At 32.4% G+C, this 122,958-nt stretch overlaps 5 protein-coding genes and 1 long non-coding RNA gene across 8 annotated transcripts in view; 3 read left to right on the top strand and 3 right to left on the bottom strand.

Moving 5' to 3' along the window:
• Positions 1–12,272: 12,272 nt before the first annotated feature.
• LOC132718791 (small G protein signaling modulator 1-like) lies at positions 12,273–75,991 on the bottom strand. The gene is given in 23 exon segments (XM_060702522.1): positions 12,273–12,426; positions 13,213–13,380; positions 14,007–14,103; positions 14,645–14,754; positions 15,904–15,986; positions 16,405–16,529; positions 31,592–31,671; positions 32,333–33,134; positions 33,726–33,794; positions 35,601–35,746; positions 36,999–37,066; positions 38,663–38,831; positions 39,432–39,599; positions 40,419–40,583; positions 44,626–44,693; positions 48,067–48,197; positions 50,471–50,611; positions 52,165–52,340; positions 55,444–55,511; positions 58,597–58,737; positions 62,656–62,821; positions 66,521–66,596; positions 75,794–75,991. Coding segments are annotated over 23 exon segments (3,396 nt in total). The 5' UTR covers positions 75,884–75,991; the 3' UTR covers positions 12,273–12,337.
• LOC132718790 (3-alpha-hydroxysteroid sulfotransferase-like) lies at positions 23,566–30,657 on the top strand. The gene is made up of 5 exons (XM_060702521.1): positions 23,566–23,800; positions 25,214–25,477; positions 26,049–26,146; positions 28,667–28,835; positions 29,242–30,657. The coding sequence occupies exons 1-5, from the start codon at positions 23,731–23,733 to the stop codon at positions 29,364–29,366; spliced, it is 726 nt and encodes a 241-aa protein (XP_060558504.1). The 5' UTR covers positions 23,566–23,730; the 3' UTR covers positions 29,367–30,657.
• A 370-nt stretch (positions 75,992–76,361) lies between the features above and the next one.
• On the top strand, positions 76,362–103,004 carry LOC132718789 (vacuolar protein sorting-associated protein 33A-like). 3 transcript variants are annotated; one of them, XM_060702517.1, is made up of 16 exons: positions 76,362–76,521; positions 81,630–81,695; positions 82,139–82,272; positions 82,860–82,944; positions 83,637–83,741; positions 84,209–84,325; positions 85,194–85,368; positions 87,870–88,057; positions 89,312–89,402; positions 90,162–90,316; positions 92,576–92,662; positions 93,653–93,784; positions 94,431–94,599; positions 95,307–95,429; positions 99,890–99,913; positions 101,910–103,004. In XM_060702517.1, the coding sequence occupies exons 1-16, from the start codon at positions 76,408–76,410 to the stop codon at positions 102,014–102,016; spliced, it is 1,872 nt and encodes a 623-aa protein (XP_060558500.1). In that variant the 5' UTR covers positions 76,362–76,407; the 3' UTR covers positions 102,017–103,004. The 3 variants fall into 3 exon arrangements, with proteins under 3 accessions (XP_060558500.1, XP_060558501.1, XP_060558503.1); XM_060702518.1 differs by lacking the exon at positions 99,890–99,913 and adding an exon at positions 97,465–97,586; XM_060702520.1 differs by lacking the exon at positions 99,890–99,913.
• LOC132718779 (uncharacterized) lies at positions 85,472–85,955 on the top strand. The gene is made up of 2 exons (XR_009624141.1): positions 85,472–85,646; positions 85,808–85,955. It is a non-coding gene; the product is annotated as an uncharacterized LOC132718779 (long non-coding RNA).
• Positions 103,005–110,602: 7,598 nt separating the features above from the next.
• Positions 110,603–112,886, bottom strand: LOC132718796 (uncharacterized). The gene is made up of 3 exons (XM_060702529.1): positions 112,629–112,886; positions 111,493–112,033; positions 110,603–110,757 (listed from the first exon to the last, which is right to left on the bottom strand). The coding sequence occupies exons 1-3, from the start codon at positions 112,884–112,886 to the stop codon at positions 110,603–110,605; spliced, it is 954 nt and encodes a 317-aa protein (XP_060558512.1).
• Positions 112,887–114,827: 1,941 nt separating this feature from the next.
• LOC132718785 (Fanconi anemia group J protein homolog) overlaps positions 114,828–122,958 on the bottom strand; it is a 15,232-nt gene continuing 7,101 nt past the window's right edge. Inside the window, exons 4-10 of the mRNA XM_060702514.1 lie at positions 120,681–120,796; positions 119,007–119,170; positions 118,775–118,842; positions 118,344–118,455; positions 116,922–117,041; positions 115,989–116,317; positions 114,828–115,330 (exon numbers count right to left, since the gene is read on the bottom strand). Of these exons, the coding sequence (XP_060558497.1) occupies positions 114,828–115,330; positions 115,989–116,317; positions 116,922–117,041; positions 118,344–118,455; positions 118,775–118,842; positions 119,007–119,170; positions 120,681–120,796 (1,412 nt within the window). The remainder of the gene's footprint in view (positions 115,331–115,988; positions 116,318–116,921; positions 117,042–118,343; positions 118,456–118,774; positions 118,843–119,006; positions 119,171–120,680; positions 120,797–122,958) is intronic.

Here is a 122,958-nt window from a genome sequence, read left to right as displayed (position 1 = left end):
TGTCTGCTGCCCTTGGGTTTAATAAATCTATAAATATTTTTTTATTGAAATAAAGGTTATTTTAATTGGATGAATATCTATGTCGTACACTTTTTTTCCAGCTTAATGAATAATTTATATTGTTATCTTTATTTCATTGTTGAATGTTTATGTTTTGTATATATAACATCAGATATTTATAGTTTAATATAAAATAATATGTTTATGTTAATGTTTACTTGTTTATTTGTTTGATTGTTTGTTTGTTTGTTAATTTTTGTTTGTAATATTGGTTTATACTCAAGTGCTAACAGTTTTAAACATGTTCTTCAGTCTGTTGCAGTATTTCACTACAGTCCCAATTTCACATCATGAATGATATAATATTGCACAATATATAACCTCAATTTTCATTTGATAACCACAATGTTTATATTTATCCATATACACAACTGCAGTAATTCATCAATTAATTTTTATATTTTATTAAGGAGTTTGTACAGTATTACAAATTTGATACAAAAGCTTTTTGACATATGTCTGTATAACTAAAGATTTTTATTTCCTAATATAATAATATATTATTTGGCCACATTTGGTTACTGTGAATTCATTAATTTCGTGGGCATGAAATTTTGTGGTTTTGTCACAAAGAACATTTTTGTGGTGTCTTAAATTTGTGAACTGTTTATTATTCCAAAAAGGTAAAATTTTTAATGTCATGTAAAATGATCTTACAGCAAACGAAATGAAAATGAAATTTTGTTGGATCTTTAATTCTTGGATTGACCTATCCAGGAAAACCACGAAAATTAGTTCCCCACAAATAATTATGTTCTTTAAGTATATAAGCTTACAATTGTTGAACTCTATGGGGAGTGGTAGTAAGTGGGTTACCTTGGAATCATGTTAGTTTCCTTATAGGGTCACAACCAAGTTTCATCATGAAACATTAGTACTAGTTAGATCCAAGAAACAGACTAGACAGTGGTTCATATAAGCTAAATGCTTTCTCCATTTTTTCTTAATCATCTTTGTCCTATTCATTTATTTTGTTTACAAGCAATGTGTTAAAATTCTGTTTATGTTTAGATTTATAACTGTTGACAACTTATTTATATTTTTCTTCTATGTACATATTGGCAGACACAATTATTTATTCAATCATTATAGATATATACCAAATGTGTCTGAAAAACGATCAACTTTGCATTGTTACTTTGTATAATACATGGGATCATTTGTTTTTTACAAATGTAATTTTTGTATGCATATTAAGATAAGTTTATGTTGTTGTTTTTTTGTTAGGATATTATTGTGGATATAGATCACATTGATAATTTATTTATGTTTGGTTTAACCATAATTTATTCAACATATATGCATGAAGATAACACAATATAGAAATTTGACCGACAGCTGCAATAGTTCCTGGTAGTCCTCTCCTTAATTTAATTTTTTTTAGTGTATGAAATTATTTCTTATTAAATTGGATTGCAGTATTTTAAATGAATTGTAGCGTATTCACTTTAGTTTATATCACCTTAATATTAATCAGTCTAGTAAATAGACTGTTTATTAAAAATAATTTCAAACACTAAATTGGTTGATGTTCATTAGTAAGTATTTACAAAATTAAATTGGTCAAATAGCTGCCCAGCATTCCTGACCAGTTCAATTTTGTAAATGCTTACAAATGAATGTAAATGCTTACTGATGAACACTAACCTAAACAAAATGTTTGATTGACAACTTCTCACTATTATGCTGTAGTGTGATTTAATTCTGTTATAAATTCTGAAATTGTAAATAATGCCATTCTGTCAGTGGTTAATTTCAAATTAAAAATTTTATTCATCCATTATTGAGCTGTATTTTTCTAAGCTCAAGTTTTATAAAACTTTGATGCAAATCTCTTTCATTGATGCTGATTTTCCAACATTCCTGTTTATAAAAGGATGAAACATTTTGCTTTGACCTGTCTTGATAATGACAAGTCATTGATAATTTGGTTTTGAGATCAGTTTTTTGGATTCATTGTAAAGACTTGGGGTCACTAAGTTTCTTTATGATTGAGGACAATCAAAAACTGGTCTGAGAAAAGTAGAATGATGATACTTGTTTAAATGATAGTTGTTAAATTTATGATTCACATTAGTTTTATACACTGTGAATCAATTTACCATATGTTTAATAGAAAAAGGCTTTAGTACATAATGACTATCATAATTTGCACCAAAAATGTTTAGACAAATATAAAATATGTCATAAATCAAATGATCTTCTTTCAAATATATATTTAAAAAATGATGGAAATAAAAAATGTTACAAAACCTGAACAAAAAAGTTATGTGGTTTTCTCTTACCTTTGTTATATTCCCATGTAGCTACTGATGTATGACTGGTTGCTAGCTTGTTTATAATACAGAAGTGGATGGTCCCTGGCTGTATGACAACTACATTGAAGGACAAATGAATACAAGTGAGCAATGTTGGGTACAGGAGTCCTTTTTCTGAATTGATACCTTATTTATTTGGACTGCTGACTTCACAAAGTTACATGATGAGATTTCCTCATATATAATGAAGCATATGACCAAAAGCCATCTGAAGGAGCAACAATTTTGGACACAATATTTTCATAAAATTCAGCACAAATCTTGCAAGTGTACTGCTTTAAATTCATGGGATAAACACCATTTTTCTAGCTGGGTATAAATGATTGATTGGTTTGGTTTAATTGTAACATAAACACTGTAAAGATCATATGGCGACTTTCCAGCTTTTCTGGTAAAGGTTTAAAGCCACAGAACGGACACTGCAAGTACAACAACCGATAATCGATTAGGTAGCTGGGATAGCTTGCTCACTACTTAACCAACATGATCCAAAGATCTCCAGCTGAATTTGAACCAATAGAATTAAGGCATCCTCGGTAACCCAGGCTATTTACCATATTCTAGGATGTAGTATCACAGATATATTTGTATCATAGTTTGAGGACTTTCCTGTTGAAAATGTGTCCGATTTAAAACTTATACATATACATTGTGTTCACTGGAGTGCTGGTATTAGTTACCTGCACTCCAAAGCATGCCCATTGATTGGCTCATATTTGCTGGTGTTTACTTATTGTGACGGCAGAGAAAGGCAAAGCGATAGAAATATCGTATTCAGATGCTCGTCCATTGATTACTTTTTTGTAGGGTTTCATATTGTGACAACAGGGAATGTGTGTTTATATTTGACTATGATACCAAAGAGAAAGAACATTAAAACATTAGGCAATCTGATTAATACTCAGGCTGCTACGCCCCCTAGTACAAATCAGATAGCCTCATGTTTCGATGCTCTTTCTATTACATATTCTATATTTAGCTCCATGGTAGTATATATACGGAATGTGCACCGTGGATTTGAACGATGCCATAAGGTTTTAGGAACAAGTGATATGAAGACCGCACTTTACTTTAACCACTCAGGCATTGAAACGTGGAAAATGAACAAAGCTACACTACAATGATAATCATGTTTATTTTTCTGTTATAATTATCAACAGTTTAATGATTATGTTATTTATTAACAATCACAAATACGGCTATTAACAACAATACAATATATCAAATTATCTTTAATAATAGATACACTCTCAACATAGGAAACCTTTACAATTCATTTCTTAACAAATTTTTTTTAAGCTCAAAATTTTTGAAAAATTCTGATTAAATGATTTACATGTAACATTGAACTTTTCTCTTGTAGTTTGAATTTATTTAAAAAAATGTTTATTTGGCATTTAAATATATACAACAAAAAATTCAAAAAATGCATGATACAAATTGTTGTGTTAGACAAAATTGTTAGAATTTGAGTAAATAAATTTGTAACAAAATAAACTTGAGAAAAAGCACACCACTGGTATAAAATTTATATTTTATGATAAAATTAATACTATCTGTCTGAAAACACCACACCTCCAGGTAAGTTCAATAAATACATAATTATGAGCCGCGTCACAACAAAACCAAAATAATGCGTTTGCAACCAGCATGGATCCACACCAGCCTGCGCATCCGCCTAGAACCTGTTCTAGTTCTATCACCAAAATTCTACATTTTGTTTAACAATGTAAGAGAAATGTCTGTATATTTTGTCAAGTTATAGATAATTTAGATAATTTCTTTTAATAGTTATTTATCTAGTGCCTTACATGAGGTTTAGTAACTAAATTTGTACACTTGAACACATTTTAACTCTGAGAACTTTTTTTTAAAGTTTTTGTAAAAAAATAAGTTTTAAAACATATTGGAGGTGTGCTGCTTTAAGTGATTATCAGTGATTATCATATAGGTTTGGTCTGATTTTCATACATGATTGAAAATGTCATTTTCTATAAAATACTGCAAATAAAAATCAAGAATTTTCTAAGCCGAGATGATATGAAAAGCTGAGGGTGTAATACTATGTAAAAGTAACTTTTTACAAAAAAAAATAAAGTTGAAAGAGTGAATATATTGATACTTGAATCAAAGATATGTGTTTTTTTTGTATATAAAATAGGAATATCAATTGTCATTAGTAAATAGAGCATCTGATAAAAAAAAGTTGTTTTTGTAAAATAAATACTATATTTACTCAAATATACAACTGATTGTTTATTAGACGGGGGTCAACATGTTAAATTGATATATAAACAAAATTATTCTTTTTATCCTGTATAAAGCAGTTTGAATTTGATTAAAGTGGTTTTTGACCATTAACTTAGACTTAATAAAGCATGTGTCAGTATACAGAATTATACAAAATTGTAAACATTAATTTTTATTATATGAATGATATTTACTAACAATAGTATTCAAGATATCTTAGAATGTAAAATCATAGGATTATTATGGATATACATGTATAATACTGAGAGATATTGACAAATGAAATTTAGTTTTCTCCTGCAAGAGTGTTTCTTAATCTGGCATCCTATTGGACAATGATTATAAGGAAACCTCTGTTTACTTGCATGCCGGTAGGAAAACTTTATGTCATTGCCAATATAGATCTCTAAATTACAAGTTATTAATTTTAACCCTTAATCTGCTGATTTTGTGTAATGAATTTAACCTGCTTTGGTTACCAACAGTATAGAGCCTAGTCAGACAGTAAAGTTGTGCAGACTGGCATGACTCTATTCTTTGGTGGCAAAAACTAATTACTTTCAGTGCCATTATGTTAAGGATTAAAGTTCAATTTATAAAATAACAAATAGATGAACTTATTTCTGCCAATTTCTATTCTAAACAGTACAAAATATATGTCAAATGCCCAGTTGTAAAGCCTTTTACGGAATTTTACTTAGGCATGCCCCAACTAAATATATCAATGTCAGTGGTTTTCCACTTAGATCAGCATCAAAAATAAGCATCTATCAGAAAATAAGGAACAGAAATAGATTTCCTTTATCTTTATCTACGGTACAAGATCATCACATGACTGCCAAAAATCTGTCTTAATTTCTAATTGTTACTTATTAAAGAAAAAAAAACTATAATTTAAAAATGAAACCAACCATCATCAAAGTTTTAACTATAATAGAAATATATTTAGAAAGATTAGGACAAAAATACATGATACATTTATACTGTTGATGTATCAACAATTATCACAAATAAGAAATAGAATCAGATATTTGTTTTCTAAAGGTGGCATATCAAAAATGTTCAGGTGAGCTGAATATCAAAATCTATTGTTAATTTGATTAATAACCTTAAATGAAACTCGTTCAGAAGAAAAAATGTTAATATTTTTAATTTTAGCCTGCTGGCAGCAACTTCTACTCATGTGGCAAGTGCAGACCAAGCACAGCCAGTATATTTGTGCTGTCTGATCATGGTCCGCACTGTTCACTATTCAATCAGTACATCTTTTTTTAAAAAAATTCCCTATAAATGATGAACAGTTTTGTCCAAATTGAAAGATGGATAAGTCCTTTAAAAATATTTAGCGCTGTAAGGGTAAAGCAAACTGAATAACATTTTCCTAAATTTTATCTTTAAATATTTATAAATTTGAATTAAAAACTTGTGTCAAATCTTCCATACATGTGTATCAAAGAAAAACATCTCAGAGGTGCAATAAAATGTTTTTACAGAGACATAGATAACATAGATGTTATCTACATATTATATAACATAGATGTTATCTACATATATAACATAGATGTTATCTACATATATAACATAGATGTTATCTAACATAGATGTTATCTACATAAATAACATAGATGTTATCTACATATATAACATGGATGTTATCTACATATATAACATAGGTGTTATCTTCATATATAACATAGATGTTATCTACATATATAACATAGATGTTATCTACATATATAACATAGATGTTATCTACATATATAACATAGATGTTATCTTCATATATAACATAGATGTTATCTTCATATATAACATAGATGTTATCTACATATATAACATAGATGTTAGCTACATATATAACATAGATGTTATCTACATATATAACATAGATGTTATCTGCATATATAACATAGATGTTATCTACATATATAACATAGATGTTATCTACATATATAACATAGGTGTTATCTACATATATAACATAGATGTTATCTACATATATAACATAGATGTTATCTACATATATAACATAGATGTTATCTACATATATAACATAGATGTTATCTACATATATAAGATAGATGCTATCTACATATATAACATAGATGTTATCTAACATAGATGTTAGCTACATATATAACATAGATGTTAGCTACATATATAACATAGATGTTAGCTACATATATAACATAGATGTTATCTACATATATAACATATATGTTAGCTACATATATAACATAAATGTTATCTACATATATAACATAGATGTTATCTAACATAGATGTTAGCTACATATATAACATAGATGTTAGCTACATATATAACATAGATGTTATCTACATATATAACATAGATGTTAGCTACATATATAACATAGATGTTAGCTACATATATAACATAGATGTTATCTACATATATAACATAGATGTTATCTACATATATAACATAGATGTTATCTACATATATAACATAGATGTTATCTACATATATAACATAGATGTTAGCTACATATATAACATAGATGTTATCTAACATAGATGTTATCTTCATATATAACATAGATGTTATCTACATATATAACATAGATGTTAGCTACATATATAACATAGATGTTATCTACATATATAACATAGATGTTATCTACATATATCACATAGGTGTTATCTACATATATAACATAGATGTTATCTACATATATAACATAGATGTTATCTACATATATAACATGGATGTTATCTACATATATAACATAGGTGTTATCTACATATATAACATAGGTGTTATCTACATATATAACATAGGTGTTATCTACATATATAACATGGATGTTATCTACATATATAACATAGATGCTATCTACATATATAACATAGGTGTTATCTACATATATAACATAGATGTTATGTATGTCTCTGGTTTTTAGATTATTAATGATAAATATGTGGATGATACAAAATAAAGCAAAAAATTACACAAAAATATCGGATTGAATACATTTGCATTGATGTTTAAATAAATACTATTGCACTTGCCCTGATAAATTACATTACTATTTTGGAATACGGTGGGTGGGGTAACAATTAAATACAAATATTTACACTGCTGCCGCATCAATTAAGTGCTGAATATGAACGCTTAAAAACACAGAAAACAAGAATTCAATACATGTAATTATTATATTTATATTCAAGATGGAAAATTTTGCAGACACTTTTAAAAAGGAGGCTCTTAAATGGACTTCATTGAGTTGTGCTTTTTGTTTTTTGACATGACAGGGCCCAACAATATTTTTTCAAGATTTGTGTACAATTTGATGACGGTCTTAACCAATAACATTTGGGCAAAATTTCAGATCATTAAATCACTCCTTTTTTTCCTGAATAATTATTTTAATTATGAACAAATTTGCATTTGTGAAAAAATGCTATGCATTTATACAGATTGTGGTGGCACAAAAATGACCCAAAAATGTAAAACGCTAACTCTTATCAGACTAAAATTTGCACAAAAAGTTAATTTAGAGTATTTTTCTTTATCATAATTTGCATATTTTTCTGTTTTAATTAGGTGTCACACCTGATCTATGCAAGAATGTCAAATTTTATATTTTCAGGTTTTTGAAAATCAGTGGTGTAAATGAATGCAGATTGTAAAATAACTGATTGCTTTATGATTAATTATATATCAACATAGTTTCACAATTATAATTAATTTTCTTCATAATGACCTTGAAATTGTACAGAAAAAATGAATTGAAAAGGGGAAGGTTGTAGCCCCAAAATTCTGTACCACAACAGGCAGAAACTCATAATATCAATTTAAAGATAATGTCATCAAAGTTTTATTCAGCACTTAATTGATAGTGGCTTATTAATTAATAATTACTCAATACTACAAGAGTTATAATTACATATAGAACATGATATTGGTTCATGATATATTTAATCCTTGAAAAATCACACTTATACCATGATTGTTTGAAAACGAGATTCCAAATTTAAGAGCAAGAATGATTATCTAAATACTAGAATGAAAGAGATTCTACAACAAAATAATTGTAATTCCAACCAAATTACAGGAGATTCTACATAAAATATATACATGTAAACCTTATATCTGATTACTGACACACCAAGTACATGTGTTTTTCTCACAACCTCTTGTCTTAACTCACAAAACCTTTTTTCCCTTATTTTAAACCTGTCAAGAATAACCAATTTTCAAAGAATACATTAGTACATGTATATAGTAAATATACTCAAAATTATATGTACTCAAAATCATCGTCAATCAATTTCATACAAAGAAGATAGAATTTCATACAGAATAATTAAAGTTACTTCTCAAAAGTTAATTGAATATATTGTACAGATGAATATGAATTAACAAAGACACTAGTTAACAAAGACACTAGTAAGATAGAGAACAAAGTAGAAAATTTTCACACAAAACAAATACATGTACTGCGTTAGGCAGCCTAAACTTCTGTTAGGAAACATTTCTACTTTTTTTATTATAAAAAAAACAAGTTGTTTTGTTTTTGTTTTTTTCACAAAGAAAATAAAGTGTACAATCTTCTCTTTCAATTTTAAATCCAGTTCGCATTTAACAATTATTATATTCAAAATTTATAGAAATAAACAAATTAGTGTTTTATATAACTTGAAATAAACAAATTAGTGTTTTATACAAATAAAAATAAACAAATCAGCATTTTATACAAATAGAAATATACAAGTAGCTGTAAGTTAAGAAATATTTTTGTACAGAAACACTTGGTTTTCCCAACCACAAAATAATTCATAAAATAAAGTAAAAATGAACACAAAAATAAACATATATTCCTTTCAAAGATTACATAAGTCAATAAACAAAACACGTCAACAAAACACGTCACTGAGATACAACAACCTTTTAAGATATGATTCTCCTTCAATTTCTATATGTAAGATATAAATAAATACAAAAATAACAAAATCAATATTAAACAACCTCCTATCTGAACCCCAAAGAATAATTCTAGACTTCCAACTCTTTATTTTCATCATAGTATATCTTTAATCACATCATTTGAAAGTTGAGGCAGAAATATTATTTGAAAGTTGAGGCAGGAAACTTAAGATGAATGACTCTGTAAGAAATTTATTCTATCCTTATATGTTATTCTATCTCTAATTCCCATTCCATATCCTTGAAATTTCAATAAATAAACTTAATGGCATACCGGTACATAAAGACCATGAAATATGGAACAAGTATCTCAAGCAACATCTTCTATGATAATTGGTCTTTACCAAGACAAATACAATTGTTTTGAAGATAAAATAACCAATTTGTCTTTTTATCTATATATACTGGCATGCGAGCAGTTCCCGTACAGAAGCAGTACCCGTATTTTTCATTTAAACGCTTGATTTTTACTTGCAAACTTCAAAAATTCATTTCAAATCAAGCAGATGCATAAAAGAGACAAAATCTAAGTGTCAGTTCGGCAGTACGTATAAAAGTCTCATTTTAAATCACTTTCACCTGTGCGTTGTCAAAACGTGACCTTGTTTTCTCTGGGGGATTTCGTCCTTGCGCGCATGCGCTAAAATACTTACACGTGAGGCCTGTTAAAGGGTTTTCCACTAATACCACCTGTTTACAGATTAGTAGGCAATGTGGTGAAAACTTGTTTAATTATCAGAATTTTGATCAATATTACTATAGTAAATAATTTTATGGCTTTGATTCGTAAAATATCATGCATACAAGCATGCCATTGCATGAGAATGCGTTGGGGGTAACGGTACCGGGTAATTGATACCAGCGTTTAGTCTACGCTCTATTTCCTGAATTACATCTATTTATCTCTTAGAAAATGGTCTGTTCAACAATTATAATTGAAAAATAGGTCCGATATAACAAAATTGTATAATTATAATGGGTTAAATTTTATGTACGGGAACTACTTCTCTTCATACAAAATAATGGATAATTTCGGTACCCCATATGAGGCCTCATAACTAAGGGTTATTCTATGTTTAGAACATGATGGAATTTCCATGATTTGTGTGACGAGCTGAATAGTGATGTGTAACATTAAAATTTTGGTGAGTGAGCGTAATAAAAAATAATGTTTAAGTAACTACGATTTTTGTACGGGAACTGCTCGCATGCCAGTATACATAACAATAAATTTACTTTTGTGACCATACATTTTAAATATTTCAATTAAACAAAAAATAACAGTATAACTATAATATAACACAATTCTTGAAATATCTTCACAGCAAAAATTTTTATATCACCACCTTTTTGAATGAAAAAAATATAAAAATAAATAAATTGGAATAAATTCAACATATATTAGTCTTCAAATGATAAAAAGATAAGAACAAAAAGTGTTCAATTCATATCAATTTGTATATATTGTAAATAAAGTGTAGTCATTAAATATAATAAATATAACATGATCAGTGAAGTGAGTTTTATCAAATTGGTCCCAATGTATTAAAAATGAACTTGAAAAAATAAGAAAAGAAATTGTTCAATATCAATTGAAATGCACTTCAAACAGTGATATAAATTAATAAATACATATTTCACAATTTAACATTTAACCTGCATAATATTCTTGGATTGACTCAATTTGTGACTAGCATTATTAAATAAAGGGATATCAAGATGAAAATTTGGGACTCACAGCTAAAGTATAAAGAGCCTGGTCCTAACAGTATAAAGAGCCTGGTCCTAATAGTATAAAGAGCCTGGTCCTTACAGTATAAAGAGCCTGGTCAGACTGCCATGCCCTTTCCTGTCCATCTGCCCTTCATGCCCATAATTCACTTCATTAAGAAACAGCCAATAAGAACCTCGGACAATTTAAAACTCATATTGCTGCATTGCCGTACAGTGGATTTACATGTAACAAAATAGAGGCAAGAATGTACAAATAAATTTTAAATGTCCTCTCTAAAAATAATAACATTTTCTTTTTAAAATTTGGAAAAACAAGAAGATAAAAAACAATTTCAAGCTCAGACTTATTAACATTATTTTACTGGAAAGACTGTAAACATTTTATCATTATCTTAATTATTGTTTCTTTTTTTTTCTGTCATATATTTATATATAAATGCACATTTCCTTAGCATTAAGCGAATATAAAAATTACAAACAGTGTTGAATCACATTTTTTTTTTGTACAAAATATAAAATGAAAATACTGTTAAAATTACAAAACATGTACAAAAACCTTGTCCTGCCCTATGTCTGTAGTGTGATAGATATAAACCTTGTGCACTAATCAATATAATGCATGTATATACTCAACGCCGTAAAATCTTTAAATCTGTCAGTTTTTTTTCATAGATAATAAATGCATTACATATAAACACATAAAATGCTTTTTATGTCTCTTTGGTTTAAATTTATAGGTCTTGAAAATTCTAAAATCTATGAAAATAAATAAAGATTTTAATGATTTTACAGTTTTTATCAATTTACTGTATACAATGATGTCATGTTAACTTTTGTTTCTATCAACTCTCAGAATCAATCAATCAATCAACTATCACAACCAATCAATCAATCAACTCTCACAATCAATCAATCAAACCAACCCATTAATCTCTATATCACCATCAGATATCATCGTGACATAAAGTAGCGGTCAATCATCACCTGGTATACCTGTCAATCAATTATCATCATTCTATAAATCATCATTTATTATCTATCAGTGTCTGTTGACGAAGGATCAGTTCTCGTGCTATCTTCAGAACCTGTTTGGCATCGTGTCTCTCCGCCATTTCTGTCAATAAAATAAATAATATCTCAACAATATATTCTAATTTCTAACATACATGTATAATTTACATAGAATACAAGAAGCCTTTACAAAAATTATATACATGTAATAAAAATGTTATCAAAAATTTAAACACTCCTCGTGATTTTGTCACTATACACAAAGAAGAAAAAAAATGGTGTTAAAAATGCCAATAAACGCTGGTTAGAGACTACATGTATAAGATAAGATAATTTTATTGCTATGGAAAGATTTTCATACTTATAGCTAAAATCTTAATTAAAATTCAAATTCTGATGATACATGTGATACTTATTCTCTGTTTTAAAAATTTCTCTGTTTTAAGAATGAACAATGAGCATCGAGGGAGTGGTGGTCTTATGCTTTAAGTGTTTGCCTCTTAACCAAGGTATTACAGGTTCAAGTCCTACACAGGTTATGAGGCACCAGGACAGGTTATGGAGCAATAAAATTTGCAAGAACTTTTTTTTCAAAATTGAGTTTATATAAGAAAGTTTAAACTAATGATGAATAATAACTACATTTCATAGAACTGGACATGCCATTTAACTTCAAATTTGGCATCAATAAAATAGAATTGTTCACCAATATTAATGTAATTACTGCTGCGTTTAGTTCAGCTAATTTTATAAAGTACTACTTCAGTGCAAAATCATGACTTTAATTATAATGAAAATCTCAGTCAAAAATCATAAATTTAATTATAATGAAAATCTAAGTATCTTGTGTCAAACTAAATGTGGGCAAACTTAAAATATAATATATTACCATTAAAGAACTTGATAATATCTGTGAAGTCCATGTTGTTATCAAGGATAATATCTCTGTAATATTCCACCATCGCCAGTGCTATAAATAGCACAAAATTAGCAGAGCTGATATATTTAGCTGCCCAGATTGTCTCCCATATCAGAAAGATGTCGTTATAAACAAACTCTGAAATATTAATGACACATTGTTAACATTAATAAGATTGAAAACAAATTAAACTGCTGGTACACTAATGCCATTAATTGCATTTATTGCATGAACTGACATAAAAAGGTGAAATTTTCAGAACTTGGGAAATTTGATAACAGAGGTGATAAACATTTCTATAAATGTCAATAGGATCATATAAACATATTCATCTTTTTCAGTTCTTATTAACTAAAGAAAAGTAGATCTTTAGACATATTTCCTGTTGAAAAATAGACAATATTAAGTCAAAATCGTTGACAGAGTTATGTTCTCTTGCCCATAGGTGAAAGTGATGGTCGTAAACAAGTATTCAAAGTTTCAAGGAAATATTCTACTAGGTTAAGAATAAAAACATGACAAAGATGAATATTTATCCTGTGCACTTGTGCCTGCATAATTTAACCAAGATGTGATGCTTAAATTATGCAGGCACAAGTGTGCATAGGATAACTTTTCCTCATCTTGTAATGGTAAATATAATATCAACAACCAATATACTGACAAGCAAAATGCAAAGGCTAATATACTATAATAAACAGAACTTTATTTTATAAATATTTAACATTTCAATATAAAAACAATGTTGTATCATCATCACTGACCTCTTTTAAAGTCCAGTAAGAACCACCTATAGCAGAAATAGAAATGAGTGTAGTCCCCATGGTGATGCATGTGCTCAAATAACTCGGAATCTAATATCTGAAATGAAAGAATAAAATACAGCTTATCATTTAACATACAAAAGAAAATATAGAAGAATGAAACAGAAATCTAACACTCTAGATACTGTTTCCAAAAATCAGCAAAAAATCCCATTCAAAGGAAGAGCCTGTATATTTGATTCATACCAAATATTCAATATACTAAAACAGGCTGGTGAAAATACCCAATCAGGCTTATGACATAAAAACTCATATTTCTAGAAAAATAATAAAGATACTTTTAAACTTGTGTATGAGAGATAAATCATATTGACCATAAACAGAAAAAAAAATTGGTACTGTCACTTCATGTGAGAATTATTTACATTTTTATGGTTCAATTATAACATTATATTTGATTCATAGCCAATATTGGCATTTTCACCAGCCTGTGAAATATTAACATAATAAAAAAACGTTAAGTGTGATGGAAATGCAGACTGGCCAATATATTATACTCCCCTGGAAAAAAAAAGATTCACAAATGACAACAAATTTGATAAATGTGATAAGGTATGATAATAAAATCATTGTCTGACCTGTATTAGAGATCTCATGTTTGCAAAGTGTGTATCCATGGCTCCACCATGCGGAAAGTTGCTGCACATTCTCTTCATTAACTCACAGAAACAACTGTAGGTTTTAGCCTCTGAAATAAAATCATTCCAAGATATTAGAAAATCCAAGATACTGGAAAATCCAAGGTATTAGAAAATCCAAGATATTAAAAAATCCAAGATATTAGAAAATCCAAGATATTGGAAAATCCAAAATATTAGAAAATCCAAGATATTAAAAAATCCAAGATATTAGAAAATGATATAACAGTCCTGCATATCTTAAAAGCTAATTTTATGGAAGTAAAACACAATGATCTTTGTTGGAATGTTGTCTCTTATAACAGATTTGTTACAAGCTGTAATATATGGTGGATTCAAACCAGGTTTATCCGCCAGTGGTCTTTGTTTAAGCAGTATTTACAACAGGTTTGTGTTATTCTGATTTCATCTCGTTAACATTGTTAACAAGGTGATTGAGAAAATCGCAATTTCTATAAAATCAGAACAATGAAGAAAACATCAAGAAAATGGAATCTTTAATACCATATTCATAAGGTGAAGGCCACAAAAAGCTCATAAAACAAAAAAGGAATCAAATTAATAGCCTATAATTAAGGCAGTTAATATAATGTAGTAACTTCAGGTGAATACAATAAAATTTTACAATATGATGTAATAAAATATTTACATAGAATCAAGCCTCCTCCATAAAAAATTTGTAACCTTATATACAGTGTGATAAATTTTCAATGCTATGTTACAATATCAATATCTACTGTACCAACAGGAAGCCATGAAACAAAGATGATGTTCTTTTAAATATAAGGTTTGAAAAGGGAGTAAACTTTTGATTATGAGCTCTCCCTGCAATGAATTAAAACTGGTGCATCATGTTTCTTCATGGGCTTTAAGATTAAAATACAATAAACTGTTTTTCTTATTCTTGATAGGCTTTTACTTTGCACCAATACATAAGAAGGTCGTATGGCGACTTTCCAGCTTTTACTGATGGAGGAAGACCTCAGGTGCCCCTCTGTGCACTATTCAGGTATGAACGGGCACCTAAGTAGAACCACCAATGTTCCGTAAGCTAGCTATTCTTAAAGATTCCTCACATGGAAGAATCAGAAAAGTCTGACGGGATTCAAACCCACAGTGGTGAAGGGCAAGTGGTTTGAAGTAAACGGCCTCAGACGTTCCCTTTACCCATTTTTTTAGAATTATAAGAATAAACATACCTTCATCAATGATGACAAGTAAGGGAGCCAGTAAATCACACATTCCCTGTACATATCCAACATCTAGATGCTCCCATACATACCTGAAAATATCACATGAATAATATTAAAAAAAGTAAGTTTTCAGTAACTGCATCTGTTATACACGCAAAAAAAACCCCATATTTCAACTCAATAACTTATATTGGACCTGCCTATGAAAAATACATGCCACCTTTCTAGCTTATTAGTCTGGGGGTAGACTGGCTTCAAAACTTTAAATGTTGCTTTCATTTTGATGTTGGGCGACAGTACTATAGCAGTACTATAAAACCTGTAGTTTAAAAGACAGAAGAAAATTGATTAACCTTCAACCCTTATTCTTCCTATTATGATCACATAAAGATTTGTTCTAGATCATTAAGTATAAGCTAATAAACAAATTCTTGTTTAAAAAAGAAAAGCATCCATGTCAATAACCAATTTGATAGCGTTTTAATTGAAGAAATTTTCAAGACTTACGTGCACATGATGTTACGAAGTTTCTCGAGATTATCTGGTGTGAAATACCAGTAGTTCCGGTCACACCTCTGTACGTCCTTGTCAATACGATGAAGATTCAGAGCCACACTGTCCAACAATTCAGGCTGTAATATAAATTAACAAAAACATCTTGTCATTTTGGGTTGAATGGAATATGTTATTTGTTTTTTTATTGTTTTGAATTTACTTAAAGTCAGTGGCTCACCCTAGTGGAATTTCAACCCAAACCAGTAAAAAGCAAGTACGGATCTAAACCCCTCTGAGTCGCATAGACCCCCCAAAGGACACAAAAAGATATACATAATTATACGGGAAAATTTTCACTTTAATATTTACTTCATCCTTACAGTTTGAATGGGTAATACAATCAAACAAACCTCATGTTTTTGTACAAATGCTTAACATTGATTTCCACTCAAATTTATCTAGGAATGACAAAGAGCAGAGACAATTTCTCTATCTTAAATACTGAAATTACCATTACTCTGTATGAGTAATAAGGTGGTATGTTTTTGAGTAAATACCTAGTTCATGTTTTTTTAAACAATTACTGATAAATCAATGTTAAGGCCTTTTTTATCTGCTATATCTTGGAACTGGTAAACTAGGAGCTTTTACTGTTGTTAAGATTGCTTTAAGTTTAACCAGTATGAGTAAAACTTAACAAATATTACATACACCTAGTCAAGTATAATTACATGTATATTTCTTTTTTTAAACCTTTTAAGGCTCTATTTATTTGCAATGAACAAATAAAATAGTGGATAGATAAAAGACAACAATTTGACACTAAAACAATCTTCACTGTTATATAAAATAGAAACAAAGATGTAGTTGGTAAAGGAGTTTGTGTCAATTACTCAAATTAATTAAATATTTAATATGCCACTCTAAAGTTAACCAAAGCCAAAGCTATCACCTTTATTTATACAATATGAAGTTAAAGTATTTCTTTCACTACAGTCTATCATCTGACAACTTATCATCTGCTATCTGTACTGCAGTCTAATTTATCATCTGCAGAATTATCATCTGCTATCTATAGTGCAATCTAATTTACTATCTGCCAAATTATCATTTGCTTTCTATACTGCAATTCAAAAAATCATCCTCTGTCTATACTGTCTTCAAATTTATCACTTATGATCTGTACAGTACAGCAGCTCAAAAATTATTTTTGTGCACAATATCATCTTCATTCTATACTGTTAAGTCCAAATTATCGGCTTCTATCTCTACTGCAGTCTACTATCTGTACTGCACAACCGCCTATCAATACTACAGTTCTATCTATACTGCAAAAAAATCACCTAGGTAGTGCAAAACAACAATACAAGTATGTGTATGAAAGATGTTGATTGGCTCACTTCAACAACCAACCAGGAAATAAAAGCATAACGTAAATCTATTTTTATCTTAGTATATGAAACTATACTATTATACATTGCTGTTCTGCACTATATAAGATATACACATTGCATGGGTGGAGTTAACTATTGATCTGTATTAGAAATGGAGTGTAAAATCAATATAGGTGTTCATGACAGAAAATTTTAACTTAAACAAGGTTTAAGTAAATTTAAGTTTCACAACATATTCATTAGACAAAAAATATTGTGATAGATATGTCGTAGCTAATTACTGTGTGCATTTAGGTGTGGGTTAAATGTTTAGACAAAATATCTGTCTCATTTATTTTTGTAAACCGCAGGGACATCATTAAATCATGGATTTATCAAATTCATCTGAATCATCGGATATTTTAGTAACTGGGTACAAATATTCAGGTTAGTGTAATCCATTGATCTATACGTTGTATGTATACAAAGCTTTGATATGCATGGAGTAATAAATCTCTTTTTTTAAATAGGTTAATATATAAATAAATCATTATAAAACTTCAGAATTCAACTTCCTCTATTCTCTACTTCAGTTGAATAACTTGTTCTTATGTTTAAGAATCATGTAAGTTTTTCACTTTATTTCATAAAAGTAAGCTACGCTGTATAACCTCTAAACTAATGTGTTTCAATTGTTTGAAAATGAATAGTTTTGAATTCAGTACTTGAAATGAACAATATGATCTTTTTTTTCTTTATTTAGCTAGTCATAATTGTATTCTTTTATTGTGATATTAGTGATTATTGACTGTTATTTTTCTGTTTGTTTGTTTGTTATAACCAGTTGCATTTTTTAATCCCTTGGTTTTAAATAAAAACCTGAAACTTTTTTTCATGAAAAAAACTATATATATTAAAATTTATTTCGCCTAGATCTTATCCAAAAAATTTTTATTCCTTTGTCCCTGTGCATCCCCCAATCCCCTGGAAACACTGTCCCAAACATAACATGTTGGGGGCACCTCCCTCGAATTCCCCATCTTAACTTTAGTCAACCCACAAAGATTGTATATTGTCGAACCCAAAAAGCTGCTTCACTTTATACAACTTCTAAAGAATACCATGACACTTATTTTAGTGATTTTTTGTCCAGATTTATTAATGGTCTCCCAGGTAAGTGTTTCTTTATTTACACACTGTAACCTTTGACATTTTATTGTTGAGAAGTGGTCAGTTTGTTAGGTTTGTTTTTGTTTTTTTACCAACACTGTATAAATCATTTGGAGGCTTTCCAGCTGTACTGGCAGACACGGACCTCAGGTGCACCTCAATACATTAAGTGGTTAAGGTGTCTGCCTCTCAACCGAGGGATCATGGGTTCGAGCCTTACTTGGGTCACGACCATGTTTCCCCATATGACATCAGTACTGGTTGGTTCCAGGAAGCTGACTCAAAAGTGATTAATATAAGTTGCAAGAACTTGTTTCGCAATCAAGCTTAAATAAATTTGTTTAAACCAAACTAAACCTGAGTAGAACCAGTGACTTTCCCTACACTAGCAGGATAGCTTCCTTAGACTCATTAAATAATCCAAATTCCCTGCAAGGATTCAGACCCACAGCAGTGAGGGGCATGTGATTGGATAGGGTATATGATAGATCAATCAAAATCTTGCTAATTTTGAAACTAGTTTAATTTGACTGTAAAAGGAGATTACCTTGTTGTTGTTGTTGTGAAACATTTCCGAGCACTACTTAAAATGTTCCAACAAATTTCAGATGGAAATTGGTGCCAGCATACCAAAGATTGGAGTACTATCTTATCACAGCATCCTACATCTAATCTACACCTTATATATTTTGATGATCTCACAGAGGTATGTTCTTTCACACTAACAGATGCACTCTCATGCCTCTTTTCTTAGTCTAATACAAAACCACTGAACAGCCTGCACATTAGACTCTACATGTATACTGATGGTGTTCTAATATCTAAACCTCAACAGCCTGTACATTTAATTATTCAACAAGTTTAATAAATTCAGAAATGAACCAGTACGCGAATATAATATTCTATTTATCACACACATGAAATAAGAACTGCTTATAGTAATTATAATAAAATCAATCATTTTTCACTAACGTCTTTATAGTATAACACATTAAGCACATCCTTACAGTATGTTTGTATAATGCAAGTGACGTCACATCAAAATATGATGTGCATGGCGGTTTAAGTTTTTCTTATCAATATTTGTCACTCCTTAAATATTATCTAATTTTTGCAATACTTTTCAGAATTTTGAGCATGAAGTCTATAAACTGTGCCAATTTCTCAACATTCATAAAAGTTCCTTCCAGATCTCAGAAATGTGTATGTCAGTGAAAAAAGAAGCCGAACAACCTCAACAAAAACGAAGAAAAACGCATCATACTGAAAATGGCCATAGTCATAGAGAAGTATTCAGTGAGCATAACTTTAACACTTTAATATCTTTATATTGCAGAGTCTAGAAATTAATTTGTTTGTTTTTTTTGTTTCTGTTTTTCTGTTTTTAAGCCTTTTTTGTTTTTGTTTTTCTGTTCTGTACGCCAATTTTAACACATGTGTGGTCATATTTTGGAGGAGAATCCAACAAACCAGCTTTTTAGGATAACTACTTAAGTAACCAGTAATTACCAATTTCTTTGCAAGTGACCACCTACTAATTCCAATGATTTCTGATTCAGTGCTGAGAGACAAAATATTAATTTCCATTATGCATTTGACTCATTGTCCAAGATTAATTGTCATTTGTCAAGGTATCACATCCAGCTATTACAATGATTACTTACTTATCTGATGTTCTCCCTGTTGAGCTAAGCTTACAGACAGAAATTTATTTGAATTTTTTATAACATTCAATAAGCTTTTGAAATGCCCGATTATTGCCGAAAATTTGAACTGACAGTGTGGGGAGCAAGTTATTCAAAGTAAACCACCTCAGCCACCTGGCAGTCCCTACTTACCCAATATCTAAAATAGTACATGTACTTTTACTTAAATTGTAAGCAAGCAAGTTAATGGCAACCAGGTTACGTTTTGATTCCCAGAACCGAACAAGCTTGTAAAGTAATTTCTTTCAAATTCTTACCCTGAATGAAACAGATTACTTATGAACATTTCAGATGAACCTGGGGCGTGGAAGAATCTCTTCACTGTGACATTAGCAGAACAATTAGACACTTATATGCTTGAAGAATTGAAAGACACCAAACTAGATCTCGAAAAACTGCTGTGCATATCTCTTTGAAACAAATCCAGCTTAAAGATTACAAAATCTAGTGTTTATAAATAATATCGGGAACTTAGCAAATGTGGGTTTTTCCCAGCTAATCCGTTGGTACAAACATTATCTTTTACCATTATAGCTAGACGGTGCACAACACCTCATAATAGATTAGTCAACCTGTTGTGCTTATTTTCGAAGCTGTAACTGTAAAAGTCTGTTTGTACCTACAGAGTAGATTGGAAAAACCCAAATATTCTTATTTCTGGAGTTAGTCTATTATGCTGATATATCTACAAAAGGACACCTGAGCATTTTAGCAACAGCAAACAGAATAAACCTTTAAAATTGGGAAAATTTTAACACAATACCGTTTGAAAATTGGGAAAATATTAAAAATCTCTAAAATATGGATTTTTTTCTGATTGTAAAACACATAATTTGAGATTGATGTTTTTCTTCTTAAAAACATAATATTATACATGTATATATGTCCTAAAAGTTGAACTGCTGTTAGTAGAAATCTAATAACAATTAATTGAAACTCAATATCAAATTAGAAATATATTTGATATTAAACAATTTTTTGTCAATTGGAAAAATGCCTTAATTCAGCTGTTATTTCATGCAAAACATGACTGTGAATATTATTTTATACACAGCTCGTCTTGAGACTGATATTTTTGTGTGTGTCTTACTGTATCAGTGTCGTAGACTACTTTTTATATTATTTTATATTATATTTTTTGTCTAGTACAAATATTTGAACATGTATACATACACATTTCTATAATCATGTAATTTAGTGCCTTTTATCTTAATTATACAAATTTACTTTTTTTCCACACTGATTTTGTTGTTTATTTTCTTCCTTAAAATTAAGGCAGCTTTAAATACAAGTAACCTTTCACAATTTTATGCTTCTATTTTAAATGCCATTTAATGGGAGATTAGAAGTACACTGACACCCTCCTATAACGTCCTGTCCCCCCTCTCCCCCCCCCCTTATAAAACTTTGCTCAGTATAATGCTAATAGACCAAAACCTCCCCCCCCCCCCCCCCCAAAAAAAAATACTTTTTATATTTTATAATTGTACATTTCTGCAGCAATTCTACAACAACCTCGGATCAAAACATTGAATAATTAACAAAAGGCATTCTGGGTGGTGTGTCACTGTATGTCTGCATGTTTGTATGCTTTAATCCTTAAATAGACTGCTAACATCAACAATTTCAAACTTGCCTTCGCGTAACCATTCTTCAGGTACAGAATCATGCAAACATGTGCATTTGCAGTTTACAATCAGTATAAATTTAATTAATATTTCCCCCCCTGTTTTGGTAGGACTTTAAGCCACACCCTCCACTTTTAATGGTGATATGTTGTCTTTCCAGCTTATTAGTGAAGGAAGACCTTTATAATTTGAGGCAGAAGCAGGCACCTAAGAAGAACCACTGGTATCCCATAAGCTAGCTAGATATGTAAGGATCTTCACATGAAAGAATCCAAAGTTCCTGACAGGATTCAAACCTACAGAGATGTCAGGGGCAAATGAGCAACATATAGTATACATGTATATTATCATTTCTTCTATTACATATTGACATAAATTTACATCCATCAAAATATCAAAGTTTTGCCTTATTAATAAAAAATCTTTTTTTTTCCATATAATGCACCATCCAAATGTTACCATAGTCCCATTATTATACACCTCATGGAAATGAATCGACTTTTGTTTATATTTGTTTGTTCAATTGGGTTTTACATCACACAGACACATTATAGGTAATATGGCAACGTTCCAGCTTTACTGGTGGAGGAAGACCTCAAGTGCCCTTCTGTGCATTATTTCAGGCATGAACGGGAACCTGAGTAGAACCACCAACGTTCTGTAAGCTAGCTGGATAGCTTCCTCACATGAAACAGAAAGAATCCAAAGTGTCTGTCGGGATTCGAACCCACAGCTGTGAGGAGCAAATGGTTTGAAATCAACAACCTTAACCACTCAGCCACGAATGCCCCAAAGGACTTTTGACTTTTAAGTTCAACTTCTGTTAAAGGCCCTAAACCTGCCCTATGTGGACAGTCACTGCAAGTTGAACATATCCCCTGCTAGACCGGTGCCACTCCACATTGATCCTACTGTAAATTGACAGACCGCAGGATCAGTACCTTTAAACCCATCTAAACATTTGTCTGTAATCCCTTAACCCAGGCTGGGGTTATATTTAACTATAGTATAATCTAAACTAATAAAACTTAATTGATTTTAAGCTTAATTTTTTCTTAAACTAACAAAAAAAACCTAAATAAACATTGTATCAAAATTATCAAAATTATATAAAATGAAGTTCTTCACAATGACAAAATTTCCTGCTAGTATTGCATTATACAAAATGTATAAATATCAATAAAATTACACTTTTGAATCCTATATACAATATATAGCTGTTTGATCTGCAATTACATGTATATAGCCATATATAAACTTGGTTAAGTTGACTATTGATCTACTGTAGAATCAATATCTCAGGTTTACAGTTCTATATATACACATGACAAAAATACTGGACTTAAGAATATTCGTGTTTCGCAACCTAACTTCATACAGAAAATATTTTGAAATAATTCTGCCATTTAATAACTGCACACATATCTCCTATTGGTAAACCAGCAAAGACATCATTCAATCATGGATTTATTAAATTCATCAGGATCATCAGGACCGTCAGATATTTTAGTAACTGGGTACAAATATTCAGGTTGTATATTATATTATCTATTGATCTATAAGCTTTGATATGTACGGAGTTATAAATCTAATTTATTCTTGTCTATCTTTCAATCTGCATAAAACCATTCATCATATTTAGGGGAAAAAATTCAAAAAAGGACTCAGGTACTCTCACTAAATAGTGAACACATATGTTTACAACAGCAAGAAGTTTAAATTAAATGTAATTTGAAAATCATAAATGTTGTGATGTACTTAAAGGCCCATTATGCCTCAGAGATGAATAAATTTGTTATTCTTCAGAAAAAGCAAACACGACTCATTTAAAATTTAAATAACGGTTTGAAAGCACATTAGATACTTCAATTATTACATGATGAAAGTAGCACTAGAAGTGAAATTATTTGTCAATTTTTTTAATAGTATTTAGATGTAAACAAAGTTAGTTACCGGTAAGTATTTTGACTTCCATACAAATTACTAAATCAATATAATTGTACTAATTGCCAGATAGTAACAGTCAAGCAAAAGAATTGGTTCAGGTAATTGGCCAATGAGTATCATTATAGAAACTGTTAACAGGATACTAAATATAATTATAAAGCTTTTTGAGAAATAAAAATAAAACCATATCTGCCATAATAATTATATTGGGCCTTTAAAACAAAATCTGGAGATCATACGCATCATGATTATGTAATATGGAATTTGTAGTCACTTGTCCAAATATGGTAACAGAAGGCGGCAAAAACAGAACAAAACAATTCATCATGATTAAAGCACAACAATTTATGTAACTACCATCCAGTGATTTGATCTGATCATAATGTGTACAAATCACATTTTTATATTTCAGCTTGTATTCTGTGCTTAATTGTATGAAAAAATTACTGATAATATTATAATTACTGTAAAAGTGAATATTTTTACATCACAAAAAGTTTGCAAATGTCCAAAAACGGACTTTTGCGTGCTGAAATATTTGCGAAAGGACGGTTTCCAGAACTCCCGTTATATTAGCTCACTTTTGATAACATAATTTGTTTGATGACAGTGTGCAAAAATGAGCATTAAATTATGTTATGTGTTTGTTTGAATTTAGCAAGAAGTTATTTTTAACAGGATATGTTTACAAAGTCATCGGTGTATGGTAAAATGATGAATGGCCTCCGCAGACTTTACTAAAGTTGATGATGCTCAATTATTGACTGCCTCTCAACCCAGAGATCACGGGTTTGAGCCCTTTTAGGGTCATGACCATGTTTCATCATATGACACCAGTAATGGTTGGTTCAAGGAAGTGGACTCGAAAACGATTAATATAAGTTGTAAGAGCTTGTTTTGCAATTGAGCTTAAATAAGTATGTTTTATTACAAAAAAACGCCAATATTTCCATGTCGCAAAATAAACGATTTATACAGTACTACGTATATATTTCAGCTGTGGATCACCTCCATAGAACCTTAGTCCAGCTTTGTACCTGCGCATTGCCTGTTACCCCGGAGAACACGATACCTAATATTACATTCTGTGAGGGTCTCCTTCCATCAGAATATCCACATCTTAACATCAGTCAATCCACCAAAATTGTATATGTTGTCCGAAACCCAAAAGACATCGCTGGTACACTTTACAGAAATTCTGATGATTATGATGATACTTATTTAAGCGACTATTTGATCAGATTCATTAATGGGCTGCCAGGTATGTGTTTATTTATATCACAGTTTCTTGCATATGTCCACTAGCGTTTCCATTTCATGATTTGTTTCACAGATGCTGGAAATTTCACTTGGCGTTGGGGTGACAGATGAGTTGCGTGCTATACAATGGCGCAATTTTAGTGCATTTTATGAATGAACCATGTTAGGGTGGCAGCGTGGCCGAGTGGTTAACGCGTCTGATTAGTAATCTAAGGATTGCTGTCCGCATGGGTTCAAACCCTGTCAGGGGCAAGCCGATATTTCCTTGAGCAAGAAACTTTACATTTATTGCTTAGACTACTGGTTGGTTCCAGGAACGGATTCGAGAGTGTTTCAATAAGCTTAAAGCTTCCAACACAATCAAACTAAAATAAATTTGTATAAACTAAACTAATAGTATTCACAATCCAATTATTCTTTTTAATATAAATCTATTTCTTTATTGACAGGGGTATCATTGTACATCAATCAAAACCATAATGTTAATTTTCGATGACAGGTCAAAACTGACAGAAAAATGAGATTTCCTTGCTGTGAAGTTTCTCAGCACTAGTATGTTCTCACTATTTCAGATGGAAACTGGTGCCAGCATACAAGAGACTGGAGTACTTTCTTATCACAGCATCCTACATCAAATCTACACCTTATATACTTTGATGATCTTGTAACGGTATGGCCTTTTACATTCACACTCTCATGAATAAATTAATAGACAAGCCTGTAAGAAAGGGCAGTCTGATCAGGCTCTATGTATGTATTCTATGTTTAATGAGGTTTTATCCACCTGTTAAGGCACAAAAAGCAGCTGTCGCTGTAGAGTACACAAAACGCCCCCCCTCCCCGCCTTTATGCTGCATAAATAGTTTTTAAAAAAATCTTCGTAACTGATATATTCTGGTCTTTTAAAAATCAATTGTCAAATGGTTTTTGATTAACGTTAATGTTTTATATACATCCTACCAATGTAAAAAAACATCAGTCAAAAAGTAAAGGCTGTATAAGCAAACATGAAGAAATCTATTTTTGGCATCCTTGACCTTGACAGAGTATCATCTACCAAATATGAAATACATCTGTCAATAAATAAAGGCTGTATGGGCAAAAGTATAAAAAGCTATTTTAGCACTAATGATCTTGACCCAACTGACCCCTAACTCCATTAAAAGGAAGAATACCATGCATGTTATTTTCCTATCAAATATGAAATACATTTGTCAATAAATAAAGGCTGAATGAGGAAAAGTATAACAAGAGCTGTCCGTAAGGTAAGGTAAGCGCGCTCGACTTTTTTATTGCTTGCCAATAAAAAAAGTTTTTGCAGTAAAAGGCAATACAAGAATCTCTGTATTTTTAAAGTGAACAATGGCCATGAGCATTAAGATATTTAGTGAAGAATTATTTTACTGAATTGTGTGATACCCTTGAACACTGCAGCAAAGTTTTTTAGTGCTTGCCTATAATACAAAACATTGACAGTTAAGGGCCATAATTCAAATAAAATCTTTGACAGAATTACCTTCTCCTGGACATGTTTGGGAATCATGATTGTAAACAAGTATTCCAACTTTCAAATTAATATCTCAAACAGTTCAGTCAAAAAGTGGACTGGTACTAAAAACTTAACCAAGATTCTAAGTCGATAAAAGGCCTTAATTTTTAAAACAAATCCTTGACAGAGTTACCTTCTCTTGCGTACAGATGGGGGTAATGATGTGAAATAGCATTAAAAGTTTCAAAGCAATATCTCAAAGGGTTAAGGCAATAAGTGGATTTTACCCATATTCAATGTATTTTCTAAGTCAAAAAGGGGCATAATTCTGTCAAAAACCTTGACAGAGTTATGTCCTCTTGTCTGTTGATGAAGGTCGTGATGGTAAACAAGTATGGTCAGTTTCAAAGCAATACCTCCAATGGTTTTGAAATAAAGTGAGGTGGTACAAAAAACTTAACCAAGCTCAATACACTTTCTAAGTCAAAAAAGGGCCATAATTCTGTCAAAAACCTTGACAGAGTTATGTACTCTTGTCTGTAGATGGAGGTTATGATGGTGAACAAGTATGGTAAGTTTCAAAGCCATACTTGTAATACTTCTGAAATAAAGTGGGGTGGTACGAAAAACTTAACCAAGGTGTGACGCCAACGCCGACGCTAACGCCGACGCCGGGGCGAGTAGGATAGCTCCCCTTTTCATAGAAAAGTCGAGCTAAAAATCTATTTTTAGCACTGGTATCCTTGACCCACTGACCCCTAGCTCAATCAGAAGGAAGAATACCTGTTAAGTAATTGTTTTACCAAATGTGTGAAAGACATCTGTCCAGAAATAAAGGTTGTATGAGTAAAAGTGTAAAAATCTATTTCTAGGACTGGTGACCTTGACTCAACTGACCCCTAACTCCGAAGAAAAAGACAACAATTTTATGTTCCTACCAAATATAAGAGACATCAGTGTCAATGGTTAAGGTAAACACACCTGTAAAAAAGTACACATCTATTTTTGACATTGGTGACCTTCACCTTGACACAAATGACCCCCAACTTAAACTAAAGGAAGAGGACCTCCTTTAGCAGTTTGTATTAAACATGAATGACATCAACTAAAAAATAAAGGCTGTATGAGCCAAAATGTTTAAATTTGTTTTTTTACACCAGTCATCTTGACCTTGACTCTAGAGATCCCATTTATTCCATTTAAGGTATCCACCTACCAAATATTAAAAATATCATTAAATAAATGAAGTAATTTGGAGAAATTTAATATAAATCCAACTTGCCGGAATAGGTTAAAAATACAAGGCCCTATTTGCAAAGTGATAAAAAGGAAAATAACTTGGAAAAATGGATGGCACAGTTATAAACTTTGTATTGACAAGTAAGTGTGGTAATTATAAAGCCATTAGTTTAGATAGAACTTAAGATACATGTATATCCAACTTGCGTTTTAGGTTTTTCTAAGTGCTGAAAAGGGCAATACCTTGGTAAAAATGGATGTCATAGTTATGTAACTTGCCCAGATCATGTACTTTGTGTTGATTAGTGAGTGTGTAAAGTATGAAGCCATTGGTATAGATAGAACTTGAGAAAAATCCAACTTGTTTCAGGTTTACCTCTACGGACAGACGGGGGCATAAAAATGACATTCTTTACACATGATACTTAAAGAATTATTTCAAATGTTTACAATACATTTCAGGACTTTGAACAAGAAATATCTAAACTGTGCCAATTTCTCAACATTGACAAAAATTATGTCAAGATCTGTACAGTGTGTATGTCAGTGAGAAAAGAGTCCGAGCAACCTGAACAAAAACGAAGAAAATTACACCATACGGAAAATGACCATGATTATAATGAAATATTCTGTAAGTAATTAGCAGACACTTTTATTTTGCACTTTTAATAAGTTCACATTGCAGACTTTCAAAATTTGATTTTGTCAGATCATAATTTCAATAAGTTCATTTTCAAAATTTGAACCAATAGCACAGTTGTAAGGGGCTGCCACTAACCTAATTTAGTCATTTATTTTAGAAAATATAGTGAACTTTGTTTCAAATGTGCAAGTAACGGCAACCAAGTTATATTTTGATTTCTTGAACAAAAACAAGCTTGTAAAGAAATTTCTTGGCATCTTAAAAACATGTATAAACGGAACAGTTTGTCACCTTAGTGCAGTAACGGGTTAACACCTAATGCAATATAATAAGAGTTAATCTATTACTGCACTGATATGATTAAACTGTTGCTGTTTACCTATGAACATTTCAGTTGAAGCTGGGAAATGGAAGGGTCTTTTCACTGTGAAGTTAGCAGAAGAAATGGACAATATAATGCTGGATGAGTTAAAAGACACCAATTTAGACTTCCAAAAACTGCTACGCCCATATCTTTGAATTATTAAGTATAAAAGTATTCCTCAACAAGATATTACATTGAATAACTATCAAAAGGCATTCTGGCACGTATTTCACTGCATTTGTACATGTTTGTATGATTTGAATGTTTTTCTGCACTGGCTGGAGCCAAAGGTGATTTACCTTTGCCACCAGTATAGAGCAAATCTGGAAACAAAGTGATACCTCTGAAGCATTAATCACAACAAAATTACATGAAAATTGCAGACTCGGTTTGATTGAGTCTGTACATGAGGGATAATGAATAAGTGCAACATCCCTCATGCCCCCTAGCACTGGCTTGAGCGGAACTCAATTCTCAACACTTAATAGTGCAGGTATCAATGATCCTGAAGGACCAGAAAAATATAACAACATTGAAGTGAAGTACGGGGCAACTTTTTACAGCTGCCATGCAGCACATGACACCTGCTGTTGTGAAGTATATAAACCTGGAAACAAAGTGATCCCTGTGAAGTGATCACTGTGAAATTAGCAGAAAGACTATCTAGCTAAGTCTACTGCTGTTAGCTCAATTTTTGTATTTTGGTTTTAAAATACCTTACACTTCAAATGGACTGTTCCAAATTCAAAGCAGAGCAAATCCAAAAATCAAGTGTCAGATGGTTTTGGTATATCCTTTTAATAGCTTTAAGAAGCTCTATTGTGAGATTATATCATAGAGTAAGTTTTTCCTGGAACTAACCAGTACTGCCGCCATATTTTAAAAATTCAGGGTATTGACATAAGTAGGGCTTAATCTCATGAATTCCAGAATAAAGGACAGAATGCTACCTTTCATACATTAAATATATATGTACAAAGTTTTTAAAACATTTACTTGAATTAACTCTTAAATTTACAATAAATTTATTTGTTTGTTGTAGCCATACCCCTATCCCTTGGGCCTAGCAAGGACTTTGACACTATGCTGGGAGGAAAGTTAAATGGTTCTAACCCTCACTAAAATCATTCCAATACCATAAAAAGCTAAACTCTAAGCCTGAGGGTGGTTACTGGACTTACTCAATGTCATACAAGCCAGAAATTTTAGGCTAATTTCCAGGAAGTCCAGGACATCCAGGACATTATGGCATGTAGGTCCAATGTAAACAGTGCAGGTCAAGATCTGTGTCATCTGATCATGGTCTGCACTGTCCATGATTCAGGCAGTATTTATTTTAAATTCCCCACCCCCCATTGAAAAATGGTTTTGTTCACATTAAAAGATGGACAAGTCTTTTTATGATATAAAGCATGGTTAGGGTTAATAAACATGTTTATAATACTGCACTTTTGTAATGTTGTTTGTCATTGGATAATCATAGCGTTTATATAGTTTTATATACATGGCTGCTGTCAATTTATGAATAAATCTCAATTTTTTCTTTTGCTGTATTATAAAATTTTTATACATTAAATATTCCTGACAAGTTTTATGACCATATATAAATGGTTGTTTGCTATATAACCCTCACCTAGCAGCTCAGGTTATATTTTAAACAACTGTTTATATAGGGCCATATAACCTGTCAAAAATCTTTATAACTAATAACAAACATGTACTTTAAATCTTTATCTTTCTCTCAAGAAATTCAATCATAATACAAGAGACAAGTTCACTAACAGAAAAGACAATAAAAAACTTCCTCCAATAATTGCTTTTAAATGTCATGCCAAAAATGTCATTAAACACAAAACCACACTTTTCACAATTCCAGGAGAATTCTAAAACTTTAAAACCTTTTATTACTTCCTAGAGACAAATATTCATGAATTTTGTGGTTTAAATGAGGATGAATATTGACACCTAATTTCTACATTATTTGCAAATCCATATTTTAAACAAAAAATAAAACTTCAAGAATTTCAACCTAGAAAATTTAACAAATTTAGTGGTGAAAACATCTATTTAAAATTTATCAAGCACCCTTCTGATTTTGCCCCCTCTCATTCTGATGAAGAGAAATATTTATCTTGAAGTACAGACCATTAAAATAGAGGGAAACAGAGTCTCTTAACTACACCAAAGTGGCAAAATTGAAAATGTTTCAGGTTTGATTGACACATGATTGAGCTTGTTCATGGACAGTAGTGGTAAAAGCAATCTACTGTCCATGCATCCTAGCACCAGCTTTAGCAGAATTCAACTTCCTTTCAAAGAGAACCAAAACTATCATGCCAAGTAAAACAAACAACAACAAAGACATGTTTTACAAACTTACAGAATAAATTCCACCATTGGATGCTGGAGAGGCCGGGGACATCAGGCTCTCTTTGGAAGTCGATAGCTGTCGGACACGTTCTGTTCAAATAAAAAACATCAATGAAATAACTATATAATCTCATAATTACATATGAAGAATGATTGCGAGATAAGAATAAATGGACAAGATTGATTTGTAATATACAGACAATAGTACAGCTGTATGTCACTATGCCTGAAACACACTGAAAATACGAGGCTTTTTTTCTCTTCTTCTTTTTTTGGTTGGTTTCAAAGTCGCACCACCACAGTATAGGTCATATGGCAACTTTAGAGCTTTACTGGTAGAGAAACAACTTAGGTGCCTCTCTGTGCAATTTTTCAGCCATGAACAGGCACCTGAATAGAACCATCGATATTACATATCTAGTTGGCTAGTTTTCTCACATGAAAAAATCCAAGGTCCCTTGTGGGAATCGAACCCACAACAGTAAGGGTCAAGTGATTTGAAGTCAAATACCGTAGTTGAACAAAGTTAAAGTGACTCAGTGGTTGTCATGCTGTACATCTTTATATTTATTTAACAGTTTCAATACAAAGTGATAAAAAGTTTTGCAAAATGTTTCTACCAAGTGCCCAATTTGTTAAAACATTTCTTATAAAAAATGATGAGCAAGGCTTCTAGACCTTATATTTTCTTTTTAAGAAATCTTTAAAATTGTTTACAAAAATAAATCTCCACTTATTCAAAACAACTTACCATCAACCACAGGTGTTTCTCCCCCATCAACCATTACTGTAACCTGTGAGGCTTTATCCTCATCTTTCTCTACAGACTCCTGTGCTACCAACATTACTTCTTCCGTCTCATCTTGTTCCATTTCTTCCTCCTCGTCCCCATCATCTTCATCACCTCCTTCGTCGTCTGCTTCATTATCAGCATCTTCCTCAACACCGGAACTTCCGGCTGAAAACTTTGTTACTCCTTGCTGTTCAATACTACAATCCCTGTCAAATTTAGAAATATCTGTGCTTTCAGAATCACCAGCCGAATCTAATTTCAGACGTTCCTGTGAACTTATTCGCGCTATGGAGTCTCCTAACCCGTCATCCGGACTGTCTGTGGTGTACGACGTTAAATATTCACGTTTCTCAATCACAGAGAAAGAATCAGTCTGCATAATCTTATCACTCAATTCAAAATGTAAATCCATACTCTGTTTCCTGTCTGGCGTACAACAAGTAGTTCCGGTGGCACTACTTTCTTCCGGAACTGTGTCCGGATGAGAAAATTCATCAGAGTCAAAACTCTGAGATAAGAACACATCATTATCAAGACTAGAATCTTTCCGCACTAATGGTATATTTCCGTCAGTGCTTTCAGAAGACATTTTAGCTAAATTAGCTGCCATTATTTCTTTTTCTCTTTGTTTAACGATAGCTTCTACAGCTAACCATTCCGACATTGTCCGTTCATACAGATTTTGTGTTTTCTTATCAAGATAGTCCCTATCCTCAGGAGTGCTATCAAATTTGTAATGCCCAAGCAAATATGGCCACACCTGAATGATTATAAGATATAACATTGCAACTTTAACTCAATTTCAAGCTTCAAACATTTATATGAAATGAAACCATGAAAGCTTGAAATATAGAACTTTATCATAAGTTATTTCAAAGCATAATATGCATTGCCACTGAAAGACCATTTCAAATGAAATGTGTTTTCATATCTCATGTATCTATTTTGTTTGATCACACCAAGACTGTAATTGTCATGTGGAGACTTTCCAACTTTATTGGTGGAGGAAGACCTCAAAAGCTTTTTGTACAGAACCATCAACCTTTCATAAGCTTGCGGAAAAAAAGCTTTCTCGCTAAAAAGAATCCAAATTCTCTAGCAAGATTTCAATCTAAAGCCACTGATGTGCAAGTGACTCCAAGTGACCTGAACCACCATTCCACTGACACAGTTTCAATATCAAAGTACAGAAATATTGAAATAAAACAGGTTGCTCCACACTACTAAAATTAATATAACACAGGCTAGTTTCGGTTGAGATTATAAATCATTACTTTTGTCCCGGCAAGTGTTTAAGACAATTTCAACATATAAACACTAAAAACAACTTGGAATAAAAACAACAACTTACTTCTTTCCTGATGCTATGTTCTATACCACCATAATACACAAGTCTGAATACTTCTGGATAACCAGTTACCTGTAATAAAACAAAAATATATTTTACAGTATACAGCTGGTTGCTTGCCGACCCAGTTTTGTTAAACGGACTCCACTGAGGTTTTTTAACGTGTCGGGACTGGAAACATTTTCCCGAGATTGGTGTACAATTTGATGAAGATATGGGCTTATAACTTGTATGCAAATTTTAAATTCATTCCCTCCTTCTGTTTTTTCAGAATAATCATTTTTATTGCGCAAAATGACCAGAAAATGAAAAGTGTTGCATTGCTTTTCACTCAAATCAGGCTAAGAAAAGCAAAGAAAATTAATTTTCAATTAAATTCTTAGTATATTTCTTTGTAATCTTTTGCAGATTTTACCATTTTAAGTGTTCCACTTGATATTTTTAAGATTTTCAAATTGTATATTTTTAGGCCTTTGGACATCAGTGGAGTTCCTTTAAGCTTATAACATGGGTAAGTAATGAGCAAAATAGATGATAAAATAAACTTACTTAACTTCAATATAAAACTCATATGGACCTATTACAAGTAATTGAGGTGGAGAGGGTGTAACAGCTCTATAGATATTTTCAATCTCTGAGACCTTGACCTTACCAACTGCAAACCCTACTAAATATTGAAAGGGCAGAACCAACACCACCCCCACCCCCCTTCAAAAAAAAACACAAAAATCTCAAAAGATAGTGGATCATTAAATCTTGGTTAGAAATGTGCATGGCAATTATGGACAAAAATAAAATGATCCATTTTTTACATTATATAAATATTTCTTGATAAAAATTTTAAAATGCCATCAATTATTGGTTTTTCTAAATTTAAAATCCAACATGAAATGTCAATGTGTTTACATTTCAATAGGTGAATTCCTTTTATAGCATTTAATTAGGATGGAAAACATCTTGATTTATGGTTTTCCGCAAAACTGACACTATTTTCCTGAAAATGTCACAAATTAAATCCACTTTATTACAACATTACATGAAAATAATTGCTTGTTTTCTATTTTAACACATTTTTTTTGTCATACCATGCCGTTTGATCAATCTTAAACTGGCTTGCCTGGATAACTTATCAGAAATTACCAATTTCTACGCCAGTGACCAACTACATGTACTAATCCAACTTAATTTTTCAGACAAATGACCATTAGACCCAATGTCCGAGGTCAATTGGTCACAGTAAAGATTTTTGCCTTCCTTATAAATTGAACCTGTAACCTCTAGATAACTAACCACATATTGCTCTCCCTACAGCTGTGCAGGCTGGCCTGGATCTATACTGGTGGTAAAGGCTAGTCATTTCCAGTGCCAGCAGTGGAAGGGTTAATGGCTAGTACGTATACAGTACAACCTGTGTGTAGCAACACCCTGTGACTGACAAAGATTTTGGTTGTTGCTAAGAGGTATTGGTCTTGGGGAGGTTAAAACTTATTGCGGTCTTAATTAAGGTAGAATTGATGTGGTCTTACTTAAGGTCGTAATGAAAATGTTGTTCAATATTGTTGTAAAAACGTCATCGCTTCACAGAGTGCTGTTCTGTTAAGGTTACACTGGTAAACTTTTAGTATTACACAATTGTAATTGAAGTGTTCAACAGAAATGCACTTGGGCAGTTTGGAAAATGTTTATGCATTCATGCACATGTAGTTTTTCATAAAACATTCAGAGAATTAGCATGTTTTAATATTTAATTAGCATGTTTTGATATTTAATTAGCATGTTGTAATATTAAATTAGCATGTTTTTATATTTCATTAAGATGTTGTAATATCAACATGTGCAATTTTCCATAGAAACATTCAGCTATTAAATTCTACTTACTGTTCCAAATTTACCCATCTGTGACCAGACCTCCTCTGTAAGACCCTTAGAAGCATCGTAAGGTTGATCGACAGGGAATATTCTATGGAGAACCAGCCCGGAGAGATGTGTTCTCACAGTCTTCAAGTGTCTACAGTGAGCTAGCCCTAAAGTTGAAATAAATCATTATACCTTAAAATGCTAAACATGTGTAATGGTTTTATCCTATTTCAAATTTGGAATAATCATTATTTTTGAATGCAGGTATCTTGCTGTCACAATACTTGAAATAGCCACTAGGTATAAAGTTTTTAACTTGTTGAGCTAGTCACACATACACAGTCTAGACTGGGCTGGCTCTATACTGCTGGGCTTGGTAATTAAATCAATAATACCACAAGCTTTCAAAACTTAATTTGAGAAATGACCAAATGTGTATTGTAGATGTGTAACAGTCAGTCTTTTCCACTCAAAAGAATGTAAACAGTAATAAAAAGAGCATTCATGTTTATGGCATTACATTCATTGCAACATCTTATCTGGTTCATAAAGACCTCTTTGACTTTGTGGTTCAGCTTGCCACCTTCAAAACACTTGTCACTCAAGTTCTGCATTCACAGATAACAAATCCTTTCCAAAAATGAAAGCTATAGTATACAGCTAGTTTACCAAATTTTCTGGTTACTACCCAAGTACCTCCCCTTTTCTGAGATAATACATAAAGGGGCAGGCCCCTGGCAACTTAATCCATCAATGGATAATTTTCATTTAACAAGAAATTAACAATGTAGGTGAGACTTAAAACCATACTCATCACACCACAAGCCAGATGAAAGCAAAACCTATTATACACTGAGATTACCTCTTATCAAAACAAAATTATAGATGATTTCCAAGTATATGGTTCTTGGGGGATATTATACAATAGCCTCTAGTTTTGCTACTTAAAATGTTTGATAAAATGACATTTAAAGAGGGCAGAATCTTTGAACTAGCTTTGATGACCTGGGATTAATAATATCTGTCATATGTTACAGTTCAGAACAGAATATCTGTCACAAGGGTTCCCTAGGGACGGATATTCCGATCTGAACCACAAACATGTCAGATTATTTTTTCTTGCATATTCTACCATATTCCATCATATTTTAGATTCTTTACCTTAATAAAACAATTTTTCAATGGAAATTTATGTCATTTTGTCTTAGATAAGCGTATGAAATTACAATTTCATTCATAACGGCAATATAACGCCATCATAAGCATGCTATTTTATAGCAAGCGACTCATCTGGCAAACTCCATGCCGCATGTGTAAAACTAACAGAAACACCGGTCTGATATGCAAGAAAATTAAACTACTAGTCATGTATCTTGCATGTAATTTCATCAATTAATCAGACCTAATATTAGAACTTACATCCGTAGAATGCTCTAGATATGATCTGTTTCCTCATTGTATCACACAACTGTTTTATTGTTTTCCTAATTATATTACAAACTACATAACAGGGAAAAAAAAATTATAATGAAAAACATTTTAAAGGTTCATGTGTGTTTTTTTCTCAAATTTTAGATCATAATCTTTTCAAACAGCTTTTCTGCCCATATGTTAGATTTTAGAAAAAAGATGAAAATTCTGGCAAATCACAAGGAAAAATTTGTGGGGCGGTGGGGGCCGAGTGGTTAATTTGGTGGACTTAATGTAAGGATTGCGGCCCGTGTGGGTAAAACCACATTTTTTTGGTGAGCAAAAATCTTTAAAACATTGTTTTAGTTCGATTGTGACCCTTTTGAAAGCTTCTCCCTTTAAATTTTGACCCGACTTTTGAGTTTCCCTTCAATGTTATTTTCCTTGTTGCTAGGGCATAGCAAATTTATAATTATCAGATAAATGAGAAAATTTTTTTTTGCACCGTGTCATTTTAATAATTCAAAGTAATTTCCTAGTTTGAAAATGCCATATATCATATATTTATAAATCATTTTATAGAAGTATAATTAGATATATGTGTGGGCAGAAATTCTGTCTTTTAGGCCTACACATAAATCTGTCATTTTTCAATATTCAAAGTTCAATGGCTGTACCTGAGTGTCTGCATGTTACATTTATGAATGTTTTATATCCACCATAATTTACTTCATCTGACATTTAAGATGTTTGGAATAATAATTGTAAGATTCAGAAGAACTAAGAGCAGGGAGGTTTAGACAGAAAGCATGCTGGGAAAATACTTTATAAACAAATTGTTCAGACTTTCAGAGTGAAAATCTAGGTTCCTTATAATCCACTCCAAAAACGGAAATTGTTCAAATTTTCTATGGCAGAAAATTGTCAACATATTTAATTGTAAAGCAAAAAGAGTAACAAAATCACTTTACTTTGTATTTTAATCAATCTCTGTGGCTTATTTTTTTTTAAACATTGAGAACATTCAATAACCCTTTAAACAATATTTACCTCCCTCAGAAAAACAAAACTGAATATAAAGCAAGTTAGAAATGGAGGAAAGGTTTACAGGGAGAAAATACAGAAGATTAAAAATTTAAGTTTAAAAAATGTTGAATTTTTTTCTTAAGCCCAATTTTAATTTGACCTTTTTGGGTTTCAATCATTTTTAAAAAATAAAACTTAATTTAAATAAACCTGCTGGGAAAAGATTAGACTTTTGACCCGTGCAGACCAAGATAACCCAAACCATCAAAGTCTCCCACCCTGACTAACAAATTTCTTTTAGTAATTCTGAAATTTCCCCCAAAAATATAAATGGCTTGTCTAGAAAATTGAAAAAAATGGGAAAGTCCATTTAAGATATTAAAGTGGTAAGGGTTGAGATGACGATAATGCATGCAAAACCTTGAGTGAGAAAGATTTGGTAAATGTGAAGTTGGGTAAGTTTTGTACATACAAGCCATAATTCCCAGACTGATTTGGGGGACATTCACGGATGTCTTCCGACTGATTTAGGGCAATTTCCCCCTACATGGGACAATTTTCCGTTTTTAAGTCCAGGAAAAATTAAGATTATGGTTTTTTACAAAAAAAAACCAATGAGAGTGATGATAATGAATTAAACCCTTGCCTTTGGGGACTTCCCAAAGTGTTAAGCAGTGTTGTTTTGCTCTTTTTGTCCCTTCGTAGGTTTTTTACATGTTCGGGCGAGCGGGCTTGGACCTCTTGGTATCCTTGTGAGAGCCCATGGTAACAGATCTGCTGGGCGAAATTTGGCTTTTGGATCTAACACTTCCGGTGCTGCAAATGTATAAAATTATATTTTCAAGGGACAAATGCTTTGATTTATTTTTCAGAGAGTCTTGAATAATCTTAAGGCTACTTTCTGCTTTTATTAGTTTAGAAAAACCTTATACAGTTCAAGTTACCTCCAGAACAAATCCCCTTACTCACTTAACTTTGAACTTAATTTTGAACTTACATGAATTTAATATTCTGTTTATCACATACGAAAAATAAAGACTGTTTGTAGCAAAAAAAGTACCATTTTTTTTATTGACTTGCCTTTAGTTTAATGATAATATTTAGCCCATTTAAAGCTTTGTTTATATATAACGCAAATGACGTCACATCAAAATATATGCACGGCCTACAATACCACTTCTTTGGAGTCGCAAAAGTGGCACTGGTGTGTGATATATATCAAGTAGGGCCCAAATGAAGGAATGAGATCAAAGCATTAACCTAGCTGAAAATCAAATATCTAAATTAAATTTTAATTGCCATACAGTACAGTACATAACTCAGGTTTTTTTTTAGTACTGAAAAAGTCAAAACAAATTTTCAGTTCACAATGCTTACTTCAAAATAAATAAAGTTTATATTAACTGCACAACTTACGTATATTTTCTGGTTTGAACACCTTGACAATCCGGAACACGTAATCGGTAGCCTCCTCCTCAAGGTCGGTGCTTGCACTTGATGTAGAACTGGTGCTGCCCTCTTTGCTACTTGACGATAAATTTGACAATCTGCTGCCTTTACGTTTCAACTTTGGAAATACTTTACCTAGTCATATAAAAAGTTTTATCATGTTAATTTACTTTTTTATGATCAATTTTTCTATTGAACATGTGTTGTGGGTGGGGGGGGGTAGGGGGAAGGTGGGAGAATGTTAAGTCACAACGGCGCTTTTAAGCTAGGATTGCAAATGTTGGGCTTTACTGGCGGAGAGAGAACTATGGCACTATTTCAGGGACAGCCTTGCATCTGATAAGAGCCATTGACATTCCATGACAATTCAACCTTGCCAGGATTCTAACGCACAACTGCACATGGCAAGGGATTTGAAGTCAGTAATCTCCATTAAGCTATGTAACATCCACTACTGAGAACTGCCATAAAACCATCTTTACCCTTCCAGAACAGTTACATGAAATAAAATAAGTTAATAAATCTCTGCTTTTAATCTACAATACAATCCTTCACCTTGTATCAAAGAAAACAACTTTTTAACAACTGTTTAAGTAAGAATTCTAAATAGAGCTATAATATATTAACTAGATTTGTGTAAAAAAAAAAACCATTTAATTTTAGAAGTTCATTCATAAGAGAACCAATATTTTCTTTAAACACTTACCAATGACGAGGAAAATAAACATGTTTTAATAAATTCATTAAAAATTAGTTAAAAAAAAAAACAGGAAAAGAAATGAATTTCAAAAAAAAAAAAAAAGGAATTGAAATATTCAAAACATTCACACTAGCTTTGACTTTAGACTATTTTTCACCTACAGTATAACTAACACATTACAGTGGTCTAATAGTCATGTGTCATTACCACAGTTGTTCTCAGGTGTTTTCTTCATTTATAAATATAGAATCTACCTTTACCGCGTTGTGACCACAATGGTGGATCCAACTGGCCATGGGGAAGTAACCCTGTTTCCAAACATGACAAGAAAGCCAACAAGTGCCCTCCCTTGGGAAAATGGATAGGAGGGCGCTGTACACCATCCTGGCCAACCAGAACAATTGTTCCACGACAGTCAGCTGAAAATATATAGATTTACAAAAAATTTACATATTTTACAATATTCCCCCATTGAGTGGAGGAAGAGAACTTGGCAATAAATTTACTTAATCGACATGTTTTAAATCAGTTAAGAAGTGTGTATTTCAATACAATTTTAAATGGATCTAATACTTTGATCAAAACTGGCTCCACTAGATTTTTTAACTTCTCTCACATTGACAATAACTTGATATTAATAATCAATACAAGTTAACCAAGATGATTATTATTGTTCTCTTTCTTATGTTACTATAATTATATAGTAACAAAGTCACATACAATTTCGTCTATGGGAATGTCACATTATTTTAATCACTTGAATTTACTTGAAGTTACCAGTTCAACCACCAACACAATATCTTTATTTTGAAACATCCTATGATGACATAATGACATCAATTACCGTTTTGTGTCACATACCTTTTTATTTACCTTTAAGGTAATATGCTAGAATCGTGAAGGGTCATATATCTATATAGAACAAAGTGTGAAAACTATGACACACAAGTATCATACAGTAGAACTCTGAAACCTTAAACCCCTGAAATATACACCTGCCAAACCAATCCAATTCATGTAATATAACATGTATGCTCAGGTGTTCCCAACAAAAAATATGAGTGTTGTTTGGAAAATCTATACAATTTTGCAATATCTCCAATTATATTAGTCATTTGATATTTTCAAACTTGGTTTGCGAATACCTACATTTGCCTCTAGTATATATGTTTTGAAAAGCAAATGAAACCATACTTTTTGTATCCAGATATACTTTTTGAATAACTTGTTGTCCCATCTACAAAATACTTTTTGAATAATTCTTGTTATCCCATAAAAAATGGATGTATCTACAAAATCTTGCACCTCAGGAATTATCAAAATTTAACTCAATCAGATGATGGTTCAGGGTATCGCAGTGTTACTGTATGTAGCTTTATTAGGATGGAGTGCGTGGGAGACAAGTGATAATAATGTAAGTGTTGACTTGTATAAATCAACATGAAACATCAGAAATAGTATCTCAGACGTAATATTGTGAAATATGTTATTCTCTAATTACTGGCATTGCTGGATCAATAGGATTGAAGTTAAGAACCATTGTGCGCGTATTCAGGTACGTATATTAACGGTATCCGCAACAAGGTTTTAGACAGAGATTGCTGTCGTGTCGGTCGTGCGCATGCGCACATGCTACCAAAAAATTTAATCGATGGCGGACGGAGCAAATTTTGTTGATGAAAAATCTGTAAATTAAGTGTTAATTTACGAGCATCGGCACAAAAAACTCAAGAAATAATGACAGGTAAGTCTTATGTTTTTGTTATGTACGTGTATTTTTACTAGATTACGCTTCCAAATGGCGTAAATCGGGTGTGGAAATTTCCAGTCTGTATGAATGAGATCGACAAAATGGCGGATCTTTGTTAAAAACGGGTGAACATGTATAAAATCTGCAGAGTTATCAGGCTTAACCTACTTGTAGAAAACTGATTAAACTTGCACAAATCGGTTTAGAATATATTAAAGTAAGTAATGTTGGTACTTTTTAAGGCTCCCTCATCATCTGATCTGTTGTTTTTGTTGGCGTGAAATTTGAAGGAAATTTGGTAAATTTTTGCGGTGCAAAAATAAATTCACGACCTATTTTGGCCCAAACATCAGAGGTATCTAAAGACCTTGAAAATACAAATGAAAAGCTTTAAAGTTAGTTACTACATTATTGTGAATGGGGGTGTGGTTATTATTTATAATTTTCAACTGAATATTTTTGATGCTATGGTCTTTTGAAAATTGATGAAATTTCCCCCATTTTTTTTTTCATTTACTCAGAAGTTATATTCAACTTCTTTTTTGTTAGTTATTCCAGACACGTATATTAACATTAGTACATGGTTATTCTGTTGATAAAACAAAATATTTATATTAAATGTCATTTCATCTATTTCAGATCGTAACAAATGTGCTTCAAGGGTTTCAAGTGGTAGATCAGCACGACAATTTCACTGAATGCTGATACAGCCCAAAAGTTCAAAGATTTGCAGCTTGTGTCCAGGAGAGTCCCAGAAGTGTCAAATAAATTTCGGGAATAAAAGTGACACTAATGAAAGACACTATAAACAGTCATTTTATAGCCAGTGCGATGCTATTGAAGTTTATGTAAATCCAGTTATAAAATAAAAGGCAAAAACTTATATAAAATGTGTTTTTCCTTTTTTTTATTTTTTTTTTACTACAGGGGAGGTACCCGATACTATGACTATTTCCAATACCTTTATGTCTATTCTCTCGAAAAAATGTACGTTCATAATCAAGAGAACCTGAAAGATACTGACATATGTAGTGGTGAAACAGTTTTTTGCTCAATATAATTGTATAAAGCAACACAGACAAATATGTTAAATAAATAAAAAAATTAACTGGATATAGTAATAATCTAGCCTTACCCACAACTAAAAAGCAGTTTCAAACCAGGGACCGACTGATAGAAAAAGTGTGAAAACTATCACAATTGAAACAATTAAATAGATGCACCATTAATAACCGTGATTAAATCAATTACTGAATCTGCAGAAAAAATCAATTATGACGGTACAATTGTACTTATTTTTCACAATACTTTCATAACAAAAATGTTTAGGCCCGTTTTTCAGAAAAAATATACGTACCTGAGAAAACGAACATTTTTTATAAGAGCTCTTTTCTGGTGCAGTTTGAAAATAATATAATCATTACTTTTATTCATTTTAAAAATAGATAGATAGATAACTGCATTTCTTTAAACAATGTTCAAATAAAAAAAATAAAGGGCTTAATAGTTAAATATATGGTAAAAGTTGCGTTTCGAAATATGCAAGATGATTTTGGTCATGTGATTCTTCACGATATCTTATTCGCATTTATTTAAGATACGCAATAGAAATTGAAAAACAAAAAATTAAAACAAGTTTATAAGCTTTTTATAAATATTTTTCACAAATTTCGGCAAAAAAATGACGAAACAATAATAACTTGTTACTACATGTATATAAAATTTCTTTCGTGTGCAGTCGCGATTTGGCTGGTAAGTAAAAGTTGCGTTTTTTAACTCGTTACAATTCCGGAAATAATTTAGCTTTGTAAATGATAATTACACGGTTAAAAAGATCAAATTCTCAGCTTTCCTTTTGATAGGTATTTTGCTAAAATTCGGACCATAAATTTACGAAAAAATCTTATATTTGTTCGAAGAGGGCAATCATTATTTTTACTGAAGTTTTGACATAATCGGGAGACAAAAAAAACAAAATACTCTGTGTTTAACTCGTCGTAATTTTCTTCATACTAAACGCTCTGATTTATAAAAATATATAGTTTGAAAAAATCTATCTTTCAGCTTTCTAGAATATGTTACTTTTAAAAAATTGAACAGAAAATAACATGTGTGACGGTAATTTAAAATAACCAAGGTAAAATATCACACCGCTTAATGATATGTAATCGTCGATAAAAATCAATAACGATCGGCAGTCTGGATGGATTATCTACCACGACAGCATAATTTACCGTTATTGACTTACTGTATAGAGTTGCGGATACCGTTAATATACGTACCTGGCGTATTTTAGTTTATATATACTCGCCACGGCTTGCCCATATGGGTGAGTCCTCTAGAAGTGTTAGTATAGTGCAAGATACAGATGCAGAAAGATGGCCAAATTCCAGAAGCTTCTCCTGGTTCTTCAACATGTGAAGTGTTAAAGCACTTAATCACAGGACCTCGATTTAAAGTCTCCTCCGAAAGACGTATTAATAATCGAGCTCACAATGATTACAAGTCTTGCGCTCTAACTAATTGAGCTATGCAGGCTGGCCAAAACCACAAACTTTCAACTGTTTTTAATTCTACTTGACAGCCAATAGTTACTGAACACAGCCTGGTCAGAGACTGCATGAAATTGCCGGCTACAGACTTGTAGCCGACTCTATACTCAGGTGGAATAATACACAAATGAATGTGAACCATGAGAAATAAATACTTACGTTGCTGATGGCAGTGGATGTAGACTATTTCATCTAAGAATATTGTCAAGGCATAATCCCATAATATGCTGAAAAATTATGAAAAAAATACAAAACTTAGATCGGACAAATGAATTTTCTATCAATATAACAATAATATCTAAGCAAATATATCAATATTTTCACAGCTAGATATATTTATGCAAATAGTATAATAAGAGTAGTTTATATAATAAATAGCTAGGCCCTGCAATGAAATTACTTGGCAAATCTATTCTAATTAACATGCTAGAAAATTAATGGCATTTTCAAATCTTAACAATCTAACAACAGCAAAACATTAATTTTATTTAGAAATTTATTTACATACATTTGTATGTTGATTTCCAGATTCACTTTAAATTTCATTATGTTTTGTTTAAAACTATAATGGTTAAATAATAAAACTGTTGTGTGAAAAGAAAACATACTTCTGGTTAGTAACATTTGTTAATATTAATTTGTTAATTTCCCAATCACCTCTACAAATATATTACACCAAAACCCTATAGAAATATTGTGAATTCTTATAAACTTATAATGTATAAAAAAAATCGAACAAATAAACTATTGGACTTTTCATGAATGACATTAATCGATTCTTGTTATCCAAAACTATTTACTTCTGTTTTCCTAGTTAAAACCATATTTTAGCAACATTCAACTAGAAAGCCTTGACTGTAAATCTTATGATGATGACATTTTATTCAAGTTTCCATGCAACAAGGTCAAGTCTATTAAGCATTTTTTCCAATAAAAATATTTCCTTAATATTTACCAAACATATTTTGTAAGATACTGTCCAGTGACATTTTTTCTTGCATATCAGGCTGGTGATTCTGTTAGTTTAACTCGTGCTGGAAATTTCATCTGGCATGGTGGGTGCCAGATGAGTCGCATGCTATACAATAGCATGCTTATGATGACATAATTTCACCTTAATGAATGAAGTTGTAATTTCATATGCTGTTGTAAGAAAATAGTTACAGGTGTAATAACATAAATTTCAATGGAAAATTGCTTTATTAAGGTAAAGAATTTAAGATATGATGGAATATGGTAGAATATGCAGGAACAAGAGCTGTCGGTAGGACAGCAACGCTCGACTATTCTTAGTGCTTGATAGTAAAAACAAATGCTTGATACAGATACCTCCTCCTGTTTACAGGTTGGGGTAATGATGGTGAACAAGTGTGCAAAGTTTCAAAGCCATATGTCAATGGACTTTGAAAATATTTGAACTATTACAAAAACTCTAACGTAAATTCTAAGTCGAAAAAGGGGCATAATTCTGTCAAAATGCTTGATACAGTTACCTCCTCCTTTTTACAGGTTGGGGTAATGCTGGTGAACAAGTGTGCAAAGTTTCAAAGCCATATGTCAATGGACTTTGAAAATATTTGAACTATTACAAAAACTTTAACATAAGTGGTTACGCCGACGCTCGGGTGACTACAATAGCTCTACTTATTCTTATCGAATAGTCGAGCTAAAAAGTATCTAACATATGTTTGCGGTTCAGATTGGAATATCCATCCAGAGGGGACCCGCCCATTCCGATCTGAACCGCAACATATGACAGATACTATAAATCTCCACTTAAACCAAGTTACTGTAACCAGAGGTAAATCTAAAATGTGTCTTTTAAATATGAACTTTTATAAACATCTGTATTCCATCATTTATTTTCAGACATCTTAATACTGTATTTCTCCTACAACAATCCCCATGGGAAATGCATATCACCAAAACAGTGCTCTCATTTGAGACAAATATGGTAAAACTATGTTAACAGAAAGAATAAAATAGATTTTGAATAGACAGACTGTTAGTTGACATTCTTTCATTTTTCAAGCATGGAGGGGTTAATAAATGAAAATATTGAGTTGGAGGGAAGGGGGGGGGTACAAAGGGAGGAGGCATATATATGAATAGGATGATAGAAAAAATATGGTTGAAACAGTATAGTTTATATTTCAGATACATCAGTCAATTAGCACACAACTTCAGACAAATTATTGTTTCTGATAGTATTAAAGACCTGCACCACAAATTGTATAAGAATCACAGTTGTTAGTAGAAACAAAGAAATCTCACACCATCCAAGTATAGCCTATATTAATGTCCAAGCCCCCATATACCTTCGTTTAATACCTGTAGGTGAAACCCTGGTCTGATTTGCATAACATAGTACACATCCACTTTAAAACACAGTAAACAATAAATAAGTCATGTGATCCAATCAAAGCATATAAAGAATAAAATGTTTGTTTTGTCAAAAAGCACTACTTGTTGTGTAATATATTGCATTAAATGAGAAAAAAAGATCTATGAATTGTTTTTGGTCAAACTGAACAGTGATGATCATGTGGCAACCAAACAGCTCTAAAAACAGCTCTAAAAGCTCTTAGCACTGTGGGGACAGAATAAAGGTGAAACCCCATTTAATTCCCTCTTAACTGCAAATTGATTCTAATCTCCCACACTGACTATTTTTTAGCCCAAACTAAACCACTAGGTATTTTAGCGCAACAAGGAAGGATAACTTCCCTCATTATCCATTCCACTTTGAAAGAGGTATGGGTGCAAGATACAGTTAAATTAGTGCCAGATATGATCACAGAAAGCACATCTTTATTACATTAAGCTTACAATATACAGAATAATAGAGATTATATACATATAATAGGATGACAACATGTAATTACATGTAATTTGTACATTTAAATACTATCAAACAGTCTTTTTAAGCCTAAATATTGGTTCAAAAGTACAAAAATGACAATTGTCGCCTTATTGCAGTAACAGGTTAACTCCTTATATAATTTAATAGGAGCTAACCCATTAATGCACAAAGGTGATCTCATATAATATGAGTAACCTGTATCAAATGAATTTGATGAAACATGTACAATGCATATATAGATTATTGTAGATCAGAAAATCATAATTTCATATTCAAATAATATTTTGCATAATATTTTGGCCAAAGATTTAAGTACAAAATCTAAAAATTGTTGTCATCCCTTGTTAATTCTCATATGTCAATACCAATAATATAGTCAATAATCAATTAAGTAATAGATCTATTATTACAATATAATTTAATACAGAAAATTAAATTTTTTTAGCACAGTCAGTTCTGTTTAAGATGTCTCATCCATCAACAGTTTGTATTAATTTAGCAAACTATAACATGCATTTACTCTTTAAAGAGCTTTCAAGGGACAAGACGTTTTCTGTCTTAAAGAACCTTATTGAATTACATAAAACAAATGAAAAGTAGCAAAATATACAAAATCTAATGGGCTCATAATGGATGAGTGACCTTAAGATAAAAGTACAGTTCAGAAAATATCATTGTTATGTATCTGTCACCAAGGCAACAGACATTTGTATGTGTTACCATGGTAACAAAGTTACCTTCTGTCTAAATCTTCATCCTTTGCCTCGCAGCAGCCATTCATCAACTGGTTTGGAGTCCACATGATTGTGAGGCCTTCCACAGTTTGATGTAATGATAAATACCCTGGCAGGGCCTCCACACCCTCTTTCTAAAATTACATATTATTATTTCTATTATTATCATATATTTATGAGTATTGTTTTTATCTTATTTTTCTATTACTTTATATCATTATCACTTTTTTTTATTACTTTATATTACCATCATCATCACATTCCTTTATTCAACATAATCCTTATTGTCATCATCATTAACAACAATATTCTTTGTGGTTGAGTTTTACACATCATCATCATCATCTAATCATCATTTAATCATCATCATTTAATCATCATCATCATCATTTAATTATCAATAACCATAATTTCAGTATTTTTTCATACATAATAAAGTGCACTATTAACATATTTATAACTCATTTAAAAGTTGATCGACAATAAAAAGTCATAAACAATAACACAATTTACTACCAGGTTGTAAAGGTTACGGTAACAAAGTCATAAACTATCATATATTCACAGGCACTTGTCAAACTAAATCTTTTATCAATATAATACTGTCTATATAGATGACATATAAACCCATTATAACATTATACATGTATATAGAAAATGAGAAGTAAAATATCTGTGAACATAATCTATATCAGACATTAGAATACAGAAAAGAGTAAATCAATGCTAGATTAAAAGAAAGTACAAAGTAAAAGGAAAATAATTCATATTTTCTTTCAGACTGATAAATAAACAAATCCTGCAATAATCTATAGTGACCAATATCTCCAACTATTTAAAGCATATCAAGGAACATGGAACAGGACAGCATATGAAAGAACCTATTGATAGAAATTATTGATGTCAAGGAAAAATCCAGATCTCTTATTGAGTTGTCATTTGCAAAACAGTAGCAAAATATATGATTTTTCCATATCATTGATATACATATAAGTGAAAATCTATACATTAGAATTCCTATAACAAATAAACATATTGATCTGTATAAATCTCATTTCAGCCTAAAAACCTCTAAGTCAACTTTTTTTGCCCCTGATGAGACGTTAATTTAACAGTAGCTTTTGAAAAGAGAGAAAATCATTCTGTAACAGCATGCCCCCACATTTATAGGAAACAGTATTTTCTCTCTCTTTTTTTCCCCTCTAGAAATATATATGGATGCCTAACATGTTCTCCTAGAAGGAATCAATACTAGCAATTACATCCATCAACTTGTCAACCATTAAATCAAGATGGAAACAACACTACTTATTTATGTATAGGCAGAACTTTAGTCTGTCCTGCAAACTACAACAACAAATATAATGATTACACTTCTACAAAAAAAAGATCAGAAAAAAATTCTAGCCTTTCTTCAACTTTCTATCTTAGTTAAATTGAAATTTAAGTTTAATTGTGATTATTATGTTTTATGTTGTTGCTTGACATAAGTGACTCCACTGTTTTTTGACGTTTTGTGGCTGAAAATATCTTTTTAAAGATTTGTGAATATTTGATAGAGGTTTGAACCTGTGTGCAAATTTCAGATCACACTTACACTCTTTTTTTCCATAGTAATCAATTTAATTGTGCAAAATGACACACAAATGAAAAGCATTTCAACTCTTATAACTAGAAACGGTCTGTAATCAATTATACACAATTTTTTTTTTCTCCATTTTTTGTTTTATTATCTTTTGCACGTATTTTCGATTCAAGTGCCTTCTCACTTTATTTATGATAGATTTTAGACTTTTATGTTTTTAGGTATTTGGTTTTGAAGGCCCTTTAAATCATACATGTACATAATCAAGTAGGAACAAAACTTTGCTTCAACATTGAGATAATGTAGTGTGTGACATTAGACAGGGAATGGGCATATTCTTTCATAAAAAGTATCATATCAAGCAATATAAATCAGAAATCGTTACTTTGGATCACCTTAATTTATATAAGTCATCTACGTAACTAGAAAAAAATTGTTTTCTTTGGTTGGTTGTAAGTCACATCAACATTGCAAAGGTCATCTGGCGAAAAGAAGACCAAAGGTGCTACTCCTTGCAATTAATTCACTACAGCAGGTGACTAGGTAGAACAACAGACCATCTGATATCACTGTTTAAAAAGCTTTCTAAATACAATAATTCAACACCTCCGGAATTTTCATATGCATAATAAAACTATAATTGAATTTCCTTTGTGTAATTTAAACAATAATTGAGTTTCATTTGCATAATATAACAAATATGATTGCAGCAAGATCAATTTGCCATTACAAATCCTGTGTCTTCAAATGTCACGACTGGAACTAAAATGTATGACATGTACTCAACATTGTATCGTAAAAGAAAACAGGGAAAAGGCTCACCGGCTGCACTAAGACATTGTTCTTCCCATACAGTAAAGTAGTTCTTGAGTTTTGATGCAGTGATTCAACGTATTCTCGCGCTGATAAATGGAAACTTTTGGAACTCTCTTCGCTGCTGCTACTCTGATTGCGTCGGAACTGCTACATAAAAACAAACGATTCTTTACCTTATCATAACTTACTGAATTTTCTAAATCGACTTTATTCTATAATTCAATATCAATTTCTGAAATGTGAAAATATGAAAATTTGAAACTGACCAGTGGACCTAGTCAGAATGCACAGATGTGCATCCTGGCATGGTACTATTATTAGTGGCATAGGCTCTAGCAAATAAGGTAAAAGTTACATAATATAATATTCTCTCCTGCAAATATCCCTGGATACATTCAATCAAAAACATGTATGCAAAAAAATGCTTATATTGTTGTTGTATAATGTTTTGTTTAAAACAAAATAAAACAAAACATGAAGGTATGAACTCAAACAGCCCCTTAAATCTGATAATTAATGAATAAAAGTTTTTTAGGTGTAAATCTGAATTTTAAAATTTGACCTTTACTGGTCAATTACACTTGGGGGTCAAGGTCATATTTCAATATGTCTTTATATAGCTCTTGTTGAGAATGAAGGTACGGCTTATTGAATGAAGATGTGATGTCAAAGGTTGAAGTTATCCATTGTGTGACAGACAAACAAATGAATGGATGGACAAACAGAGAGGACAAAATAGATATACATAATAAGGTTAAGTATTAATCTCTATCAATAATAGAGAATGAATATTTGTAATCTTAGACATATTGCATGAACAACATCCCTAGAGTGATATTACCACATCTAGTATTTTGATTTTACATTGGTGTACCATAACTTCATCATTTTCACGTCTAGGAAACAACATGTGTTATGCAATTTGCTAACATGTGGCAATAAAAACTGAACTTCACGATTGTAGCAAAATTGTGAAATGTAATATTTGGAAGCTTATAGTATAGTCTTGTTTGGATGCATGAAATGCATAGAGTTGAGGGTTTCATACAGGCAACACTATACACAGTGGCCAATAGTAATGCCAATGCTTTTGAAGTAATAGTCATCAAACTGCCAGGAGACTCATCTAGGTTGAAGATTAAAATGTTCCTGATATTAACAAATCTCTGACTCCTATATACGTCATTAAAGAATTAGATACAAAGGCTTTGTGCTAAAAAAGAAATGTTTTCCTAAAATCTAATTAGTTATAATTATAACAAAAAAGTTGTTGTACAGTGAATATGACAAAACCTGATTATCAGAATAATCTTATAATTATAGACGAGTGACTAATTAGGGTTATATGCATACGGTTATAATTATGTTTGTTTGGCTTTACGGCACACCAACACCGTTAAGGTCATATGGCGTCCAAGTAGGAAATATGATTTTGGCTTAAACCTCGGGTGTTACAAACTTTAATTAAGCAACACCAGGGATCAAAACCACCTCACCGGGTGGAGCTAAGAGATGCATAGACTCCAATAATTCGTAAACCCATTTAGTCGCCTATTACAATCACAAAGGGTTAAACGATGGCTGCAATTCTGATGCCTCAACCTGTAAAGGCAACTCCTCAGCCACACATGGAAACGTAAAAGACTAATTAAGATTAAGTAAAAAAGATATATTTAAGATATTTAGTCTAATATTCTTACCTGTGGCCTTACCTGTAGGCCAGGTCGTTTTGGTGACCCTGGTGACCCTGCACCAGAGGTCATGTGGTGACCACCAGAATGTATCCTGTGTCTCTGGACAAGCTCGTCGGCCGGAGGATCTGTCCAGAAATGATCAGATGTTTTCATCTTTGTGTAGTCCAGCGCACATGGCCCAACTGAAATAAATGGCAATACATGTTAAAGCCATAAAAACAATAGATAATAATTCACTGCACATTTATAATGTAATTAACACTGAGAGGCAGAAGGCAAATTGCATATTCTAAGGTTGACATTTAACTTTTACATTAAATCTGCACAATAATTTGGTTTACAATAACATGCTACAATCCATTGCTTGTATATCGAGTTTGAATATTAAAATGATAAAATTCAGCTAGCAGTTGGGAGTAAAGTGTATGGTTTGACTACATAGAGGTACAGATTCGCCTGGCATACTACATTGGTGCCATAAGTGTGTTTGCTATTCCCCTGGTGCTCAAAGGATAAACACCAAACATGCTAAATTACTTAAATGGACTTGTCCAGCTTCCATTTTCAGAGCTGTCAATTATCAATTTCATGAATATCAAGATGAAAATTTGAGCCGTGTCACGATAAAACCAACATAGTGCGTTTGCGACCAGCATGGATCCAGACCAGCCTGCGCATCCGCGCAGTCTGATCAGGATCCATGCTGTTCGCAAATACAAACCCTATTACAAGTACAGAAACTGATAGCGAACAGCATGGATCCTGATCAGACTGCGCGGATGCACAGGCTGGTCTTGATCCATGCTGGTTGCAAACCCATTATGACATGGCTTATTTGTACTTTGTCAGCCATCAATATATATATAGAGCCAGTTCCGACTGCACAAACATGCAGACTTACAGGTTACCCTGGCTCTTCACTCGGTAGCAAAGACTTATCACTTTTAGGCCATGCAAGGTAAGGATTGCTACTGTATTATTTTTGTGCACACAAATAAACAGACACAAATTGTACACACTGCATATATTTGAGGATTGTTTCAGTTCTGCTGGCGCCTTTGTAATATACAACACAAATTTAATACTTCCCTAAGGCAGACATAAACTATCCGATAACCTTTGGAAAGAAAGCACTAAATAATATGGGTGATATTTGGTACCAAGTTTTACTGCATGGCATCATATACTCTCATTTAGTTTCGACTTTCTCTTCCAAGCTTCATTTATTATTTGTAAGTTCTCATTTCATATCGACAAGACCATTGTGACCTTAAATCAACAACCAACGCGCATTTTCTACAGCTATATACAAATGAAGAATGATGAACTTAATATGTAGATAAAAAGTATTTGAATATGGCCACTCTGTTTAGTTTTTTTGGGAATTTAATTTTGTACAGTTACTCAGGTACAATGCTTACAGTGATGCCAACATTTTTAGAAATCCATAGCCACAAAGCTAGTGATCGACTACTAATGCTACAGGATTTCTGGTTTTTTTTTTGTTTTGTTTGGTTTGACTTTGCACCAACACTATTAAGGTCATATGGCGCCGAAACAGGAAAGATAATTTTGACTAACCTCGGGTGTTACAAACTGATAGCAACACCAGGGGTCAAAACCACCTCACCTGCTGAAGCTATGAGATGCACTCACTCTAGTAATTCAACTCATTTAGTCACCTTTTATGATCATGCAGGGTTAAATTGTGGCTGCGATTTTTTGAAAGACAATGACCATTAGGAGAAATTACCCCTTGCCTGAGAATTGAACCAATAACCTCTTGATTACTAATCCTATTTTTTATGTACAAATGTATTAAGTTAAGCAGGCAGACTAGAGCAAAATCAAATTTTCTATTCTAGGAAATCAAGAACAATATTGTACCAGCAGACACTATTTTTTCAATCTTAGATATCATGTGTAGCAATTTTTTTAAATAGCATGTCACGAAGCAGTCAAAGTTGTATAGTATATCTGAATAATTTATAGCCCAGGATAATTAAACAGATACCACTATACTATATTGCTTACAACAGCACAATAGCAGGAAAAGTATCTAAATTAAATCAACAGAATTGATGCTATGTGATCCTGAAACTCTGAGTAGATGAAATTTCTAACTTTGTTGTTAGAATTTTAATAGCAATTCTGATGCAATCTGTATCAAATATGAAGTCTGGAGATTTTTGCTATTGTTTTCTGATAAAACTTAATTAGTGAAACAAGAAACAAAACCATGAGTTTGAAATTACTAATTATCAAATATCAACCAATGCAGCAAAACAAAATATAAACGAGACATTCCAACATCAAGGGAATTTTAATGACTGAAGTCGATTTACTTTTGGTCTGCCAGAGGCAACTGATTTGACCCACATGACATTGTGCAGGCTATGATCAGTTGGCATGTTGGTACTGTCTGATCATGGTTTGAACTGTTTGCTATTCAGCCAGTTTGTATCTTTTGAAAATTTCATCTCACAAGGCTAGTATGATGAATGGTTTTGTCCAGAATGAAAGATGGACAAGTCCATTTATGAAATTTTAATAATATGATCAGGGTTGATAACTGTGCATGAAATCAGGCAAAAATAACTCTTACAATATTAGCTGCAATAATTACTGGAATTATTATTATTATTAGAAAATATTGATAATTTCTACAGTCTCTATGTAAATATAAAATAAACATGTTTTGACTTCACACAAAGTAGGTATGTTCTGTTTAAAATTCTACACACTATAAGTGGTATATATAGATATATAGTGCTTTAAAAAAAAAACTGCCAGTTTTTTTAAGAAAAGACAAACTTTACTTGACCTGTAATAGGAAACATATCTTCCAATACTCATATATAGTTTATTCACTCTTTTATTAAAATTAGACATATTTGTTAAGAATTTCATAGATTTCAATAAATTTCTGAGATTAAATATTCTATGCATTGGGATCGGAGCTTAGTCTATCTTTAATATGGTACCATTTCACAAATTAGAAAAGAAGTTTTAGTAGAACAAGGCTTTTCTAAGAATATAAATCTATGGCTGAGAGAGAATGATTGATATCTCTTTTATTGACAACTTTACTTCAAGGACTTTGTCATTTATTAGGCAATAGTCACTTATATAATGCCTTGAAACAAAGGTTTGGACGCATCAAATCTGTAATGTCTGGTGATTTTTCTGTGTATATGGAATTTGCTAATTATACATAATATTCGGTAAGAATTTCACAGAAATAAATCGAGAAATCTCCCTCGAAAATAAACAACTCAAACTTACCCAATAAAGATGCCAATATCGGGCCATCTACTGGATCTGATATTAAAGCAAAAGCTTCATAATATTTGCTGAAAAAACAAAATAATATAAAGTTAATAGAATAATAGCAATTTGCTACCTAGAACTATACTAGTAAGTTTTAAGTTTTTTAGTGCAAGCATAAAAATTATTATAACAAAGTAAGTTCCTGAATGTTACATGTATACAGAGGTGTGCAACATTTGCCGAGTACTGAATTATGTACAACTATTCAGCAATTTCTTAACCTCTGTATGATATCCTATGAATGATTGTTCGAAGCTTTATATACATGTATATACTACACATTCAATACCATATCAAAATCCATATAAGTTAAATTATGGAGTCTCAAAAGAGAAATTTCATCTGATGGCCTCTTCAACAAACTAAGCCTTTCCTAGTTCAAGTCTAACTCTGACCAAAAAAAGTATTTTACTTGCAAAAATTGTATACCACAATCCTGTCTTCCTCACTAGATATTTGTTTACAGGAATATGTTTGATTTATATGTTTGATGTACTAAGGTTTTGTGACAGGGTCATGTTTTACCAGCTAAGATTTTTTTGACTGGGTCAGACAGTGTATGGATGAATCCATTAATCTTGTCTTCTCTGACATGAAAATAAGTACAGTAATAAAGCCAGACTAATTTGTGGTGTGTTTATTCTCAGCAAGTAGCTTAATGGTAAAATATTACAAGTCTGGGCCGTATTTTAGCCCCATCACCAAACATAGCGATATAAGAAAATATCTTAACCTGTGAGTAATAGAGGCAATAAGAACAAACCTGACTGCAACCAGTATGAAACCAAGAAAGTCTGTTAATTGGTTAAGTCTAACCAGGCTAAATACCAGAATGTCACCAGTATAAAGCCAGGAAAGTCTGTTAATTGGTTCAGTCTAACCAGGCTAAATACCAGAATGTCACCAGTATAAAGCCAGGGAGGTCTGTTAATTGATTCAGTCTAACCAGGCTAAATACCAGAATGTCACCAGTATAAAGCCAGGAAAGTCTGTTAATTGGTTCAGTCTAACCAGGCTAAATACCAGAATGTCACCAGTATAAAGCCAGAAAAGTCTGTTAATTGGTTCAGTCTAACCAGGCTAAATACCAGAATGTCACCTGTATAAAGCCAGGAAAGTCTGTTAATTGGTTCAGTCTAACCAGGTTAAATACCAGAATGTCACCAGTATAAAGCCAGGAAAGTCTGTTTATTGGTTCAGTCTAACCAGGCTAAATACCAGAATGTCACCAGTATAAAGCCAGGAAAGTCTGTTAATTGGTTCAGTCTAACCAGGCTAAATACCAGAATGCCACCAGTATAAAGCCAGGAAAGTCTGTTAATTGGTTCAGTCTAACCAGGCTAAATACCAGAATGTCACCTGTATAAAGCCAGGAAAGTATGTTAATTGGTTCAGTCTAACCAGGCTTAATACCAGAATGCCACCAGTATAAAGCCAGGAAAGTCTGTTAATTGGTTCAGTCTAACCAGGCTAAATACTAGAATGCCACCAGTATTAAGCCAGGAAAGTGTGTTAATTGGTTCAGTCTAACCAGGATAATACCCGAATGCCACCAGTATAAAGTCAGGAAAGTCAGTTAATTGGTTCAGTCAAACCAGGATAAATACCCGAATGCCACCAGTATAAAGTCAGGAAAGTCAGTTAATTGGTTCAGTCAAACCAGGCTAAATACTGGAATACCACCAGTATAAAGTCAGGAAAGTCTGTTTATTGGTTCTGTCTAACCAGGCTTAATACTGGAATACCACCAGTATAAAGCTAGGAAAGCCTGTCAATTGGTACACTTTCACCAGGCTAAATACTGGAATACCACCAGTATAAAGTCAGGAAAGTCTGTTTATTGGTTCTGTCTAACCAGGCTAAATACTGGAATACCACCAGTATAAAGCTAGGAAAGCCTGTCAATTGGTACACTTTAACCAGGCTAAATACTGGAATACCACCAAAGCCTGTCAATTGGTACACTTTAACCAGGCTAAATACTGGAATACCACCAGTATAATGTCAGGAAAGTCTGTTTATTGGTTCTGTCTAACCAGGCTAAATACTGGAATACCACCAGCATAAAGTCAGGAAAGCCATCAATATCAGTGCAGTCTGACCAGGCTAAATACCAGAATGCCAACAAAGTCTGCATATTGGCGCCGTAATGGACAATTAACTCCATTAGCAGTTCTTACTGTGACACTGAAATCCATTAAATATTACATTAGAGTGGATTTTATTACGAAGACTATCAGGCTGTCCTTTCTCCACAAGATAAGAAGATAGGTAATAAGTTATAAAGTAAGAAATCTACATTGGAACCATTAATACTTCAATACTCCAGTGGGAATAATATCTTTTTGCCTTTTCGTAATCACATCTAACAGATCCAAATTAATAAGCCTAAATAAGGTCACTGGGACAAAACTAATCGACAATTCCCGATTATGAGCTTGTCCATTACACAAACTTAGAAAGTTATGTATTAAATTTTGAGGGACAAAAGATTTAAAAGCTGTGAAGCTAATGTACAAAAGCTTTTCTTGTTTCTTTTGGGTCTTTTCTAGTATGCTCCAAATAATAATATAAGGTCACATGCATCATTTGTATCTTCTTTCATCAACAGAGCTAAAAGGTCACCATGAATAACCTTTACAATATTGGTACAACAAAAATGTTCCTCTTCTAGAGCTAATAAATTTAATATGAATAAATTTCAGAGACCTATACAAAAAAGTCTGAATTTAATTGTAAATGAGTATTGAATAAGCCAAAAAATATTCAAGGCTCTCCTATTTCCAGGGAAGGGCAGTGGATAGTAGAACAAATTAGCTTTTTCCTGAACTGCAAGGTCAAAGTAGTGGTTTTGTTTTTCATGCCCCAAATTAGCAGGGCACAATTTTCCAATTTTAAAACTTTAAGTATGGGTGCATTTTTTGAGAATTTTACATTCTGACTGTCAACAAAAGGCAGGGTCTTTAATTACTAGGGTTTGAAAATCTAAGACACTCAAAGTCTACACTTTTCTCTTAGAGATAGGAGGGCTAGGGTTACTAATGACTGATGCATGAATTAATGCCTCCTTATTTTTTTCTGCTTTATAACATCTTTATATTACAATACCTGTTATTTTGCACAAGGTAGTCAAGTATTTTGGCAAGCTGTTTTTCAAAGATGGCAACCCGTATCCACAGATATTTTGGGCTAAATGAAATAGTTGAGGTCTGTCGTTTTGTTTGATTTTTGTTTGTATCCAACGATTTCCTGAAAAAAAATAAAAGATTAATATGATAAATCATAAAGTGACAAAATTCTGCAAAATATCATCCAAATGACATTGATTTTTCCTGCTTGACATAATTTATTTCAATTAAAACATTGTTATTTGAAATCCTATCATTAAAATGTTGAAGATTTGAAGATAAGATACATGTAAATGTTGTTGTTGGACTTTTCATGTTTGTTTATGACCTGTCGCTATATTTCTAAGAAAGGGAGTTTGAATTTTTAACAAGTTGTTAATTCCAAAGCCCAAGCCACAATCTTTGATCTTATAACAGACTTTATTTGCATGTTCAGTTGCTGTTATATACCCTGTTACCCTTGCTACTAGAATGAACCATGTGTGTGAGCCTTAATAGCACTTTATTTATAACTGTATCATATAGTTTGAAGACCTTTCTTTTGAAAATATGTCGAAGTTAAATTGTATATCCATACATGCACAGTGCTTTAACATAAGTTACCAGCACCCCATTTACCACACTGTCTCTAGGGAATAAAAATACAGCATGCTTGTTAATTAGCTCATGTTTTCTGGGGTTTACTTATTGTGATGACACTGGGAAAGGGATAGAGGCCAGAAAAGTCATATTCTGATGCTTGTACATTGGTTACTATGGTTTCATATTGTGACAACAGGGAACGTGTTTTTATTTTTGCTAATTGCCCTCCTTGTGCAAATCAGTCTCTTGTTTCAATGCTCTTTCTACATGTATTATATACATGTACACTTCATTTATAAATACACTTCATTAATAAATTTCTTAATTTAAGGGTAATGCTTTCATTTTGATCTTTTATATTTGTATTTAATTTATATCAGTACATATAAGTGTACCAATTATATCCTCATATCAAGATGGGATTACTCCTACAATCGATTTAAAGAACCTGTCTTAAAAAATCTAGAATTTAAAAGGGCTGCAAATGTTTATAAAAGTACCTTTTTTTTTATATCAAACCAGTCTGCATAATAAGACCTTGTACTGCTTTCCATTTTATTTGAGCAGTTTCTGGAATTTTGATTATCTTTTTAATTTTTGAATCAAAATATCAAAACTCTGCAGCCTTCAGACTGTTACAAACTTATTTTTAAATTTTACTATCTTTACTAAAATGTATTACAATACATTAATGACAAAAGAATCTTGTTTTATGTTTAACTGAGCAATATACTAAATTATTTAAACTTTGATTACAATGTTGAGCTATAAAGAGTCAAAATGTCCCCTGACACATGCAATATCATTTATTTTGTTGACATTATCTACTTTATGGAACATTCTGATGACTAAATCAAAGGAATAATTTATCAGAAAGTTAAAGTACATTAACAAGTTTCTTAAAATAAATCTTGTAAATTGTTTTATTATTATATAGTTTGTTGTTCAAGTAATTTTTTAGCTCTAGCTTTTACCATGATTGCATACAAGTCATTGGCTCAGGAAATACTTAAATAATATTATGGCCTTTATGAAAACAATGCTTTGTAAAATTTGCCAAACTTTCGTATGGTTCCAAAACTAAAATTTCCTAATTTAAAAGACTTTGGTTGTTGGTAAAAAAAAAACTCCCAAAAACAGTCACTGAACTACAACAGATGTCAGATAGTTACGCAAACAGTATAAAGTGCCTTGTATGATGAAAAATGAACCCATTGGCTGCTCAATTCTATATGTTGGATATTTTAACCAATTCTTCTAACATTGGCCAATCTTAGACCCTTACTCTGCTGGAACCAAAAGTGATCAGTCTTTGCCACCAGTATAGAGAAAGGCCAGTTTGAAACATAGAACCAGGCCAGTTTGAACATCTGTGCAGCCTAACCATACTATTGGCTCACAGACTAACTTGATAAATGGACTGTTCCAAAAAAGGAAGCTCGACTATTCCATTAAAAAAAAAATTCAGCATGTTTATGGTTAAAGTTTCAAGTACATAAATCCTACCCCAAGGTCAAAAGGTTAAATAGATCATCCTTTTTTAACTGCTATTAGAATATGAAATGACATTTAAATATTAATCTCCCTCTGATCAAAATGAGGGAAAAAACACATGTTTATATGTCTATAAAGCAAAGAATGGTAACAAACCAATTTTCGAAGCTAATTTAAACGTGTGTTACTGACACGAAATGACATTTACAGAGAATCTATGGTGAGAAAATAAATGTATTCACAGTATATAAGATCTGTAACCACTGTGAAAATCAATTTCTCAAATAATTTTTCTCCTCCGTGTGGCAATCAATTGGAATGCTTTCAATACTCATAAATTTACAGAAGGAATTAAGAACATCCCAAGTTTTGTTTACAGCATAAAAAAGAATCATTATTGCCTGAATGGGTGATGAATAACAGAACATGCCAGTCAACATGTATGTCAAAATCTATACAAGATGAAAGAAAGATGGACGGATATGTTAGAGTACTTGCGTCACCCACTGTTCCATCTTTTTAGATCCAAGCATTTCAAGTGCATTCCCACTCCTATTCAACTAATATAATCAATGTACTATTGAAAGAGATGTCAAACATGGGACTAATGTAGTTTCATTATATTTTGTGATTTACATTTGCAGGTTAATTACTATAATACAGGCCTTTTTTTTTTAGTTACAGCCAGTTACCGTAAGTAACAGAAGCATTCTCAAAGCTAAAACGTTTCTTTTTCACAATTCAAAAATGTAAAATTCCCAAATGTCAGCCTGAATTATGTTATTACGAATTTTCTTTGAAGAAGTATTTCATTCAAAAGGGAATCCCAAAAACTTATCTATAATGCATGATGTCATATCCAACTGTCAAGAAACTATTCAAGTTCCATGCAAATATGATAAGAGATCCATTGAAGAAATCAATAGATCCATGGAAGGTATTGAGATATCCATAGAAGTATCAATAGATCCATGAAAAGTATCAAGAGATCCATGAAAAGTATCAAGAGATCCATGGAAGGTGGAAAGAGATCCATGGAAGGCATCAATAGATCCATGGATTGGAAGGTATCAAGAGATCCATGGATTGGAAGGTATCAATAGATACATGGATTGGAAGGTATCAATAGATACATGGATTGGAAGGTATCAAGAGATCCATGGATTGGAAGGTATCAAGAGATCCATGGATTGGAAGGTATCAATAGATCCATGGATTGGAAGGTATCAATAGATCCATGGATTGGAAGGTATCAATAGATACATGGATTGGAAGGTATCAATAGATCCATGGATTGGAAGGTATCAAGAGATCCATGGATTGGAAGGTATCAATAGATCCATGGATTGGAAGGTATCAATAGATCCATGGATTGGAAGGTATCAATAGATACATGGATTGGAAGGTATCAAGAGATCAATGGAAGGTATCAAGAGATCCATGGATTGGAAGGTATCAATAGATCCATGGATTGGAAGGTATCAATAGATCCATGGATTGGAAGGTATCAATAGATCCATGGATTGGAAGGTATCAATAGATACATGGATTGGAAGGTATCAATAGATACATTGATTGGAAGGTATCAAGAGATCAATGGAAGGTATCAAGAAGACCATGGAAGGTATCGATAGATCCATGAAAGATTTCAAGAGATCCATGGGTGACATCAAGTGGTCCATGGAAGGAATCAAAATATCCATGGAAGGTATCAACAGATCCATGGAAGGTATCAAGATATCCATGAAGGTATGGAGAGATCCATAAAAGAAATCAAGAGATGCATGAAAGGTTTTAAGGGATCCATGGAAGGTATCAAGACACATCAGCAATGAGTAATGGTGTCATGGAGATATTGAAGGTGGTCACAGAAGGTCAAAGCTGCAACTATATTTATGATCCAAAATTTCAGAACCATAAGATACACAAAAAAACCAACAACACATTTTGTTGGTAATTTTACCTTGAAGGATCATTATTCAGCTCAATCTCACTGACCAGTTTAACCACTGACATTGCCGGTTCAAATGATTTGGAAACCTTCTGTAATAATGCTGTTGTATTACTGAATTTGAAGAGGCCCAATGCTCGTTTACGTAGTCCATGTAGTAAGCATGCTTCTACAGCTCCTGAAAATGTGTAAAATAAAATATGCTAATCAAAATCAATATGCTTTAACCCTAAAGTCTGCTGAGGGCAATCAGAATTGTTATGGTTTATTTGTATCAGTCTGTCTCAAGTTATCATAATAGCCTTTGCAAACAGCTTGGTGCTAGACCTAATATCACATGCTTCTGGTCTGGTACCAAGTTGTTTCTTTTTAATTTTATGAAATTTATACAATACCTAAAACTGTAAAAGCATAAAGCATAATTTTTCTCAGCTTGCACAAGGTCAAGGTCAATGTAAATAACAGCTAGAAAAAAGATAGGATAGTTCAAACGATACATCAACATTCAACTGTATGGTCAGTCTAATTTCGGACAAGACAATGTGACAGCCAGATAGCATGTTGGACAGACACAGGCAAATATATATTCCCCTGCCCCCTGGAGGTTAAAAATGGAATATCAATAATTATATAAAATAAATATCATTGAAGAAATCAAACACTGAGGTTAGTCTACAGTTCAGATAACTTTTTTGACAAAGCAACAAGTCTGAAGTTCATAACCATTAAAAGCTTTACTTAATTATGAACAATTATTAATGTATAAAAAAAATTCTCAAATTATTCAAATGTCACTAGATTAGAGAAGACACGGAGGCTGTGCTTTCTTCCCCAAGATACGGAGATAAGTTACTTGGTAATGAGGTCACATTATCTATATTAGAATCATTAATATTCCACAGGGACTAGCTAATATCTTCTTGAATTTCATGACCGCATATTCATGACTGATCCAAATAGCCTTCGATCTGAAGGTAACACTGTTCTAAAAATAGATTTTACCTAATCACCACTACATCACCTGTACTGACTTTCGGACAAGGGATTAGGGAGTACACATTACACATGATGTTAATCAGCGTATATTTACTTTGTTTACATGCAATATTTTAAGAAATTGTAGAATGCAAACAAGTTGGAAATGGAATTTAGTGTGAAAAGAAAAGGGACAACTACACGCTGTACGTTTTTAAAGTTAAATTTAAACATATCTCACAATCTGCTCTGGCCTCTTTATACATCTTTACAAACAAAGTTTAAAAAATGCACCAGTAATTGGCGATGATTTTAACAAAAAAATATTTTGTGTGAGACATAAAATAAAAAAACAAATATATTTTATTGTCTATACGTAAACAGCGTTATGTTAAATAACGGACCTCAATTGTCAATTCAGTTTTTAAATATACAACCATCAAAATAAAGTTATTAAATTTATTGTACAAGCATATCTGTTAAGGAGAGATTTATTGTATAATAGATCATGATTAATTAAAATTGAACTGTCCGTAAATGCATAACATGTATTGATATGAATTTACTATTATGTTAATAACATGTTAAAAACTATAACACATGCTCAGAATATGATCTTTTGTTAAGGTGACTTATAGGTCCTATGGGCCGGGTGTTCATCTTTGTGTATTTATGTGTATGTATATACGTATAAACACATGTCACTATAATAAAGAATTTACTTACTTACTTATACATGCAAGCATGCATGTACGTATACATTATTTTGATAAAATAAATACTAGAATCGGCATTTTTTTATTAGGTAAAATAGGAAAATGCAGAGTTTGCTTATTCTAAAATTATTAAAGAATTAAGAATATAAATCATTAATCTAATACTCGTAGCACTTTGGTGGATATATTCATGACTTCTCCAATCTACGTATTTTACATAGAAACAAAATTGTGTACGGTATATCTGGGACAGAAAGATACTCTTTCATTTTGAGTCCCAGTTTTCCTAAAATCATTCCATATCATATCACCATTTCTAATTTTGATAAACAGTGACACAAAAACAATGCCAAGCGCCGGCATTTTTCTCAAATTGACATGCAGGGAAAGTATTGCTCCGAAAGTTATCTTTCTTTTTCACCATATCAGCTTTATTTTCCTGATGGTTTTAAACCATCTCAATCATGCTTTATGCAAGTTTAACTCCAGGAACATCATTTTCATTGAGACAAATGTGAATAAAAGTATTCGTAACCATTACATGTTGTATAATCTACATGTAGATTAACCAGTTTCCTTGTCCGAAAGTTATCGATATGTGGCTATTTTTAGAACAGGTCTCTTATCAGTGACGTATACGATGCTTATCTCAGATCGTTCCCTATTAATTAGCCTACATAAAGTCACAAGGACTGAAGGAATATATATGCGTGTCTTATAAAGTATCCAATCATTGATTTTTTTTTTTGCCAATAAAATCAACCTTGACCTTCCTACAATATAAAATGAAGCTATGAAAATAAATGAGACATTTAATGATGGCAATGTCATTTTGTTCTGGCATCAATCACTTCCATGAGACAAGTTTCCTGTGAATAGTGGTTTCCTTGCCTTATAATTATCTCATTTACCTCAATTATCTCATTCAATTATCTCATCATGTACATGCATACATGACAACAATGTAATATTCGTAATATTCCCATCTTTCAAAAACTGCAACATTGATTTTCATAACCACCGTTTCTATGTGGCAATGATATTGTATATTGACTGTGCTAATACTCGGTAAATGCTGCGTGGGTGCTCGATTTGTGCTGATCATTCAATTATTCAATTATATTGCCAAGTAGCAACAGACAAAACCTCAGAATATCTATAACAATTATGTCACGTAATCATCTCCAGGGGAATACTTTAACATACAAGTTCTCTTATTATTTGTTTAGGTTTTACTTTGTTTATTTGTTTATGTATTTTCATTATTATTACAATTTGCATCCAGCAGTTACTGTTTTTATAGCTCTTCTTGAACCAGTTGAAACCAGTTCTATGCAAGATCAATGCTAAAAGGTTATTGGTCTTGGACTCTTCTTGCTATAATGAATTGTTAAAAAAATCATACATACAATAACATTGTTGTCGACTATTCAAATAGCCTGTCACCTCTTTTATAAAACAAGTCAAATCTCAGAAGTTGAAAAAAATTGATCTTTTGAATAACTTTATTAAATTTAGGAAAAAATTAGGCTGATTTGGATTGGGAATAGGGATTTTAAATCTGCCCCTTATCATTGCCCTGAGAACTGTCCATTATCAATTTTGGAATTTCAAGTTAAAACTTTTAAGTTAGTCAGCCAACATTATAAAGCCTGGTCAGCAAACAGTATACAGCCAGGTCAGACTGCACAGATGTACAGACTGGCCTGATTCTATAATAAAAACAAAGGTCACTTTTGGTCCAGCAGCTTATGGGTTAAGTTCAAAACTGACTCAGAGTACTGTCACTGCCATTTTGTTTGTTTGGTTTTATGTCGTTACCAACACAGAATATGTCATATCAAATGATATGATATGGTGACTTTCCAGCTTTACTGGTGGAGGAAGACCTCAGGTGCACTTCTGTGCATTATTTCAGGCACAAACAGTCACCTGAGTAGAACCACTGATGTTCCATAAGCTAGCTGGATAGCTTCCTCGCATGACAGAATGCAAAGTTCCTATTCGGATTAAAACCCACAGTGGTGAGGGACCTTCCATTTTAACAAAATTATATATTGTAATATATATGATAAGGCATAAAAAAACACATTAAATGTATTTACACTCAGATTCTTATTATGACATACTCACCAAAAGCATACAAGGATTCATAATAAAGGGAGATAATTCTATGAGAAACTCACCACAAAGGGAGGTAATACTGCTGCTTTCCTCATGAACAAATTTACGAGTCACCGCTTCCTCCATTATCTGCTTCACCTGTAACACAATAATTCAATAGTAATTCAATAATAACTTAATTATAATTCAAAATAATTTTTACCAGAAACTCTAATTGTATTGCTACAGTTAAGATGGAAGTAATTTCTATCATTATTATACCCGAGGGAGACAACAAAATTTTCCTTTTAATATACAGCAGACAGTTCATGTATTGCCTGTATGTTCTTTACTCGGCCTCTACTATTTTCCTATTATTTTCATAGCATAGACTAAATTCTTTAAAGCTTATCATGTTAAATATCTTAAATGGACTTGTCCATCTTTCAATCTGGACAAGGCCATTTATCATTTTTAGGGAAATTCAAAAGATGTCTAAGCCACGTCACGACAAAACCAACACAATGGTTTAGCGACCAGCATGGATCCAGACCAGCCTGTGCATCCGCGCAGTCTGATCAGGATCCATCCTGTTTGCTTCCAAACCCTATAACAAGTAAAGAAACTGATAGACAGCATGGATCCTGATCAGACTGCGCCAATGCGCAGGCTGGTCTGGATCCATGCTGGTCGCAAACTCATTGTGTTGGTTTTGTCATGGCGCGGCTCAGATGTATTGACTCAGTGAATAAGAAACAGTGCAGACCAGGATCAGACAATGTGGAGTTGCTGAGTGATCCTGGTCTGCAGTGATGCCATGAGTAGATTCACAAGTCACAAGTTTAGCTATTAAAAAGGTTAATATAAAGAAGACTGTAGTACACAAAAAGTGGATCAAAATTTTGTTCAGAACCCAATCACACTGCCTGAAACCTTAACATTGCAGACTATATGTAATTGTCCTGCCTTGCATTTAGACCTGTTCATTGTAAGCTGGAGGAATTTCATTATGTATGTTAACATGACTTGTATATAAACTTATAGCTTCCTTACACAATCAAACTAAAATAAATTTTGTATAAACTAAGTATCATAGGCTATACAATCATCTATGACAAACTTCCATCTTTGCTAATGCAGAAAGAAGAACCAAGTACAAGTTTTGGTGCTCAGTAAAATTAATGATCGTTGGCAGGCTAGCATATTAATGACATGTTAACAGAAAAGAACTTGCATGATGTCCCCAATCAGATTCAAACTAAAATAGAAGAAAAAACAGAAGTTTGATATAGCCAGCAACAGTATCCAATTGACTATATTCAATGAGGAAAAGACCAATGTTAACAAAAATATTACTTAAAATATTATATTATTACACATTTATAGATTCATCAAGTTTTAGATAAGTCGATCACAATATTGAATATAATGCATCATGATTTTATAATACTTTTAATTCTGAATCATTTTGTTTGAATCATTCTGTTGAGAAAAAAAAATCATGGAAATATTTCACCTCCACAAACTAATTTGCCTTGGCCCATAAAACGAATTCTAATAAATTGTCCAATGACGTCAATAGCAGAGATTGTTGCGAAATGACCTTGACCAAACTAGAAAAACTACATGTACAATGCCATTCATCGACTCTAATTTCCTATCAAGAGGGGGAAAAAAACATAAATTTGTTACTGAGCTAGTTGACCAGAAATAATCAATACTGTGACGGAAACGACGCAAGCCAGATGCAGAACATTGCTCACATATGAACTGTAAAAGAATAAGCTGAGGAAAAAAACATCCGTCGGTAATTACGTTCATAGTTAACTTATCCATTATCCTACTGATTTTCAAGGCATGGCTTGTCCATTTAGTTATATTCACTATATATGTTAATACATATAAATAGAGGATATTTGTTTAGTTCAGTGTAAGATCGGAATATATTTCACCGAGTGAGCACCAAAAGGTATATTTCACGAGTGGCGCAGCCACAAGTGTAATATGAACTTTTGGTGTTCACTAGGTGAAATATATTTCGATCTTACTCAAAATTAAACAAATTTTCTTTTTATTATATGCAAAGAAACGTCTTAAAAAGACATTAAACCTAATACTGAATGAAAAGCGCGCCAAATAATAATACAACGTGACGTCATTTACGACGTCACGTCATTAATTAAGTTGGTACCCAGTACTGTGCACGCTGGTATTTCACTGAAACAACGTAAGGGGCTTAAATTCAAAACAGTGAAATTATCAAAGTGGTAATTTCACTGTTTCAAACAGTGAAATTACCAGTTTTATATCACTGATATATTTCTATAAACCACCGAAAAGCATGTAATAATAGTGTTTATTTTGTTCTTAGCAATATTCTCACCAAAACCAAAAGAGCAGGTTCAAAATTGTTTGATGATGTCACTATATTTCTCACTTGAGATTGTCAGTCTTACTGAGCGTCCAATTTTGGAACTTTCAACATCATAATAACATTTCAAAATGATCTGTCAAGATTTAAATTGAGTAAGGGAAAAAGCCAGTGACCTAAGCACCGGTGGCAAAAGGCTGTTCATTTCCTATACCAGCCTTTTATGGGTTTATGGAAAAAAGTAAAGAATTTGGAACTAAAAAGTAAACTGTACACATTTGTTTTTTATATTGAATAATTTAGAGAGAACATTAGTCAATCTCATTATCTATTTATGTTGTTATACTCAGTATAGCATTATTTTATATCGGAGTTGATTTTAATCATGATGTACAGTATAGTACTGTATGCAACCTGATTATTTAGGTCCCTTAAAAAAGTTGTTTGACTTCAATATAATATTATCTATCTATGTATGAGACTACATATATCTGTATTATAAGTTTACCATGTATTTAGAGGTTTATAAGGTCTTTTATACACATGTCACAATATTATAACATATCAAAATATACAATAATTATTCCCGTTCAAATGTATTAAAATGAATAGTAACTCTAAACCAAACACCAGCGTCCATTTAGGTTATAAAAAAATTCTTATAGCTCAAACGCAGGCATTTGATTGGTCTGAAAATGCCACAGAATGTACACTGGACCAATGAAAACCTGAGATTTGAGACAGAATTCAGAATTTTTTTTATAACTTTGAGGCCTGAGGCTTTCTTCTAGCAGGTGCCTGACTCGATAATTAATTTCGAGGCATTGAAAGTTTTGGAAACAAAAGAAGTTAGGTTGTGTTTTTCTTTGCAATACTAAATTTTTATTATTTTTCAATCCAACTGAAACACCTGAAATTCTTACAGAATAAAAGTAACTAAAATGTTGTGATTAAATTTCTCCCGGGGAAAGAAGAAGTCACGAGAGAGACTGGGCAGAATATTGTTGTCTGAAGATAACTAAAATGAAAGTATTAGTATGGATGTGTTCTGTGACAGAATCCATTTATTTCATGCAAATTGTTTCCTTTATTCTTCAATAAACTTTCATGTAAAACTTAGTTTGTATGCTAATTAGAAACACGTCTCCAGGGAGAATTAAACCTCCGGCTAACCAATACACAATATCCACTGAATGTGACAGCTCTATATGATGGCGTGTCACACCACAAGTTTCTCAGAAGCCGAATTACGTCAATGCGGGGGATTGGTGAAAAAAAACAAACACCCATTTCCAATAACGCTATGTTTACCAGTATCATGAAATATTGAACTGCAATCGTACTAGATTTCACCGTCAACAAGTAATTGACCTTGTTTCTCGCAGCTTATCATGTTTTCTTCCGTTCTAGGATCAAATAACATATCTTACTGCTTGACAATAGCAGAGATTGTCAGTCTATTAGAAACAATAGGTTTGTTTACAGTATTACTAACATTTTAATCAGTGTATGTATGTATTTATATACATGTATATTGGTTCAATGACAGTTGAACTGGATAATTCAATCAGACAGAATGTGCAAGTCAGCAATATGTGTTCAAAATCTTGGAAATAACCCTAAAAGATTATTAAAAAAAAACTTCAGTTTCATTTTAAGGCAGATAACTAAAAGGGAAGGCTCATCCAGTGACATCAAATTTTTACCCCGACAATTTGTTCGAATTATGAGGTTTTTTTTAATCGTTCAAAATTTTAAAAAATTCTCTATTCAAGTTAAATTTTCCTTCTGTGCCCTGAATTTACAAATGTACACTGTTATGTACGAACTGACACTTACAAATACAAAAATAAATTTTTCTCTTCGTGAATGATTGATTATAATTATACAAATGAACCTCACTCAGCTTCAAAGGGTACACAAATATTAACTTCATATTACATTGCAAAAGCTTATCTATATATTCAAAATCATCTGACTTGAACCAAAACTGTGAGTTTTATCACTTAGTCTAAATCTTGTAATATCTGAAGATACATGATGCATGATATATAACATTATTGCACGTTTTTGCTACTAAGACATTTAAAGCATGACCGTATTTATAAATACATGGTACTGGTAATAATATTTACTCAAATATCCTGTATGTTTTGTGATTGATATTGTCACTGTTTGTATACCACACTTGCAAAAAACTTATAAATGAATATAATTATGCAAATAAAACAATTTTCAAATGTCGTAGAATATGTAAAATGTGTAATCCAAATATTTCTGCACATTATTTTGAATCAAAAAATTATATGCATTCATTTCTTACTGGAAAATTTGACTTAGAAATTATTATTTACTTGAAATGTTAAATTTGGTAATATCTTTATAAATAATGCTTATTGGAACTTACAATATTGACAAATCTTAATTTGAGCATCATATTTATGAAATAAAACCATGAAAAAAAAGTGTGTTACAGGATCTTTAATTACATGGCAAACAACAAAAGATTTGTAGCAACAAAATACATTTGTAAAACATTTTTAATTTATAGTGATCCAAAATATTGACAATCAATAAAACATGACACATTTTAGTTCTTCTGTGACATCATATTTTAAAGTAGCATGAAAATAAAAATTTATTTTGGCCCTTTAACATATAAATCAGGGTCAGAATTTAACATTTCTTTCAAATTGCACATTTTTATGAGCACAATAAATTCTAACTCAAAAAGTCATAAATTAAATTTTCTTAAAATTTAAATCAATTTGAAATTGAGATGAGTCTGATAAGATATTATGTAATACTTTGTAAACAAATTTATTCATACATGTATATACAATTTGGGATAAATTTCCTGCTTGAAATTATTTCCTCATTCAGTGTTGCGTCTAGAATTTCAAAATTATGGGGGATTGTCCCACAGGTAGAAGACTTAGCGTTCAAAATACGATGAAGATTAACTAAATTAAGTTGAAAAGATTGTTTGATGCACGACTTCTGGCGCGCATTGACTTCATTAAATTACTCAATCTGCAAAAAATATGCGCAAATGGCGCAATCACGCAGCCAAGATGCAGCTCATTAAAAAAATAGATAAAATTCCAAAACTGCATTCAAGAGTGACACAGTTTCATCACAAACTTAATTTGGAAAATACTTGAAACACTTAAAGCTGGTTAAAATTTATAAGTATGTTTTAACAAAATTAAATCGGTCGCATGTCTGTTCCGCGTTTGACCAATTTCATTTTGTAAATACGTACTAATATTATAAATTTTAACCAACTTACTGTTTTAAATTATTTTGATAAACTGTCGATCTACTAGATTGATTAACAGTTTGCTGATTTACCAAAGTAAATGTGTTACGATTCATTTGATTAATACCGCAATCCTATTGGACAAACACTCGACTGTTTAAATTTCAAACACTAAATGACTGTAATGATTCATTTGAAATACTGCAATCCTTTTGGACTAAAAGCGCATTGCATGAAGTGTTAATGCTCGTCTGTTAAAATAACCACTTCAACAAAAATCCTAAGTTAAAAGGGGGAATAACTTCAAACATATAGCTTTTCTAATTATGCCCCTTGTCTAACAACTGCCTCATGTCATGATAAGCAAGCATTCCAAGTTTCATATTGATATCTTTAAATTGGCTACATTTAAGTGTTTGCACAACAACAACTATGACGCAGCGATTATAATATTTGAAACAGACAAGCTAAAAACTAACTTCAAACACTAAAATTACATATAAATGATATACAAGAGTACTTTAACATGGAGTCAAGTATAGTAGAACCATAAAACCTGCTGACGTTTTTACATTTATTTTAAACAAGATATATATTGCCTTTTAAATTAAGTTTTTTCTTCTTAAATGAAAATTGAGCAAATCTATCAAACCTTTTAATACATTCACTTTTTTCGGATAATAAAAATCATTTATAAATGATGTAAATCAACAAATCAGAAGAGAGACTTCTTGCTAGTTTAAATGCCACCTTTTTTTACACTTAAAGCCACCCTTTTCGGTGGAAATAGCTGGCAAGAAGTGGCAAATCTTAGAGGGACGGATATGTGCAGACTCCAAATTTAGATAATAGTTCAGAGGCTGTCACAGTAAAGTAAATGTGAAAGAAATTAATACTTTTGAACCTCTGGAAGCCAGAAGTCTTGAACTTAAATTTAAGACACCTAAGCCAACATTTCTCGAGAATAAGCACTCAGACAACGGGTCAATGCTGCTAAAAATTTAAGTTCTATGTATGGGACTTTGAAAACTTCACTATCAGAATAAAACACTTGCCATGCTTGTCAAATCTGCCATGAAAATCTTCTTAACAATATCTTGTTTCTTTGTATACTTTTAAGTATACAACTGCCTAATATTATAATTCTAAGAATAAAAGAAAAACAATAAGTTTGAGTTCAACTCTATGGCTTTTCAGACAATTTTTTAAGATAACCTACAGGTTTCCATTCATTCAGCCCAAAGCTCAGCAACAATATAAACATGTACATGTACATGACTGTATATGATGACAAACATTGATGAAACATCAATATATTATTTATCTACATTTCACTTTCATACCTATTTGCAATCAAGTAATAATTGGACTGTACCATGTAGATGATTTCATGATTTGAGCCGTGTCATGACAAAACCAACATAATGGGTTTGCAACCAGCATGGATCCAGACCAGCCTGCGCATCCGCCCAGTCTGATCAGGAACCATGCTGTTCGCTTACAAACTAGAAACTGATAGCGAACAGCATGGATTCTGATCAGACTGTGCGGATGCGCAGGCTGGTCTGGATCCATGCTGGTGACAATCGCACTATGTTGGTTTTGTCATGATGCGGCTCATTTTACTTTCCAGTACAATGCATTGTATTGTTTATAAAATGTTCTCTAAGACTACATGCTTTCTATTTTCTAACTTTCTTTTGTTATAGATCTATTATGAAATATGTGTCTATTAAGTAACAAACGCATAGCTTTAGACAATGTCATGTTCTTTTGACGCGGGCAACTACTTTCATTAAAGTTTTGGGTGATATTTTATCATATTTCTATATTTTGGCATTTTGACTAAGTTTTACCGCACTCACAGGTCTGTAATTATGTGGCTAGAGGGACAATAGGTAACTGTTCTTTCTCTTTGATGTCATTTATTCCGTAATGCTTTTATGTGGCTATTTTCTTTTGATTGGCTAAAAAGAACAATAGAGAGAACAATAGAGTAGCCACATTATTACTCTCCTGTTAGAACGTCCGACTACAAGGACAAATCCCCATGATTTTAACAAAATTTGACCCTCCAGTTAAAATCCTCAGGGTCAAATCAGGCCTTTTGGAAATATGAAGGGTCAAAGAGTCATTTCATGGGTCAAACGGACACCCTGTAGCACTGTTATCTCTTAACACACAGCTAGTGCAAATAGTTGGACTTGTTTCTAGACATTCAATTAATTAGTTTAAATCATCCATTTTTTTCAAATTTGTATCGTTAATTGATTGGCAGAAAATATCAATGATAGACTCAGATTCCATTTCTATCCATGATGCCAAAAAGAAGATTTACATAGATTCATTTCAGTTAAGCAATTAGAAGACCTTAGTATAAGGCAGGGTCGGCAAAATCAATTGTCTGTATTGCCCAGGTTGTCCCACAGCCTGTACGGACAAGTGAAAATTTTCAAGAATAAACTATATGTAAATATCATACGGACAAGTTAAAAAAATGCTTCACATAAAAACGGACAAGAGTGAAGTAAGTCAAAATCAGATTTTGCCGGCCCTTTAAGATGTGAAGAAGTCCAACAAATTGTTTGCCTAATTAATTTAGCGTAAACAGGTTGAACTATTAGTGTTTCTTCCCACTTCTCGTCTAATTTTAACTGTCATTTTCATGCACCATTTGTATGCATGGAAAATGTTTTGGCAACACACTGTTGCACATCGTTCAGCGCTTCAAAAAATCATTAAAATGTATACAAATGTATACAATGACTGCTTTAGAAATGAGAATGACTGATAAAAACATATGTCATTTTATTACGTGTAATTGTTTCCCGGTCTCCAATATTTACAGGTCTAGATCGAGATCATAGGAGACCGAAAATTTAGAGGGGTAATGTTTACATATCCACCAGTTACTATTAAAGATGGGAGATTTAAAACTTGATTACCGTTGAGAGAGAAATTAAATGGGATTAATTTATGTGTCTTCAGTTCTTTGTTGAAAAATGAAATCTAATTAGGACCTTGTTTAAAAAACAGATATCTATCAGGTAAAATGGGCTTATCTTCCTGTCATTGCTGGTTATCACTCCCAACAACTTCTAATTGGGTAGTGTCCGTGTAGAAATGGTTAGTGGTTGGACTTGATGTCTCTTTGACAAGTCTAATTAGTTGTAGTTGTACTACCAGTTGAGATTTTGTGCTTTATTATTGGGACAGTTAAGGTAAGATTCTGACCAAGAACAAAAAGCATCTTAGAATCTTGCTTTGGCACATAAAAATATATATTGTGATTTGTCTAAGGTGTGAAAAAGCATTAATATAAAATTATTTAACCACTGCACCCATTCTGCATAATGAGTAAGTTCAAATGAAATTTCAAGCTTCAATGCCCAATGGTAAGTTTACAAGAATAAAAACCAATTTCCTTATCAATGACCTCTGGGTTTCTTTATTTGAGATTTCTTTAGCGAAAAAAAAATGAATGTAAAACAAAATTTTACTTGTAAATAAAATAAAGAGAAATTTTAGTATACTTATTAACTTCAAAAATGTCTTGAATATAGAATATAGTATAATGTTAATGTATGTGCACATGTTATGTCATTTGACACCGTATGTGGTTAACCAAATGATTATACCCAATAAACATTTTCATGAATTATTTATGTTTATTACTAGATCAATAATTACTAGATCTACTATAGAAACAATTTAGTACTTTACCTCCTTTTTAACTGCACGAAGAAGTGACTGTCGCGCTTCTAGTTGGTCCGACATGGACATTGAACGCTTTGACAGTAATGTTGCAGACATTTTGAGACAATTCAGTAATTCCAAGTACTAAACAATTCCAATTCTTTCGAGCTCCATTCTGAATCTGATTGACTGCTATTGGGAGCCGAAGCACAACTGTTTAACATTCTGCGGCGAAAAAAAGGTAACCGGAAGTTATAGAGGTCTACTAATTTGCTAAAAACATCTCGCAGTCATTATCAGTTAATAAAAATTAATCATAAGTTAAATTTAAGGCATTTCAAAAACGTACGTTTTCACTGCTTTTTGTTGTTTTACAGTTAGAAAGCCAGTGTACAACATCCTGAAAGTAGATCCTCATCAAGGGGTCGTATCAAAATGTGTGTTATCTGTCAAAGATAATTACGTGTTATATTTGACAAAAGAGGCGATTTGAAGTTTCAAATGCATCTGAAACATTTCTTTCAATTCTTCATTCCTAAATGTCTGTATTCAGTATGTTTGACATTCAAATGAAATTATTATTTATGTAAACATTAAATTGTAACTAGTTTGAACTGCCCCCTCTCACTTCAGCATCCAAAATGGCCGCTTCCGGTGCTTCCCATTTAGGAAATGGAAAAATAAATTTAGGAGCCCTGCGTGATTACTACAGGAGAGAATTGTTAGAATGTTTAGATAAATGCATTGGAACTAAAGTTTGTATTTTCTACTATTATCTGTTTCACAAATGTTATGTCAGTAACAAATATTGAAGTTAAGTTCTGAATGTAATGTCCAAAAAGTGGGTGGAGTAATGTAAATATCCAAAATGCAGCACTTCCATACAAGTTCCAGTAGTACTTGGAGAAATTTGCTTCACAGAGCTATTTTAAATCGTGTAATATGATGAAAAATAGAATAAAGATAAAATCTGAATTTAAGGGTCAAGGATAAGATCAATATATTATTAGGGACACTCTCAGTTTTACATTTCTATCTGTTATTAACCAGGTTTTCCGAAGGAAAAAACTGGTTATTAGATTGAGGTATGTCGGCAGGTGGACGGGCGGGCGGGCGTAAACAATTTCTTCTGTGCGCAACTCCTTCTACATTTCTCAACGGATTTTGACCAAACTTTCACAGAAGCTTTGTCATCAAGTGCCCTGGCGCATATTGTCGGGGTTTTGCGACTGGATAATATTTGACCTAATTACGGCCCTTTGTTTTTTTTCCTTATATAGAATATATAGTGAACAATTTCTTCTGTGCGCAACTCCTCCTACATTTCTCAACGGATTTTGACCAAACTTTCACAGAAGCTTTGTCATCAAGTGCCCTGGGGCATATTGTCGGGGTTTTGCTATTGGATAATATTTGACCAAATTACGGCCCTTTGCGGGCGGGCGGGCGTAAACAGTTTCTTCTGTGCGCAACTCCTTCTACATTTCTCAACGGATTTTGACCAAACTTTCACAGAAGCTTTGTCATCAAGTGCCCTGGGGCATATTGTCGGGGTTTTGCGATTGGATAATATTTGACCAAATTACGGCCCTTTGTGGGCGGGCGGGCATACAATTTCTTCTGTGGGCAACTCCTTCTACATTTCTCAACGGATTTTGACCAAACTTTCACAGAAGCTTTGTCATCAAGTGCCCTGGCGCATATTGTCGGGGTTTTGCGATTGGATAATATTTGGCCTAATTACGGCCCGTGTTTTTTTTCCTTATATAGAATATATAGTGAACAATTTCTTCTGTGCGCAACTCCTCCTACATTTCTCAACGGATTTTGACCAAACTTTCACAGAAAGCTTTGTCATCAAGTGCCCTGGGGCATATTTGTCGGGTTTTGCGATTGGATAATATTTGACCAAATTACAGCCCTTGGTTTTTTTTTCCTTATAAAGAATATTATAGTGAACAATTTCTTCTGTGCGCAACTCCTCCTACATTTCTCCACGGATTTTGACCCCAAACTTTCACAGAACCTTTGTCACAAGTGCCCTTGGGCATTGTGTCGGGGTTTTGCGATTGGATAATATTTGACCTTAATTATTGCCCTTTGTTTTTTTCCTTATATAGAATATATAGTGAACAATTTCTTCTGTGGCTGAACTCCCTCTACAATTCCTCAACAGATTTTGTTCAAAACTTTCACAGAAGCTTTGTCATCCATGTGGCCCTGGTGCATAATGTCAGGGTTTTGTGATTGGATAATATTTGACCTAATTATCGCCCTTTGTTTTTTTTCCTTATACAGAATATATAGTGAACAATTTCTATCGTGCGCAACTTCTCCTACATTTTTCGACGGATTTTGACCAAACTTTCACAGAAGCTTTTTTATCAAGTGCCCTGGCGCATATTGTTTGGGGTTTTGGGAATGGATAATATTTTACCTAATTATGGCCCTTTGTTTTTTTTCCTTATACAGAATTATCAATATATAGTGAATAAATTCTTCTGTGCTGAACTCGTCCTACATTTCTCAACGGATTTTTGTTCAAACTTTCACAGAAGCTTAAAAATGTCACCAAGCGCCCGGCACATATTTGTCGGGGTTTTGTGATTGGATAATTTTTTACCTAATTATGGCCCTTTGTTTTTTTTTCCTTTACAGAATATATAGTGAACACTTCTTCACTGTGGCAATTCCTCCTACATTATTTCATGTTTTACATTGCACATAGTTTACATTGTTTGTTGCTTGTATTTTTATTTCAAATACAACATATTTATCTACAATGGTGATAATTGAAAACCTGGTTTCATGGCATTGCCATGTTTCTTGTTTTTCTTTTACAAGTACCATTAATGCCCTAAAATGTTACATATGTTACTGTCGCCACCTAGAATTTTCAACTTTGAAATTGTGTCTCAGAAAAAAAGTTCCGAAAAAAAGAAAAAAGTCTGTGCAATTGCTTCTGGTGTATATAAACTTTGATTTTGGTAAATTATATTTGATTTTAAAATCTCATGTTTTAAAGGGTGATAAAATGTTGCCAATGATATAAAAAAATAATGAAAAACCAAAAAACAAAAATGGGGAACCAAAATTACATAATTAAATTATGCTGTTTAAAAATAAGCTTTATTAATTATAATAAAAAAAGCTTGCGCCTCTCAAAATCATTATATTTTCAAAAATTTTCTTTTTTTATTAAAAATTTTTTTAAACGCTTTTAAAAAAACCATGGTCGTTACCATTATTTAAGAGCCCAATCCATTCAAAGAAGAATCCAAACAAGAAAGAAAATTAACATGTGTGTAACTCTGATATATTAACCACAAATTATGGCGGGTTTAAACGGTTTGCGTCATTTTTTTAACCCCACTTTCATGTAAAAATGAAACATTCGTTACAGAAACAAACGTTATCAAACTTTTTAAAGTAGTTTATCAAAAGGAAATTGAACTCAGAAAGCACGGTATAACAGCACATTAACTTCTTTTGACATTAGTAAAGAATTTTGATAACTTTGGTCGAGTTTTGACTTGTTTAATAACCACAGTGAAACTAACGTTACTTTTATCAAACAGACTTTATATTGTTTACACATTGCATATATAAAAAACATAAAATCGCATTTTTATGACAATAGAATGATGTACATGTGATTCCTAAATAAAAAAAATCGATTTTACAAGTAAGTTTCAATTCCGTGATTAAGTTCATAAATAAGCGAGTGTGAAACATACGTTACTCCAACTTGACAATTCAACAATTTTGAAAATAAAGATAAAGTTTGGGATTTCATGCCTGTTTAGTAACGGTTACCTTGTATTAGATGTAAGAAGATACAAAATTGTTTTTACAAAGGAAAGATATGTAAATAATATGTTGATGTACCAGCAGAAATGTTAAAAATATTTTACAAGATATTGATGTTCTCAGCAACAACTAATTCGTTTCTCAAAGAAGCTTACTGGCAGTATTTCATTCTATATATAATAATGTTAAAAAATATCCATAAATATTACATTATTTACAAAAAAATAAAATTGTTTTCTCAACCTTTACTTGCATTTGAATAAAATGAAAACATACGTGACATCCTATATGGGGATAAATATAGAACTGCTTAGCAATAAATTTTCCAAATATTAAGAAAGTGAAAAGTTGAATGTTGTTTGAAAAAAAATTGCTAATACAACATTTGTGTATGCATTCGACCTCTCATATATTATATATGTATATATTCCTTTGAATGAAGACATAAAATAATCATTTCCAAAAATTGGACTATTTTTGCTTTCTACGAATATTTAACTTTGAAGAAATTAACTGAAAATTAGCAAGGTACCAACTTCCTTGAATTTTCCTGGGTTAGAAAGTCCCATCTAGATAGAGAATTTCAATTTTGATATATTTTAAAGACATTTGTTGTTAATATGCAGCCAATATGTTACATTATTAGATCTGAAATCTATGTTACCGAAGAAATACAGTGTCATTACCGAAATAAATGCCATCCTGTTATATCGTAGTTTACTTGTTCAAAATATTTCAGGCAAACTTGCAAAATACCCTAAACTTTTACTTCAGCGATAAAAAATGACACAATGACAACATCAAATTTTTAATATTTTTCAACCTCAAATGCTTTATTTTATTGAGAATGGGCGTTCTGTGTAAGTTCATGTAGATCAGTCATTTAGAAGAATGTCAGACAGGTCAAGCTAATTTTCCCATGCGGTTGAAGTCTTGACTACCTATTCAGAAATAATATTGAAGTTGCCTGGCTTTTAGCCTTTACCCTCCAACAAAATTAACTATATTTGCTTCAGCCTTCTGGCACGTGCCTAGAAAGTTACCCTCGAACAAAATTAAAGTTATATTTGCTTCAGCCTTCTGGCATGTGCCTAAAAAAAGTTACATAGAAATCAATAACCAGTGTTCATTTTTGTCACAAGTATTTGCTAATTTTATCTCAAGTTTTGTTTTTGTTTCTTTTCTGTAGAAGTAGCTGAATATCAGGAAGTCCCCAAGTCAAAGAGCCAATTTCCTTCCAAGTCAGTTAATTCAGCTCTGGCAATATTAGATAATTGTGATAGGTGATAAAAACCGAGTATAACCACATAAGCAGTATATGTATGGTCATACCCTTTTAAACTTTGCACTGCACCCAATTTATGTTCATACTTTTTTTAATTCTCAAATTGGACCCCCCCCCCCCCACCAGACTAGGTCCACATGCCCCAGTCATAAAAAAGTAATATAACATAGTGTAGAACTATTTGATTTCATTCTGTCTAGTGAAATTAAATTTGGTCTGATAAACTTTCTAAGTGGTCAATATAATTTACCCGTAAGTTATTTTAAGAAGTAGGTCACAATAGTGTAAAAGGTATGTACAGGCAGTATGAAGGAGTAGGTATCTCAGGTGTGCCATTTCACCTGTCCATCCTGCTGTTACACTGTATGTCTGTACAGGGTTCCTGCTGTTGTTTTGCAAGTGTTGCGAAATGTGACAAAATGTTATTTTTGGCATATAAAATCTTCCATTGGCAAATTTTACTGGCATCAACAAAAGAAAGGATATCAACAACTTGCACAATTAAAAACATAAATTACATATATATAAGTGGCCCGAATATCAAAGCTCACACACAATTACTTGATTATCAAATTGTATTATCAGCTTGCATGACACATGCAAGTGACAATGCATTGGAATAATTTCTGTCTTCTGACTAAGCAATATCTAGAATCTTCTGGGAACTTAGTTGCATATATTGCCAAGTCGGTAAGTCAACGATTTAACCCTACTGGTGACAAAGACAGTTACATATTGTTGTTTACATTAAAAATTTTCTGTTTCCAGGCTCTTGTATGGGATGATGCTCTAACTGGACCTTTTGGACTGATTGCAGAGTACTCTCTTCTAAAAGTAAGTGCCATTTCATTTCAGTGGTCATACTGGCTTAGTCAGCTATTTTGAAATGTAGCCTAGCAATTAAGTAATATTAATTTTAAGACATATTTGATAAAAAAATGGTATTAACTGTTGTTTTTTTCATCAATAATGTTTTATATGATTTAGACAGCAAATTTTACATTTGTCAGTGGTGGAGTTGCTAAAATGGCTGATTTTACACCACATGCTGTAGAGTTAGTGTTTCTGGTGACTGAAAAAAGTGCCTTTAGAATGAGATGCATATATATTTTCTCTTCCCTCACAAGTAATTATAATAGCTAAAAAGTTACAAAAACAACAACAACTAAACACCTTTAAAAAAAGGAAAATGATGCTTTTACAAAAAAATATGATGTTTTTAAACAGATCAGAATGAATTTTATATTCTAACAATTAGAATTTTTTTTTCAAAACAGGAACATGATGTTGAAAAAATGATGTTGTTACCCAAGGAGAACCAGGCTCTGCCAACCAGTACTGTACAAAATATTATCTTTGTTACCAGACCTAAATTAGAACTAATGGACCAGATTGCACAAAGTCTTTTAAGGTAAATATATAAAACTTGGTTAAACAAACACAATGCACACTGTTTTCCTCATCCAAAATGAAACAGACTCTTTAAAACTGCTGTGGGTTGTCCGTGAACCACTTGCCTTACACCTTTGTAGGTTGGAGCCAATCAAGCATCTTTGGATTCTTCATATGGGAAAGCTTTCCACCTAACTAAAGGAATGTCTGTGGTGGCCTCTTGTTCCTGAAGTAATGTACCAAGGGGCACCCAATATCTTCCTCCTCCTGTAAAGCCGGAAAATCACCTTAATGACCTATACTGTGGTTGTGTGACGTCGATAAAAACTCAATAATTAAAAATGAAGAATTTTAAAATAAAACTCCTGGTTACATTGTATAAAATATGAACACTTGGAATAAATGGCATGAGAATGTAGTGATTATACTTCAAAATCTATAATAGTACATTTTATATGTATTTGATTTATTTGCCCACTTGTAGCACTGAGTAAAATAGATATACAAAATCAAATTAAATATAGTTATGACATTTAGGATTTATTCTTTTACCTTTTTAGTACAGGTACCATTATATTAATGTTATCATGTTGTTGTTGTCTTCAGAGAAGACCAGAAAGGTGGTTTTAGAAGAGAGTTTCACATCATATTTGTTCCTAGAAAAAGTCTTTTGTGTGAAAAAAAGCTGAAGGTACATGTAGTAATAATTGTCATTTTTCTCTTTTGGCAGCTGTCAGTATATCCTGTCTAATCTGATATATTTCTATTTTTTTCTGTGTAACTCACAGGGATATTACTTGTTTGCTCAATGTATGAAGTTGTACTGGTTAAAGATTCAGGAGAACCAGTATTAACATATCGTCACCTTGGTGCTATAACAGGCCAACTCCTTATATAATTTAATAGGAGTTAACCCATTACTGCACTAAGGCAACAATATATTTATATTACAATTACTTTTCGCATGCAAAGTCTGTATTAATGTCTTATTATATGTGTTTAGTGTATTTTTTTGAAATAATGTTTTACTTCATACTGATCAATAAGCACATTTGGAAAATTATTTTATTCTTTGGGTTTGTACTTAGGGGTTTCGCAAGCCATGGAATCCTGAGGGTCATTTTGACCAATATAGACTAAGATTTGCCAATTACAAGGTAAAAATCCCCATGAGTTTCACAAAATTTGATCCTCCAGTTAATATCCTGAGGGACAAATCAGGCCTTTAGGTAATTTCAAGGGTCAAGGAGTCATTTCAAGGGTCATATGGACGCACTGGTTCTTTTGCTTTTACAGCCATTGTCCACAAACGGGGGCCTGTTTACTAATGTATATAACTATATATATGATATATGTGTGAATGTTGTATTTGTTTTGTTGCAGGAAGCCGGAGTTCATGGTTCGTTTACCAATATAGAAGAATTCAGCCTCGCTCTCATTCCTTTTGATTATGACCTAATGTCAATGGAGATGGACAATTCTTTCAAGGTATACACAATATACAGTCAGCTCATTATATTTTTGTCAAATCTGTGAAATTTCTAAGTGCAGTCAAGTATTATCTATTTTATAATGTCAGGTAATATACAACATATGATACTGTATAAGTGGTTAAGGTAGCGACACGAAAATATTGGCGAATTTTGCGAATTGACAGAAATCATTAAAATTTACTCTAGCGTGAATATCAGCTAACCTATCATTAAATTCTACCTGTTGTAACATTTTGCATTGTAGTTACTGTTAATTATCCATTTTAATTCTGAAACCATACTTACTTGTAATCAATTGTAACAGAGGTTTAGCTGATGTAAAAATAATTTTGTGAAAGATTTTTTGTGTGATAACAATCAGGTTATTCATCAGGAATATGTTTGTTTTAAGTAAAATTTCAAAAGAGATACTTTGAGTTATAAGATATATACAAATATATTTATAATGATCTGTTGTTACAGGAATGTTATTTAGAGAATGACAACACAAGTATGTTCTACGCAGCCCAATCATTGGTCACTTTACAAACTTTATATGGTATCATACCAAATATTGATGGCAAGGGAGAATGTGCTAAGGTAAGTTTTGAAGAATAACTCTTTTTGATTACACCAGTCCTCTGCAAATGAAATTTTTGTTGTATATATAGGAGTGAGCTTGACAGTTGGAAAGTTTTTATGATTTTTTGTATGATGGATGATAGATAGAGGCAGGAGTGAGATATATATATGATTCAGATAAAAACAGACAAGGAAGTCAAAGTCATATTTTGCCGGGCCTGAAAGTACTTGTCTTATTTACTCAAAAAGGCCAACTTTCCTTTGGCACTACATACAGAAATAGTCCTGGGTAGGGCACACATGCTTTTCTGTACAATGTAATGATATGGTTGATAATAATACATGTAATGCTATTTGTCCTTCCCATCCATTTGTACTATACCTTTGTTTTAACTTATTAATAGACCAGAAATAACAGGATAAAAATGGTACAGAATTCAAACATGCTAGTCATGTAACTACCTCCTCGAAGATGACTAAAATGTTATTTAGTTTTTGCTTAACACAACAAGATAAAAACACATAAACAAACAAAATTAGATGTATTATTTTGTTTACCAGCATTGTTATTTGTGTTAATGCTACAAAAAACAACAACAGATAAACAGAATGATAAGTTGAATGTATTTGAGACGTGTCATGACAAAACCAACATAGTGGGTTTGCGACCAGCATGGATCCAGACCAGCCTGTGCATCTGCGCAGTCTGATCAGGATCCATGCTGTTCGCTTACAAACCCTATTACAAGTAGAGAAACTGATAGCGAACAGCATGGATCCTGATCAGACTGCGCGGATGCGCAGGCTGGTCTGGATTCATGCTGGTCGCAAACGCACTATGTTGGTTTTGTCGTGACACGGCTCAATTTTTTATTTTGTTTACCAGCATGTTGTTGACATGATGCTTCGTATGAGACGTGAATTAGAAGGTCACGAACCACAGATTACTCCGCAAATAGACAACCTCGTGATAATTGATAGGACCGTCGATCTATTAACACCTCTTCTTACTCAACTTACATATGAGGGATTGATTGATGAATTCTATGGCATCAACAATAGTATGTTTAAATCGTTTATTGCTCAAAATCATTGTCAAGTGATTTAAAACCTACATATAATACATATAGTTGCTTATATATTTTGTTCTGGAACATTTTATTATGCCCCCGCCATATAATGGCAGGGGCATATAGTGTTACCCTGTTTCGTCATTCCGTCATTCCGTCATTCCGTCCTTCCGTCCTTCCGTCATCATCAGTTTCCGTTCATTATCTTAATAACCCTTGCACATATTGAACTCAAATTTGACATATGGATATGTCATGAGAAAATACAGGTCAAGTTCAAAATTGGTCATGGTTCAATGATTTTTGGCAGAGTTATGCCCCTTTTACATTGAAAATAATATGAAATTTTCAGTTTCCGTTCATTATCTCCCAAACGGTTCAAAACATTCAATTCAAAATTGACATATGGATATGTCATGAGAAAATACAGGTCAAGTTCGAAATTGGTCATGGTTCGATGATTTTTGGCAGAGTTATGCCCCTTTTACTTTGAAAATAATATGAAATTTTCAGTTTCCGTTCATTATCTCCCCAACGGTACAACACATTCAACTCAAACTTGACATATTGATATGTCATGAGAAAATACAGGTCAAGTTCAAATTTGGTCATGGTTCGATGATTTTTGGCAGAGTTATGCCCCTTTTACTTTGAAAATAATATGAAATTTTCAGTTTCCGTTCATTAACTCCCCAATGGTACAACACATTCAACTCAAACTTGACATATGGATACGTCAAAGGAATGCGCAGGTCAAGTTCAAATTTGGTCATGGTTCAATGATTTTTGGCAGAGTTATGCCCCTTTCACTTTGAAAATAATATGAAATTTTCAGTTTCCGTTCATTATCTCCCCAATCGTACAACACATTTAGCTCAAACTTGACATATCGATACGTCAAAGGAATGCGCAGGTCAAGTTCAAATTTGGTCATGGTTCGATGATTTTTGCAGAGTTATGCCCCTTTTACTTTGAAAATAATATGAAATTTTCAGTTTCTGTTTATTATCTCCCTAACAGTATTAAACATTCAACTCAAATTTGACATATTGATACGTCAAAGGAATGCGCAGGTCAATTTCAAATTTGGTCATGGTTCGATGATTTTTGGCAGAGTTATGCCCCTTTCACTTTAAAAATAATATGAAATTTTCAGTTTCCGTTTATTATCTCCCCAACAATATTACACATTCAACTCAAATTTGACATATGGATATGTTTTTGGGATGCGCAGACCAAGTTTGAATTGGTCATGGTTCAATGATTTTTGGCAGAGTAATGCCCCTTTCACTTTGAAAATGATATGAAATTTACAGTTTCTGTTCATTATCAACCCAACAGTGTTACATCTTCAACTCAAAATTGACATATGGATATGTCAAAGGAATGCGCAGGTCAAGTTGGAATTTGGTCATGGTTCGATGATTTTTTTGGCAGAGTTATGTCCCTTTCACTTTGAAAATAATATAGATACATCTTAGGAATAAGCAGTTTAAGTTTGAATTTGGTCATGGTTCAATGATTTTAGACAAACTTATCTTTCCTGAATGTTGGAAAAATTTTGAACTTTCAGTTTCAGCACTCATACTTTTGTGGAAATGTATATAGCCATTATGTTGGCTACAAATATGCAATATGCTATTTTTAAAAGGTTAAGACTGAATAATTTCAGTGCCTTGAACATTGTATAAAAATGGTTAAGACTGAATAGTTTCAGTGCCTTGAACATTGTATAAAAATGGTTTGTGTTAACATTGAAAAGTTTTAAGGGCTTTGAACTTAGAATGAAAAAGATAATTTGTGCAAACAAATTTGGAACTAAATATTATAACATTTGAAATTTTGGCTGCATGCGGGGGCATCCGTGGCATGATGACACATTTCTAGTTTAGTTTATGTCTAATTTTCATGTGTGTTAAATAACTGAGACACTTTTTTTCCACAACTTTTTGACATGATTTTGGAAACAGTATAGTTTTACCATTTATAAATTTTATAGAGATTTCCTCATATATAACCTTATACTTTTTGACTTTCATAACACTTCACAGTGATTGTTTGTATATAAATATAGACTGCTGACAAAATTGTTAATGAAATTTGAATTTAATCTTGAAATTTCCTGGAAAATATAAAGATTTGTTAAAAACATTTAGACACATCGGTTTGAAAAGGGTTATTTACGAAATGAAAAGTTTATTTTTCTTATAAGATTTTTTTTTATCATTTCAGCAAAAAAAGTGAATGTATATTATAATATGTTGTTTATCCCCTCCCCCAATTTTCTCAAAGCTATTATATTAAGATTATAAAAATAAAAAGTCATAGACTTTTATGCAAAAAATAAATAAAAATAAAAACTGAAGATTTGTGTTATGGACTTGTTCAAAGTTGCTGTCTCTCGGGGGGCCTCGTCAGGCTGCCAGATAGTTTATTGTCTACCCTTATTCACGTTGTAATGTATGATAATGGTGTTTTTGTTTTATTTCTAGCCTCAGTAAAACTACCACCAGAGAAATTTAGAAGTAAGGACGAAAGTGGGAGCACTTCAGACATGGAGTACAAATCCGTCGTCTTAAATTCCACGGATGAACTGTTCTCTGAGCTGCGTGACAAAAATTTCAGTGCAGTTGGTAACACTGTCAGCAAAAAGGCAAAAATTATCACACAACAGTTTGATGTAAGACTTGACTTATATATTCATTTTGACTACGACATTGTATGAGTAATTTTGTGAGGAAGGAAATGTGTCCACTGCACTAGTTATGCTTACTGATACCTTAAATTTTTTGTTCTGACCCAACCAAAAGTTATGAATTTTGAAGAGAGAACAAAGTCCTGTTATTTTATGGTTGTCCACAAGATTAAAATTGTTGAAATCTTTTATAAAAAATTTTTATCATACATAAGTCAATTTAAACAATATAAATATCTGTTAAAATACTCATTTGAGAGACAGTATTACAATATTTTTTGAAACATTAGTTTACACAGAATTTAATTCAGACGGCTAGTTGTACATCCTGTCCTTCTTTATATTTAGAATTGAATTTAGTTTGACTGAGTATAACCAATCAGTTCAGGACAATGAGTGTAAAGTTTCTTGCTCAAGGAAACAACAGTATGCCTCTAACATTGGTATAAAAATATGTAAAAACAACCACTGTACATGGAATAATTATTTTTTGTCACTATATTTAGCAAAATCATACATGTATCTATATAAATCAGTTTCTTTACTTTCTCATACTGTTTATATCAAACCAGTATTATGACTGTCATCATATCTTTTTTCTTCTCCTCTATATGCATATTTGAAACATGATTTTTTTTTATGCATATTTAAAACAAGATCGTATATTATGCATATTTGAAACATGATTTTTTATTATGCATATTTAAAACAAGATCGTATATTATGCATATTTGAAACATGATTTTTTATTATGCATATTTAAAACAAGAATGTATATTATGCATATTTGAAACATGATTTTTTATTATGCATATTTGAAACATGGTTTTTTATTATGCATATTTGAAACAAGATAGTATATATTGCATATTTGAAACATGATTTTTTATTATGCATATTTAAAACAAGATCGTATATTATGCATATTTAAAACAAGATTTTTTATTATGCATATTTAAAACAAGATCCTATATTATGCATATTTAAAACATGATTTTTTATTATGCATTTTTAAAACAAGATCGTATATTATGCATATTTAAAACATGATTTTTTATTATGCATATTTAAAACATGATTTTTTATTATGCATATTCAAAACATGATCTTATATTATACATAAATGCATCTAAAACATGATTTTTTATTATGCATATTTAACACATGATTTTATATTAAGCATACTTAAAACATGATTTTATATTACGCATATTTTAACCATAATTTTATATTTTTTAGGAGAGACATTCCGCTAAAACAGTTGGTGAAATGAAGAATTTTGTGACCAAGCTGCCTCATTTACAGCAAGCAAGAGCATCATTAGCAACACGTAATATTGTTTATATAATTTTATCATACTAACAGCGGTTGGATGGCCCATTGATGAGATTGTTGAATTTGATGCCCCTCACTGGTACGGGTTGAAGTATCATGATGGATGTTGTTCTCTTTTAAGATAGGAAGTCAACTTTTTGATGATTCATCCAGCTAGAGACTTTGGATTCTTTCATGTGAGAAACTATCCAACTAGGTTACGTAATGTTGGTGGTTCTACTCAGGTAAAGCTGGAAAATCAAAATGTGACCTATACTGTGTTGGTGTGACGTAAAACCCAATCACACAAAAAAACACAAACAAAACAGGTTTTGAAATTATCTAATTGAAATTATCAAAAGCAAATTTACTTTATAACACTACTTTTCCTTTCACTCCCTCAAACTTGCAATCTTATTATTTTGAACATTTTGGGTTTTTCCACACCCTCGTCTGTCCTCATTTTATTCAAACAACATCTTCTATAATACCACTTGGCCAATATTAATGAAACTTGGCAGGAATACTCTTTGTATGAAGCTCTATCAAGATTGTTCAAAGAATGTAATGGAATTCCATGCTAAACTCTGGTTGCTATGGCAACTAAAAGAAAAATCTTAAAAGTTCTTATACTTCAAAATGGAAAGGGCTAGAGCTTAGATATTTCTCACAAGGCATTAGCTTGTTTCTGTCTTGTTACACTTTTAATGTTACTTTTTTTGTAACACTGCTGTTCTTTTTACTCCCTCAAACTTTTAATGATATTGTTTTACAGATACATCAATAGCAGAGTTAATTAAGGATGGTACAGACACAGATGAGTTTATGGAATGTTTACGATGTCAACAAGAATTATATAAAGGAGAGGAGACAGATAAAGTTAACCAGTATATAGATGACTGTATAGGTAGACGAGAACCGTTATTGAAGGTATTGTTAGGATAAGACAAATTATCTGATAATGTGCTTTTTTGATGAAATTTGCGTAATCAAGTTGAAAATAAAGGCTTTCAATTAATTTTCATTAATTGATTTTCATCTTTATGAATATCATCTTAATTACCTTGTAGGTGTCTATGATTTTCTGTTTTATAATGACATCCTGTGCGTTTTTTAGCTCACCTGTCACAAAGTGACAGGGTGAGCTTTTTGTGATCGCTTTTCGTCCGGCGTCCGTCCGTCCATCTGTCGTCCGTCCGTCCGTAAACTTTTGCTTTAAATGACATCTCCTCATAAACCACTAAGCCAATTTCATCCAAACTTCACAGGAATGTTCCTTTGGTGGTCACCTTTAAAAATTGTTCAAAGAATTTAATTCCATGCAGAACTCTGGTTGCCATGGCAACCAAAAGAAAAAACTTTAAATATCTTCTTTTAAAAAACCATAAGAGCTAGAGCTTAGATATTTGGCATGAAACATCTTCTAGTGAGTGTCTACCAAGTTTGTTCAAATAAAAGCCCTGGGGTCAAAATTGGCCCCGCCCCAGGGGGGCATTGATTTTCCCTATATGCATATAGTAAAAACTTAAAAAATCTTCTTTTAAAGAACCCAAAGAGCTAGAGCTAAGATATTGGGCATGAAACATCTTCTAGTGAGTGTCTACCAAGTTTGTTCAAATAAAAGCCCTGGGGTCAAAATTGGCCCTGCCCCAAGGGGGTCATTGATTTTCCCTATATGCATATAGTAAAAACTTAAAAAATCTTCTTTTAAAGAACCGTAAGAGCTACAGCTTAGATATTTGGCATGAAACATCTTCTAGTGAATGTCTACCAAGTTTGTTCAAATAAAAGCCCTGGGGTCAAAATTGGCCCCACCCCAGGGGGTCATTGATTTTCCCTATATGCTTATAGTAAAAACTTAAAAAATCTTCTTTTAAAGAACCCAAAGAGCTAGAGCTAAGATATTAAGCATGAAACATCTTCTAGTGAGTGTCTACCAAGTTTGTTCAAATTAAAGCCCTGGGGTCAAAATTGGCCCCCCCGAGGGTCATTGATTTTCCCTATATGCATATAGTAAAAAACTTAAAAAATCTTCTTTTAAAGAACCCATAAAGCTAGAGCTTAGATATTTGGCATGAAACATCTTCTAGTGAATGTCTACCAAGTTTGTTCAAATAAAAGCCCTTGGGTCAAAAATTGACCCCGCCCAGGGGGTCATAGATTTTCCCTATATGCATATAGTAAAAACTTAAAAAATTCTTCTTTTAAAGAACCCAAAGAGCTAGAGCTAAGATATTTAGCATGAAACATCTTCTAATGAGTGTCTACCAAGTTTGTTCAAATAAAAGCCCTGGGGTCAAAATTGGCCCTGCCCCAGGGGGGTCATTGATTTTCCCTATATGCATATAGTAAAAATTTAAAAATCTTCTTTTAAAGAACTCAAAGAGCTAGAGCTAAGATATTTAGCATGAAACATGTTCTAATGGGTGTCTACCAAGTATGTTCAAATAAAGCCCTGGGGTCAAAACTGGCCCCGCCCGGGGGGTCATTGATTTTCCTTATATATGTATTAGCAAAAACTTTAAAATCTTCTTTGGAAAAACCCAAATAGCTAGAGTTTAGATATTTAGCATGAAACATCTTTAAGTAAATATCTACAAAGTTTGTTAAAATAAACGCCCGGGGGTCAAAACTGGCCCTGCCCCAGGGGTGTCATTGTTTTTAACTATATGTGTATAGTAAAAACTTTAAAAATCTTCTTTAAAAAAGCCAATGAGCTAGAACTTAGATGTTTAGCATGAAACATCTTCTTATGGGTGTCTACCAAGTCTGTTCAAATAAACAAATAAAAGCCCTTGGGTAAAAATTGGCCCGGGGGTGGGGGGGCCTATATACAGGTGAGCGACCTCAGGGCCATCATGGCCCTCTTGTTGCTTATGTGCCCTGTCCTGTTTGGTGTCTTTATAACAATATTTCAGATGCATTACTAATAACATGAGTTGTGAGTGCTGTTTTTAATGTGTAAATGGCTTCCTTTTGATTACTTCACAATATTTTATTCTTTAATACATTTTCAAAATTTTCATGAAAATTAGCATGAATATGGAACCGTGCTGTTTTAAATAAACTCCAAGGAAAAATAAAACTGTTAAACACTTGCATTATGATTGATAAAGATAACCATCTTTCTTTGTAGAGCATTGATTTGTCGTTGTATAGACATAATCTGTATGTTATCATCTATTTTAGGTTCTGAGATTATTGTGTATCCAGTCTTTCTGTAATAATGGATTAAAGCCAAAAGTTTTTGAATATTATAAACGAGAAATTGTACAGGTAAGTCTAGAAAGAAAAAGAAACATGCTTAATGACATGTAAACCTGGTTTATGCTTTCCCGCTAAAATATTTCTAACATCAACCAATATCACAATAAATCGGGTCATTTCCGGAACGTTATTTTTCACAATCTTCAGTATTCAATAATTTTTAACCATTTGTAACCGCAAATTAGTACATATACAGGATGAAATTGTAAATAATCTAATACCCAAGATTTTGGAAAATAACATTCCAGAAAAAAACTAATTTGCTACGATTTTGACCGATGTAAGAATTTTTTGAGCAGAAAGCATTACAGTAAGACTGCCTTAATTATGACTTTGGACTTGTTCTGCTTTTAAAACTTTAAAGGGTCTCCAATAAAGTTTGGTTTTGACATGACCGGACTGGAAATAATTTTCCAAGATTAATGTGCTGTTTGATGAAGGTCAAGACTAACAACTTCTGTGCAAAATTTCAGTTCATTAGCCAGAATAGATATTCTAGTAACATTTGCAAGTAATGATTCACATTATATTAATAGCCGCATAATTGAATTCTTAGTGTCATATATGTATCTTTTGTAAAAAAAAATCATGTTATGGATTAATTTTTATGCCCGTGTACAGGGAGGTGTAAAGTCACTTGTTTGTTCTTCTGACTATTCTTAGCTTGTCCGTTTCAAATAAAAAGTCAAGCTATTATGATCACTGTGGCATTGTTACTGTCATGGGGCAAAAACTTTATTTAGGCCATTACTCAAACAATTTTAATGGTATCAGTATGAAACTTATCATAACAAGAGGCAGTTGTTAGACAAGGGGCATAATTCTGAAAGCTATATTTTTATGAGCTATGCCCTTTTAACTAAGAATTTTTGTCATTACGAAAACTGTTATTTTATTTTTGTTATTTTAATGAGCGTTATCACTGCATGTGGTGCTCTGGTTTATTTTTCAGATTATTTAAATAATTATAGAATATTTACAATGTAATATTTATTACAGACGTATGGTTTACAACATCTAGTGACACTGACCAATTTAGAGAGAGTCGGGATGCTACGGTTACATACTAACAGAAGCTACCAGACTGTCAGAAAGTCCCTTAAACTCACTGTAGAGGATGTCAATGAAATGGTTAGTTTTTGTCTTGCTTTATAATTTCAACAGTAGGAGGTAGTGGCCTTATAAGATGAAATTTCCACTACATAACCTTAGGGTTATGAGTGTGTGACCTTATTTGGTAGGAATTGTGTTTCCTTATACTATACAAGGCTTTTATCCTATCACTTATATGTCTTAAAGAGTATATAGCTACATTTATATATCAGCTGCCTGTATTTGACAAAATAAATGTTTGATTTTGAAGATGAGGAATTCCAAAATACCTGTGAAAAAGAAATATGTTAGTATATTTCCTAATGGAGCATGCAGGAAATCATTGTGAAATGGTTACAACCTGATTTAAAATAACAGCTAAGCGTATTTTATTGCGTAACATTTTATTCTGTTTAAGAGAAATAGTCATGTGTGTTACAGAACAGAGACATTCTATGTTTGTTCGAGAATCAACAATTATATTAAAGACTCAATGCTTTATTTCTGGATAAATTTCATGAAAATATTTCATTAGATATAGCATTTTACTTGTTAATTTGTTAATAACATGTTACATAATTTTTTGCGCAAATGAATTAATTTCAGGTAACTTACTACTTGAAAAATGCATTTATTTTTAGAAATGTTTATCATATGTTATTCAATAAATATGTTGATTTTTCAGGCCCCCAATGATATATCGTATGTATACAGTGGTTATGCCCCGTTAAGTGTGCGACTGATACAGTATCTGGCCCGACCAGGCTGGAGAAGTATCACTGAGGTACTGAGTATATTACCGGGACCAAGGGTTGATGAGGTCCAACAAATTCCTGTAGCTCTTAGAAAAAGAAGTAAGCTACTAGTTTCTTACCTTTTGATAAAAAAAACTTGTGAACTAAGTGTGTGTTACTATTTTTAGCCATTTCCGTATAAAAGTTGATCGTCTAATGCGATTCTTTATTGATAGCTGTCATAATGATATAATAATGATCAACTAAACCCTCTTACATGGGCTTGTCCATCTCTTGGCTTGAATTTACCACTCGCAAACTTGCAAAATGCAAGTCAAAAATTAAAAATTGCCAGTAACGTTTCTTTACACTCAAAATGAATGATAGTTAATGAACATAAATTGATATACTTTTACTTTGTAAAAACAAAACAAACAACACAAAATTTAATGAAAATGTCATTTCCAAAGGCAATACATATACATGTGAAATAGCAATGTCACAATAAACAAATATAGATCTATATGCAAAAGCATCATGTAATAAATTGGTAAACACTATGTTGAAAACATGCTCCATTTGGTTTTGCAAGTTATTTCTTTGTTAAAATTTGCAAGTGGAAAAAAATGTAAAATTCTTGCCGTGCATCTTTCATTTTGGACAAAACAATTAATTAATTAAAGCTGGAAAGGTGCCATATGACCTATACTGTGTTGATGCGATGTTAAAACCCATAACCCCCAAAAAAATGCATCTGTGTGTTATTCAACGATCATACATAATAAATTGCTATAGTAATGCATTTTCTTCTGTATCATGTCTTTCAGGAAGTTCTATAACATCGTCACATTCCAGTATGGCTGATCAGAAAGTCACTCTAGTCTTCTTCCTGGGTGGGGTAACATACGCGGAAGTTGCGGCCCTTAGATTTCTAGCACAACAAGACGATGGTGAGTACAATATTTTCACAATAATCATTTCATTGTGTTTGTGTTTTTGTGCATGACAAACTACTCTGTATAGCTTGTATTTAACAGAACTCTTTGCATGGTAGATTAAAAAAAAAAATGGAAATATTTATTCTGTATCTAAATGTGTATAACACTGATTGCTTATAAGTCGCGGTCTGAATTTTACTCTCAAATCAGCAGTATTTGCTTCTTTGACTCATATTATTACTATAACTTTTGATTATCCCCACATATAAGATGTATTAGAACTCTCTAAATCAAAGGAGTAAAGCTTGCTTCATAAGCTTGTGCATGTATTAGTCATGGTGATACCTTATCGTTATATACAGAGCTTGTTTTAACATAGTAACTGCATGTTCTTTAGACTTTCAGAACCTTTTTTTAGCTCGACTTTTCTATGAAAAGGGGAGCTATCCTACTCGCCCCGGCGTCGGCGTCGGCGTTGGCGTCACACCTTGGTTAAGTTTTTCGTACCACCCCACTTTATTTCAGAAGTATTACAAGTATGGCTTTGAAACTTACCATACTTGTTCACCATCATAACCTCCATCTACAGACAAGAGTACATAACTCTGTCAAGGTTTTTGACAGAATTATGGCCCTTTTTTGACTTAGAAAGTGTATTGAGCTTGGTTAAGTTTTTTGTACCACCTCACTTTATTTCAAAACCATTGGAGGTATTGCTTTGAAACTTACCATACTTGTTCACCATCATAACCTCCATCTACAGACAAGAGTACATAACTCTGTCAAGGTTTTTGACAGAATTATGGCCCTTTTTTGACTTAGAAAGTGTATTGAGCTTGGTTAAGTTTTTTGTACCACCTCACTTTATTTCAAAACCATTGGAGGTATTGCTTTGAAACTGACCATACTTGTTTACCATCACGACCTTCATCAACAGACAAGAGGACATAACTCTGTCAAGGTTTTTGACAGAATTATGCCCCTTTTTGACTTAGAAAATACATTGAATATGGGTAAAATCCACTTATTGCCTTAACCCTTTGAGATATTGCTTTGAAACTTTTAATGCTATTTCACATCATTACCCCCATCTGTACGCAAGAGAAGGTAACTCTGTCAAGGATTTGTTTAAAAATTAAGGCCTTTTATCGACTTAGAATCTTGGTTAAGTTTTTAGTACCAGTCCACTTTTTGACTGAACTGTTTGAGATATTAATTTGAAAGTTGGAATACTTGTTTACAATCATGATTCCCAAACATGTCCAGGAGAAGGTAATTCTGTCAAAGATTTTATTTGAATTATGGCCCTTAACTGTCAATGTTTTGTATTATAGGCAAGCACTAAAAAACTTAAAAAATCTAAAAAAATTCATTCCTATCCACTTGTTCACTTTACCATAAATTATGTCATAATAAAATAATTCTTCACTAAATATCTTAATGCTCATGGCCATTGTTCACTTTAAAAATACAAAGATTCTTGTATTGCCTTTTACTGCAAAAACTTTTTTTATTGGCAAGCAATAAAAAAGTCGAGCGCGCTGTCTTACGGACAGCTCTTGTAACCCTTACCCTGCTGGTAACTGACAGTGATAAGTCTTGCCACCAATAAAGTGCTAGGTCAGCCTGCACGTCCATACAATCTTACCAGGTTGTATACTTGTAGCTCAATCAGTGTCTATTCTAGGAGGGGGGATGAGGGATTCATTCATATTTTTGAGAATTCCCCCCTATTATTTCAGAGGCAGGGAAAAATTGTACATAGAGAAAGAATAAAAAAGATCAACAAATGTAATAAATGTTCACTTTTTGATAAAATTCCCCCCTGTGTTTTCGAATCCTTGAATAGACACTGCTCAATTATTGTATTTTGTTAAGAAAATCTATTTAAATTCCAATAAAATGTTCTTAAATCAGAGCAGGGCAAGTCCATTTTTAGAAACTAGCAGGCTAAGGGTTAATGAACTATATTGTCATATCTTGTTGATATGTTTTGTAATGTCATAGCATGATATAGAGATATATTGACTATTGTTGTTTACTATAGGGTGTGATTATATAGTAGCAACAACAAAATTGTTGACTGGTAGTCAGTTACTATACTCACTGTATGGTGACTGTCAGAAAGGCCAGCTTAGAGACGGACCTCATTTCAGATAGAAAAATAATGTGAGCATGAAGATATCCCCCCATGTCCTTTATATAAAGTCATCCATGTGTTTTACCTGAAGCTTTAGCAGGCAGCTATGCAAACAGTTTTACCCAAAATTCCCTTTATGTAAAGATTTTTTTTCCAACAGTTTTTTGTTGTCGATTTTTTGGGGTTTTTTTTTGTCGTACTAAAACCATCTAGGTTCATGTAGCAATTTCCTAGCTGAGCTTTACTGATGGAGGAATACCTCAAGTGCCCAAAATTACATTGATTCAGATAAAAATGCAAACTTTTATTTATACAAAATCAATTTTAGTTCAATTATGTAGTAAGCTGTAACCATTAAGACACATTCTTGAATCTGAATCACAATGTTATTTTATTTTTGCAAGCTTTTAAGTGTTACACTTTGCTAGGTCACCATTTCTAAGACTATATATTCTTTTGAATATCCTGTTATTTGCCTGTATTGCATGTATGTATTAGTGATGTTTGTATTTCCTACACCACTGTAACCCCGTGTTGTAAACTACATGCACACACCTGCTCTAAATTCCCATATGTAGATATGATTTTACAAACTTTACAGACAAAGCAGAAAAAGACGGAACTGGTAAGATGCCAACAACAAACATCATTTTGCCAGTTTAATATTGTAGTGTTTGATTAATTTTGTTTGCTGTGTTTTTAACATTTATAAAAAAAGTTTGAAAATATTGAGAGAAAAATTGTTAGCATTAATTTTAGTGTGCTGGCATAGAAAATAACCAGGCTGGACCCAGGCCAGTTTATACACCAGACTCTTTAAACTATCAACTTCTTAATTTTTTTATATGTATCCCTTTTGACTGTTGAAAGCAGCCGATTCTACCCATGCAACCAGTGCATTTGAGAGTGCTTCAATATAAGCTTATAGTTTCCAGCACAATGGAACTAGAATAAATTTGTGTAAACTTAACTAACCAGTGCAGACCAAGATCAACAGGCACATCAGTGACATTTGATCAAAGTCTGCACTGTTTGCTATTCAGTCAGTATTTATTTTAAAAAAATTTCCTGAAAATGATGAATATGATTTTGTCCATATTGTAAGATTATAAATAAAAGGAAACTGCTGAGTATAGCTGCCTCTAGTCTTATTTAATCTTAAAAAGATTTTTTGTGTTTACTCATCAGATGAAAAAAATAAGATTCATATTTATTGGACCTTTCTAATTTTCAGTAAAAAAAAAATAAGATTCATATTTATTGGACCTTTCTAATTTTCAGCAGAGAAAAGTTTTGTCCCAGCTCTTCTTTTCATTGCTCTTATCACAAACAAAACCATGTGTTCTTTGGTATAAACAAGGTCAGCTAGTGACTATGGATTATCCAGGTGTAGTAGTTAGATAGGTCCAATATCTTTGATTTGTTGAACAATATTTCAGTAAATTGAAAAGGATCTAAAGAAGACCAGGGGAAAAATGCTTTAAAAATACAACACTTTACATTGTAATTCTAAAAATCATAAGGTTATTTTATTTTTGCAAGCTTTTAAAGATATACTATACTCATCTTTGAGTAAAATAATTTTATCGCAGAAATTTATCAAAATCTATTAAATGTTTACTGGTACTGAGTATGTCTAATTTGAATAAAAGAATGTATTCCCTATTGCAGGTCAAGTAAGGTCAATCCTTTCTTTGAAAAAAAAACACACACAAAAAACTGCCAGTTCTTTTAATTGACACTATAATATTAATATTTTGGCTTACTATAGTTTGTTAAGTTTAAAAGTTAATATATCTAGTATTCTACAAAATGTGAAGTTGAAAACATGTTTATTTATTATTTTCACAGAGACATTGTAGCAATTTTTAAAAATTTTCTAATATCATATTTGAGCATAATATATCTTTAAGTGTTACACTTTGTGACCATTATTGAGATCAAAAGACCGCCTCCGTGGTCGAGGGGTTAGAGTTGATGACTTCTAATCAAGTTACCTCTCTGGCGTGGGTTCGATCCCCAGGAGATGCTTTGGTAGTTTAGCATGGAGGAAGGTAGTCTAGTACTGGTGTAACTCTCCAGGAATGATGGTTAGGAAACTACCCGCCTGTATGACTGAATACTGTTGGGAAAAGGCGTAAAATGAAACAAACAAAAATTAAGATTAAATATTCTCTTGAATATTTTTTCTGTTATTTGCCTGTATTGCATGTATGTATTAGGGATGTTTGTATTTCCTATACCACTGTCACCACTATAACCCTGTTGTAAACTGCATGCACACACGTGTTTTAGATTCCCATATGTAGTTCTGATTTTACAAACTTTACAGACAAAGCAGAAAAAGAAGGAACTGGTAAGATGCCAAGAACAAACATCATTTTGCCAGTTTAATATTGTAGTGTTTGATTAATTTTGTTTGCTGTGTTTTTAACATTAATGAAAAATTTGAAAAGTTTGAGAGAAAAAAATTGTTTAAAAAATTGTTAGCATTAATTTTTGTGTGCTGGCATAGAAATTAACCAGTCTGTACACAGGCCAGTTTTTACACCAGACTTTATAAACTATTGACTTCTTAATTTTTTATATTTAACCCTTCAACTGTTGTAACTGATTCTACCCATACAACCAGTGCATTCAAGAGTGTTTCAATAAGCTTATAGTTTCCAACACAATGGAACTAGAATAAATTTGTGTACACTTAACTAACCAGTGCAGACCAATATCAACAGGCACATCAGTGCCATTTGATCATAGTCTATTCAGTCAGTACTTATTTAGAAATTTTTCCCGTAAATGATGAATATGATTTTGTCCATATTGTAAGATGGACAAGTCCATTTAAGAAATCGACTGTGGTAAGGGTTAAATCCTATAAACTGTCAAAAGATAGAACATGAAGTTTATTTTTAGAATTGAGAATTTCGCTCCTCATCCATAACATGATTATACATTATTGCATAGAGCGTGTCTGTTTTGCAAAGCCAGCAGAGTAAGGGTGGAATATAGTGATAATTGATATATTAATTATTAATTAATTTAAATTATTATTGTTATTAGGTAATTATTAGGGTAATACCATCAGGCTAACTGAACTGCCAGGATGTCACAATAACACATTTTTTTCTTTATTGATAAATTGTTTTACATTGAAAAATTAACATTTACTTTTGAATAATGCCGGACATTGTTTTAAAATATGTTAAATATAATATCAATGATTTTAAATGGTAGATAACTTTAGCTTGTGCAATCTTTGAATTAAATTTTCAGCTTTAAAAGATTTTCTTCAATTTCTGATAACATCTTAATATAAATTAATATGTTTTTATGGTAATTGGTTGCTAGAAGATCTATTTTGATAAAAATCTTATGTGAAATTTATTAATATGTCTTCCATACTCACCTACTAATTACCGGTATGCTAATTTGTAATAAGATTTAAGTTGCCAACAGTATAGAGCCTGGTCAAACTGCACTGGTGTTTGGCCTGACCTGGCTCTTAACTGTTTTCGTCCACCCAGAGTTAATCAAGTAATGAGATCATTAAAGTTGTAACGTTGTGAATACATGTTTTAGATAAGTGTTCAAATCTGTTGAAAGACATATTGATAACATAGGCTTGTTTTTTGTTTTCATGTTTAATAAACATTAAAGACTAAGTTTTATTATAAAAGCTTAGTATTATATTACAGAACCTGGAACAGCTTTGTAAATGCTATTAGTTTAATAAATGCCTACAGAACTACATACATGGAAATCAATGCTAATGGAGATTTTAAAGGAACTCCACTGAGGTTTATAAGCCTAAAAACATAAAATTTTAATTTTTCACATAGATAAACATGAGCACTTGAATCAGAATATTAATACAAAATAACCAAGAAATATAGAAGAAATTCATTGAAAATCATATGTTTGTGCTATTCTCAGTCTGATTTGAGTGAAAAGCGTTTAAACGCTTTTCAATTTTGGGTCATTTTTCACTATTATAATAATTATTCTAGAAAAACGGAGCAAGCTAATGATCTGAAATTTTGCACATAAGTTATTAGTATAGATCTACATCAAATGGAGTAATAATCTCAAAAAATCATTTCCAGTCCCGTCATGTCAAAAAACCTCAGTGGAGTCCCTTTAAATAAATGTAAATGATCAGAACATATTTTGAATGTAAAACGATTGATACAGATTTTGAATGTAAAATGATTTGTACAGATTTTGAGACAGGGTATGTTTTTCTTATAATGGAGAAAGATAGCTTTTATCATTTCATATTTAAATTTAATGTTGTTCTTCTTAATGCTAACAATGTATTTGATGTAAACATTATGTATTTATTATTTTTTCAGGTGGGACCGACTATGTGATAGCTACAACCAAAATAATCAATGGCAGTTCATTACTTGATAAACTTACATATAATGTTGAACCTGTGAAACTGAATCCTTTCATGTGATATCACAATACAATCAAATTATGTCCTACAATACATCTGTATAGATAACTTAAATAAGATTAATTGGGTCCAGTATGAAGTATGCTACAAAGTTACATTGTTGAATGAGGGTAAGTTCAATTCTGACTTGCTGAACAAGTTGAATAAAATTATATTATGCAAGCCTCTGGCGAGTTCAATAAATTTAGTAATGAATCTACACAAATATAATATTCTATTTATCACATATCCAAAATAAAGACTGTTTCAAGTGAAAAATAATCATTTCTCATTGACACGCCTATGGTGTATCGCTAACATTTAGCATGTTACTGAGTTTTTATAACGGAAATGACATCACATCAAAATTCTGCACTGCAGTGCACTACCATTTTTACGGAGTGGCAAAAGCGGCATGGATATGAAATAAAAAAATTGTTTTGTCAGGACTTGTGGACCACTGATGAGGATGATGGAACATTTACAGAGTGAAAATTCGACTGCTTGCTCATTGTCATGTACATTTACAAGTGAATAGATTGGTGTTTCCTTTAAAAAGGAAAAAAAAGGAATTGATCAGAAATCCACCAAGCCAGGGGTTTTAATATAATATTTATCTTCTTTTTGCTTTTGCTGAGATTGTGTCCAATAACCTGGGTTCCAGTCTCTCGATTTTTAATATGTGCTTCTGTACAGCATATCATCAAAAACTGTGATGTGCTCACCAACGAGTACGAAATAGCTTATGCAATATGAATAAGTAAAAAATATCAATGCCAGAATCCCAGGGTAGGTGTCTGACACCGGTTTGAGTATATATTGAGCCAAGTTTCAATGAAATTATTAACTAATTTACTTCTACCACCTGAATCTGCCATAAAAAATTGTCAATTTCTCCCTTTGATAAATATGTATATTTATTGACTTTTGTTTTGCTTTAATGTGCAATATGTTATGTATATAAAAGATAGATATGAATGATTATTACCAAAATAAATATAAAAAAATATTTCTGAATGTAATGTTTGTTTTCCTTATACAATATCCATGATGTTTAATTTATTATACACATGATTGAAATTCCATGAAATTATATTGAAAGTTTTGCTGCTTTGGAGTTAAGCAATGAGTGCTTATTACTAGTATATCTTTTTAGACCCAACTGTTTGGTAATTTCTATCGGTTTATTTTGTTGGCTTAAAGTCACAAACTGTGTAATGGTCAGATGGTGACTTTCCAGCAGATTTCAGGCATTATTTGAATAAGTGTGCCACTCAAGTAGAACCAATGTTCGCTTGTTGGATAGAAGTTTATGTAGACATATTTGTGCTGAAAAATTGTTTAATGTATGTTTGCATTGAAAACATGTAAAAAGAAATTGACAATAAAAAATTGTAAATATTGTGTCACAGAAACAGCATTTACTTGCCAACATTTGTACTGATTTTATAGTTTGAAAATTATAGCAATACCTGGTTTATTATAGGTAAAGCACAGTAGGTTTAAATAAGACAGTCAGATGCTTTGATTATTTGATCAGCTGGATTGAATTTTAAGTTGCCTTTAAGGATCATATAGTGACTATCAATAATTCCTCGTAGAACACTGGCACCCTCTTGGACAAAACATTCTGGTAAAAACTGGAAACCCTAGTAGAAACATTCATATTCTATTTTTATAGCTGGATACCTTCATCTCACCATAAATTTCAATGCCCTCAGCGACAGGATATGAATTTACTACATAGTGTAGGGAGCAACTTTGACCAAACTGCCTCAATCTGTACCACATGCAATATGATCTTAACATGCCTTTGTTTTAAATAACTTGTACAGGTCATTCTGAAATATTTAAAGATTTATCCTATATAACTGCTTTGTAAAAAACTTCATTTAAAAACTAGAGGATGCTTTTGTAAAAAAGCGCATGTCTCCCCCACTGCTGAGAATAACTGTGAATGGAAACAGGAATGGAAATGGAGATAAGATAATGTAAATACCCGGTAGTCACTTCAATGAAGGCTGTCTATGGATGGTTTCTATTGTTAAGGTTGTATGAGAAGATGCTTCCTAAACTGTTTGTTTTTAACCAGGTATTCAATTTTGAAAATCCTGGTTATTCAATCAGCGTATGGCAGACGGGCGTCAAACGGAATTGCACTTGATGGTCATATCATATATAGTTTCACAAACGAAATTAAAGGAAATTGTGTCTGCTCCATAACTCTTCAACCCTTTGAAGGATTTTGATGATACTTGAAACAAACGTTCATATTGTCAGATTTTTTACACTATTGAAAGACAACTCAAATTTCAATGTATGTCAAATCATGATAACTGTAGTGTGTTGGGATGACTCCACTCGTTTTCACAATCAAGCCTCTCTGGTAGATATGGTCAATAAGTGTGTTGTGTGCTGTAGTAGCCTTGTTTATTATTTGTTTAAAGCGATGTCGTAACATAGTGTGGGTCAATGGATGTTCTAAATATTGAATGAGGTCAATGTTGAAGTCTCCTAGAACTATGCAGTTTTCTGTTGGTGAATTTTCCAAGACAAGGGTAAGCTTTTGAAGGAACAAGTTAATCGGCAATGACGGAGGTTTATATACAGAGTAGACAGACAGTTGTTTAGCTAAAAGTTTTACAGCAACACACTCGATTCTACATGCATCCGTGGGTATTCGTTCATAAGCAAAGTCTGGATGAATGAAGAGGGCTACACCACCTTTAACAGTTGACTGATTAGTGTCCAATGTATTCAGATGATTATTATTATAATGTCGACACTGTAATTCTACATTATAGGTCTGGAGGGGATTTCTGAATGTAGAATTCTGGTTCATCCAGGTTTCTTGCAGGGCAATGATATCCATATGTTGAAGGAACAGATTGGAGGTAAATTCTTGAAGATGTGGTAGTAAGCCTTCGCAGTTGTGACTTGCAATATACATATGGTTGGTATGATCAAAACCTTGATCTGGTTCAAGAGAATTCCATCCTGGTAATGTGGTAGCCTCTGGCATATGAGACAATTTGTTTTGTATTGATGGGTCACTGATATATCAATAATAGTTAAATGTCCTCACTGATAAGAACTCTAGTTATCATCCGGAAATGAGAAAATGACCAATGGTCACTGTGACCTTAACCTTTGACCTACTGACCCCATAAACAAGAGGGATCATCTGCTCAATAAGACCAATCATCCTATGAAGTTTGAGGGTTGTAGGTCTAAAGGAACTCTAGTTATCATCCGGAAAGGAGAAATTAACCAACGGTCGCTGTGACCTTGACCTTTGACCTACTGACCATTAAAACAATAGGGATCATTTGATTAATAAGACCAATCATCCTATGAAGTTTGAGGGTTGTAGGTCAAAAGGAACTCTAGTTATCATCCGGAAATGAGAAATTGACCAACGGTCACTGTGACCTTGACCTTTGACCTACTGACCCCAAAAACAATAGGGATCATCTGCTCTATAAGACCAATCATCCTATGAAGTTTGAGGGCTGTAGGTCAAAAGGAACTCTAGTTATCATCCGGAAACGAGAAATTGACCAACGGTCAGTGTGACCTTGACCTTTGACCTACTGACCCCAAAAACAGTAGGGATCATCAGCTCTGTAAGACCAATCATCCTATGAAGTTTGAGAGCTGTAGGTCAAAAGGAACTCTAGTTATCGTCCGGAAACGAAGAATGGACGGACGGACGGACAGGGCAAAAACAATATGTCTCCCCCCGAGGTGGGGGAGACATAATTATTGTTCCTTTTAAGTTTTATTTTGCAATACACCAAATCATTGATGTAAATTTAAGTTTTTAAAATAGAAAAAAAAATTTAGATCTTAGTCCAATAACCCTTGTACAAGTCAATGATTAAACATGGAGTGTCCATTGGTTGACAAAAAGAACAAACACTCCTATTTAAAGGCAACTTTTTATTACCTCCTTCCAACAAAGAAATATACATTACAACAAGAAAAGTATAGTTCTGGCCACTGACCTTGCTATTCTTAAAGGATAAAACAGTATCACAGAAAATGACACAAATATTCAGATTTCATGTATGCACCTGCAAAAGTATATGTTAGCCTTACAAGCAAGGGCCACAACTCTTACTAAATGTAAACTTGATTTGAGGTAATTGTTCTTTAATATTCGTTATAACATAAGATACACAAGTTTAAATGATGATTTGATAAAAATATATTAAGACATGAAAATATGACTAAAAGACATTTGATGAAAGAACAACACTTAAATAATTACAACATAGAAATATGTATTTTTTCCGCGGTAAATTTGTGTAAATGCTCATTAAAACAACTATACACAGGTGAATATTACGCAGATTATATAATTTAACATTCACAAGCTTTCAAATAAAACATTTTTTCGAAAGATCTGTTTTTTATAATACAAAATTCATGTTCATGAATAGATAGAGATTATTTGAGTTTTTTCTATAAATTCAAGATATATTTTCATTGAGTGGTAGGAAAATAAATATTTCATGTTGGCGGTAGCCTAGAGTGAAATATGATAACTTTTATACCACAAGATGAAAATAAATCTTGACTTTCCTGTATATATAAATATACATTTTTCTCTCTTATGACATTACAATTTCAAAGACTTTCCCTCGAATTTTGTGTATTAGATGAATTGAGAAGGAAGTAATCCAACATCAGTGAAAATATGGAAAATAAGTTTAACTGCAGTGAAAATTAAATTTTTACCTTGAAAATACAGAAAATGAAAGTAAGCATTTTATTTCATCAATATTTCATTCATAAGTATAAAATAAATTTTAGTGTTGAAGTACATGTATTAACTGATTTATGAGACAAAACTCTTTCAAAAATTATTAATGATTTATAATAAGACAAAACCTGAAAGTCAATATACTAATATCGCCAATCAAAGACGTTTAAAAAAAAGTTTTGGTCTAAAATATAGCTTTGTCTATCAACCTAATAACAATAACTGCTGAAGATATAGACTAAGAAGATTAATGAAATGCCAAACTCTTAAATTTGTAATTATCTTGATAATTTTCTCTATTTTTAATCAATTCAGGGGCAATTACTCCTGAAATACTTCATAAAACAACAATTATACACATGCTGTGCTTCTATATAACAGTGAATTCATTTATTTACATCTACTTCGTCAAAATTTACAAACATTGAAAGTTAATGCATCAGCCACACGTTCTCGAGTGTCAGACCAAAACCAATTCAGTGGGGATAATTTCAATTTTCATGATATCATTTTCGAATACATTAAGTGTAATAATAAACATACAAAGACATGCTTAATGGCATGCTCCCTATGTGATGAAAATAAGTTTAGATCTTGTTTCCTGTTTAGAAGAAAGTGACTTCCTCCAGTAATTCTTTCAAGACTTGGTCCAATGATAAACCTTTACCTGATAAATGAATGTAATGATTTTACCCTGCTGCGAATTTGGAAAAGTCTTTTCAAATTTTAAGGGATTCCAATATCAAGATTCAAAAAAGTTCAGATACAAACAGTGTAGAGTATGGTCAATGGTGTATAGTAATATATCCACAGGCTGACTTGGCTCTATACTTGAAAGGTTAATATTTCACTTTTAGCTGGTTAAAGGTTTTAAATAGTTCTTTCACACAAAATTAAGAAGTTTAGGGTGACTAGGCAAGATAAAAGATTGAAGGCAGATCAATTGTCAGACTTCTCTTTTATCACAGTCCTTTTAAGTCTTAAAATAGTAACACCAGTCTGTCTGTTAATGACAAGATTAACTTGGACGTAAAATATCCACATCATAACTTAGCAGCTGATGACAGAATCCAAGTCTGAAATAAGATAAGTAATAATTAGAAATAATTATTTTCTTTCATTATACTTTTATGAAATATAAATGGACTGTGTTTTCCTGTTATGGTAGAGTTTTTACGTCACACCAACACAGTATTGGTCATATGGCGACTTTCCAGTTTTACTGGAAAGACCTCAGATGCTCCTCTGTACAAAATTTCAGGCACAAACGGATACCTGAGTAGAACCACCAATGTTCTGTAAGATAGGGACTGTGTGTGTAACTGTGTACATATCAGTAGTACTCTGACTGTAGAAAAAGTCCTTTAACTTAACTGGTGGTAGAGGTCTGTTCAATTTGTTTTCTTGTTTATTTTGTCCGGTTTTATGTTGCATCGACACTTATGGCAACTTACCAGCTTTACTGGTGGAGGAAAGCCACACATTATTTGAGACATTAGCAGGCACCTAAGTAAAACCACCACCGACATTCTACTGGCTATCTGGAAAACTTCAACACATGAAAGGTCTATTTGTATCACATTTGAACTCAAAAAGTATAAAATTATAAAGTATATTGTCAAAAAAAAAACCCAACAAGATTTTGTCCAATAAGGATTTTGTTATTTATTTGATATGAAATAAGACAAGTACCTGTCCAGCTGTATACAGCGAGGTAGAATCTGCCAGCAGAACTCTAGCTCCAATCACTGTATCATTCTTACATTGTATACATTGTAAATATTGTATACAACATCCTAATGTCTCGTCATATACACTGTTCAACAATAATCCTGCAAATTATAAATGTATACAGTCAATTTTGTTAGTAAAGACTAGCATTTGGGAATAAGAATTTTTAATGATGTTGTCTGTTTCAGCAGAACTTGTGATCATCAAAATGGTTTGTTTTGTAAATTGAAACTTAAGTATTGTAAGCTAGCTGGGTAGCTTCCTCACAAATAATCTAAAGTCTGCAACAGTATTGAAACCCTATGCGTTAAGTGGTAAGCGCTTTGATGTCAATGACCTTTACCACTTGGCAACGGATGCCCCTTCAGTTGTGTTCAATCTTCTCTGTGTTCAATCTTCAACAATAAAGGTATTTGAAAAATCCTTTTCATTCAAAGAACCATTTAAAATTCAAATGCAATGTTACTTTTTTATAATTAATTAGACAAGCAAGTACACGTTAATTACCTTTGTTATTTGTTTCAGATTCAACTGTTTGTAATTGGCAATCCTTGGTCTTCATGTTGGGAAATTATATCAACTCTGTGTTCTTCTTGAAAACACAGGTCAAGAATTCTGGATGTTTTTTCTGCTTCTCATATTGACCTAGTGGTAACAACTGTTTACCACATTTTATACATGATAAACACTGGTTTTTGGCCTGAAAGATAGGAAATGAAGCATAAAATTAATAGCAATAGAAAAACTGTTATAAAACATTATTTTAACAAATATAAGTTTGTTTGGCTTTTTTTTTAAATACACATGTATTCTTCTTCTTCTGCAGGAAGAGGAGGGAAAAGGAAAATATCTCGTTAAGCACTACTAACTTCTTTTGGGTCCTTTTTACCATCTTACATTGCAGAAGACCCTAGACAGACCTCTGTGCTTTAATGGTTTATTTAAGCACCAGCCAGTAATACAGTCAACTCCGCTTATAACGAACTCAATTGGACATTTAAATATCGTTCGTTATATCCGAAGTTTGCTAAAAGTGAAGTAGCAACAATTTGCTGACTTGTTTGATGGAAAAAATTGCCGTGAAAAAGGCATACCTGCCACTGGTTACTGGTATAATCCGTAATTTATGGCAGCGGTAATTTAACGCAGGTCATTTTATTGAACAATATATTGTGTACATGGTACATGTATTTAGACAGGTAGTACTTGTTTATAAAGTGTTTACCATTTGTATTCTCTTACTATTTGTTTGTTATTGTTTGGTTAATATTGCAAACAAAAATCGGTTATTTGGTAAATATCGGGTATTTACAGCAATTTATTAACTGAGGGTGCGAAATACAAATTAGGAAATTATGTTATGACAACATTTTAACAAATCGTTATTCTTACTTGTGCAATCACTCGATTGAATAATTATCAAATAGTGGTATTCATGTACAGATCTTTATCGAGAGCATCCCGATATTTCAATTATAACAGTTTGTTTTAACTGAGGAAATTTACAAGTTTTTTGCCGTTTGGGACTTGAAAAAATGGTTCGCTATAGCCGAAAATTCGTTTTAAGCAAGTACATATTAAGCGATGTGATTTAATATAAAATAAAGAAGGAACCGGCCGGGGATGTCAGATTTATTTCGCTATTAAAGATTCGTTATAAGCGAGTTCGTTATAAGTGGAGTCGACTGTAGTAGAGAAAGAAGACCTTCAGCATGCTAGTTGAAAATGGAATTCTTCACACGAAAAACTTTACCTGGCAAGATTCTTGGCAAGTGACAATCTCAATAACTCCTACCCTCTTCTACATACTTTCTACATACTACTTGACATGTACTGTATAAGTGGTAAAGTTAGCAAGATGGAAATATTGGCGAATTTTGCAAATTGATGAAAATCGCTATAATTTACTCTAGCATCAATATCAACCAACCTGTCATTAAATGCTACACTTGCACACGATTTTGCTAATATTTCCTCAAGCGCATATTCTTTAATTTTTTTTATTCACTAGCTTTTCGACACGCAGAAATATATCCACTTATAAAGTTAATCATTAAGTCAAAGTAAATTAATTTACTATTATATCTTCCTGCAATCAGAATTTTACCTTATTTTTTTTTCATCAGTGTTTTCATTATCATCGTTTGTGACACCTTTTCTTGACCGCTTTTTGACCACTCTTGAAATTTACTTGTTGATTTACGTTTCCTTCCACCACGTCTTCGTGTATTGAGAAACTCCTCGTCTGAATTCACATCATTACCTAAATAAAGTAAAAGATTGCTAATTATTTTGTAACAATAACAGGAGAACAATGTGAATGAAGACCATCAGGTTAGCTAATGTCTTTTTGGAAAATTTCACATTTTATATCAATTATGCTACTTTGTATAAGTGTGTTTTAACTGACTTTCACAGCTCAGAACAGTTCACTATTTATGGGAGAAGATATGTAAGAGGCCGGATAGCTCAGTCGGTAAAGCAGCAGAATGGGATGCCGAGGGTCCCTGTAAGGTTGCACAATTTTCTCTCTTTGCAGTGGTTTTTCTCACATAATTGGGAAGAGGCATCATGCTCTTGATTTTGGGGAAAATTATCACTTAAAATTGTTAATTTTTGAAGTAAAAAGGCTGGTGTTAGTGGAGATTTTTGGGAAAATGTATGATATAAAAAAAACTTCCATTGAGAAAAGGCTTTGTATATGCTTCTGTTATAAAGTTGAAAAATCACTGCCCTATAACATGTATAACATGCCTTTACAAAATAAATTGTACTGAAAAACTTACTAAGAATTTTATGTTTTTAGGCCTTTGGAACTGAGAGGAGTTTCTTTAAGAACACATTACATTGGTAGTTTGAACTTTTTTTATAACTGTAATGTATATGTTCGGTAGTATTGATTCTACACAGCTTACTTTAAAAGATAAAAGAAAGTTAAACATTTAGTAGATTATGAAATTTAGTGATGTAAGACTGTATATGATAACAATATAATCACCTGAAGCCGATTCCCCATCTAATAATTCCTCCCCAACATTCTTCTTATCTTTTGCTTCTTGTAGAACATCATCTGACTTCTTTCTACCCTGTTGAACTTTATCTACCACTGACATATCTACCTTTCCTCTTGTTGTAGGCTTAGTCCTTCTTCCTTCTTTACTTTCTTCTTTAAAATCATCAGCATTGTCTTTATCATTATTTACTTCATCGATATTAATATCTCCATCTTTTGATGTTCCCTTACAGTCCTCGATCTCAGATTTTAGTGTTTTAGTAGAAAGTGAATTCCTTTTCTTGAAAATTGGTTTCTTCTTCATGCTATGTTCTTTATCTAATTCAGCAAGGTTATTTGTTTTATCTACACAGTCAGGAGCTGGTCCATCTGTCTGGCCATCTTCAAAGAGTACAGGTGATGTACATGTAGGCTGTACCTGTCTAGTGGTTGATGTAGTTTGAGGATTGTGTGAAGTTTTTGACATATTCTGGGGAAGATTACCTTGTTCTTCTTTCACAGAATCAACAGTTTCTGTTTTGATTTCCTAAAAACAGTAACAATATCTTAACAAAACTTTACATGTTTTCCTTTTGATAAATCCTCTTACACACAGAATAAAAATATTATTAAACAGTCTACAAGGGTATAACTCTGCTGTTAACAAGAGCACCACAAAAGTGGGGCAATATGTACATCTGTGTTTTTAAATTTTATGCAAGTATAAATGTTTATTGACAGATAGGAATGGCGATATATAAAAGGAGCCCTGTCTCCACTACAACAATCTATACATCTATTTCTAGGCCTAACACTTTCATTAATTTCATTGGGTTTTAGAACATATAGCAAACTTTTGTCTACAACAGGAGGAACACAAAAGCTGAGTAGAACCATCAATCTTGCATTGCTTAAAGAGTCATGATTAGTTAATATTGTAAGAGTCAAAAACAACACCACAATCTTGTTATCCTCAGTATTTTTCATAATCAGTCAATTATACTTGATAGAGATAAGTGTAAGTAAATCATTGCAACAAATCTAAACATAATATGATAATGTGATATTTGATCTGCAGCTCTTAATTTCAGTTTGTTTGATCTTAATATTTCTGGAATTCATTCATGTGATTAATTAAAAACCTGTTCAGTTTGTCTCTGAGGTGTTACAGCTGCCACTGGAACTTTAGCTGGGGTTTTTGGAACCTGGCAAAATTTTAGGAACTTGTTCTGAGGTTCTGGATCTCCTGTAGAGGAATCAGGCACCACCACTTCCTGTTCTACCTTGACTGGTTTTTTATCCTGCTTTGTTTTGACTGTATCTTGTGTATTAACTAGATTGTCATCAGTTTTCTCTGGAAATAACATCAGTACATCAGCAAAGGTCAACAAATACCTCATGTCAGTCCATTTAAATAAGACATTGAAGATATCATCATTTCTTATCACTCTTAAGTATAAGGTATTTTACAATTAGTGTTTGAATTTTCACTTTTTGGCACTTGTTTTAGCTTTGAAAAATAGGTCACATACGCCCCTCAATAACATAACAAAGACTTCAAATTTATCTTAAAAGAAAACACACAATATGCACACATCTACGGCGGCACAAAGGTGACATGTGTGTGTTCTTATTTATCTCGTGGTAACGAGATACTATGTCGTGGCCACAAGATACTAAGTCGTGGCAACGAGATAGCTAAGTCGTGGCCACGAGATAGTATGTCGTGGCCACAAATTACTAAGTCGTCGCCATGAGATAGGTAAGTCGTGGCCACGAGATACTATGTTGTGGCCACAAGTTACAAAGTCGTGGCCACGAGATAGCTAACTCGTGGTCACGAGATACTATGTCCTGGCTACGAGTTACTACGTCGTGGCCACGAGATAGCTAAGTCTTGGTCACGAGATAAATAACCAATCAGATTACACCATTTATGTGAAATTCCCTAACTAACTAGTACAAAGATACCCCTACCTCACCAGCCTGTAAAAGTTCCATTTATACAACTTATTGACTTGTCAATAATTTTACATTAAGCGTCACTGTGACCCAAGCTGATTTTTGACCCAATGACCTCGAAAGTATTAGATGTCATCTACTGATCAGGTGCAATGATCTCTTTGGGTTATATAAACCATGGCTTATCCCATCTTAATTATTCATCAGACAAGGATTTTACCTTATAGGCTATCTACTGTCCATGGGCAATGTCCCTTACAAATGAAATAAACCAGGACTTCATTCTCATGTTACCGTATAAACAAGGCTTACAGGCCGTAGTACGTACAGACTGACCAATTCTATCACAAAATTGTCCCAACAAAGAGCTATAGTCAAAATTAATGTCAGATGGGTCTTGCAAGGTGACTTTTTAATATGATCCTAACGACAAGTTCAAAGTGAATATCTTCAGTATTTTCAAAGATTAATGTTGCATGTAAAAGTAAGTTGTTAAGTTTAAAAAATTCATAATATAATAATATAGTGTATTCTGATTGGTTAATTATCTTGTGGCCACGACTTAGCTATCTCGTTCCCACGACTTAGTAACTCTTGGCAAGGACATAGTATCTCGTGGCCATGCCTTAGCTATCTCGTAGCCACGACTTAGTAACTCGTGGCCAGGACATAGTATCTCGTGGCCACGACTTAGTAACTGGTGGCCACGACATAGTATCTCGTGGCCACGACTTAGCTATCTCGTGGCCACGACTACCTTACTCGTGGCAATGACTTAGTAACTCGTGGCCACGACATAGTATCTCGTGGCCACAACTTAGCTATCTCGTGGCCACGACTTAGTAACTCAAGGACACGACATAGCTATCTCGTGGCCACGACTTAGCAAATCGTGGCCATGACATATTATCTCTTGGCCACGAGATAAATAAAAACAAACACATATCACCTTTGTGCCACCGTACACATCCATAAAATTAAAGCCTAGTTTAGACATTAATTTATTTTTATTCCAACACCATATTCAAATTTACTATCCAACTAAAGTGGACAGAAAAGACAATAGTTTTATATATTGCAATATTAGAACCTATATAAAGGAGTAAAATTCATTTGCTACAATCATGTAATAACAGACAAAAAGGTAAAAACAAATTTTCACAGGAGGCTGGAGAATACAGATCCAAATGCAAATTTGCCTGTAACAGGTAGATAAATCTTTGAAGAAAACAGTGGATTATTACCAAAACTAAACATAGGTATTGATGGTATATACATGCAAGCAAAATATGTCTAAAGTCACACCTACAGTCTTAAAGTACTCATAATAACACAAAATAAGATATCTTGAGTGTACATATTACATATAAAAAATCAAATTACATGTAATTACCTGCTTCAATTTTCTTTTCCGTGTTAGGTTTAGATTTTCCTTTTTTGTTTGGTTCAATAAAGAATGCCCTCTCATTTGTCTCCCCTTTATTTACAACAACATAGTAGGCCTGATTTCGTGGAGCTTGATTTGAACTAACAAATTTCTTCAGTTGTTCTTCTGCACTAAGTGTGCTCGACCCAAGAGTGAACACTATATCTGCTTTCTTTTCTTCTTTAGACACATTTTCTGATTTTATACCATCTGTGGAATTTGTTCTGTCCAGCTGATTACCTCCTCTGAAATCAGATTTTAGACTGGTTCCCGGAATAGGGGCAGACTGTGGCAAGTTGGTTCCCTGCACAGGAAGTTGAGGCATTGTCAGTAAAATAGTTTGATGCTGATTGGTTCCAGGCATGTTCAACACCACTTGTTGTTGACCTGTTGCTTGTGTTAAGGGTACAATCGGAGGAACCATTGATGGCATCTGGGCGGGCATCTGCTGATTACCTAAATCACATAAAACAGCAAATAATAAGATTAATGTTTCTTTAAATGTTCAACAAAAATCTGAATATTCTGAAAATATCTTGTGTATATACATGTACTAGAAGGTTTCAGAAGCATTAACTACTAAATAACATTTTTATGCAAAATTTCCTTGTATCTAGAGAAACAGACAAACTTAAAAAGAACTTTGATTTAAACTTTAAAGGAACTCCACTGAGGTCCAAAACTCTAAAGACATAAAATTTAAATTTCTTACATAGATCAGCTGAGGCACATAAAACAGAAAGATATGCAAAAGGTAATTTACTAATATATAAATTGAAAAGCACATTTTTGTGCTATTCTTAGCCTGATTTGAGTCATTTTTCACAATTAGAATAAATACATTGAGGAACAAAACAACATAGTAAGCAAACAATCTGAAATTTGCACACACGTTATTGGGTAAGACCTACATCAAATGGAACATTAATCACGAAAACAAATATTTTCAGTCTTGTCACGTCAAAAAACCAAAGTAGAGTTCCTTTAAATTTTTAAAGATAAACAATTACTATTATTTTTAATGGGAATCAAATAATGTAAACTAATTTTTGTCATTTTCAATAATTCAAGTTCATGATATAATAAATTCAATACTTTACTTCTGATCATTTACCTCCATGTTTGTTTGGTTCTATAAGAAATGTTTGTTCACTCGACGTCCCTTGGTTTACAATAATGTAATATGGCTGATCTTTTGGTCCTGTCCCTGAATTAATCACATTCAGAATCTGCTGCTGTACATTAAGGGAGGTTACTCCTGTAAGTACTTGTTGCTGTATCGTAGGGGAAGTAACTCCAGGAAACACTTGTTGGTGTACTGTAATGGAGGTAACTCCAGGAAACACTGGAGCAACTGGGCTAGATATTGATCTTCTCTTGCTTGAGGTTTCAGGAGTTCTAAATAGATTTTGCAAATCTGGAGACTGACTCAATGGTGGACTTCTGTAATTAAAATAAACAATTTATAATAAAATAACTAAACAAATAATAATAAAGTAACGTAACAAACTTAAAAAGCTGTGTAATATTCAAAAAAATACTTTCAAAGGCTGTATTAACAAGTGATTAAAAGTATGAAAATCTATTTTCAGCACTAGTGACCTTGACCTAAGTGTCCACTTGCTCCATGGGAAATTTAGGTTGAAGGAATCTGTTAAATGAATCTACCAACAAATATTAAAAGAAATCGGTCAATAAACGAGATTTTTATGAGCAGAAATTTAAAAATCTATTTTTAGCATGAATGACCTTGACCTCAGTGACCCTCTACTACACCTTAAGAAAGAGACTACCAAATTGTATTGCATATTCAAGCAGTCTGGCCAAACTATATATAACTAAAAGCTCAATCTCAGCCTGGTGATTATGAAATTTCAACAGAATTGTTAGATCCTTTCATGTGAGGAAGCAATCTAGCTAGCTTACAGAAGATCTTAGACTTAGATTCTATTCATGTATCCAACTTTGCCTGAAATTATGAATGGAGAAGCACCTAAGGTCTTCCGTAGTAAGTCTTAAACTACAACAAAGATAACAAAATACTTACGTGAAATAAGGTGAAGCCTGTATGGTATTATTTAAGTATGAATTATCTAGCGAATGTCTCTTATAAACAGAATCTCTTCTGTCGTCACATGGTGTACTGGGAATAAATGATGTGTCTGGACTGTAAATAATCAAGTAAATCGTTTTAACAATAAGATATGTTAAGACATTATGTACATCTATAACATTTACAATTATAAATATCGTCTCCTTGGTGAAGTAAGGGGTTAGATCCTTCTAAATCTAATATATGTCGTAGTTAACCAGTGTAACATAGTGGCACTTATAGTTAATTAATTATACATGTTTTGATTATCTTATTTGATTTATCAACTTTTAATTAGTTTTATTTGCAAACTTCATTACTCAATTATATGTCGATATTATATACATTTCTTTGGAATGTTGTCTCATAAAATTTGACAGCTTAACTACATATACATTACTGGCAGTGAAACAAAACCGTGTTATTTGCCTACCAGCTGACAGATGTTGTTTACTTCGATTATGATATTTTAATATTAAAGTACAGTTCGTCAAATTAGACGTTAAAATGACAATTAAATATAAACCATTTTAATTGTTGTGATGAGTGTTTATCAATATAACATTTGACCAAAAGTCAAATTTGAATATGTAAACGTGCTTTTGATTGGTTATAGGGCGTAACAAAAGTTTGTTACACTAAAAGTGATTGGCTACTTTGGTATGTCATTTAGCTGTCATAAGCACGTGCAAAGTCTTTTATAAAAACATTGCATTGTTTTAACAGTGTTGAGGATTATGGGGCCTCCGTGGCCGAGTGGTTAACAGTGTTGAGTCTCTTGTAGTTTTGTTCTTGAATTACTTAAGTTATGTTAAGGACATTAATTGAATAAATCACTATACGATCGTTTTCGTTTGTTAATTATTTTAAGAATAACGTTACACCAGTCATTGCACTAAGGTGACAAATCATGTGACGTTACCCAACTAAATATCTTAAATGGACTTGTCCATCTTTCAACCTGGACAAAACTATTCATCTTCTTTTAGGAAAAAATAAATCAAAATAAGTTTTTATCAAATGGCAAACAATGCATACAATCATCTGACGGCAGCCGATCTTGGTCGCATGCAGATAAATACAGATATATAATCATAACAAAACTTAATATTAAACAAAATAAACCGATAAAAATATATAAAATATAACCATTTCATATCAATATAAAACTTGAATTAAATTAGTAAATTAACATTCTTTGAAAACTATTGACTAATGCGTCAAGAGTAAACATTTTTTTCCCTAATTTTGTATTTTGTTGACAAATAAGATACAGACATTTTACCAAATGAACTTTTTGGTTAGATAAAAATTCAAAAACAACTTTTTCAATAAAGGTTAAATTTATTCAATATTCTGGTATATACATAAACTTACCTCACTTTGGGCATTTCTTTGATCATTTTCTCAGTAAAGTTTGACATGGACGTGAGAAAGTCAGAGAACACATCAAATGTTTGTACCTTTGATCTTACCCATCTTGACAAACCTATTAATACACATAAAACATACAATGGAACTATATAATAATGATTAAGAATTATTTTCCCTTATCTTTGAATACTAGACATAGTAAAATTAAATTTGTTTCTTCCCATTCTTCTAAATAATGGAGTCAATAATAAGTTTAACATGCTCAATGATGTTTCAGACCAGGGAAAGCATTTCTATTTAGAATAAAGAAGGCAATAATTGGACTTTGAAAATTGTCGGGACTGGACATCAATCCTTAAAGAGGAAAATTGTTTGAACATGACAATATGCCAGATTACAGAGTATATGGATTAGGAAGTGTTTACTGTACTTACTCTTGCAATATTTTTCTGTTCTTTTAACAAATCTATCATCAACAATGATCAAGGCTCCCCAGTCTTTTCTGTAAGATAAACAAAACATTATTACATAACACAACTATAATTTTAATTTTAATTTTTTTGTGGAGAATCAAAGTATTCCTTTTATAAGTAAGATATGGGTCAATGAGAAAAATCAAATCAACATTTATTATTTCTAAAATTGAATAAACTTAAATGAACTTACCTGTGTCTTATACACCTTCCTAGAGCCTGGTTTAATGCCCTGAATGCCTGGATTTCATACCAGTCACCTCCACTTAGAAGTCCTCTATCAATCTTATGTTTGTCGTTGTACTCTCTTTTAAGCTTCACCTGGACATCTTTAAAGCTAGGATAAGGTATTCCAACCTATAAACAAATAAACATATACCAATACTAAAGTTAGGGTAAGGTATTCCAATCTTTCAATAGATAAACATATACACTGTACCTATATGGAAAGGTATTCCAACCTATAAACAGATAAATATATATCAATAATGATGAATGCCCCCAAAAGGTTTCTCAAACATGTAGGTATTATGAAAAGAAATGAGAATGAAAGTCACTAATTGCTTAATATTTTTCTTTGTATTATTGTACCTATAATATCTAATTGTGATAGCGTGAACCTTCAAAAGTGTGATCTTGACCTTTTAAAAAGGGAGGTGGTTCCTGGACACGACAGAATGTTGTCATGCAATAGACATTTGTGCCAAGTTATTTCAAAATCCCTAAATGCATGACAAAGTAACAGTCTGGACATGATTGTTGTGTAAGTGGGGAAACATGGACAAAAAGACTAACATGAGCCTTAGCCGCGACACATCGTCTTGATGTGGTAGACATTTGTGCCAAGTTATTCTAAAATCCTTCCATCCATGACAAAGTTACAGTCCGGACATGAATGTGTATCTTCAAACTCTTCGTAATTTGTCAAAATGGTGTTATGGTTCTTGTGCACCATACTTCCTCTTATGTGCTTGACGATTGTATGAAGTTGTATTGAATTCCAGCTAATAGTTATCAAGTTATGTGCCGAACAAGGAAAAGTAACAAAGGGCAATAACTCTGTAATTAGTCAAAATGGAGTTATGATTCTTGTGCACTGCACTTTCTCCCATTGTGCTTGATCATTGTGTGAAGTTGTATTGAATTCAAACCATTAGTCTTCAAGTTATGCTCCTGACAAAAAAGCAATGGAAATGTAACAAAGGGCAATAACTCTGTAATTACTTTTGATAGAGTTATGGTTCTTATGCACTGCACTTTCTCTTATTGTGCTTGACCATTGTATGAAGTTGTTTTCAATTCCCACCAGTATACTCTGGACCAGGAAAAGTAACAAAGGGCAATTACTCTGTAATCATTGAAGATGGAGTTATGGTTCTTGTACACAGCACTTCCTCTGAATGTGCTTGACCATTGTATGAAGTTGTATTGAACTCCAACTAGTCTTCAAGTTAGGTTCCTGACAAGGAAAATGCAATGTGACCGACTGACTGACCACCAAGTGACTCCTATATACCTCCCCAAACTTCGTTTCCGGGGTATAAATACTTAATTATATATAAATATAAAAGCTAGGATAAGGTGTTCCTTCCTATAAATTGATTATCATATACAAATATTGAAGCTAGGACAAGGTAAACCAACCTATATACAAATGCAAAAGAGGTTGAAATAGTGCTAGGACTGCCGCTTTACTGCTTACATCTTTCAAATTAAGTAAAATCAGGGCTGGTTTAGGCTGCTTGGTCCCATCCTCTTTTTGTCATTCCTATATATACAAGAAATATGAACCTAATTTTTGGTGACCAAAGATTACATAATACTATTTTGGAGTTAACGTTATTGCAGATAAGAATGGGAGACTTACTGTAATAACAGCTCTGGCATTGTCATCAGCAAAATCCATCCCCTCGCTAACTTTACCTCGGCATACAGCAAAGAATAGAGCGCCATCTATCTCCGAGTCATCATCATTACACTCAGCTATAATGTGTATCAAAAATATATTATAATATCTTCACTACTCTTGTTTTACAATACTGGACAGTATGTTTAACATTGTATTATTTTTGTGGCTATGAAAAACAGGTCTTATTCACCAATATAGTATTAGAGCTAAGTATGGACTGCTGAGTAAAATTCAATTTTCCTTCACTTAGTTCAAATGATACAGAGCAGACATGAAATTGCTAACAGACAGACAGATAGACAAACATTCTTTATGAGTTTACACTATAGTTTCTTCCTTGAACACTAAAAGCCCCATAAGCAACCACTTTCCAACCCATAAAAATTTTTCCCTCACAAATTTAAATACAGTCTGTAAGGAATAAATATGGACATTCATCCTTGATGTTCCTTGAATTAATCTTGATCTTTGTTGTTTTGTTTTTTTATTTTGTCTTCATATGAAATTTATGTATGCATAAGTCAATTTTTTCATGTTAAAATTGTAAATAAATGCACAACTAGGGATGATACTGATTACTCCTGTGTAGTTCCACTTAATTTTCCCCAGCGTTTTTTTAAATGAAGTGCGAACAAGTTTTTTTTTATTTATAGCTCTGGCGGCTATTTTGTGCAGTGGAGCGATAAACAACTAGGGATGATACTGATAATTCATGTGAAGTTTCACTGAAATCCCCCAGCGTTTTGGTGATGAAGCGCGGACAAGCTTCTTTTACTCGAAAATTGACCATTAGGGGGCTATAACTGTTCCAAAAAGAATCAAGCGGAAAATCAAGAGAGTATGTACAACTAGGCATGGTGACAAACAATCCTGTGAAGCTTCACTGAAATCCCCCATCGGCTTTGGTGATAAAGCGCGGACAAAGTTATCAGGCAGAAGGACGGAGAGAGCAATTACTATAAGCCATCCTTCGGGGGCATAAAAATTTTGCTCAGTAAAATTTTTGACACTTTTTCTAAGATTTGGTTCATACAATCAACATGAAGAATGGATGTATTTTTGTTGATCCTGTAGCCCATACCCAAAGATATATGAAAAAGGGGTGAATGGAGAATCTGTTAAACAAGAGCGAGTTGAACCGGGTGATGCTCCCCGAATAGGTTTTGGACACAGGAAGGTATACCTCTTGTAGTGTCAGAGTTATGTCACGGACAAAGTTCAAAGTGTAAAAACAACCCAAAATGTTGTACACAACACATTGTCTCAATATGGTTATCATTTCTGTAAAATAGTTTTAAAATCCGACTTCAAGTAACAAAGTTATGGGCCGGACTCGAATTCGGGACGAACAATGGACAGACGGACGGACACACAACCCAACGACTATATGCTCCAATGACCAATCACCATACCAAGTTTGAAGGTCCTAGGCCCAAGCGTTCTTTAGTAATCGATCGGAAACCTTTTTTACCTACAAGGTCAATGTGACCTTGACTTTTGAACCCTTGACCCCAAAATCAATAGGGGTCATTTGCTGGTCATGACCAATCACCATACCAAGTTTGAAGTTCCTAGGCCTAAGCGTTCTTTAGTTATTGATCGGAAACCGAATTCGGGACGTACGTACAGACGTACGGACTGACGAACGGACAACCCGACGACTATATACTCCCCCGAAATTTTTCGGGGAGCATAATAGACGTCAAGTCTACCTTGATAAATCTCACTACCCATACCAATGGAATGTAGATAATGATACGTTAATAAGAAAACAATAAATGTTTTTTTAAATGGATGCAGTTGCTAATAGGTTGCTCCTTTTCAGCTGTTTAAATTGTTTAACCTCTTTCGTTTATGCATCTAACTTACTTAATAACAGCCAAAAAAGCCAAACATAAAAAATTAAGATAAACAGTCTTTTATAATGTCATATAAAATTGTCCCATTTATACTATACAAACATATTGTGATATTTCCACTCAATAGAAATCGTTTTTAAACAAACCAAGAGCTACATAAATAATGTTTTAAACCAGCTACATCATTGGGTTTTCTTCTAACTGACATGACTGTTTTATGCAAGAAAATTTCAATTGAATTTATTAAGGGCAGGCATTTTTATTCATTTGTTTAAATAATCAATTTATAAAACCTAATTACAAAAAAGATAGGAGCCTTAAACTACTGCTTTAAATCAAATGTAATGTATTGAATATCTAGTGTGGGTGTAACATGA

This window comes from Ruditapes philippinarum, unplaced genomic scaffold (genome assembly GCF_026571515.1).
Source record: "Ruditapes philippinarum isolate M1 unplaced genomic scaffold, ASM2657151v2 ctg1236_1_1_1_1, whole genome shotgun sequence".
Classification (NCBI taxonomy): domain Eukaryota; kingdom Metazoa; phylum Mollusca; class Bivalvia; order Venerida; family Veneridae; genus Ruditapes; species Ruditapes philippinarum.
This window is presented reverse-complemented; position numbering and strand designations above follow the sequence as displayed.

What these genes read in the sequence shown, in the direction of transcription:
- LOC132718796 (XM_060702529.1), bottom strand. Translation starts at nt 112,886, where the DNA reads ATGAGGTATTTGTTGACCTTTGCTGATGTACTGATGTTATTTCCAGAG. An exon ending in CTCAGAGACAAACTGAACAG is followed by an intron (nt 112,034 to 112,628) that starts GTTTTTAATTAA and finishes TACTGTTTTTAG; the next exon opens with GAAATCAAAACAGAAACTGT. An exon ending in AGATGGGGAATCGGCTTCAG is followed by an intron (nt 110,758 to 111,492) that starts GTGATTATATTG and finishes TACTTTATTTAG; the next exon opens with GTAATGATGTGAATTCAGAC.
- LOC132718790 (XM_060702521.1), top strand. Translation starts at nt 23,731, where the DNA reads ATGGATTTATTAAATTCATCAGGATCATCAGGACCGTCAGATATTTTA. An exon ending in AACTGGGTACAAATATTCAG is followed by an intron (nt 23,801 to 25,213) that starts GTTGTATATTAT and finishes TATATATTTCAG; the next exon opens with CTGTGGATCACCTCCATAGA. An exon ending in ACTTTGATGATCTTGTAACG is followed by an intron (nt 26,147 to 28,666) that starts GTATGGCCTTTT and finishes AATACATTTCAG; the next exon opens with GACTTTGAACAAGAAATATC.
- LOC132718789 (XM_060702517.1), top strand. Translation starts at nt 76,408, where the DNA reads ATGGCCGCTTCCGGTGCTTCCCATTTAGGAAATGGAAAAATAAATTTA. An exon ending in ATTCTATGGCATCAACAATA is followed by an intron (nt 85,369 to 87,869) that starts GTATGTTTAAAT and finishes TTTTATTTCTAG; the next exon opens with CCTCAGTAAAACTACCACCA. An exon ending in TTATCACACAACAGTTTGAT is followed by an intron (nt 88,058 to 89,311) that starts GTAAGACTTGAC and finishes TATATTTTTTAG; the next exon opens with GAGAGACATTCCGCTAAAAC.